General features: G+C 39.8%; 7 protein-coding genes and 4 long non-coding RNA genes across 12 annotated transcripts; 5 read left to right on the forward strand and 6 right to left on the reverse strand.

Moving 5' to 3' along the window:
- Positions 1 to 5,025: 5,025 nt before the first annotated feature.
- LOC116067160 (up-regulator of cell proliferation-like) lies at positions 5,026 to 14,059 on the reverse strand. Its single transcript, XM_035999722.1, has 3 exons — positions 13,939 to 14,059; positions 13,400 to 13,474; positions 5,026 to 10,146 (listed from the first exon to the last, which is right to left on the reverse strand). Exons 1-3 carry the CDS (start codon positions 13,982 to 13,984, stop codon positions 5,456 to 5,458), a joined length of 4,812 nt encoding a protein of 1,603 aa, XP_035855615.1. The 5' UTR covers positions 13,985 to 14,059; the 3' UTR covers positions 5,026 to 5,455.
- A 13,694-nt stretch (positions 14,060 to 27,753) lies between these two features.
- On the reverse strand, positions 27,754 to 33,980 carry LOC116067184 (interferon-induced very large GTPase 1-like). The gene is made up of 3 exons (XM_031323513.2): positions 33,944 to 33,980; positions 31,890 to 32,228; positions 27,754 to 31,685 (listed from the first exon to the last, which is right to left on the reverse strand). The coding sequence occupies exons 1-3, from the start codon at positions 33,978 to 33,980 to the stop codon at positions 27,805 to 27,807; spliced, it is 4,257 nt and encodes a 1,418-aa protein (XP_031179373.1). The 3' UTR covers positions 27,754 to 27,804.
- A 476-nt stretch (positions 33,981 to 34,456) lies between these two features.
- On the reverse strand, positions 34,457 to 52,905 carry LOC116067163. Its single transcript, XR_004109131.2, has 5 exons — positions 52,845 to 52,905; positions 47,618 to 47,622; positions 37,752 to 37,807; positions 37,398 to 37,472; positions 34,457 to 34,525 (listed from the first exon to the last, which is right to left on the reverse strand). It is a non-coding gene; the product is annotated as an uncharacterized LOC116067163 (long non-coding RNA).
- Positions 42,759 to 44,020, reverse strand: LOC116067166. 2 transcript variants are annotated; one of them, XR_004109135.2, is made up of 3 exons: positions 43,594 to 44,020; positions 43,237 to 43,452; positions 42,759 to 43,139 (listed from the first exon to the last, which is right to left on the reverse strand). It is a non-coding gene; the product is annotated as an uncharacterized LOC116067166 (long non-coding RNA). The 2 variants fall into 2 exon arrangements; XR_004896922.1 differs by having other exon boundaries at positions 42,759 to 43,452.
- Positions 44,682 to 58,873, forward strand: LOC118494749. Its single transcript, XR_004896921.1, has 3 exons — positions 44,682 to 44,763; positions 45,108 to 45,112; positions 58,862 to 58,873. It is a non-coding gene; the product is annotated as an uncharacterized LOC118494749 (long non-coding RNA).
- Positions 58,874 to 60,868: 1,995 nt separating this feature from the next.
- Positions 60,869 to 67,781, reverse strand: LOC116067161 (up-regulator of cell proliferation-like). The gene is made up of 2 exons (XM_035999723.1): positions 67,678 to 67,781; positions 60,869 to 65,725 (listed from the first exon to the last, which is right to left on the reverse strand). The coding sequence occupies exons 1-2, from the start codon at positions 67,712 to 67,714 to the stop codon at positions 61,035 to 61,037; spliced, it is 4,728 nt and encodes a 1,575-aa protein (XP_035855616.1). The 5' UTR covers positions 67,715 to 67,781; the 3' UTR covers positions 60,869 to 61,034.
- A 5,381-nt stretch (positions 67,782 to 73,162) lies between these two features.
- On the forward strand, positions 73,163 to 88,313 carry LOC118494750. Its single transcript, XR_004896923.1, has 4 exons — positions 73,163 to 73,200; positions 77,176 to 77,248; positions 82,293 to 82,300; positions 88,299 to 88,313. It is a non-coding gene; the product is annotated as an uncharacterized LOC118494750 (long non-coding RNA).
- Positions 88,314 to 95,142: 6,829 nt separating this feature from the next.
- LOC118494748 (up-regulator of cell proliferation-like) lies at positions 95,143 to 97,262 on the forward strand. Its single transcript, XM_035999725.1, has one exon. The coding sequence runs from the start codon at positions 95,254 to 95,256 to the stop codon at positions 96,139 to 96,141; it is 888 nt and encodes a 295-aa protein (XP_035855618.1). The 5' UTR covers positions 95,143 to 95,253; the 3' UTR covers positions 96,142 to 97,262.
- LOC116067187 (interferon-induced very large GTPase 1-like) lies at positions 96,265 to 97,413 on the forward strand. Its single transcript, XM_031323517.2, has one exon. It carries the CDS (start codon positions 96,283 to 96,285, stop codon positions 97,411 to 97,413), a length of 1,131 nt encoding a protein of 376 aa, XP_031179377.1. The 5' UTR covers positions 96,265 to 96,282.
- A 2,911-nt stretch (positions 97,414 to 100,324) lies between these two features.
- On the forward strand, positions 100,325 to 101,510 carry LOC116067249 (interferon-induced very large GTPase 1-like). The gene has a single exon (XM_031323620.2). It carries the CDS (start codon positions 100,560 to 100,562, stop codon positions 101,403 to 101,405), a length of 846 nt encoding a protein of 281 aa, XP_031179480.1. The 5' UTR covers positions 100,325 to 100,559; the 3' UTR covers positions 101,406 to 101,510.
- A 19,073-nt stretch (positions 101,511 to 120,583) lies between these two features.
- On the reverse strand, positions 120,584 to 130,440 carry LOC116067248 (up-regulator of cell proliferation-like). The gene is made up of 3 exons (XM_035999724.1): positions 130,377 to 130,440; positions 128,722 to 128,796; positions 120,584 to 125,267 (listed from the first exon to the last, which is right to left on the reverse strand). The coding sequence occupies exons 2-3, from the start codon at positions 128,756 to 128,758 to the stop codon at positions 120,625 to 120,627; spliced, it is 4,680 nt and encodes a 1,559-aa protein (XP_035855617.1). The 5' UTR covers positions 128,759 to 128,796; positions 130,377 to 130,440; the 3' UTR covers positions 120,584 to 120,624.
- Positions 130,441 to 144,179: the final 13,739 nt, after the last annotated feature.

Genomic DNA, 144,179 nt, shown 5'->3' on the forward strand with positions numbered 1-144,179 from the left:
ACTCACGTGAACATCTTCAGTTGACAAGACGGTGAACACGGATGATTCAGGTAGGCAAAGCCAGTATTGTCTTTTCTTTTTACATGCAGGTCTACTTAAACTTAATCAAGTGATCCATTGATCATTTTTGTCATGGTGCCATGAACATTAATGTAAAACGATTCTGGGCTAGCAAAGTAACGTTAAACCCTGCAAGCCAGGTTGGTTATTGCTTAGCTAGAAGCTAGTTATGCTAAATGGTAACCAGCACTACGTTGAAGTTCAAGGAAGCCAACTTAGAAACATTTGCTTTATGGATGGTCTCTATTACTGTGAAATGGTTTTACATATATCATGCATGTATAGGTAGAACTGGAGAAGTGGTATATTGTTTGTTAAGTCTAGCTTTACTGCTAATGGCACAACATACAGTGGCAGTGGCTAGCTGGGTTATAAACATTTTATGACGCTTTTGTATAAAGTTAGTCTTAATTATGATGAACATTACATTGTCATTAAAAGCTCAAATTCATATAGCCTACAGAAGTGATAATGAAGATAATTAAGGCAATAGTTAAAAACTAAAAGATTTGTTAAAATGCACATTGCTTTATTAGTTTTTGTTTTAAGTGTTGTCCACTCAGTTTGAATATGAACTTTATTTTAACATATTCATTGCACACTGACACGTCTTGGTACTTCCTACCTCGCATATCTGGCTGGATCACACTTCTGCATTAGCTTATCATGGAACTTAACACTGTCCAAAGTGTAGGACCACCATCTACTGGACAACATGTACATTTTACTTAAACAGTCACTGCATATATTAAGTCATTGTGCCGTATAATTATCAGCTTAACATTAACTCATATTATTAATACATAGGATATCACAGTAAGAATAAGGTGACAAGATATTTTCAGTGCTAGGAAATGTTTACTTTCTGCGTGCAAAATGAAAATGTACCATGTTGTTTCTCATCTTAGATATGCAGGTATCGTGATGTTGCCACCAGTGACGGATGACACAAGAGTCGACCTGTGGTGGAATGCAGTAAGACAAACATCGAGGTACCCAACACTTGTCAAGATAGCACTCTTTGCTTTATGTCCTTTTCATGGCCCCTCAAGTAGAGTCTTCGTTTAGTATGATGGCCAACATCATGCAGGCCAAAACAACAAGCCTGAATGTGGAGACCTATGAGGCCTATGAAGTTGTAAAGTACCAGCTGAAGGCCATGCAGGTCTCAGCAATTCACCACTACTCCAGACTGTCAAAGGACAGCCCCATCAACCCATCGCTTGTACGGAATGTCAAACTCTCAAGCCGGAGGTACAGGGCAGAGAACAAACGGAGGGCAGAACTTCATGCTCCCAATCCAGCCAGAAAGAAGGCAGCCAAAGACTCTATAGTGGCAGCAGCTTTCAAAAAAAAAAAAAAGAAAAGAAAAAAAGAAAAAGCTTGCTGCCAAGAAACAGAAACAGTAGTTTTCAATTAGGGATGTTACGCTTACCGGTGTAATAGTAAACCACAAAAAAAATGTTGACGATAACAATTACCGTTTTCATTTAAAATATCATTATTATCACGGTGGATTACCACGGTGTGGAAACTGTGTGTTTAATCCTTCCCAGCACTCATCCCTCTTGAAGTTGCTGTTCAGGCCAACAGGTTCTCACACTCATCTCGTAAAATACGGACGCTTGGTCAGGTGCCTTTGTCATTCTTATTGACGCTAAAAGTCTCCTTTAGCGCTATAAGTAAACGTGCTTGGTCGGGACTATTGCCGTCCCTTTAGCGCTATAAGTAAACGCGCTTGGTCGGGACTATTGCCGTCCCTTTTGACGCATCCAGAACGGGATGGTTATGTTTAGGAAAGGGTCGTGGGTGGGCGTACGGTCCTGTGACACGCGGGAGGAAAATAAAAAGCGACTATAGCAAGCGTGACAAGCGGGATGCGAACCCCGCTCTCCTGGGTGAAAGTCCTGTGTTTGTTTGACCCATCCACCCCCCCAACCAACCTCCATATGCGGAAATTCGCCCTTACATACTAAATCCTCTCTAACTGCTGCTCTCCCCGGTGCATTACACAAATACGCTGAAAGACGCCTTTTTCGTCACATCAGACGCTGACAGCCTCTGTCCAAACGTCCTTATTTTACGAGTTCGGAATGAGAACGGGTTGCGCAGGCGCACTGCGTAGCCTACAGCGTGCGCTTTTTGAAGTTGGAATCATGGCAGAAAGAGGAGGTGACAGCACTCAGGACATTTATCAACCCTCTAAGAGGACTAAGTCTGAAGCATGGGCATATTTTGGTTATTATAAGAATGCTGAAGGACAGTTGATTGAAGATAGTTATCCTGTCTGCAGAATGTGCAGGAAAAAAGTTGCTGCTAAAGGCGACAATATGTCAAATCTCCTGACTCATCTCTGTGACCATCACCCACAACTTCATAGCCAATACAAGGTAAGTTAACATTAACATTTTAGCTCAAATGCATGGTGTGGGGACTTTGGGTTGAGGGAGAATGCAATGATCCGTATGTCTAACTTATTAATAACTTGTGAATAATGTAAACAGAAGCCTTACCAGAAGCAGTATCTACCTAAAATGCACATTTTCGTTCAGTGGAGTGTGGAGCTAATCGGGACACTTTTTCTTAACCTTAGCCTCAGAGCTAGATGGATGCCCATTTGAGTTGCGTTCATCAATCAGTAGTTTACTACAGTATTTCATTGCATGCATTGCTTGATTTCTATAAGAATGCATAATTTATATTTGTCCGAAATTCAGTAAATCTTGTTGCCGCGTCATGGTAGGTGCGCCGTATATTTTCCTGCTTTTTTGTCCTTTGGCAATCACACCTATGGCAATGGTGAATGGAAATTAAGGAACATCTGACAGCTGAAAAGAGTGATTGATGGTTACAGCTTGAAAAAATATAACCTAAGCAAAATAATTTGTTAAACTTTGTAAACTGAATACCCAATACTTGTATTTTAATTTGAAAAGGTGACTTTAAGCATTTGCGGTTTTTATTTCAATTTTTTTTTTTCAATTGATCTTTTTACATTAATCATCATCATCAATTTGCTCATCATTATTACTTTACTCTTTATAAACTTGTAAAAAAGGAAAAAAATAAACATTTGTAGTCAACAACAAACGGTACAGAAATTGCCAACATATATGACATATCTTCCAGATGTTTAACTTTTGAACGTCCTTGTAGCTTGATTAACTCGTCTGTCTAAAAACCTAAGTCAGAAGTTTAACATGTTTAACAGTATTCCCCACTGTTGGCTGGTTAAGACCATATTTAAAGCTATAGTGTGCAGTTTCTGTCTCCCCCATGAGGAATTCTAAGAAATGACAACAACACTGTCGGCGCGCCCACATGAAACAAGCTTTCTGTGAGCGCACTTCCCCCCCCTCCTCCTCACAGTTGCTAGTAGCCAAAGATGACACGGAGGATTAAAAAAAACATGATGGACTCTTCAGAAGAGGTCATTATCTTCACTCGAGTTTTTGCGTGCGAAAGTCACCGGACGCCACAATCTTCTGAACATAGTCATACTGAGAAATCCAGAGAGAGTTGTTGGAGCTGATAGTCTTAATTAGCTTTGTAGCAACTGATTTGACAATGGCTTGAATGTAACGACGTTCATTAATATCAAAGAGCTTTAAAACAAAATAATTTGTAGAAAAAAACTTTATACTTAATATTAGTAAACTTACAAATTTAAATTTGAAAAAAGTGACTTCAAGCATTTCATTTTTTATTATATTTATTTCATTAAGAAAAATACTCACATGATCTTTCTACATGAATCATCATCATCATCATCATCACTTTACTCTATATAAACTTGGAAAAAAATAAAAATAAACATTTGCAGTCAACAAAACTCAAACAAAAACAGTAAAGAAATCGTCGACATATGAAATATTACAGCTTTTAAACTTTCTTGTAGATTGAATAACTCGTATAATAATAGCATTAATCATTGACAACAACATGCATACATTTAGACTGATGCAGATTTCTCTACTCTCCAAGAACACATTAATTACTTTTTTAAAGATTTCATCTAGCAAGACTTTTGAGAAATAAAATATTGTAAATAGTGGAGTAATAAGTAGTAATAACAAAAGTAAGTAGTAATACTAATAATAATTATTTACATAATAGTAAGTAAAACATTTTCATTACATGCTATTTGTACAACATAGGCTTATAAAATTATTTTCATGCACACAAGTCACTACGTTAGTTTATGAAACATATTTTAAAGGAATAAAACAAGAAAAAAATTGTAAATATTTGAAAGTAAAAAACAAAGCAAGTCAGCATCAAAAGTCAAATGTGTCAATATTTCTTATTCTTTGATTCCAATTTTATCAAATACACATAAAAATATAAACATGGTATACCTATTACTAGAAGTAAAGAAATAAGAAATATTTAAGCATAGTGATGACATGTTAGAAAACATCTGTTACATGGCCTTTGTAGTTTAACATCATCATCATCATCATCATCAACATCTTTGGGACTAGTCGTTACAGCTGTAATCATCAAAACATGTTTTAAAAAAAATTAATAAAGAATAATCTATTTCCAGCATTTTGTTACTTGTTTACCCTCCTGTTGTCCTCGGGTCAAATTTGACCCATTTTTAAAAAGTCTCTATATCAAAAATGTAAGTCACAATGAATGAACCATGCTGACATATCTATAACAAAACTTCTAAATTCTTATTATCACTGACGTCATCATTATTGTGCACACCAGTTATATTGTGCATTTAAAAATATGAAGAAAAAGAGTAGTAGCCAAAAACAAAAACTGACAAAAAGCATTGACATGATGTCCTTCTCCAGGTGATCTCTGAAATACATTTTCAGCATCATAATTGTGAACACCAGTCATTATAAACATCGACATACAGCATCTTGAAAATAGGTTAAAAAAACATTTCTAATGATCACAACCAAAAAAAAAAAAAAACAAAAAAAACAAAAAAAAAAACTAAAAACAAAGAAAAACAAAACATAATCTCTTTTTTTACATGATCTTTGTCAACATCATTATTGTGCACACCATTTATGTGCTTGGTGGCCTACAGAAGATTGATAAAAGAACATTTGTAATCTTCAAAAAATAGAAAGAAATAAAGTAATACATATCAAAGTATAGAATATATTTAAAAGTCTAACATAACTATTTACAGCATTTCATTTTCTATTGCAATTATAAACTAAAAAATAAAACAAAATCTTATAGTCTGTCATAGTTGAATTTCCTGCGCAGTTTCTAAAATATTTGAGATGTTTTCGTTACGTTAAATTAGGCTGATTACTTATACTTTCCCTGTTTCCTTTTGGTCTTCTCTGAACATTTCTATATGAAAAAATCTTCCATGTTTCAATGTTGTTTTGTTTTGAAGATATTCAGGATGGTATATTGTTCACTTAATGTTGAAGGCGTCTTTTAATCCCTCCAGTGCTTGTTCCTTTGTGATTCTCCTCCAGGCCTCTGGAACATCAGCTGGTTTGGCTTTGTATTCTTGAGCAAATCTTTCATTGTATTGAACCAGGACATACTTCCAGTAGTCTGACGCCTCGATGGTGGAGTCAGGAGGAATGAGCCAGCCTGGATAGTACTTTGTGTACTCCTTATAAGGATGGTACTTCCATTTAGTGTCTGTGTTTTTGAATTTACATTCACTGTGCACACTTGTTGTACACAGTGTTTCAACCAGCTTCTCAGTGGCCACAAACCTGTATGTACCAAGACCTTTTGGCCGATGAACAGCTGCATGATGTTTCTCGTGTTCTTTGCCTCCAGCCTCACAAGGAACTTTACAAAATGGACATTGTTTTCCACAGCCAAACATCCGCTTAAAAAGCTCATCTTGTGGTTTGATTGGAAGTTTGTTCAGAGTCTCAGTGATGTCTTCAGAGTTTGAGAATTCCTCCTGCAGCTGTTCCTTCATTTCACCCAATGATTTACTGAGGCTCTTTGTAAATGGATGACATGTGCTTTGGATTTGAAACAAGGTGGTTTTTTCAGCCTCCACTGAAATTGAGATGTCTTTGATCAAATATTTGCGCATGTTTTCGATGAGCTTTGTGATGCTTTCCTGGTTATCTGGAAGCTGAACACCATCCTCTCCTTTTGAGGCTCGTTCTATTGCTTCTGTTATTTTGTGAACTATGACCTTCAGATTGTTATTCTTCAGTTTGCACAAAGTTTTGTCTTCTGACATTTTTTGCAATATGTGTTGAAATATCCAATCCTTAACATATATCTCATAGGTACAAATGTACTTGAAAAAATTCTCAAAGTCTTCCTTTTGCAGCAACTCTTCCTGAATGTTGTACTGGAAAAAGGAGCGTGAACTGTACTCTGATGAATGGCAACTTGTCAAAATCTGATCCAAAATCTGTATTCCGAGAGATCTACTGATGTACTCTTCAACAGCAGGTTTGATACAACATCTGACAAAATCATTTGCTTTTCGTTGGCAATCATCTCTCTGTTTGTATAAATCGATAAAATGTGACAAGTACTGAGGCTTGTACTTCTCCAGCTGAAGTTTTGGATCCCTATCTGACAAGAAGTTTCTGTGCATGTGAAGGAACTCTCTTGAGGCAATGCCACACATGTAAAGTTTCAGGTCAAACTGAAACTTGGGCTTGCAGTGTTTGCTCCATTGTTTCAGAGATTCATCCACTTTTTCCAGAAGCTCCCTTGTAAAAGAATCATTGTAATCTCTTTCTGTTTTAGCAGTATCATGGACAAACCGTGTGCAAGACTCAATAACACTGTCTGCAACGCTCTGCAACTCTCTTTTTGTGTCTTTATTTTTCATCAAGTTCAGGTGTGTTTTCAAGTGTTCCTTTGTTACCTTAAATGGATCCTTCACAATGTCTTTTAGGTCTCCAATGTTATGTAATTCCTCATTGACATTATGATTTAAGAATTGTTTTTTCAACTGTTTGAAGATGCTTGCTGGTATGTTTTGTTCTTTCAAGCCGGACACATTTACAGTGGCTTTAGCCCACATCTTTTCAAACTCATCTTCCAGTTCTTTGTCAGTCAGTGTTTGATGTTTGCAGTCACTCAAGAGGTTCATAACTTGTTTTTCAATCATTCCTCTGTTGTTGCCTTGAATATCCTGGACCTCTTTTAAACTTTTTCTTAGCTCGAGTGCACAATCCAATTTATTGTCTACTGATCGTCGGATTTCATTTGCAAGACTACTGATACTGTTGAAAAATTCAGTTTTGAATTTCTCTATCAGATTCACATGTCTGTCTTTCCTTTTGTAGTATTCCTGCAGTTTCTGCTTCATTATTTTGTCTTGGTCTGCTATTTTTTCTTCCACCTGGATTTTTTTTGATTGGACTAATTCATTCAAATGACTGAGATCAGATTTGTTGTCACCATATGAGATATCCCACTCTGCTGCTGTCTGCCAGGAGAGAATCTCTTTTCTAAACTCCCATTCCCATTGATTGAACTCTTTGCAGACATTGTCGTAAGCTTGAGCCGCAATAGTGTTTCTGAAACTGAATATGAAGTTCTCATATTTGACTGCTTTCCAGAGGCTTCTTATCCATTCTAGAAACTCTGGGATTTGTGACACTTCATAGTGTGTGTCTCCTTTCCCTGTCTCCAAAAGATTTTTCTTTAAATCTGCTACAGCTTCACTGTAACCTGTGTTTACTGGGGCCATCGGTGGGGTCCCATGCCAGAGTCCTGGGATGTTCCAGTTGTTTTTTTCCATGTCATAGTCCAGCACATCTGTGAAAGCTTTTATAGCGGTCTGCTTTTCCATTTCGGCTGCAATTTGAGTCATTTCATTGAGCTGGTCCAAGAAAAGTTTTCTATCGGCCTTGGTCTTTGCGTGAGCTGAGACTCCACCAACATTTTGGTGCACAAAATGACAAACTGGCTTTTTACCAATTTCCTTCATTCTCAAGAAAGCGTGTGTTGCAATTTGCAGGATATCTTTCATTTCTGTTGAGTTCTCCATTGAGACATTGATAATGGTGACATCACTTAAGCCAATCACAAAGGTTGCCAGCTGGTTGTCATGCTCATAGCTGTCCTCTAGTTGTGCCAAATGAGGAGATTTAAGACCCTCTGTGTCAATGAGAACTATAAAGTCACAGTTCAGCTGGCATTGCATATCCTCACTTACTCTGAGGAAGAGCATATACGCTCCTCTTGTGCATCTGCCACTGCTGACAGGAAACTGCACACCAAACATGGTGTTGAGGAGTGTTGACTTCCCACTACTTTGAACACCCAACACCGTCAGTACCAACAGTCTGCTCTTCTCTCCAACCTTCTTGTGAAGCTCCATTAGCACATCTGTCACCCATCTCTCTGGGATGTTAGAAGCATCTCCATCTAAGAGCTCTAAAGGATATCCATCCAACAGCATTTCAGCTGCCAAACCAGGGAGATGAGATATTTCATCAGCAGTGTCTCCTGACTGCAAGGAAACCTCATAGATCAGTCCCATCTCTCTCATGTAATGCTCTAGTCCTAAAGAGCTATCCAGCAAAGCCTGATCCAGCTGTGCAATCTCTTTCATGTTTTTCTCCTCTTTGTTGCTCTGCTCTGTCAACTTGTGACGCAGTAAAGGTAGTTGAATGGCAGTCTGCAAATGTGCATTAAGCTGAAGTTTTATCCACTTTAGGAAAAAATCTCTTTTGTCTTTGTCAGTTGTAGATAAGTGGTTAATAAAACTCTTCATAGCATGTGATAGTTTGTGTTTGCCAAGCTCCTTCTTAATCTGTTGTTTTTCTACATGTAGCTGAGATTTATATTCTTCCAGTTCTAGATCACCAGGTTCTTGTAACCTACATTCCTTCATTTCTAACTGTGATAACCTTTTCCAGTTAACACCTTGCAAAGGAAGTTGTTGGGTCTTGTAGCCTTGTATATGCTGCACCCCGATTCCTTTCACAATCTCCTGAGCTGCTTTCTTTTCGTCGTCACTTGTATGTTCATCCACTGACAGACCAAGTTCAACTGCTCTCTCAAGCATATTTTCAATTGTCATTGTGGTTGTTACATCTGTCAGGGATTTCTTGATGGCTGTACACAATTTATCTGAAAACCCTGCAACATTTACCCTTGGGTCTTTGATTTTCACACTGGTCTTTGGTAGGTCTAATTCTTTCTGTGTTTTCTTGACAGACACCATATCCTCTGTAACATTCCCCTCCTTGCGGTTAATAATGAAGAACAGTTTGGATTTGACATCTTGAAGAGAAGTCAGAATCTTGTGCTCCTCTTCATCAACTTTGTCCAGGAATACAAAGGTAGCAGTGGACACTTGAAAAAGAAAAGTGAACTGTGCAAGTGACTCACAAACGTCTCCTCGCAAATTGGCGAAAGCAACTGGATTTGAGAATATATCAAGATTTTCAGTACCACTGGGAAGGTACCAGCAAACCTCTACTAAACCATTTGCAATTTTCCTTTCATGTGCTACTCCTTTCATATCTCTGTGTATGAACATATTTTGATTCTGTTGGCCACGGCTGAGAATATAATTCAAACACTGGGACTTGGATAAACTGCAGTTTTTCAGCCGCACAAAGGAGTAGAATGGAATATCTGTTTGGATAATGTTTTTCTCGACAAATCCTCTTGATTCAGACAAATGATGTGGACGCCACTCTTTGACGATGTCTCTCAGAGCCCAAAGCATCAGGGTACTCTGATTGTTATTGGCATGGGGCAACAGCAGTGGGACAGAAAACTGGCACATTGACATCTTGAGGGCCAGTTCCTGTTGCAAGAAGCTGTCAGCACAAAGGAAGAGTGCTACTATGAGGTCGAGAGGGTTGACCTTATTATCCTCTGCAGGGTCATCTAAAGTGTCAAGGTCATTATCATCATCATCATCATCATCATCATCATCATCATCATCATCACCGTCTGATAATTGTGTACAGCTCCTGCATTCAGAATTGAGTTTAAATAGTTTTCTGAGAAAACCCCATGGTATGTCCTCCACAGATGAGACAGCTTCTTCATTTATGCTGTTTTTGTTGATCTCCAAGAGAGACCGAAGAGTGAGTTTGTTAGGATAAAATGTCTCCAGTCCAACTTTGGAGAGAAAGTTGAGTAGGACTGTCAAAGAGAAAGAAGATCACTTTTAGAAATTAACGAAGTAGCCCATATTGTATTGTGTGTTTGTGTGTGCTTGTGTGAGTTACAGTTACATGCTGTTTCTTTGAGAATAAAGACTCCCTCTGAATCAAAAATCAGCGTTTCTTTACGTTTTGTGTTTGTGTACAGGTTTGTGAGCTTTGGAGGTTTTGATAAAGAATTAATTTTTAATCAAATATCTCAATATGTCAATGACTTTCATATCCTATCTCCACACCAATCTGGATTCAGACCTAATTTTTCTACAACCACTGCTCTTATGAATCTTACCAATGATATATTTTTTTCTTTAGATAATAACATGCCTACTGGTGCAATTTTCATTGATCTGACGAAGGCTTTCGACATGGTTGATCACTATCTTCTTCTTGACAAACTTTTTGCTATTGGCTTTTCTAGACATTCTTTACTATGGTTTAACTCATATCTTCACAATAGACGCCAGTGCGTTTCTTATAATGGTTGTCAGTCTAAATTTTTAACTATTGAAAAAGATGTACCTCAAGGCTCATCTCTTGGGCCTTTGTTATTCTCTATTTTTATTAATGATCTTCTGCAATCCTGCTCTACTCGTAATATTCATTAATATGCAGATGATACAGTGATCTATTCCTCCAAGCTCAATATCTTACATATTGAGCATTCACTACAGGCTGACTTTGATGCCGTTCAAAAATGGTTTTCAAATAACAAACTTTTACTTAATAAGAAGAAATCATATACCATGTTGTTCGGCACTAAATTTAATTCTCTTTACACAGTTAATAATTGTTCAATTCGCCTTTTTGGATGGAACAACACTTGAGAAAGTGGAGGAATTTATATATCTTGGTCTCTTGCTTGATTCTCAGCTTTCTTTTAAACCTCATATTAATTCAGTTAAGAAAACAAACTGCAGTCTGAGAACACTATATCGTTCTATCAACTGTTTTACACTACAGGTTAGGAAAAGGATCATCTCACAGCTTCTATTACCAATATTATATTATGCAGATGTTATTTATCAGAATACCTCCAAAAGAAATCTTATCCCTCTCAATGTAGCCTATAACAGTCTCTGTCGATTTGTTCTGAGGTGTCCTTATAGAACCCATCATTGCCTGATATATGAGTCGCTTCATTGGTTAACACCCAAATTTAGAAGGCATTCTCACTGGCTGCATTTTATTTTTAAATCAATTTTCTTTAATTATCCTACCTATTTGAAACAACACTTAATCCCATATAGATCAACATATAGTCTGAGACATACTGTGTTCCCCTTTTTCTTTGTTCCTAGAATCTCCAAAGTAATTGGACGACGTGCCTTTAAATTTAAAGCACCATCTGATTGGAATACCTTGCCCACTTCACTTAGATCAATTACTTCATTTGTCCTGTTTAAGGCATCTGTCTTTAATTATTTACAAATAACCTGCTCTTGTTTCTAACTTGACATATTACAAATTTCTGTTGATTTATTTATATATTTCATGAGTTGGCTCCTGTTTGTGCATCTACTAAAATAGCATCATATTTGGGATGTATGTACATTTACTGTGTTTTTAATTGTATGTATATGGGGGAGGGGGATCAGTTGTTGTTGGAGCAGTTAGGCTTGGGAGTGATGTATGTATTTGCGAATGTATTTTGTGTTTTGTATTTACTGTTTAATTGTTTTAAGGACCCCCTCGAAAATGAGATGATTCGGCTCAAGGGGCTATCCTACCAATAAATACATCTAAAATACATAAGCAGATGTTTTGGGATTTTGGACAGAGGCAATCTTGCTGTTTCCCCCTGCTACCAGTCTGTATGCTAAGCTAACTGCCTGCTGGCTAAAGATTAATACACAATGGCCCTCATTTATCAACCTAACATAGAAACCAGCGCAGATATGAGCGCAGAAATCATCTTATGACAGGCTTCACGTGTGATTTATGAAACGTTTGTATCACACCAATCAGAGCGTAAGAATGGTCGTACATTGATAAATGCAGCGGCTGGAAACAATCGTATTTAAATCACGGCCCAATATATTCTCGGTTTTGAGGCCTCGCCCCTACAATTCACGATGTACGAGATACACTGACTCGAAAACTTGCGTACACAAGTTTAAACTTGACGTGAGATTTGATCATAACCTCTGCTCACGTCCATTTTGATAAATGCCGAGCTTTGCGTGGAAATGACCGTACGCCGGTTTTACACTTGTTTTCTGTCGCACATTCGTTCGTAAGTGAGGGTCATTGAACTCACATGAGGGTGGTATCCATCTTCATCATGAGTGCATTTACCACATTATTGAAATACTCCTATTAGTACATGTAAAAACAACCAATTTAGACTGTTATGCAATTAGTATTTTAGTAGTGGCTATACATTTTCAATCACTGATCCCTAGATAAAATAAACTATTTCTAACTATGACTTTTGAAAGGATGCATGTTGAAGGTGCCCAATGTAAACGTGTGTTTGGAGTCATGTTTCTGTTCAGTGTTACTCTCTGTAAGCATTGTGTGTATCCTTGAGGTCTGACACATGTTGAAGGCATTTCTTTCTTCATATAACATCAGCACATTCAAAGTTTATCAATATTTAAAAACTGCATTGTTTTACATCCATGTCTGCTAGCTTGCATTCTTCTTTTTCCTTGCCTTTTTTGGTGCCTTACTTTGTTTCTTGGCGCATTACTGTATAAGGTCTTTTTAGACGGTAAGCGACACTTTGTCTGCATGTCAGCTTGGATCTGCAGGGTCTCAATGCATTACTTATGTAAATTTGTAAATAGACACCCACAAAAGCGCTATGCAAGTAAAGGCCCTGTGCTACAGTATATGCGTGTTAACCATAGCTTCTGTGCACTACTGTATACAGTACAACTGAATGACATAAGTTGACTATGGTATCAAATATCCCTAATCACAGGTTGATTAATAAAAAGAAATGTCAATCCTAAACCTAAGACTGTTATTGTTGATTTCTAAAGTGAGCTTAATTACCATAGTTTTAACTTTATAGCCTAATTTAAGTCAAAACTATACAAAACGTTACTTGATACATACAGTCTTGTGCCAATGCTCTGCCATGTGAAAGCCCTACTGTTTATGTCATTATAACTGTTGAGAAAATAGCCCCACCTTCCTGCAGCTTCCCACTCATTGAAAATGAATTACTACATGCATCAATCGCTCCCCCTCTAAAAATATCTTTTGTATTCTAAGTGGGGGTGTACCTGCAGGATGTTGTCCGTCTGCGTTCTGTGTAGACATGGTCTGACTTTTGTCTTTACTCCCCTGTGCTTCCGCACCTAAAGATAACAATAGAAATTATATTTTTAGTTTTACACAAAACATTGTAAGCTATTCTTTGTAATTTCTTGCTGATCAGTTACAAACTGTAAATAATTGTGATGGAGGCTTATCTTAGCTTTAGCTGTTCTTTAATAAATTACCGTCAGGTACTGCACTTCAACATACATCTACATTCACGAGAACCACGGAGGTCATGTTTTCTGCATTACCGTATAACACACAGTATATGTGCAAGTGCATTAGAATACCAGATATGACACAAACAATCACATCAGATCAGTCAAAACACTGAATATTAAGTATGCTCAGTGTGTCATTGATTAGATATGGTTATATGCAATTTCAGTGTAAAGCACTTGATTAACTATAGGTAAGTAATAGCAATATATTTGGATGAAAACACTGACCAAGTACAAAAGAGTTAAATGATTCCAGTATATTAAGTTTCACTGAAACTTACCTGACACCAGGTAGGACAATCCGGGGATCCAATTTTGACCAAACATGACCTCCACCCATCAATCAATCTGCAATGTTCAGCAGCACAGAGCTAACATGAATTACAGTACAACACATGCAGATAAACAGTGCTGCCTCCCTTTCATCTCTTCCTTGTTCTCTTCCTGATAAAACAACAGGTGAAGGAAGTGTGGGACTGACTGTGTGAGCTTACGATCGCCTGTAGCTCTGTATTGTGCTAAATTATTTTTAGGATTTGAAGATTATGTTTTGTAACTGTACTCCGCTCAACTATTCGTTTCACGTCACAGTAAAAAGCTAGAGACGCTCTAACTTCCATTTCACTGGGACTGGGAAAATATGAAAAATATTAAAGAAACCAGTTTGGATTTAGACACCTAACGTAGGAACTATGCACTATTTATGCCACATACTGTATGTGTTGTCAAATTGTTTGTGTGTGTTTCTTAATTTATTTGTGTTTGATTTATTTGCAGCGTTGGTATTGTTGTCAAAGAGGTAAAGGTAAAGTGCTTTCAAACCTTGATGAAAAAATAAATACATATCTCTTTACTTTCACAGAAGCAAAAACAATTTATTCTTTGTAATTCATTGCAGAACAGTTGCAAACAATCAAATCAGGTAATTAAAAAACAGCACATAAAGTATCTTTAGTCTGTCATTGATTAGATACACCTACATGCAATTTAGTGTCAAGCATTTGATAGCTATAGGTAAGTTATTGTAATATATTTGGGATGAAAGCTCAAATACAGGGCGTTTTCACACATACCTCATTTGGTCCGGACTTTCGGACTTTTCAGTTTGATCCGAACCAAAATTAGAGGTGTGAAACCTCCCCCGGACCACGGTCCGGATCAAAAGACCAAATTTTGGTCCGACCAAAAGAGGTGGTCTCGGTCCGGACCAAACTGAACCATGGTCCGGTTCGTTTATAGTGTGAAAGCATTTTTTGGATGGTTCGGACTTTCGGACCAAATAGAAGAAGCTCCGTCAGGCTCTCCTTGTGTTACAAGACCGGGGAATAGCTCCTTTAAGGAATAGCTCGGTGCTTAGTGTGTAGACTACATGAGAGAGTGACGGTGAATGCGCTCAGAGCAGACAGCTGTCGGCTATCAGAGCAGAGAATACATCAGCAGTTTATTTGTTAAGTGGTAGTAAATGTACAGTGTAGGTTTCCGTTTGTCTCTGAATAAATTCTCCAGAAAGTTCCAGTGTCTCGCTTCTCAACATCACAACAAAACAAAAAGAGCCGCGGCAGTAGGAGAGAGCAGCAGTCAGCTGAAAAAACTCCGACCCAGAGAGAGGAGACGAGAGGACGGGGAAGCCCGTCTACAAACCAATCAGTTATAAGTATCTGGAGACGCAGCTCACGTATGTGATGACGGCAGGACGTAGTTTTGTCACGTATAGATCTTTAGTGCGCTTGCATAACCGCAGTGTGAAACCAAAACTTACCGGATCAAATGTATACAATGTAACAAAAACATGAACCTTGGTCCGGACCTTGGTTCGGACTTTCATGTGTGAAAACGCCCTAAAACAAACAGTAAAATGGTTCCAGGTTATAAAGTTCCAACCCTAAACAATTCCTCCAGCTTTTCCAGCCATACCGTTTTGATTAGCACTGATTGCGTAAATGGTTACAGTCTTTTTTATGAACAATGACACATTACTCACATGACTTTATTTGCTTCAATCAAATATGAAGGATATGATTTAAATCCCTGTTGCCTTGTAACTGTACACAGCTCAAATAGTCATTTCACTTGGAAATATGTCACAGTACAAAAGCTAAAGACTCTAACTTTGTTTTACTGGAACTGGGAAAGTATGAAAAATACTATAGTATGCACTGTACGATAGCTATAGGTAAGTTAGTGCAATATATTTTGGATGAAAGTTCAAATTAAAACAAACAGTAAAATGGTTCCAGGTTATAAAGTTTGACTGAAACGTACCTGACATCAGACGGCAAGAGACTCTGGGGCTCTCTGGGTCAGCTGTGGTTTTATACTGCACATAGAAACCGAAACCAACATCCTCTCTTCTCATAAACAGTCTGTTTCACAGAAATCACATGACATGTGTCTTCACATCCTTAATGCTGACAGCCAGACTGATTTGTTTTTCACATGCTCTTTAAAAACATTACCAGCACACTGTTAAAGGACAACGACATTGTTCGTGCATTGGAGTTATTTGTTGGGAGCAAGTTAGTCTGGTTGCTATATAATAATAATAATAACAATAATAATAATCATAATAATCATAATAATAATAATAATAATAATAATAATACATGTTGTTTATATAGCACTTTACATGGTACTCAAAGACACTTTATAGTAAAACCAGCACATATAGCACATTAAATGTACTGTATGTTGTTACACTAGGGCTGACCCAAATGCTTTGAAGCTTCAACCGTTGCCATTGTAATCAATGTCCAAATTAGTATTCAAATTTCTTCTTAGTTTTTATGTTTATTTTTACTTTAAGTACATAATTACATACATTACCACTATCACTAAACTAAGCTAATCAATAAAAGTAGAGGACACTAGCGAGCGAGGCCGTGCTGATTGGATAATCACAGCACCAAAGCGCCTGAAATGCAGTGTGTAGCCAAGATGGCAAAATTACCATAAAGCAGGTAAGCAGGTAAGCAGGTAATAAAAAAAAAATCCGGCTACTCTGGCACCACCTACAGCCTAGAGTAAGATTTGCAAAAATCCACCGCTCCCTGTTCAGATGCCAGGGGGGGTGTCTAACTACATGTGAGTCACTGCTCATGCACACGCATTCATTGTCCCTTGTGGGGTGAGGGGCTTAGGAGACCGTTTTGGGCTTTGGCGGAAACGGGGGAAGGACTGAGAAGTCCTGGATCTTCGCAATCCTATCTATAGCACCTTTATGGTGTGTGTGTGTGTGTGTGTGTGTGTGTGTGTGTGTGTGTGTGTGTGTGTGTGTGTGTGTTTTCGCACAGCAGTTTTCCTTGGATTAGGATGGCACCTAAATCATGGTTGCAACTATTGCCGTGGTCCTGCTCTGTGCCATGCTATGTCCTGCTACGCCCTGTAACGCCCTTCAGTGCCCTGCTACGCCATGAACTCCTACAATTACTATTTGTAGTCATAGTTCCATTATCTTTATTCAGTGTGCCGATGTGCTGCAATAACAGCAATACTTATTATTCCGCCACATTTTTGTCCCGCTATTGGTCACTGAGCGTTGCCAACACATGCACACAAAATACATCAAAACTTGTGTAATGACCGGGAATGGTGTGCTATCATTTGAATAAGATATTTGCAGCGCGGTTTTCACGAAATAGCCAAAACAACACCGCAAAATTTCCGATAGACTTTAATGGGAAATCTTCGATAACATAGCTCAAAACAATCCCTCTTTGGGGCCATACTGTATCACCATACTGTAATGTAGAAAAATAATTAAAAGTTTAAACCGAAGACAAGACTTTGGCCTTTATTGGGCTGAATGGGCATTCTGATATCAAGCACGGTTTCTACCAAATCACAGTTTATGTATCGTCCAGTTTTCAGACCGTTTCAGATTTTCCAGTGTGTGTGTATGGGGCTGGAATGTTGAAAGCTAGTGGGGAAGACAGAGGGGGGAGCTGCAGTACCATTCTCTGAAATTTGTAGGAAATGTTGTGCCGGTTGCAGACATGTAACTATGAAATCCACCGGATTTCAACTTTTGGCTCTGTTCATACCAACTGCCGATAGAAACAAAGAAACAATTAAAAATAATGGAGCTGCAGTATGATTCTCTAAAAAATGTTCCAAAAAATTGCTCTCTCCCCTACAGTTTTCACTCTTCATACATCATGGTTGGTCAATGTGTAGGAAATGTTGTGCCGATCGCAGAAATGTAACTATGGAATCCCCCGGACCTAAACTTTCTGTTCATACCAACTGCCGATAGAAACAGCGAAAAAAAAATATCTGGAAGTACGCAGATGGTTCCCTGTTTGTTACCTGCTCTGTGTCGCATATATTTGACACCATAAACATAAAAACCACATCAATGCGTTTGCCAGACCTTTATCTTTCTTGTGATGAGAATATTTTTGAATTACAGAACAAACTTAAGAGGTATAATTATCATTAAATGGACATGTTTGACCCATGGAAGATACTGTCTCGCCCTCCCTCCTCTACTCCCTCACTGTGGAAATCACCATAGCAACAACTTCTTACACACACAACTCAATTCAATTTCAATTCAATTTTATTTATAGTATCAAATCATAATGGGAGTTATCTCAGGACACTTTACAGATTAGAGTAGGTCTAGAGATAACTCTTGTTATGATTTTATACTATAAATAAAATTGAATTGAATTGTGTGTGTGTGTGTGTGTGTGTGTGTGTGTGTGTGTGTGAGAGAGAAAGAGAAAGAAAGAAAAAGTGTGTTTGTACTGATGATGAATAACAACTCACCTCAGCTGGTTTTGCTTTTACTTCAATCATGGCAGCTAACAAAGACACACAGCCGTGACGATCACTACTGTTAGCTCTCTCGGTAGAGAAAAAGGCCGGCATTTTACAGACATGTACTCGAGGTCAGGGGAACAGTGTTTATCTATATTTGTGCATGTTATTACACCAGTTCTCATGCACATACTGTACATACAGAGCCCCCCTCCTCTGCTCTTACTGGAGTCCTCAGTCCTGTCCCAGCGGAGCAGAGTGCGACCTGCTAGCTGCATGCTAGCATCGGGTATCCCCGGGTAAAGCCAGGTTTCAGTGATAATCAAAACACAGCAGTTACGAACACAGCAATTTCCAGTGAGTTGTAATTCCAAGTCGTCCATTTTAGGCACCAGGGATCTGGCATTGGAGAGATACAGGCTTGGTAGAGGTGGATTGTGTGATTTTTTTCTTAGCTTTAGCATAACTGAAGAACAGTTATGAACATCAGACCTTTACTTGTAATGTACTCTTACTATGGCCCTATACTCTACTATCATTAGATATCATAAGGTACATGTGCAAATGTTTGGGTAAGATTTGGGTTAACTGGCCCTTTAACTGCACTATAGGTGGCCCTGTGCAGATATTGTCTAAATAACCAAATGAAAAACTTTTGAAGTAAACTATTTGCTGACACTACGCAAATTATATTTGTGTTTTTACTATGATACTGCAAGTGTGGGTACTCTGCTCCCTCCACGACTGCCTCTGTCTCACTTAACAATGATGTCACTGTGACACTGAACCCGGGCTCCTCCTACTGTGAGTAAGAGATACAAACTCATAAGGAGTGGCTCTCAGTGCCACCCTGCTCTTTCTCCTAATCTCAGGCATTCCATTCTGCAAGTTGTGTGCACATGTTTGCATGAAGCGGTGTGTGCTGAGGGTTAACAACTCTGCTCCGCTGGTTTTTCTCAGTGCCATTTAATTACAGCAGCAAAGACAAACAAACACACAGACAGTATTGAGCAGAAAGTATTTCGGATAAATGCCAGCCAGCAGCAGATGTCACCGTGCTTGGATACTGGCTGGCAGCATCTCAGCTGCAACATGTGCATTCATTAAATTAACTGTACATTAAAGTTTTCACTCCTCATGACTGGCAGATCATTTGTTTTGCTCATATTGAAACTCCAGCTGAGAGCAGAATAAGATCCATTGGATACAGAGTTCAGGTCAATCTGGAACTAATGATCCTTTTTATTATGCATATTTGTTTTCCCAATTAGTCGTTTTCATCCATAAAATGTGAAAATGGTGAAATTGCACATCTTGATATTCAAATGTCTTCTTCTGTCTGAGCAACAATCCAGATATCCAGTGTAGTCTCTAGTTGAAGTAAACCAGCAAATATTCACTGTTGGGAAGCTGTTTTCTTTCTTTTTTTGAAACAACTTAAATTACAAATTGATTATCAAAATCATTGCAGATTAATATTCTGCTGACTCATTAGATAGATAGATACTTTATTCATCCCAAGGGACATTGAGACCATTCAGCAAAGGACACTGGGACATAGGCTAACCAATTCAACACTGGTTGCTATGGACTTGTCACTATCGTCATTGTATATTTTAGAACATAGGTAAAGCTGCCGAAGCTGAACATTATATTCCAAAACATATATGTTTATTTTTAAAGCAGATTTTAAGTTACATTGTAACAATTTAACAATTCACCCTTATGAAATCTAATCGCAGCACGGCTGTCTTGGAACGCAATAGACAGACGCTTAAATTCAACTAAAATGTAACGGTGAACAATCAGTGTTGGACCTCCAGTCTGTTGAGATGCCTCTCCAAACTCACCATAAAACGTTGAGTCACGTTGAGAAAAAAGATCCCTATTTTGCCGTAATCCAATGACACAAAAAAAAAAAGTAATCCACAGCGATCAGTAGATCCACAAAAAGGTAAATGACACGGTGTATCCAGCAAGGCGTCACATTCACCAGCCAGCTCCAAACAGGTGAACGAGGCCTTTCCACTTCGCCGTTTAAACAAAGTGGAATAAACGTATAAAAGTCCAAATCTACACAAAACCCGCAATCAATTAGTAAACTGACATCACATGTATATAGATGGCATTTAGGAAACCTTTATTGCAAAGTTGGCACCGCAAGATGTCCAGACTAGTGCAACAGTAACTTTCGTTTTTTGTGTCCTGCTGCTCCCATCGTCAGCCAGGTAATAATTTTTTTACTAAAGCAGTATATGAACTCTGATGTATTACCTATCACCATTTAGTTGTTTTGTGTTATTTAAGATATTTATAAAATATCTGGTCATGCCAGATGTAATTATTCCACTCATTTTTTAAACAATGCAATTACCTGTTTCAGCCACCAGGGGGACAGTGCTCCCTCTGCCCCCCCAGCAAACTCATGGGTCAGACCCATCTGGTAGCGAAGGGGGGCTGAGACTGAGAACTACATGGATAAATATGCACCAAACAAGCCACTTTGAAATTTTGCTCTTTTCATGAATAAAAAAGTTGGGTGACCCCCCCACCCAGACTAAAAAAAGTTGGATGAACCTTCCCCTCAGCATAAAATAAAAAGACATGACCCTCCCCTATTTTCCTCCGGTGGTCCATTCCATAAATACCGAACGGTCCCTAATCTGTAACTTTCCCATGACTCACTTGTGTGAGGAAGACCTTACTTATAAGCTAACGTCATTAAATATTTAGAGCAGTTTCTGTGGTCCAGCTGAAACTGTGCTTGCTTTAATATGTCCATGCAGCTGTTGTGTTCGCATAGAATAGTGGACCCAAAATGCAGAGAAAAGGCAGGTAGGCAGGCAGCAGGTAGAGCTCGAGAATTTATTTAACAGAGTCTTTACAACAAAAAGAGTCCACAAATCCAGCAGGCAAAAACTAATGTCCAGAAGACAGGTGAGAACCCGGAAACACATTAGGGCAATCACAAGGGTGGGGAAAACACAGAGAATAAAACTAGACAAGACAAGACAGAGAACAGACTATCAAAATAAAACAGGAAACAGAATATAAAACAAGACAAGACCGAAAATCACACAAACAGAAGGAAACAAGACATGACAGAAAACCAGGCTACAAAAATGACAGGAAAACAGACTACAATAAGACAAGACACAACACCAAAACCATAACAGCAGCCACGTTTTAAACTTCTTAGCCACGGTTAAGCTAGTCAGATGCTAAGTGACACAGCAAAAACTAATTGCTGAACTTCCAAGTTAATACTAAATAAAGATCCTCTTAGGAAAGTGAGACACATATTTCTCTTCAGTCATGAATGATGATATTTCATCAAGGCTGCTCAAGTCTAAACCTTACAGACTTGGCCAGGTCTCCAACAGGAAAGAGATTTTCATGTCAAGGGACTTCCTGGTTAAATAAAACGTCTTGGCTTAACAATGCTGACTAGCTGGGTTCGTTGAATAGATGGAGTAATGTGTGTCTGTAATAGGAGAAGAGATTAGTACCAAAACAATGTTAAATACGATTTGATCTGGCAAAATCATAACTGGAATTGGTATAGTATTGTTAAAATATTAGTTTTATTGTGTTATGCAAATTCAAAACTTTTGTGTGGAGTAATTGTGCTTTATTACTCTTGTATTTCAGGCCCTTTGTCTGGAAAGATTTTTGTGCATCTAACCTCTTCATTGTGGACTTGACTTGACTCTGTGGTCTTTGAGTGCCCCCTTGTGGCTGTTTTCCAGAATGGTAAGTGAGACTTTATGTCCCATACAGTGTTTATTACAGCCTATACACAGTTTCTTATCAACTCAGTTATTTCAGTTTATGAGAACTAAAAGTAGTATTTGCTTAAAACAAGTGAGCAAATCGGCCAGTGATAAATCAGGGAGTATTATTATTGTGATTGTGTAGTCTCTGATTTCTTTTGCCCTCAAGTGGCAAACAAAATTGCATTACTACTTCTTTCTTGTATTCACTTTTTGAGTTAACTGTAGACATTGTTTTTGGGAAGACAAGAGACATTTTTCAATGCAATTTTTGCACAAGGCACGGGTCGGGTATTGGTAAACATAATGACCGCTTACCACTGCCAACGTTTTTTGTGCCTCTGATTCATGTCTTCATGTCACTCCGCAAGTAGTCCATTCATTTGTCACGATGGAACTTCATTCAAAGCAGAGCTCCACCAAAGAGCCTGCAATCGTTAAGTTATCTGATGTGTTGTAAGACTTTTGGACGTGTGGGGCGAACTATTTCTTTCTTAGCTGAAGCCGACAACTGAACAAAATAAATGTAAAGAGAAACATAGTGGAGTTCCTATTTTCGTTTTGACAAGTATAATACATTCTGCAGTCTACCCCTTAAATAACCTGGCAAGTGACATTATTCTAAAACGCATAAGAATAACTCCCCCAACATGGTTAGAAAATACTGCCTCTAGAGCCAGCTGCACAATGAGAAAATGTCATAGCATGATCAGAATAGCCTGACCTGACAAGACAACGAGAAAATAATTGTATTTAAAATTTGGGGTTGGCTAATGGTTTGGATGAGATCATTAGATATTTTCATGCAGTAATGTGATGTACGTGACACCAAGACGCGAAGTAAGCAAGACAGAAAAAGAAAGTAAACCGTGCCCAACAATCTACTCACGTGATCATCTTCAGTTGACAAGACGGTGAACACGGATGATTCAGGTAGGCAAAGCCAGTATTGTCTTTCCTTTTTACATGCAGGTCTACTTAAACTTAATCAAGTGATCCATTGATCATTTTTGTCATGGTGCCATTAACATTAATGTAAAATGATTATTGGCTAGCAAAGTAACGTTAAACCCTGCAAGCCAGGTTGGTTATTGCTTGGCTAGAAGCTAGCTATGCTAAATGTTAACCAGCACTACGTTGAAGTTCAAGGAAGCCATCTTAGAAACATTTGCTTTATGGATGGTCTCTATTACTGTGAAATGGTTTTACATATATCATGCATGTATAGGTAGAACTGGAGAAGTGGTATATTGTTTGTTAATCTAGCTTTACTGCTAATGGCACAACATACAGTGGCAGTGGCTAGCTGGGTTATAACCATTTTCTGAAGCTTTTGTTTAAAGTTACTCTTAATGATAACAATGAACATTACATTGTCATTAAAAGCTCAAATTCATATAGTCTACAGAAGTGATAATGAAAATAATTAAGGCAATAGTTAAAAACTAAAAGAGAGTTTGTTAAAATGCACATTGCTTTATTAGTTTTTGTTTTAAGTGTTGTCCACTCAGTTTGAATATGAACTTTATTTAACATATTCATTGCACACTGACACACGTCTTGGTACTTCCTACCTCGCATATCTGGCTGGATCACACTTCTGCATTAGCTTATCATGGAAATTAACACTGTCCAAAGTGTAGGAGCGCCATCTACTGGACAACATGTACATTTTACTTAAACAGTCACAGCACATATTAAGTCATATTATTATGCCGTATAATTATCAGCTTAACATTAAGTCATATTATTAATACATAGGATATCACAGTAAGACTAAGGTAAAAAGATATTTTACTGAATGTGGAGTGCTAGAAAATGTTTACTTTCTGTGTGCTAAATGAAAATGTACCATGTTGTTTCTCATCTTAGATATGCAAGTGACATGATGTTGCCACCAGTGACGGATGACACAAGAGTTGACCTGTGGTGGAATGCAGTAAGACAACCATCGAGGTACCCAACAGTTGTCAAGATAGCACTCTTTGCTTCATGTCCTATTCATGGCCCTCAAGTAGAGTCTTCGTTTAGTATGATAGCCAACATCATGCAGGCCAAAACAACAAGCCTGAATGTGGAGACCTATGAGGTCTATGAAGTTGTAAAGTACCAGTTGAAGGCCATGCAGGTCTCAGCAATTCACCTCTACTCCAGACTGTCAAAGGACAGCCCCATCAACCCATCGCTTGTACGGAATGTCAAACTCTCAAGCCGGAGGTACAGGGCAGAGAACAAACGGAGGGCAGAACTTCATGCTCCCAATCCAGCCAGAAAGAACGGGGTGCTGTCACCGCATCATGGTAGGTGCGACGTATATTTTCCTGCTTTTTTGTCCTTTGCCAATCACACCTATGTATACACAGTTTCTTATCAACTCAGTTTTGTCAGTTTATGAGAGCTAAAAGTTGTTTTTGCTTAAAACAAGTGAGCATATCGGCCAGTGATAAATCAGGGAGTATTATTATTGTGATTGTGTAGTCTCTGATTTCTTTTGCCCTCAAGTGGCAGGTGGCTGAATTTCACAAAATTGTATTACTACTACTTTCTTGCATTCACTTTTTGAGTTATTTTGATTGTCCAGAGTAACTGTAGACATTGTTTCTGGGAAGACAAGAGACATTTTTCAATGCAGTTTTTGGATGTGTGCAAGACAACGGAAAGTTCATTCACCTCCATTATATTTGAGAGAGATGCAGTATTCTTGCATATAAATATACTACTCATACAATCATGTTTTCTAACATTGTGTCCTAGTTGGATACAATAACAATCTAAACCTGTTTTAAGACAGTGGTGGTGTAATAATGTAAAACTGGTGTTGATAGACACTATTATCCCAAAATGCAATGCACAATGGAAATTAAGGAACTTCTGACAGCTGAAAAGAGTGATTGATGGTTACAGCTTGAAAACCTAACCTAACATAACCTAAGCAAAATAATTTGTAGAACTTTGTAAACTTAATACCCAATACTTGCCTTTAAGCATTTTAGGTTTTTATTTCAATTTTTTTTTACATTAATCATCATCAATTCGCTCATCATTATTACTTCACGCTTTATAAACTTGTAAAAAAGGAAAAAATAAACATTTGTAGTCAACAACACACGGTACAGAAATTGCCAACATATATGACATATCTTCCAAATTTTTAACTTTTCAACTTCCTTGTAGCTTGATTAACTTGTCTGTCTAAAAACCTAAGTCAGAAGTTTAACATGTTTAACAGTATTCCCCACTGTTGGCTGGTTAAGACCATATTTAAAGCATAATTTTTGTCTCCCCCATGAGGAATTCCAAAAAATGACAAGTTTTCTGTGAGCGCGTCCACATGAAACAAGCTTTCTGTGAGCGCACAACCCCCACAGTCCACACAGTTGCTAGTAACCAAGGACACGGAGGATTAAAAAAACATGATGGACTCTTCAGAAGAGGTCATTATCTTCACTTGAGTTTCTGCGCGGGAAAGTCGCCGGACGCCACAATCTTCTGAACATAGTCATACTGAGAAATACAAAGAGAGTTGTGTGGAGCTGATAGTCTTAATTAGCTTTGTAGCAACTCATTTGGCAATAGCCCGAATGTAACGACGTTCATTAATATCAAACAGTTAAGCACTAAAGCTTTAATCATGAGCAACAAATAGGCCAACATATATATTTCTTATTCACTGACTTATCAAATACACATCAAAAGATAAAACTGCTTTATTTATACCTAAAATATATAAGTAAAATGATAAAAATATGAAAGAATAATGAGGATATATTAGAGATTTATTTTACATAGCTTTTATAGTTCAACATCATCTACAAAGTCATCTTTAGCCCAAAATTAAAAACAAAACAAAAATGAATAATCATAAACAATAAGAGCATGTTTAAGTTAGAGATAACAAAGTATTTCCAGCTTTTTCACTTCTTTGTTACTTGTTCAACAACACATCATCATCTGTTAACAAGTTAATCATTAACAACATGTGAAAGGATGCCACAGTATTTACACATGAATAACTGGCAACAACATGCACATATTTCATCTAATGCTGTTGTTTGTACTCTCCAAGCACACATCAATTACTTTTCAGATTACATTTAGCAAGAATATTGAGGAATACAACTGTAAAAATGTAAATAGTGGAATAAGTAATAAAAAGTAGTAACATTAATAATAGTAAGTGAAACATCTCATCACATGGTCATTGTACTCAGGCCTACATCATCATTTCTGTGCACATAAGTCATTATGTAAGTTTGTTTAACATTTCTTTAAAAGCAATAAAACAAGAAAAAATTCTAAATATTTAAAAGGCAAAAACAAAGCAGGTCAGCAAAAAGTAATTTGAGTTTAATATTTCTCATTTACTGACTTATCAAATACACATCAAAAGATACAAATGTTTTGCATCTACATATTAGAAGTAAAATAATATCAAACATTAAAGATAACATGTTAGAAAACTGTTTCACATGACTTTTGTAGTTCATCATCATCATCATCATCATCATCATCATCAACATCAGCATCTTTAGCACTAGTCATTACAGATAGAGCTGTAATCATAATAAAACTAAATTAAAAACACAACAAAAAAGAATAATAAACTATTTCAAGCATTTTAACTTATTTGTTACTTGTTAAACACATCATCATCATCATCATCTGGCATCAATATATTTCAACTAATGTTGATTTTTGTTACCTCCAAGCACATATCAGTTACTTTTCAGATTAAATTAAGCAAGAATGATGAGAAATAAAACTATACAAATGTAAATAGTGGAGTAAGTAATAATAGGTAGTACTATACCAATAAAAGTAAGTAAGTCAACTCAAAGTCACAATGATGAACCATGCTGACATATCTATGACAAAACTTCTATAAATCCTCATAATCACTGACATCATCATTATTGTGCACACCAGTTATATTGTGCATTTAAAAATATGAAGAAACAGAAAAAAAGTAGTAGTAGCCAAAAACATAAACTGACAAAAAGTATTGACATGATGTCCTTCTCCAGGTGATCTCTTACATACAGGAAAAAAGGTAATATAGGTTAAAAAAACATTTCTAATGATCACAACCCAAAAAAATTAAAACAAAACATCTTTTTTTAAATGATCTTTGTCAACATCATTATTGTGCACACCATTTTATGTGCTTGAGGGCCTGCAGAAGATTGATAAAAGAACATTTGTAATCTTCAAAAAATAAAATATAAAGTAATAAATATAAAGTATAGAATATAGAGTAAAGTCTAACATAACTGTTTACAGCATTTCATTTTCTGCAACTTGTTTAAATCATCTATTGCAATTCTAAACTAAAAAATAAAACAAAATCTTATAGTCTGTCATAGTTAAATTATTTCCTGCGCAGCTTCTAAAATATTTGAGATGTTTTCATTACATTAAATTAGGCTGATTACTTCTACTTTTCTACGTCAAGATTTTTTTGCAGTAATATTAATCTGTCTTGACTGATTGTTCTGCTGAATGCCCTAACGTCTTCAGTTCCTGTTTCCTTTTGGTCTTCTCTGTACATTTGTATATGAAAAATCTTCCATGTTTCAATGTTTTGTTTTAAAGATATTCAGGATTGTACATTGTTCACTTAATGTTGAAAGCGTCTTTTAATCCCTTCAGTGCTTGTTCCTTTGTGATTCTCCTCCAGGCCTCTGGAACATCAGCTGGTTTGGCTTTGTATTCTTGAGCAAATCTTTCATTGTATTGAACCAGGACATACTTCCAGTAGTCAGATGCCTCGAAGGTGGAGTCAGGAGGAATGAGCCAGTCTGGATAGTACGTGGTGTACTTCTTAAAAGGATGGTACTTCCATTTAGTGTCTGTGTTTTTGAATCTATCTTTACTGTGCACACTTGTTGTACACAGTGTTTCAACCAGCTTCTCAGTGGCCACAAACCTGTATCCACCAAGACCTTGTGGCCGATGAACAGCTGCATGATGTTTCTCGTGTTCTTTGCCTCCAGCCTCACAAGGAACTTTACAAAATGGACATTGTTTTCCACAGCCAAACATCCGCTTGAAAAGCTCATCTTGTGGTTTGATTGGAAGTTTGTTCAGAGTCTCAGTGATGTCTTCAGAGTTTGAGAATTCCTCCTGCAGCTGTTCCTTTAATTCACCCAATGATTTACTGAGGCTCTCTGTAAATGGATGACATGTGCTTTGGATTTGAAACAAGGTGCTTTTTTCAGCCTCCTCTGAAATTGAGATGTCTTTGATCAAATATTTGCGCATGTTGTTGATGAGCTTTGTGATGCTTTCCTGGTTATCTGGAAGCTGAACACCATCCTCTCCTTTTGAGGCTCGTTCTGTTGCTTCTGTTATTTTTGTTACTATGACCTGCAGATTGTTATTCTTCAGTTTGCACAAAGTTTTGTCTTCTGACATTTTTTGCAATATGTGTTGAAATATCCAATCCTTAACATATATGTCATACGTATGAATGTACTTGACAAAACTCTCAAAGTCTTCCTTTTGCAGCAACTCTTTCTGAATGTTGTACTGGAAAAAGGAGCGTGAACTGTACTCTGCTGAATGGCAACTTGTCAAAATCTCATCTACAATGTCTATTCCCAGAGATCTACTGATGTAGTCTTCAACAGCAGGTTTGATACAACATCTGACAAAATCCTTTGCTTTTCGTTGGCAATCATCTCTCTGTTTGTATAAATCAAGAAAATCTGACAAGTACTGAGGCTTGTACTTCTCCAGCTGAAGTTTTGGATCCCTATCTGACAAGAATTTTCTGTGCATGTGAAGGAACTCTCTTGAGGCAATGCCACACATGTAAAGTTTCAGGTCAAACTCAAACTGGGGCTTGCAGTGTTTGCTCCATTGTTTCAGAGATTCATCCACTTTTTCCAGAAGCTCCCTTGTAAAAGAATCATTGTAATCTCTTTCTGTTTTTGCAGTATCATGGACAAACCGTGTGCAAGACTCAATAACACTGTCTGCAAAGCTCTGCAACTCTCTTTTTGTGTCTTTATATTTCATCAGGTTTGTTTTCAAGTGTTTCTTTTTTACCTTAAATGGATCCTTCACAATGTCTTTTAGGTCTCCAATGTTATCTAATTCCTCATTGACGTTATGATTTAAGAATTGCCTTTTCAACTGTTTGAAGATTTTTGCTGGTATGTTTTGTTCTTCCATGCTAGACACATTTACAGTGACTTCAGCCCACATCTTTTCAAACTCATCTTCCAGTTCTTTGTCAGTCAGTGTTTGATGTTTGCAGTCACTCAAGAGGTTCATAACTTGTTCTTCAATCATTCCTCTGTTTTTTCTTTGAATATCCTGGACCTCTTTTAAACTTTTTCTTAGCTCAAGTGCACAATCCAATTTATTGTTTACTGATCGTTGGATTTCTTTTGCAAGACTACTGATACTGTTGAAAAATTCAGTTTTGAATTTCTCTATCAGATTCACATGACTGTCTTTCCTTTTGTAGTATTCCTGCAGTTTTTGCTTCATTCTTTTGTCTCGGTCTGCTATTTTTTCTGCCACCTGGAATTTTTTTGATTGAACTAATTCATTCAAATGACTGAGATCAGATTTGTTGTCACCATATGAGATATCCCACTCTGCTGCTGTCTGCCAGGAGAGAATCTCTTTTCTAAACTCCCATTCCCATTGATTGAACTCTTTGCAGACATTGTCGTATGCTTGAGCCGCAATAGTGTTTCTGAAACTGAAGATGAAGTTCTCATATTTGACTGCTTTCCAGAGGCTTCTCATCCATTCTAGAAATTCTGGGATTTGTGACGCTTCATCGCTTTTGTCTCCTTTCCCTGTCTCCAAAAGATTTTTCTTTAAATCTGCTACAGCTTCACTGTAACCTGTGTTTACTGGTGCCATCGGTGGGGTCCCATGCCAGAGTCCTGGGATGTTCCAGTTGTTTTTTTCCATGTCATAGTCCAGCACATCTGTGAAAGCTTTTATAGCGGTCTGCTTTTCCATTTCGGCTGCAATTTGAGTCATTTCATTGAGCTGGTCCAAGAAAAGTTTTCTGTCGGCCTTGGTCTTTGCGTGAGCTGAGACTCCACCAACATTCTGGTGCACAAAATGACAAACTGGCTTTTTACCAATTTCCTTCATTCTCAAGAAAGCATGTGTTGCAATTTGCAGGACATCTTTCATTTCTGTTGAGTTCTCCATTGAGACATTGATAATGGTGACATCACTTAAGCCAATCACAAAGGTTGCCAGCTGGTTGTCATGCTCATAGCTGTCCTCTAGTTGTGCCAAATGAGGAGATTTAAGACCCTCTGTGTCAATGAGAACTATAAAGTCACAGTTCAGCTGGCATTGCATATCCTCACTTACTCTGAGGAAGAGCATATAAGCTCCTCTTGTGCATCTGCCACTGCTGACAGGAAACTGCACACCAAACATGGTGTTGAGGAGTGTTGACTTCCCACTACTTTGAACACCCAACACCGTCAGTACCAACAGTTTGCTCTTCTCTCCGACCTTCTTGTGAAGCTCCGTTAGCACATCTGTCACCCATCTCTCTGGGATGTTAGAAGCATCTCCATCTAAGAGCTCTAAAGGATATCCATCCAACAGCATTTCAGCAGCCAGACCAGGAAGATGAGATATTTCATCAGCAGTGTCTCGTGACTGCAAGGAAACCTCATAGATCAGTCCCATCTCTCTCATGTAATGCTCTAGTCCTAAAGAGCTATCCAGCAAATCCTGATCCAGCTCTGCAATCTCTTTCATGTTTTTCTCCTCTTTGTTGCTCTGCTCTGTCAACTTGTGACGCAGTAAAGGTAGTTGAATGGCAGTCTGCAAATGTGCATTAAGCTGAAGTTTTATCCACTTTAGGAAAAAATCTCTTTTGTCTTTGTCAGTTGTAGATAAGTGGTCAATAAAACTCTTCATAGCATGTGATAGTTTGTGTTTGCCAAGCTCCTTCTTAATCTGTTGTTTTTCTACATGTAGCTGAGATTTATATTCTTCCATTTCTAGATCACCAGGTTCTTGTAACCTACATTCCTTCATTTCTAACTGTGATAACCTTTTCCAGTTAACGCCTTGCAAAGGAAGTTGTTCTTTCTTGTAGTCTGGTATATGCTGCACTCTGATTCCTTCCACAATCTCCTGAGCTGCTTTCTTTCCGTCGTCACTTGTGCGTTCATCCACAGACAGACCAAGTTCAACAGCTCTCTCAAGCATATTTTCAATTGTCATTGTGGTTGTTACATCTGTCAGGGATTTCTTGATGGCTGCACACAATTTATCTGAAAAGCCTGCAACATTTACCCTGTCGTCTTTGATTTTCACACTGGTCTTTGGTAGGTCTAATTCTTTCTGTGTTTTCTCGACAGACATCATATCCTCTGTAACATTCCCCTCCTTGCGGTTAACAATGAAGAACAGTTTAGATTTGACATGTTGAAGAGAAGTCAGAATCTTGTGCTCCTCTTCTTCAACTTTGTCCAGGAATACAAAGGTAGCAGTTGACACTTGACAAAGAAAAGTGAACTGTGCGAGTGACTCACAAACGTCTCCTCGCAAATTAGCAAATGCAACTGGTTTTGGGAATTTGTCAAGATTTTCTGTACCACTGGGAAGGTACCAGCAAACCTCTACTAAACCATTTGCAATGTTTCTTTCATGTGCTACTCCTTTCATATCTCTGTGTATGAACATATTGTTGTTGTTCTGACCATGGCTGAGAACATGATTCAAACACTGGGACTTGGATAAACTGCAGTTTTTCAGCCTCACAAAAGAGAAGAATGGAATATCTGCTTGAATAATGTTGTTCTCGACAAACCCTCTTGATTCAGACAAATCATGTGGACGCCACTCTTTGACGATGTCTCTCAGAGCCCAAAGCATCAGGGTACTCTGATTGTTATTGGCATGGGGCAACAGCAGTGTGACAGAAAACTGGCACATTGACATCTTGAGGGCCAGTTCCTGTTGCAAGAAGCTGTCAGCACAAAGGAAGAGTGCTACTATGAGGTCGAGAGGGTTAATCGCATTATCCTCTGCAGGTTCATCTGCAGTGTAAAGGTCAAGAACATCATTGTTTTCCTCAAGATTGTTTGATAATTGTGTACAGCTCCTGCATTCAGTATTTATTTTAATTAGTTTTCTAAGAAAACACCATGGTATTTCCTCCACTGATTGAACAGTTTCATCCGTTATGCTGTTTTTGTTGATCTCCAAGAGAGACCGAAGAGTGAGCTTGTTGGGATAGAATTTCTCCAGTCCGAGTTTGGAGAGAAAGTTGAGTAGGACTGTCAAAGATAAAGAAGATCACTTTTAGAAATTGACAAGGTAGCCCTTATTGATTTGTGTGTGCTTGTGTGATTTAGAGAGATACATGCTGTTTCTTTAAAGTGCCCATATTATGAAAAAATCACTTTTTCTGGGATTTGGGGAGTTATTTTGTGTCTCTGGTGCTTCCACACGCATTCAAACTTGGAAAAAAACCATCCATGCTGTTTAGAGTGAGATACGGTTTCTGAGTGTGTCCTGCCTTCAGTCTCTGGGTGAGCTGGTCAAAATCTGCACGGCTTTATACGTCACTAGCTGAGACGAGCTGGCTAACCGCAGCACAATGGCACAATGGCAAAGCACTGCTACAACACACACAAGTTCACCATAATCTACAAAAGAACTACTTACATGTGCGCCCTCATTTAGAAGTCTCCCAGCTAATCCTGCCTTGTAACTGTCCGAAGTTGGAGAAACAGCCTTTCTTTTACTGTCTATGGAGCTAGCTGACATGAGCTATGATCTGAGCTACTGCGCATGTGCGAGTGCAAACAAAGATAGTACAGAAGAAAAGATGTCTCACTCTGTAGCTAAAACCGAGACCTGAACTCAGAGTGAAAAGAGGAGCTGCAGAAATGTGCAGTACAACAAAAATATGGTGTTTTTTGAAAATTAAACCATGTAAACCTATTCTGGTACAATCTTAAAATAGAATTATGAACCTGAAAATGAGCATAATATGGAAGCTTTAAGAATAACAACTGGGAACAGTGACTTTGGAACTCCCTCTGAAACCACAAATCGTTAGCATTTCTTTTTCTGTCTACTGTTGTTACCTATTATTTTTAACAAGAATGCATGTTGAAGATGCCCTTTGGTGTTCTTTATGTAAACAAACAGTCATGTTTTTGTTAAATGTTACTCTCTGTAAGCATTTTGTGTGTATCCTTAAGGTCTGACACAGGTGTTGAAGGCATTTTCTTTCGTATAAAACATTAGCACAGTCAAAATGTATCAATATTTTAGAATGGCATTGTTTTACATCCATGACTGTTATTGCATTCTTCTTCTTTGCCTTTTTGTTGGTGCATTACTTTGTTTCTTGGTCCATTACTATATAAAGGTCTTTTTAGATGGTAAGCGACACTTCCTGCATATCTGCAAGTAAACACCAGACGCTCTATGCGTGGTAATCATGGTTTCTGTGCACTATCCCTAATCTCAGGTTGATTTATGAAGAACTGTGGAAATTTTAAACATAAAACTGTTATTGTTGATAGCTAAAGTTAAAATTAGCATAGCTTTAACTTTATACGCTAATTTAAGTTTAAACTATATGTAATGTAACCGGATACATACAGTCTTAAAACATATAGTCTAAGAAATTACAAAATAGCCTCCCTACCTTCCACTCCCCTCTCATTGAAAATGAATTACTACATGCGTCAATCGCTCCCCCTCTAAAAGATCATTAGTATTCTAAGTAGGAGTGTACCTGCAGGCTGTTGTCCTTCTGTGTTCTGTGTAGACATGGTCTGACTTTTCCCTTTACTCTCCTGTGTCTCTGCACCGAAGGATAACAATAAATATTATATTTTTTAGTTTCACACAAAACATTTTAAGCTATTCTTTGTCATTTATTGCAGATCAGTTACAAACCTTAAATAATTGTGATGGAGGCTTATCTTAGATTTAGCTGTTCTTTAATGAATTACCGTCAGGTACTATACTACAACATACATGAACAGTCACAAGAATGTTTCCTGAATTAACGTGTAACACAGTTTATGTGCAAGTGCATTAGAATGTATATTACAGAAACACATCAGATCAGTCAAATACTGCACATTAAGTATGCTCAGTGTGTCGTTGATTAGTTATGGTTATATGCAATTTCAGTGTAGCGCACTTGATTTACTACAGGTTATTTGGAATAAATTTGGGTGACAACACTGACCAAGTACAAAAGAGTTAAATGATTCTACCATCTTAAGTTTCACTGAAACTTACCTGACACCAGGTAGGACAATCCGGGGATCCAATTTTGACCAAACATGACCTCCACCCATCAATCAATCTGCAATGTTCAGCAGCACAGAGCTAACATTAATTACAGTACAACACATGCAGATAAACAGTGGTGCCGCCCTTTCATCTCTCCCTTGTCCTCCTCCCCACTAACAACAGGTGAGGGAAGTGTGTGATTGACTGTGTGTGGAGTAGGGCAGCATGATATTGGAAAAAAACTAACATTGCGAGAGAGAAAATATCTAGCAATGTATATTGCATTATCAAAAAGACACTTTTTTACAAGATGACATAATCATTCTCGACTACTGGGGTGATTTTGTACGGTAGTGCATAATGGTACATGAATTATCATGAATAAATTCTTTCATGTAGTACTTCATGAACAATCAGTAATGTACAAGGATTAATAGTATTTCATGCATGACTTAATGCAGGAACAATACGTTAATTAATGCATCAATTAAGGTATGTGAATCGTCACAATTTCTGATTTACTAATGATGTTCATGTCTTCTTCAAAAAAACTGACCAGTCACAGCAGTTTACATATATTCTAAATAATTGTAATGTGTAATCATTGTTAACTAAACATTACTTCTTCATTACTTCATCATGTTTGTGGCCCTTTAAGTAAAGTGCTGACCTGGTCCATCTTTAGTATTGATAAATAAGATATGATTAATGGTGGCATAACATGTAATGTATTAAGAATTAAATCTCTATTTACACCAAATACAGTATACTGCAGATGTATTTGTATGTGTACATACTGGGAACTATATTCTCAGAAGGCGAAGCACTGCTACTTGGGCGGAGTGATTTGCTCGCAGCACCTGAGAAGCCCCGTGGTGAGGAGTAGAGAGTAACAACGGTGCTTTTCAGGCGCTAATCACTCCGCCCAAGTAGCAGTGCTTCGCCTTCTGAGAATATAGTTCCCAGTATGTATACGGTTAGAAGATGGCTGTGTGTCATGTGACCTTGTTATTTGTACATGCTGTGACTATACAAATCACAACATGTAAATAGGAACATGTTGGTGTTATTTTGTCACTTATTGGGAGCAGTAGGCTAGATGGAGCCAGTTACCTCCAGGATCTGTGCTAAGCTAGGCTAGGTGGAGCCGGTTACCTCCAGGATCTGTGCTAAGCTAGGCTAGATGGAGCCGGTTACCTCCAGGATCTGTGCTAAGCTAGGCTAGATGGAGCCGGTTACCTCCAGGATCTGTGCTAAGCTACGCTAGCAGTGGGTGCGTCAGACAGAGTTACGACACACACGGAGGTGAGAAGGGTATGTATGGACTTGTCTAACTTTGGGGGATACGGTGAATAAACTAAAGTCCCAATAGGTCGGCGTGTTCCTTTAAATAAGTGTAAATTATGTTATATCAGACACAGACTTCTGTTGTAGATTAGTGTTATGTTTCCAAATTTGCAGCTCCGAAACATAACGTTAGTTTGAACAGACCCATAGGACAGACCCCTAGATTCTTAAGGCTAACTATATTTGCTTAAGCCTGACTGGAAGCAGCTTTCTGGCAACACTGCGGTTAAAAATGGCCGGGAGACGTTGTGATAACGTTGCATTACTCAGTTGATTTATTTCGTCTTTGAAGCGAACATAAAACACTGACTATTGTAGGTTCACTACCCATGGATGCATCTCATGGCCCTTATTTGACAGCTCCTTGACTCTCTCTTCCCATGATTTCCTGGCGTCTTCGTCCCTCCCACACGGGAGACACGTGAGGAAATCATGGGAGGAGAGAGGTAACGAGCAAATGTGTTTTAGAGGGATGAGACGTCCTTTCCTCTGACGCGTCACATGAATTTGTCAGCTGTATTGAGGAAGGGAGGCCAGTGGCTGAGTCGAGGAGGCAATTTAAGGGTCATGAGATGCAGCTAATGTGTCCGGACCACATGGCCATCAGTCTTAAAGAGCAAGGGTCGGCCAGTAACAATTATGTAAAGAGAGAATGGTGAAAATTACTTCTCTATCAAGCAACAAAAGAGTGGTACAGTTAACATTGCACTTGCATCGCACATGCACACATCGTGATGTAGACGATAAAACAAAATATCGTGCAGCTCTAGTGTGAAGCCAACAGTGTTCTGTAGCTCCTTATTGTACTAAACTCTAAGCGGTTTAATCAAATATGAAGGATACAATTTTGCCTTGTAACTGGACACCTCTCCAATATTCATTTCACTTGGAAATAAGTCACAGTACAAAAGCTAAAGACAAAGACTTTGTTTTACTGGAACTGGGAAAGAATGAAAAATACTATAGTATGCACTGTACAATATGTTTTTAGTATGTATGTTTATGCCACGTTTCCTTCATTTTCTTTCTGTTTGTCTATTTTCTTATTTTCTGAAGCAGCAGTGCATTGATGCATTGATCTTTCTCTGCCATCGGTTTACATAACTGCAAACTTCAAATCTGTTTAAATTAGTGTGTGTGTGAGAGAGTAAACAGCAAAACCAACGTCAGATTCTGTACTGCAGAAATGTTGATGTTGGTGTAAACACACCTGTGGTTTAGTGTCAGGGTCTATTTCTCAGAAATCATGGATGCCTTTAGAAACCTTGTCTGTCAGCTAGATTGGTCTAGTTTTGTGTTATTATGAAACAGTGCTGTGAGTTACCATGACATAATAATACTGCATTTAATTAAATTAAATTATATTAAACACACACCTTTAGGTTTTTTTGTTTTGTTTTTGTTTTCCATGATCATTATTATAATCATAGATTCTGTATTAGAGAAGTTTGTACTATAACCATTTGCCCACTTTGGTTTTAAGATCAAGAAGAAAGCTGACCACACTTATAAGTTACATTACAGTTTGATATTATTTGTGCTGAATTTCTTTCATTCATGTGATCATTGGCTTATATGTAGTTTAAATGGGAATGTACCTGCATGTTGTTGTCCTTCTGGGTTCAGTGTAGAGATGGTCAGACTTTTCCTTTAACTCCCCCGTGCTTTCAAATCTTGATGAAAAAAATAAACATCTCTTTACTTTCACAGAAACAAAAACATTGTATTCTTTGTAATTCATTGCAGAACAGTTTCAAACAATCAAATCAGGTAATTAAAAAACTGCACATAAAGTATCTTTAGTCTGTCATTGGTTAGATACACCTACATGCAATTTTAGTGTCAAGCATTTGATAGCTTTAGGTAAGTTATTGTAATATATGTTTGATGAAAGCTCAAATGAAGACAAACAGTAAAATGGTTCCAGGTTATAAAGTTCCACTGAAACGTACCTGACATCAGACGGCAGGAGACTCTGGGGTTTTCTGGGTCAACTGTGGTTTTTATACTGGACATAGAAACCGAAACCAACAGCAGATTCTGTAAGGTGGCAACACCCATGTGGATCAGCGCCAGCCTCTCTTCTCATAAACAGCCTGGTTCACAGAAATCACATGACGTGTCTTCACTTCCTTCATGCTGACAGCCAGACTGATTTGTTTTTCACATGCTCTTTAAAAACATTACCAGCACACTGTTAAAGGACAACCACATTGTTCGTGCATTGGAGTTATTTGTTGGGAGCAAGTTAGTCTGGTTGTTATGTAATAATAATAATAATAATAATAATAATAATAATACATGTTATTTATATAGCGCTTTACATGGTACTCAAAGACACTTTATAGTAAAACCAGCACATATAGCACATTAAATGTACTGTATGTTGTTACACTAGGGCTGACCCAAATGCTTTGAAGCTTCAACCGTTGCCATTGTAATCAATGTCCAAATTAGTATTCAAATTTCTTCTTGTTTTTATGTTTATTTTTATTTTAAGTACATAATTACAGACATTACCACTATCACTAAACTAAGCTAATCAATAAAAGTAGAGGACACTAGCGAGCAAAGGCCTGCTGATTGGATAATCACAGCACCAAAGCGTCTGAAAAGCAGTGTGGAGCAAAGATGACAAAATTACCATAAAGACATGGCTGCACTAACAATGGAGTCTGAAGTTGTGTTCATATGTACTTCTGTCAGAGTCTGACCTCCCTGCTGACCTACCACATGCTCTATGTTTAATATGTGTTGCTTTGTGGCCACAAACATTACAGTTTTTTCTTCACACGTCTGTTTTCTTCATTGTGAAATTGACTTTTCCTTCCTTCCTTTATTTTTTCCAAAATTCCACTCTGCAGGTTAAAGGTGCAGTAGGTAAGACTTATAAAACTAACTTTCTGTCATATTTGCTGAAACTGACCCTATGTTCCAGTAGAACTACATGAAGCAGGTAGTAGGCTCGTTCGAGATGAGCCAGATCTGCGCAGAATCGATCACCGGCGATTGGCGCCCAATGCATGCCGGTTAGATTTGTGTCCAACTTGATCCCGACATGCGCTGACGTCATGCACACGTGGGCAACGATAACCTCACGAGATCAAGGCGGCCGCAGTTTTTAGAGCCAGGCGCCGCAGTTGCTCTCCACCGACTGCAAGAGCCAGGTGGACCCAGTGCATGCTGGGAAATGCCGGCCTCTCACTAAATCAAAAGAGCTGATTGGCTCTTATTTGACTAGGGTTTTGACAACAAACACCACTCGTTTTTTTGTAGACTATAAGTCTCATGTTGTGCATTAAGAGGTTTCATCTTGTGTGGTTGATCATGATAAAGATTATTCAGCACTGATCAAAATGAGCCACTACAAAATGCATTGCAATGCAGAAATAAATAAGAAGGAACTAAATACAATTGCCAGAAACACACACACACACACACACACACACACACACACACACACACACACACACACACATAATATAATATATATATATATATATATATATATATATATATTAGGGCGGGACTTTAACGCGTTAATTAAGATTAATTACGCAAAAAATAAATAACATAATTTTAACCACACTTATTTTTGCACCGCGGAACGTTTTTCAATGAATGAGTTTCGACGGACCGATTATACTGGAGCACCAACTAGCGTTCTTGACCTCCGACAACAACAAACCACAGTGAACATGAACGAAGAAGCTGACGAGACCGCTTTGCTCGGCCCCGTGGATGGGAAATTTTGTTTTAAAAAACGAAAGGATGGAAGCGTCGACAAGAGCATGGTTGTGTGCAAGCTATGCAACAAGGAATCACCGCAGCACATCGAGCCTCAAATATCACCTCAATGCAAAACACATAGGAGTTAGCGTGGACGTTAGCCCGACTCCGAGTAAAGTTACAAGGACCCACACCCAACCCACACTCCACCAGATGACTGGTTTCAGGACCAGGGTAACTAATATTTATATGCAATTAAAATGCGATTAATTTCGATTAATTAATTACAAAGCCTCTAATTAATTAGATTAATTTTTTTAATCGAGTCCCAGCCCTAATATATATATAGTCAATGATAATGTAATATTTGTAGTTGAAGAATCTCACACGTTAGAATATCGGATTATCTTGACCACTGTAAAAAGTAATTTGATGGCATTAAAACTAACCAGAATAATCAATTAACTCATACAAAGTTTGTTTTTCTATCTGTTAGGTTTGTGAGAATAACATCAAAACACAAACCACATCTTATGTGTGTATTAAGATCATTAATACCGTGACATTTGTGTAACCATTATTTTGTGGCTACATATCACGTAACAACTGCAAAAAACAAATTACTCACACAGAGTCAAAGTTCAGTTTCAATAACCGTATTGGTTTATTTGACAAATATTGCAGTAACAACATCAGTAAAACTGTCAAAACACTATGCAGTTACTACTCAGATAGGCACAACTTGTTGGCAATTATAATGGGGTTCCCACACAATAGAGCAAGTGTGTGGAGATTTCTTGTCAGACAATTAGTTAGGTATAAAAGGCACCTGCAGAACCTGGTTTTGATCACAAACAATGGAGGAAAAAATCTGCGTCACCGTGAGGGATAGTCAAGGTGCTGTGATGCTAAGAGTGAGCAGAGAAACAGCTGAAAGACTGACAACTGGTGAGTAAAAAAAAAAGAAAAGTCAGTTATCTTAATACCATTATATATGTGGGTGGCAATTATTGAAATGATTGAGATCTATTGTTTTCAGACAGCAGATATGCCAGTGACATATTGGAGCAGGTTAGAGCTGCAGAAAACAATCAAGGTACATTGTCCTTTCACTATGCCAAATATGAATATTAAAATGCATGTAGACCATTCTGTTCAATGTTCTGGCTCTCTTTCTCTGCAGTAAACCCACAAATGGCAAGGGTTGTGACCCAACCACCTATCTTCCCCACTCCTCAACCTCTATTCACCCAGGGCCCTACTTCTACTCCTACTCCCCAGCCTATAGTTCCCCCCACCCACACTCCCGTCCATACACAGCCAGCAACCGTCACACCGAGCCCTACTCCTGAAACCAACCCACCACAGCAGTCATCCTCTTCAGGCAGCAGCTTCCATCCATTTCCATCCGGACAGCCAGAATCCCAGACAGGTACAGTGAATTTGTTTGTAATCTAAGGATTATAATATAATGTTAATGGCTTTTAACAACACTTCAATGTTTTTACAGAATTCACACACAGAACTACATTGCTGCTACTGGAGCTGACCAGACAATACCAACATATCTACAACAACAACAAAACAGCCTTTACAAAAAACTGGAACATGCCTACACAGAACGAGGATACACATTCATACTGGACAAAATAAGGAAGAAACTTGGTAACATGCTTACCACCTACAAAAGGGCTAAGGACAGATCACGAGCAACAGGAGAGGGCAAAATCAGCTGGGAATATTACCTGGTAAGTGCCTGCTCTGTATGTACATCTTAAATGTTATAGTGTGACTTTCTATAATGTTATCAGTCTTCCATAATTCTTTCTCAGTATTTTTCCACCCACAGCTATAGGGTTTCATCAGCACACTCTGGAAGGGGGGGAAATTATCACAGCAAGGAATGTTAAAATACCTATTTGTGCCTGTCTTGATGTTAACTAAAACTCTGTCCTTTTTTACAGCAAATGGATGAAATATTTGGTGGCTCCGGGATTGGGAGTGCACCATTCGGCACCATTATTTCCACACCACTCTTCCCCAGTCAAAATCCATCACCACTCCTCCCCAGTCAAACTCCCTGTGTTGGTGTCACTGGTGAGGCCAGAAGTGACACGGTGGAGACGCCTAAAAGAAAAAAGAAGGAGGTCACATGAAAAGAAGATGGTGACCTGCATGGGTCAAATCTTGACCGAACTGAAACAAATAGGAAAGCAGCAACAAGAAATCATTGGGTTGCTGAAAGAAAATCACTAAAAATAAAGATGTTAAATGATATTATGTGGCTGTCTTATTGATACATAAAGAAACTTAAACACCAGAAAATGAGTGGTCACAGTGGTGAAATACTCCCACGATCCCCTGCTGATTTAGCCTGGGTTCTTACCCCCCAGTTACCATGAGCTGCCACTCGGAGGCACAGCAGAAGTCTTGATAATGTAGAGGCACTTCAAATCAAAATGCCTTAGGGTTAAAACTGTATGGTAACCGTCTCAAAAGTTAAAGTCATTAAATTGTTATAATGACCCTTACACATTTGCTGCAACCCTCCTTAGAGCCTTTTAAAACATTGCAACTTTGTATTACTACTTTGAACTTGGCATTTGACCCGAGGTGCCTCACATCACCCTGTGGACACTGCACACCAGCTCACAAAAACATGTAAATGAAAGAGGGGGGAAAAAAGGGGGTATGACTGTAAACTAAAGTGTATCTTATCCTTATCCTTAAAGGTGGGCACAAATCATGTCTCTGTAATGGATGGCATCAAGATTGTTGGGCTGTGGTGGGTGTGGATCCTCAATGTCCTGTAGAAGACCCTGCTCATCTTCATCACCAGAATCTAAACAAATGTTGTGTAGAATGCAACATGTTGTGACTGCTGCACTGATGTTTGCCACTTCCTTCATGTGCAGACACTTGAGCCTCCTGAACTTTGTCTTTAAGATGCCAAATGCATGCTCAATGGCCACACAAGCTGCATTGAGCTTTCTGTTAAAGCGCCTTTGCCTAACAGTAAGGTGCCCATTATCCCTGTAGGGCTTCATCAAATGTAGCGACAAAGGGTAGGCTGAATCAGCAATGATGTGCATTCCCTCTGGTACCAGAGCCTGAGGATTCAATTCCAGTTGCCGTGCTACATCAGTGTATCGAAATGCTCTTGCATCATGCCAACTTCCAGGGTGACCTACATTGACATGACAAAAGCGGCGCTTGCTGTCACAGAATCCGGTGAGAATGATGGAGTAAAACTGTTTCCTGTTATAATAGGCTATGGGGTTGTTGCAAAATGGTTTGACAATGGGAATGTGACATCCATCAAGAGCACAGACTGTATTTGGAAAGCCGGCTGTTTGAAAATGTAATGGCGATGTGTGAAGTGTTTCCCCTGTGGGCCATGAAATGTGATGTGACAGATGTGTGTTGACCAGGGAACAGAAGTGATGGAGATGGGTTGACATGGTGGATTTTGAAATGTTGAATCTGTCTGCAACACCCCTATACAACTCCTGGTTGGCTAGAGTCCACAGACAGGCAAGAACAGCGTGGGTTACAGGCAACTTGGTATGCTGTCTCTTTGTATAGAATGGCCCCAACATTGTCATTACATCCTATAGCAAAGAAGAAAAAATGATCACATTGACGTAGGCTACAAATATCAGTGATAATAGCCTACTAAAATGCCTCAGATAATGTACCTCTACTTACCTCTACTTGTCCTCTCAACAGTCTGAAATGACTTTTAAAGTCAGTCACATTGTACAATGGTACGACTTCCTCAACAAAATGTGGGATCTTTGGAACCAACCTAGGAGAAGAATAATGAAGCTGATTTTATACAGAGTTATTAAGAACTCATTGTGCTTTCTGGAGCAGTTATTGAATTAATATGGTTGCTGACAAATGATAACCATCTATTTAATTCTTTATAGGAAATAATAATTGAACCCTGTCTTAAACAGCGTAACAATAAAAAATATATATTATATATAAAATATTCCTCTATTATTCAATCGTATTTATGAGTGTTTTAATTTGCAGAGAAACTTCTAAACTCATTATTACCTGATCATTTAGGAGCATCATCAAAACTGATAGTGCTTCTACTGTACGCGATCAGAAAAATTAAACCACTAACGTTAGCTTAAATGAACTGTGGCCATGTGTGCACTGTTCTTTGAAATATTTAGCGTTAAATCACCTTCTCTGTTGAAGTCGATCTTCATGGATAAGAAGGGGCATCTCTTCATACTGAATTTCCTCAGCCATCAAAAACGCATATGCGATTTCCTCAACCATTTCTGCAAACTACAGGTAGCCTACAGATGATCAAACAGGATGTTAACATGTTTGTGACTTCCTTTATATGCTTTGAAGGCTGATGGAAAACGTGTCCGACTTGAGAGCAGATTTTTGTCCCCGCCCCCGGCTGCTCCCACCTGCTCTCGTCCACTTTACAGGCGAGGCGCAGTCGGGCGCAGTTCATCTCGAATGAGCCTACTAAAAAAAAAAACGGCTCCTCTGGCACCACCTACAGCCTGTAGTAAGATTTGCAAAAATCCACCACTCCCTGTTCAGATGCCAGGGGGGGTGTCTAACTACGTGTCAGTCACTGCTCATGCACACGCATTCATTCTCCCTTGTGGGGTGAGGGGCTTAGGAGACCGTTTTGAGAAGTCCTGGATCTTCGCAATCCTACCTATAGCACCTTTATGGTGTGTGTGTGTGTGTGTGTGTATGTGTGTGTGTGTGTGTGTGTGTGTGGGTGTGTGTGTGTGTGTGTGTGTGTGTGTGTGTGTGTGTTTTCGCACAGCAGTTTTCCTTGGATTAGGATGGCACCTAAATCATGGTTGCAGCTGTTGCCGTGGTCCTGCTCTGTGCCATGCTATGTCCTGCTACGCCCTGTAACGCCCTTTAGTGCCCTGCTACGCCATGAACTACTACAACTACTATTTGTAGTCATAGTTCCATTATCTTTATTCAGTGTGCCGATGTGCTGCAATAACAGCAATCGGCACAATGACTATTATCCCCCATACTTATTATTCCGCCACATTTTTGTCCCGCTACTGGTCACGGAGCGTTGCCAACACATGCACACAAAATACATCAAAACGTGTGTAATGACCGGGAATTATGTGCTATCATTTGAATAAGATATTTGCAGCGCGGTTTTCACGAAATCGGCAAAACAACACCGCAAAATTTCCGATAGACTTTAATGGGAAATCTTCGGTAACATAGCTCAAAACAACCCCTCTTTGGGACCATACTGTATCACCATACTGTAATGTAGAAAAATAATTAAAAGTTTAAACCGAAGACAAGACTTTGGCCTTTTTTGGGCTGAATGGGCATTCTGATATCAAGCACGGTTTCTACCAAATCACAGTTTATGTATCGTCCAGTTTTCAGATCGTTTCAGATTTTCCAATGTGTGTGTATGGGGCCGGAATGTTGAGAGCTAGAGGGGAAGACAGAGGGGGGAGCTGCAGTACCATTCTCTGAAATGTTTCCAAACAAATTGCTCTCTCCCTACAGTTTTCACTCTTCATACATCATGGTTGTTCAAAATGTAGGAAATGTTGTGCCGGTTGCAGACATGTAACTATGAAATCCACCGGATTTCAACTTTTGGCTCTGTTCATACCAACTGCCGATAGAAACAATGAAAAATAATGGAGCTGCATTATGATTTCCAAACAAATTGCTCTCTCCCCTACAGTTTTCACTCTTCATACATCATGGTTGGTCAATATGTAGGAAATGTTGTGCCTGTCACAGAAATATAACCTGTCCCCTGGACCTAAACTTTTGGCTCTGTTCATACCAACTGCCGATAGAAACAACGAAAACAAATATCTGGAAGTACGCAGACGGTTCCCTCTTTGTTACCTGTGGTCCGTTTCAGAAAGCAGGTTTAGTGAAAACTCTGAGTTAGTTAACCCTGAGATGAGGGAAACTCTGGGTTTTCTGTTTCAGAAAGAGAAGTAACTTAACCTCAGTCAGTTACTATGGTAACTGAGCCCGTGAACCTAACCTGGTCGGGAGCAGGTTTTCTTCAAGAAACCTCGAGTTTCTCTCAGTCTCCTCCCTCTGACACAGCGCTCTTTCATTTCCTCATTCATTCATTCAGTCTGTATCAGGTGCATTTTAGCGCAGTTTGTTATCTGCATGAATAAAAAAACGTATTGGTTACTTCACAGAGAGTTTACGTCGGGATGAGTCCCGACTAGATGCATTTTCATTTCCAGATAACCGATTTGAGAGGTAGCCTATTTTATTTACGGTCGATTAGATATGTAGATACCTTATCCTTCCTCATATCACTAACATCCACCATCGTGGACATGCTTTTACATCCCAGCGGATTCTTTGTGTCACATTATTTTTTTGCAAACGGCAGTTTTCTTTACAACACTGGTGATGCGGATCATATTAGTAAAGCCACTGTATGCAGAGCCGTCAGAAGAATGTGCCTCGCTCTGAAACGTTTTTTTAAATGTTTTTGTAGTGTTCCCTGGACATAAACCAGTGAGAGCCATTAAAAAGAATTAAATGATTATAAATTATATTTCTGTTAATAATCATGGTGCTGCAGGCTCAGAATGGGATATAGTATCTTACTTTTTCGCCCGCAGGATTGCACCTAAATGAAATAGGTGTAATACCATTCCAGTTTTCACCAGTAATATTATAGGTTACCTGTGATTAAATATGAAATTAATACACTGTCTCAATATTTACTCATTGACTCAAGCAGCAATTTTCTCCCACACCAATTCACTCTCTTTTACAACAGCCGCTGTGTTATTTTTTTACGAAATACATGTTCAAACTCGCTGTATGTGCGCATGAGTTTTTCCGCCGACCAGTTTGTTTGTGGTTGTTACCATGGTGAATCATAGTATCATGGCTCCATTCATGCTGCCTTTTTATTGTGGTGGTGCACGCGCTTAGCTCTGAGTCAACCTACTCCGAGTTGATTGAACCAACTCAAATCAGCTGTTCTGGAACCGAAAACTCAGAGTTTCCCATCTCAGGGTAAATCAACTCAGAGTTCAGGGTTAGACTCAGAGTTTGTTAAACCTCCTTCCTGAAACGGACCCCTGCTCTGTGTCGCATATATTTGACACCACAAACATAAAAACCACATCAATGCGTTCGCCAGACCTTTGTCTTTCTTGTGATGATAATATTTTTGAATTACATAACAAACTTAAGAGGTATAATTATCATTAAATGGACATGTTTGACCCATGGAAGATACTGTCTCCCCCTCCCTCCTCTACTCCCTCACTGTGGAAATCACCATAGCAACAACTTCTTACACACACACACAACTCAATTAAATTTTATTTATAGTATCAAATCATAATGGGAGTTATCTCAGGACACTTTACAGATAGAGTAGGTCTAGAGATAACTCTTGTTATGATTTGATACTATAAATAAAATTGAATTGAATTGTGTGTGTGTGTGTGTGTGTGTGTGTGTGTGTGTGTGTGTGTGTGTGTGGATGTGTGTGTGTGTGTGTGTGTGTGTGTGTGTGTCTGTGTGTGTTTGTGTGTGTGTGTGTGTGTGTGTCTGTGTGTGTGTGTGTGTGTGTGTGTGTGTGTGTGTGTGTGTGTGTGTCTGCATCATCTCTAAATACTAATGATTGTGGTGTTTCCATTGCTTTTACCTCCATTACTTTCTGAAAAACAGGAAGAGCACAGTTTTACTAAAGTAAAGGAAGTGTTTTTCACTTTTTTCTATAGCTGTGTATGTAACCTCAGACATCTTACCTGGACACAGAGGCAATCGGGAGAGTCTGGACCTTTCCCGGTGGGCCGGTCTGATAATAGTTATACATTACCAGTTCTTAGCAACACCGCTACCCGCTGTGTGTGTGTGTGTGTGTGTGTGTCTGTGTGTGTGTGTGTGTGTGTGTGTGTGTGTGTGTGTGTGTGTGTGTGCGTGCGTGCGTGCGTGCGTGTGTGTGTAGGCCTGTTCTATCAGAAGCCTTTTCTTTAAGTTAGAGTAACATAATAAAAGTAAACAAAATTATTTTTACTAGCTGTAGTCATGTTGTAATTGTTCCTTATACTAATACTATAATATATATATATATATAAACACTCACCTATATATACATATACACTCACCTAAAGGATTATTAGGAACATTAGGAACATCTGTTCTCGTTAATGCAATTATCTAATCAACCAATCACATGGCAGCTGCTTCAATGCATTTAGGGGTGTGGTCCAGGTCTAGACAATCTCCTGAACTCCAAACTGAATGTCAGAATGGGAAAGAAAGGTGATCTAAGCAACTTTGAGCGTGGCATGGTTGTTGGTGCAGTCAGAATTTGGGGTAAACAGAATGAGAACATGGATCTGGTGGTGGTGTAATGGTGTGGGGGATCCGCCATGCCTTGTTACCACTGGGCAGGCTGGTGGGGGTGTAATGGTGTGGGGGATCCCTTTCACCTTCAGAACTGCCTTAATTCTTTGTGTCATTGATTCAACAAGGTGCTGGAAGCATTCTTTAGAAATGTTGGCTCATATTGAGAGGATAGGGTCAAACACGGTATTAGTATGGAGTTCCTAATAATCCTTTAGGTGAGTATATATATATATATAGATATATATCTATAGATATATAGATATATATATATATATATAGATATATATAGATATATATCTATATCTATATATATATAGATATAGATGAGAGCAACAGCCTCTCTGTAGACGTCCCTGTGTAGGCTGATACCTCCACACAGGATGTGGCCGTCAGATCACCATGACAACCCTCATCAGCAGCTTCTCTTTTCTTAACTTCTTTATCTCATCATCAGAGGAAACTTTGCACGACTCTAAAACCACAGAGGCTGACCGACACCCATTATTCAGAGATAAGACTTTACACTCTAAGGGTGTTTTCACACATACTGTGGTGGAAGTTTTCTTTGCAGCAAGTGTTAGAGGTTTTGGAAATGAATGGAGTTTTTGAAACAAAAATAAAAGAACAGTCGTAGACTAAGCCAAGTTAGGTTTTTGTATTTTATTATAAACTTACAAGGAAGCACACGGTTCACAAAAGGCACGACAGCACAGGTGTGAAAAGTCTCTTTGAACAAGTGAACAGAAGCACAGAGCTTATATACACAATGTTAAAGGGAGTGATTCTCTGCACATGGTCCTAGTTTAAGATCTAAGTCTAAACATGGCATAGACAGCATATCTATAAGTCAGCACCTATCTAAATCATAAGTGACACTGTGGAGCCTCAGTGTCCCTGTCTTAGCCTTTACTATCACCTCTTAGGTCACATTCCCCGTACATCAGTGGACTGGTGGAAGCTACTGTAAGACAGGAAGGAAGATGTTTCAGTTGACCTTGTACCCTTATCAGTTCACACAGAGGCCATCTATATTTCAACAGACTCCCAGGCGTCAGCTCATTATACAGAAAAGATTTAAAAGTCTACATGTGGGATCAGTCAGTGAAATGAACTCCCTTTCATTTGTGATAGAAACATAAAGGAAATAAATCAGAAAAATATATATAGAATCATGTTAAAAATAATATTTGCCATTACATTACCTCATTTGGTCCGGACTTTCAGACTTTTCAGTTTGATCCGAACCAAAATGAATTCAATTAAATTATTTATATATTTATAGTATCAAATCATAACAATAGTTATCTCAGGACACTTTACAGATAGAGTAGGTCTAGACCACACTCTATATTATACGACCCAACAATTCCAGTAATTCCCCAAGAGCAAGCATTTAGTGCGACAGTGGCGAGGAAGAACTCCCTAAATTTCAGTTGTAAAACCTCCCTCGGACCACGGTCTAAATTTTAGTCCGATAAAAAGAGGTGGTCTCAGTCCAGACCAAACTGAACCATGGTCCGGTTCGTTTATAGTGTGAAAGCAATTTTTGGATGTTTTGGACTTTCGAACGAAATACAAGAAGCTAACACAACAAAACAAAAAGAGCCGTGGCAGTAGAGGAGAGCAGCAGGCAGTAGGAGAGAGCAGCAGTCAGTAGGAGAGAGCAGCAGTCAGTAGGAGAGAGCAGCAGTCGGTAGGGGAGAGCAGCAGTCGGTAGGAGAGAGCAGCAGTCGGTAGGAGAGAGCAGCAGTCAGTAGGAGAGAGCAGCAGTCGGTAGGGGAGAGCAGCAGTCGGTAGGAGAGAGCAGCAGTCAGTAGGAGAGAGCAGCAGTCAGTAGGAGAGAGCAGCAGTCGGTAGGGGAGAGCAGCAGTCAGTAGGAGAGAGCAGCAGTCAGTAGGAGAGAGCAGCAGTCGGTAGGGGAGAGCAGCAGTCGGTAGGAGAGAGCAGCAGTCGGTAGGAGAGAGCAGCAGTCGGTAGGAGAGAGCAGCAGTCGGTAGGAGAGGAGAGAGCAGCAGTCGGTAGGGGAGAGCAGCAGTCGGTAGGAGAGAGCAGCAGTCGGTAGGAGAGGAGAGAGCAGCAGTCGGTAGGGGAGAGCAGCAGTCGGTAGGAGAGAGCAGCAGTCGGTAGGAGAGGAGAGAGCAGCAGTCGGTAGGGGAGAGCAGCAGTCAGTAGGAGAGCAGCAGTCGGTAGAGGAGAGCAGCAGTCGGTAGGGGAGAGCAGCAGTCAGTAGGGGAGAGCAGCAGTCGGTAGGAGAGAGCAGCAGTCGGTAGGAGAGAGCAGCAGTCGGTAGGAGAGAGCAGCAGTCGGTAGGAGAGAGCAGCAGTCGGTAGGGGAGAGCAGCAGTCGGTAGGAGAGAGCAGCAGCCGGTAGGAGAGAGCAGCAGTCGGTAGGAGAGAGCAGCAGTCGGTAGGAGAGAGCAGCAGTCGGTAGGGGAGAGCAGCAGTCGGTAGGGGAGGAGAGAGCAGCAGTCGGTAGGAGAGAGCAGCAGTCGGTAGGAGAGAGCAGCAGCCGGTAGGAGAGAGCAGCAGTCGGTAGGGGAGAGCAGCAGTCGGTAGGGGAGAGCAGCAGTCAGTAGGGGAGAGCAGCAGTCGTAGGGGAGAGCAGCAGCCGGTAGGAGAGAGCAGCAGTCGGTAGGGGAGAGCAGCAGTCGGTAGGGGAGAGCAGCAGTCGGTAGAGGAGAGCAGCAGTCAGTAGGGGAGAGCAGCAGTCGGTAGAGGAGAGCAGCAGTCAGTAGGAGAGAGCAGCAGTCGGTAGGAGAGAGCAGCAGTCGGTAGGGGAGAGCAGCAGTCGGTAGGAGAGAGCAGTCGGTAGGGGAGAGCAGCAGTCGGTAGGAGAGAGCAGCAGCCGGTAGGAGAGAGCAGCAGTCGGTAGGAGAGAGAGAGCAGCAGTCGGTAGGGGAGAGCAGCAGTCGGTAGAGGAGAGCAGCAGTCGGTAGGGGAGAGCAGCAGTCGGTAGGAGAGAGCAGCAGTCGGTAGGAGAGAGCAGCAGTCGGTAGGAGAGAGCAGCAGTCGGTAGGGGAGAGCAGCAGTCGGTAGGAGAGAGCAGCAGTCGGTAGGGGAGAGCAGCAGTCGGTAGGGGAGAGCAGCAGTCGGTAGGGGAGAGCAGCAGTCGGTAGGGGAGAGCAGCAGTCGGTAGGAGAGAGAGAGCAGCAGTCGGTAGGGGAGAGCAGCAGTCGGTAGGGGAGAGCAGCAGTCGGTAGGAGAGAGCAGCAGTCGGTAGGAGAGAGCAGCAGTCAGTAGGAGAGAGAGAGCAGCAGTCGGTAGGAGAGAGAGAGCAGCAGTCGGTAGGAGAGAGAGAGCAGCAGTCGGTAGAGGAGAGCAGCAGTCAGTAGGAGAGAGCAGCAGTCGGTAGGAGAGAGCAGCAGTCGGTAGGAGAGAGCAGCAGTCGGTAGGAGAGAGCAGCAGTCGGTAGGAGAGAGCAAACACGTGTGAAAACGCCCTGAAACCACAGAGGCTGACATACACTCATTATTCAGAGATAAGAGAGAGAGGGGGGGGGAGGGTGCATGTGTATTTGTGTGTGTGTGTGTGTGTGTGTGTGTGTCTCTCTGTATGTGTGTGTGTGTGTGTGTGTCTCTGTATGTGTGTGTGTGTGTGTGTGTGTGTGTGTGTGTGTGTGTGTGTGTAGTAGAGCTTAGATCTGGCCCAAAAAATCAAGCCCGACCCAACCCGAGCGAGCCTGTGCATGTCCAAGACCGGCCTGGCCCGACACATTAACTGGAATTATGATCCCGATTTCAACCGGACACTTTTTTAATACGTGGGCCGTTATAACTGACGTTCTCAACTACAATTCAGAGTTGTTTAAACTCAACGCATTTCTCTGTGAGGGCTCGCTTCGCCCTCATGCTTTGAGAAGTAACAAAAGAGGACGTTGAAGGCTGGCTATCATCTTTTCTGCCACGGCGAGCCTGCTTCATGTGTCTGTTCATCATCCAAGTCCCCGTTTTATTTGCTAGCCTAAAGCACTTGACAATTCTGACACATATGTTGTCACTGCCCACGACTTGTTTAAAATGGTTCCATACCTCCGACTTTCCTCCAAACTTGCTCAAAGGTAATTCTCCTGTTTTTCTTTTTTTCTTTACATCCTCAAGCTCCATGTTGCACTTAAGCTACAGCAGGCCCGGTGTGATGTGTGCGAGAGGAGGAGACTCGTTGCATTTTGTAACTGTAGTCCAACTTGTGTAACTTTTTGGACACATTTGTTATTTGCCTAAATATAGCCTATATAGATAATATTTCTGATTATGGCATAGCTTTCTCCCCACCCAATTAGGCTAATAAAGTAATGATTAAAAAAAACACAAATGCTTGATCACGAGGATTGTGGCAGAAAATAACGGCCCGGGGCTCGGGTCGGGCTCGGGCTCGGGCCGAGAATCTAAACTCTGTGAAGTCATTGAGGAAGTTGGTTACCAGTTCTCTGGGTGAGAAACATCTGAACTCCCCGTACTAAGAAAGATGGTTTAATCTTTTCCTTATAGTTTATACCATATATAGTGATGATCACCATACAGAGGAGCAGACAAGGAGGAACCAGAAGAGGAAGTCACACTGCACTGACCCAGTGTGTGCAGTGTGTGTGTGTGTGTGAGAAAGAGAGCGAAAGAAAGAAAAAGTGTGTTTGTACCGATGATGAATAACAACTCACCTCAGCTGGTTTTGCTTTTACTTCAATCATGGCAGCTAACAAAGACACACACACACACACACACACACACACACACACACACACACACAATTTTGGAGGTAAACTTAGTCACTGAGCTTCTGTCCTATGATACACTTATATAATAAACATGTACACAAACTGTTGTTGAACTTGGCTTTTCTGGTCAAAACATAAACAGTGAAACATAAACGTTAGAAAGTAAACTTGAAAGCTCATTATGTAACTGTATATATAAAACCCTCATGGCTCACCTCCACAGGTGTTTCCACGTGTTGAGTCTGATCAGACTGATTGATTAACATCTCTCTCTCTCTCTCTCTCTCTCTCTCTCTCTCTCTCTCTCTCTCTCTCTCTCTCTCTCTGCAGGTTGGTTTGATCCTGAGCAGAGCTGCAATCAGCCTGATAACTGGAAACACCTGTGAGGCTCTGCAGAGAATCACATGTTAGCAGCACAGTGATGATGATGATGATGATGATGATGATGATGATGATGATGATGATGATGATGATGATGATGAAGCTGCTGGTGAATATTGCACATACACCTTTGATGCTGGAGAGGATGTTTTGACATGGCTGCTGTTCTCAGTGGAACCACTGGATGGCAGCGTCTTACAGACAATATGTGAATGAATCAAATGAACATGTCATCAAAGTTCCTTTCTTAGTTTTGGCATTTACTGTTTTTGGTTGGGCTCCAAAAACTTGAACACATCATACATCTAAGTTAGACCTGGGTCCTGTTTGAACATCATGGCCAAATCACTTGTAATCAGATTAAATAGAATTGGTTTCATTTTTACAACACAAGGATGGAGTTTCCCTCGTGACAACGTTATGCCCAAAGTTACAGCATTAATGTTTAAGTCTGCAGAGTAGAATCATGTATTTCATGTTGTCCCAGGGCACTAATGTGGAGGTGGTACTAAAAAAACTACCAGTTGCCATTTTATTAGGTACACCTAGCTAAAACTACATGCAAAACCTAATTGCAGTTTATTCAAACAGCCCTGCAGTTAACCCTACCATCATGAAGGTTATGATGTTCAGTTTTTGTATAGAGAGACATTTTGAAGACTATAGTTTGTGCGGCTGTTAACCTGAGATTGTAAAATGTTGTCTACCCTCATTGATCTAAACAGGGAGGACAATTTATTAGAAACACCTCTCTGAAACAGCCTTTAAAAACCTGAACATTATAACTGTCATTAAGTACCTATTACAGGGTTGCTATTGAATAAACTGGCAACTGAGTGTAAATTGTAGACGGGGAAATGAGAAATATTTTCCCAACTACAAGAGTACACAGTACAGGAGGTGTAGCTATATGGAACATTGGACAGTGGAAGAGAAGATTCCATGTTGTTAATGGAGATGTGTCCACAGCCTGCAGAGGGTCATCACCAAAAGCAGGTGTGATACCACACTATGGGCCCTATCTAGCACCCAGCGCAGCGCAAAACCCGACACAAGTGTCTTTAGTAGTTGAAGACCGACGCAGTTGTCAATTTCCCGTCCAGCGCCCACGTCGTTTAAATAGCAAATGCACCTGCGCCCATCTTTGCGCCCATGGGCGTGGGGTATTTCGTGCTGGCCACCACGAACAAAACAAGAAAAACGTCCCCGTGAACACGTATCAATAGATTAAAAATAACATGTCATTCACTTTTGTGTGGAGTAATTGTGCTTTATTACTCTTGCATTTCAGGCCCTTTGTCTGGAAAGATTTTTGTGCATCTAACCTCTTCATTGTGGACTTGACTTGACTCTGTGTGCTTTGAGTGTCCCGTTGTGGCTGTTTTCCAGAATGGTAAGTGAGACTTTATGTCCCATACAGTGTTTATTACAACGTATACACAGTTTCTTATCAACTCAGTTTTGTCAATTTATGAGAACTAAAAGTTGTTTTTGCTTAAAACAAGTGAGCATATCGGCCAGTGATAAATCAGGGAGTATTATTATTGTGATTGTGTTGTCTCTGATTTCTTTTGGCCTCAAGTGGCAGGTGGCTGAATTTCACAACATTGTATTACTACTTCTTTCTTGCATTACCTTTTTGAGTTATTTTGATTGTCCAGAGTAACTGTAGACATTGTTTCTGGGAAGACAAGAGACATTTTTCAATGCAATTTTTGCGCAAGGCACGGGTCGGGTATTGGTAAACATAATGACCGCTGAACGCTGTCAACGTTTTTTGTGCCTCTGATTCATGTCTTCATGTCACTCCGCAAGTAGTCCATTCATTTGTCACAATGGAACTTCCTTCAAAGCAGAGCTCCACCAAAGAGCCTGCGATCGTTGCAGAAGTTATCTGATGTGTTGTAAGACTTTTGGACGTGTGGGGCGAACTATTTCTTTCTTAGCTGAAGCCGACAACTGAACAAAATAAATGTAAAGAGAGACATAGTGGAGTTCCTATTTTCGTTTTGACAAGTATAATACATTCTGTAGTCTACCCCTTAAATAACCTGGCAAGTGACATTATTCTAAAACGCATAAGAATAACTCCCCCAACATGGTTAGAAAATACTGCCTCTAGAGCCAGCTGCACAACGAGAAAATGTCATAGCATGATCAGAATAGCTTGACCTGACAAGACAATGGAGAAAATAATGTATTTAAAATTTGGGGTTGGCTAATGGTTTGGATGAGATTATTAGATACTTTCATGCAGTAATGTGATGTACGTGACACCAAGATGCGAAGTAAGTAAGACAGAAAAAGAAAGTAAACCGTGCCCAACAATCTACTCACGTGATCATCTTCAGTTGACAAGACGGTGAACACGGATGATTCAGGTAGGCAAAGCCAGTATTGTCTTTCCTTTTTACATGCAGGTCTACTTAAACTTAATCAAGTGATCCATTGATTATTTTTGTCATGGTGCCATTAACATTAATGTAAAATGATTATTGGCTAGCAAAGTAACGTTAAACCCTGCAAGCCAGGTTGGTTATTGCTTGGCTAGAAGCTAGCTATGCTAAATGTTAACCAGCACTACGTTGAAGTTCAAGGAAGCCAACTTAGAAACATTTGCTTTATGGATGGTCTCTATTACTGTGAAATGGTTTTACATATATCATGCATGTATAGGTAGAACTGGAGAAGTGATATATTGTTTGTTAATCTAGCTTTACTGCTAATGGCACAACATACAGTGGCAGTGGCTAGCTGGGTTATAACCATTTTCTGAAGCTTTTGTTTAAAGTTACTCTTAATGATAACAATGAACATTACATTGTCATTAAAAGCTCAAATTCATATAGTCTACAGAAGTGATAATGAAGATAATTAAGGCAATAGTTAAAAACTAAAAGAGAGTTTGTTAAAATGCACATTGCTTTATTAGTTTTTGTTTTAAGTGTTGTCCACTCAGTTTGAATATGAACTTTATTTAACATATTCATTGCACACTGACACGCGTCTTGGTACTTCCTGCCTCGCATATCTGGCTGGATCACACTTCTGCATTAGCTTATCATGGAACTTAACACTGTCCAAAGTGTAGGAGCGCCATCTACTGGACAACATGTACATTTTACTTAAACAGTCACTGCACATATTAAGTCATATAATTATGCCGTATAATTATCAGCTTAACATTAAGTCATATTATTAATACATAGGATATCACAGTAAGACTAAGGTAAAAAGATATTTTACTGAATGTGGAGTGCTAGAAAATGTTTACTTTCTGTGTGCTAAATGAAAATGTACCATGTTGTTTCTCATCTTAGATATGCAAGTGACATGATGTTGCCACCAATGACGGATGACACAAGAGTTGACCTGTGGTGGAATGCAGTAAGACAACCATCGAGGTACCCAACACTTCAAGATAGCACTCTTTGCTTTATGTCCTTTTCATGGCCCTCAAGTAGAGTCTTCGTTTAGTATGATAGCCAACATCATGCAGGCCAAAACAACAAGCCTGAATGTGGAGACCTATGAGGTCTATGAAGTTGTAAAGTACCAGCTGAAGGCCATGCAGGTCTCAGCAATTCACCTCTACTCCAGACTGTCAAAGGACAGCCCCATCAACCCATCGCTTGTACGGAATGTCAAACTCTCAAGCCGGAGGTACAGGGCAGAGATCAAACGGAGGGCAGAACTTCATGCTCCCAATCCAGCCAGAAAGAAGGGGGTGCTGTCGCCGCATCATGGTAGGTGCCCCGTATATTTTCCTGCTTTTTTGTCCCTGCCAATCACACCTATGTATACATAGTTTCTTATCAACTCAGTTTTGTCTTATGTCTCAGTATTCTTGCATATGAATATACTACTCATACAATCATGTTTTCTAACATTGTGTCCTAGTTGGATACAATAAAAATCTAACCATGTTTTGAGACAGTGGTGGTGTAATAATGTTTATTATTGTTATAATATTCTATTATCCCAGAATGCAGTGCACAATGGAAAGTAAGGAACTTCTGACAGCTGAAAAGAGTGATTGATGGTTACAGCTTGAAAAACTATAACCTAAGCAAAATAATTTGTAGAACTTTGTAAACTTAATACCCAATACTTGTATTTTAATTTGAATAAGGTGACTTTAAGCATTTTTGTTTTTTATTTCAAAACATTTTTTTTCAATTGATCTTTTTACATTAATCATCATCATTATCAATTCGCTCATCATTATTACTTCACGCTTCATAAACTTGTAAAAAAGGAAAAAATAAAAATTTGTAGTCAACAAAAAACGGTACAGAAATTGCAAACATATATGAGATATCTTCCAGAAGTTTAACTTTTCAACTTCCTTGTAGCTTGATTAACTCGTCTGTCTAACAACCTAAGTCAGAAGTTTAACATGTTTAACAGTATTCCCCACTGTTGGCTTGTAAAGACCATATTTAAAGCTAGTGTAGTTTCTGTCTCCCCCATTAGGAATTCTAAGAAATGACAACTACACTGTCGGCGCGTCCACATGAAACAAGCTTTCTGTGAGCGCGCACCAACCCCCCTGGTTGTGCGTTTGTGAGGAAAACGTGAGTACATGTGGAGTTTGTTGTATGACACCGTGTAGGACAAATATATCTGTATAGTTTAACTATTTAGATCAAAGTTATGGCAAGAGTTGTCATGAAAGCCTTATTTTCCTTTCTCCACGGCACACTCGTTAGAGTCTACTTAGCTAATCATCGCCGTTAATATGTGATACCGCCGGTTTATAATCACACTCTGTGTGTGCTCTGAGTGTTTATATGTTAAAGTTAACTTTTATAATATAGTGTAGGAGGTTATTGTGAAGTTAATTTCAGTTTCTTTGCTCTGTAGGCTATGTGCATTTAACCAGCTTGTGATTTATTCAAGGCTCCATGTCTGTAGCCTATTTGTAACATTAGTAACAGCTAAGATATTATTATTGTGCACTGTAAGTTTGTAGCTGCTGCTTTCAGTGCGTAACTATATTCACCACTGTTGATTCCTATAACATTCATAGTTATTAGTATAGCTCTTTTATCATTGGCATCATTATACTGCAGCATAAATTGATATTCTTATTGTATTCATCTTTGTTTCTTGTAGACCACAAACAACAACTGCAACTCAAAATAAAGCTCTGTTAACCAGACATACTTCCTCTGGAGCCTGATTCTTTGACGGGAGGCAAGTCCATATCTGCCGCCTCAACCAGTTAAATTGTGGGAGGTCAATCCATTTCACCAACATATATATTTCTTATTCACTGAATTATCAAATACACATCAAAAGATAAAAGTGCTTTGCTTATACCTAAAATATAGAAGCAACATTATAAAAATATGAAAGAATAATGATGATATATTAGAGAAGATTTATTTTACATGGCTTTTACAGTTCAACATCATCAACAAAGTCATCTTTAGCCCAAAACAAAAATTAATAATCATAAACAATAAGAGCATGTTTAAGTTAGAGATAACAAAGTATTTCCAGCTTTTTCACTTCTTTGTTACTTGTTCAACAACACATCATCATCTGTTAACAAGTTAATCATTAACAACATGTGAAAGGATGCCACAGTATTTACACATGAATAACTGGCATCAACATGCACATATTTCATCTAATGCTGTTGTTTGTACTCTCCAAGCACACATCAATTACTTTTCAGATTACATTTAGCAAGAATATTGAGGAATACAACTGTAAAAATGTAAATAGTGGAATAAGTAATAAAAAGTAGTAACATTAATAATAGTAAGTTAAACATCTCATCACATGGTCATTATACTCAGGCCTACATCATCATTTCTGTGCATGCACGTCATTATGTAAGTTTGTTTAACATATTTTTAAAAGCAATAAAACAAGAAAAAATGGTAAATATTTAAAAAGTAAAACACAAAGCAGGTCAGCAAAAAGTAATTTGAGTTTAATATTTCTCTTTCACTGACTTATCAAATACACATCAACAGATACAAATGTTTTGCATCTACATATTAGAAGTAAAATAATATCAAACATTAAAGATAACATGTTAGAAAACTGTTTCACATGACTTTGGTAGTTCAACATCATCATCATCAACATCTTTAGCACTAGTCATTACAGATAGAGCTGTAATCATAATCAAACTAAATTAAAAACAACAAAAAAGAACAATAAAATATTTCAAGCATTTTAACGTATTTGTTATTTGTTAAACACATCATCATCATTTGGCATCAACATATATTTCAACTAATGTTGAGTTTTGTTACCTCCAAGTAGGGCTGGGCGATATGACCTAAAAATAAAATCCCCGATTTTTTTCCAAAGAAATCCGATTTAAGATTTAAATCGATTTTTTTCTCCCCCTACTTAAAATCAATCTGCAGATGTCAGAGAAATTGTTCAAAACAAGTTTTAACTTTATTTTGTTTTGACTCACACACACGCACACACATGGGGCATGTATACCATTATGATTATTCATGCCAATTTTGTGGAAATATAAATTGGTTTGAGTGTTTTCCCTTTTTTTGGATGGGGGGTGCTATATATTCAACAACAAACAAACGGATGCGTGAGATAAAGCTGTTTTCACACATACAGGTAATTCACTTCTCGTTCCTCGCTAAAAGTTCAAATCATTTTAACGTTATTGCGCAACCTTGCCCCTATTTTCACCTGTTGCTGAGTAACGTACATTAACATCCCATGGTCTCTTGAATGTAGCATACCTGTAGCTAGCTCCTTCGTAGTAACTAGCGGTAGAAACAAACGTCGAAGAGGAGCTCCGTGCTACACAGCGGCGATTGCTAGTTGTTTAATCCGCTACAGACCTCCATCACAGCTCGGTCGTATCAGCGGCATTTAGTAGATGTGTTGAGCCGCAAAAGAGTTCCTCAACACCGCCTCTGGTGCCCCGCATGGTGGTCCTTTAGGTCAGCGGTAGCTGGTGGTTCAGTTATCCGAGAATAGGTGACTCTCAGCCGGGGACAGAGCACCGCGAGCTGCCGGTCATTTCGGCGGAGATTACGGATAAGTAAGTAGTGAAACGACTAGTTAAGAAAATAATTAATGTTAGTCCCTGTCGCTGCCATGTTGTTTGTGTATCTCTATGGCAAACGCGTGGGGCGAGGGCTGAGCCCAGAGGGGAGCGTCGGCGGATGTTAAGGAGAAAATCGATTTTCATTTTAACAAATCAACGTTAACTACAAATTCGAGTTAATCAATAAAATCGATTTATCGCCCAGCCCTATCTCCAAGCACATATCAGTTACTTTTCAGATTAAATTAAGCAAGAATGATGAGAAATAAAACTATACAAATGTAAATAGTGGAGGAAGTAATAATAGGTAGTACTATACTAATAAAAGTAAGTAAGTCAACTCAAAGTCACAATGAATCAACCATGCTGACATATCTATGACAAAACTTCTAAATCCTCATTATCACTGACGTCGTCATTATTGTGCACACCAGTTATATTGTGCATTTAAAAATATGAAGAAACAGGAAAAAAAAACAGTAGTAGCCAAAAACAAAAACTGACAAAAAGTATTGACATGATGTCCTTCTCCAGGTGATCTCTGAAATACATTTTCAGCATCATAATTGTGAACACCAGTCATTATAAACATCGACATACAGCATCTTGAAAATAGGTTAAAAAAACAAACATTTCTAATGATCATAACCAAAAATGATCTTTGTCAACATCATCATTGTGCTTGAGGGCCTACAGAAGATTGATAAAAGAACATTTGTAATCTTTAAAAATAAAGTAATAAATATAAAGTATAGAATATATTTAAAAGTTTAACATAACTCTTTACAGAATTTACTTTTCTTTCAAGTTGATCATTTTCCAACAGTATTAATCTGTCTTGACTGATTGTTCTGCTGGATGCCCAAACGTCTTCAGTTCTTGTTTCCTTTTGGTCTTCTCTGTACATTTGTATATGAAAAAATCTTCCATGTTTCAATGTTGTTTTGTTTTGAAGATATTCAGGATGGTATATTGTTCACTTAATGTTGAAGGCGTCTTTTAATCCCTCCAGTGCTTGTTCCTTTGTGATTCTCCTCCAGGCCTCTGGAACATCTGCTGGTTTGGCTTCATATTCTTGAGCAAATCTTTCATTGTATTGAACCAGGACATACTTCCAGTAGTCTGATGCCTTGATGGTGGAGTCAGGAGGAATGAGCCAGTCTGGATAGTACTTGATGAACTCCTTATAAGGATGCCACTCCCCTTTAGTGTCTGTGTTCCTGAATAAATGTTGACTGTGCACACTTGTTGTACACAGTGTTTCAACCAGCTTCTTAGTGGCCACATCCCTGTATGTACCAAGACCTTGTGGCCGATGAACAGCTGCATGATGTTTCTTGTGTTCTTTGCCTCCAGCCTCACAAGGAACTTTACAAAATGGACATTGTTGTCCACAGCCAAACATCCGCTTGAAAAGCTCATCTTGTGGTTTGATTGGAAGTTTGTTCAGAGTCTCAGTGATGTCTTCAGAGTTTGAGAATACCTCCTGCAGCTGTTCCTTTAATTCACCCAATGATTTACTGAGGCTCTCTGTAAATGGATGACATGTGCTTTGGATTTGAAACAAGGTGCTTTGTTCAGCCTCCACTGAAATTGAGATGTCTTTGATCAAATATGTGCGCATGTTGTTGATGAGCTTTGTGATGCTTTCCTGGTTATCTGGAAGCTGAACACCATCCTCTCCTTTTGAGGATCGTTCTGTTGCTTCTGTTATTTTGTTAACTATGACCTGCAGATTCTTACTCTTCAGTTTGCACAAAGTTTTGTCTTCTGACATTTTTTTCAAGATTTGCTGAAATATCCAATCCTTAACATATATCTCATACTTACAAATGTACTTGACAAAACTCTCAAAGTCTTCCTTTTGCAGCAACTCTTTCTGAATGTTGTACTGGAAAAAGGAGCGTGAACTGTACTCTGCTGAATGGCAACTTGTCAAAATCTCATCTACAATGTCTATTCCCAGAGATCTACTGATGTACTCTTCAACAGCAGGTTTGATACAAAGTCTGACAAAATCATCTGCTTTGCGTTGGCAATCATCTCTCTGTTTGTATAAATCAATAAAAGCTGACAAGTACTGATTCTTGTACTTCTCCAGCTGACTTCTTGGATTATTGTCAGACATGAATTTTTGGTGCATTTTTAAGAATTCTCTGGAGGCAATGCCACAAATATGAAGTTTCAGGTCAATCTCAAACTGTGGATTTGTTTTGTAGTGTTTGTAGTTCTGTTTAAGTTTTTCATCTATTTTCTCCAAAAGCTCTTTTGTGAAAGAGTCATGGTAATCTCCATTTGTCTTTGTTTTATCAAGAACAAACTGTGTGGAAATCTCAATGACACTGTCTGCAAAACTCTGTAAATCTCCAGTATCCCACAGAGATTTAACCTTCTTCCAAAAGCCGTCAATATGGTCTTTTGTGGTCTTAAATTTACCTATCCCAAAGTTCTTTAGCTCGTCAATGTTTTGCAATTTTTCATTTACATTCTGATTTGAGAAATGTTTTCTCAGTTGTTTGAGAATGCATGCAGATATGTCTCGTTCTTTCAGGTCAGGTATATTTTCAGTAGCTTTAGCCCACATCTTGTCAAACTCATGTTCCAGCTCTTCATCGGATGGTGTAGAGGTTTTACAGTCACTCAGGAGTTTCATGACCCGGTCTTCAATCACACCTCTGGATTTCCTCTGTATGTCCTCAGCCTCTTTTAAACCGATTTTCAGTTTAAGGGCATCATCCAATTTTTCACACACAGAATGTTCGACTTCATTTGCAAGACTGTTGATCCTGTGGAGAAAGTCAATTTTGTATTTCTCTATCAAATGTACATGTTTGTCTTTTCTTTTGTAGTAGTCACTGAGTTTCTCCTTCATTATTTTTTGCTGGGCTGCTATTTTCTTCACCACCTCAGATTTTTTTGATTCAACCAATTCATTCCAAATTTCCACCTGAGATTCATTGTCAGCATTTTTGATTTCCAACTCTGCTGCTGTCTGCCAGGAGAGAATCTCTTTCCTGAACTCCCATTCCCATTCACTGAAGTCTTTGTCAAGGTTGTCGTACACATGAGCCACAAGAGTGTTTCTGAAACTGAAGATGAAGTTCTCATATTTGACTGCTTTCCAGAGGCTTCTCATCCATTCTAGAAACTGTGGAATCTGTGAGACTTCATAGCTTTTGTCTCCTTTCCCTGTCTCCAAAAGATTTTTCTTTAAACCTGCTACAGCTACACTGTAACCTGTGTTTACTGGGGCCATCGGTGGGGTCCCATGCCAGAGTCCTGGGATGTTCCAGTGGTTTTTTTCCATGTCATAGTTCAGCACATCTGTGAAAGCTTTTATAGCGGTCTGCTTTTCCATGTCAGCTGCAATTAGAGTCATTTCATCGAGCTGGTCCAAGAAATGTTTTCTATCGGCCTTGGTCTTTGCGTGAGCTGAGACTCCACCAACATTCTGGTGCACAAAATGACAAACTGGCTTTTTACCAATTTCCTTCATTCTCAAGAAAGCGTGTGTTGCAATTTGCAGGACATCTTTCATTTCTGTTGAGTTCTCCATTGAGACATTGATAATGGTGACATCACTTAAGCCAATCACAAAGGTTGCCAGCTGGTTGTCATGCTCATAGCTGTCCTCTAGTTGTTCCAAATGAGGAGATTTAAGACCCTCTGTGTCAATGAGAAGTATAAAGTCACAGTTCAAGTCCTTTTTTAGATCCTCTTCAACTCTGAGGAAGAGCATATAAGCTCCTCTTGTGCATCTGCCACTGCTGACAGGAAACTGTACACCAAACATGGTGTTGAGGAGTGTTGACTTCCCACTACTTTGAACACCCAACACCGTCAGTACCAACAGTCTGCTCTTCTCTCCAACCTTCTTGTGAAGCTCCATTAGCACATCTGTCACCCATCTCTCTGGGATGTTAGAAGCATCTCCATCTAAGAGCTCTAAAGGATATCCATCCAACAGCATTTCAGCTGCCAAACCAGGGAGACGAGATATTTTATCACCAGTGTCTCGTGATTGCAAGGAAAACTCATAGATCAGCCCCATCTCTCTCATGTAATGCTCTAGTCCTAAAGAGCTATCCAGCAAAGCCTGATCCAACTCTCCAATGAGTTTTGCATCTTTCTTCTTGCATTGCTCTTTAAATTTGTTACGCAACTCAGTCAGATTGTCCCGAGAATGTGAATCCAACTTCAACTTCATCCACTTAAGTAAATAATCTCTTTTCTCTTTGTCACTTGTGGATAAGATTTCAATAAAACTCTCAATTTCTTTTGACATTTTTTGTTTGCTTTGCCCCTCTCTGATATTTAGTTTTTCTGCTTGTAGCTGAGATTTATACTCTTCGAGGCCTAAGGCACCAGTGTCTTTCATCCTACATTCCTCCTTCTCTAACTTTGATAACCTTTTCCAGTTATCTCCTTGCAAAGGAAGTTGTTCTTTCTTGTAGTCTGGTATACGTCGCACTCCGATTCCTTTCATAATCTCCTCAGCTGCCTTCCTTTGGTCCTCACTTGTCCGTTCATCCACCGACAGACCAAGTTCAACAGCTTTGTCAAGCATATTTGCAATGCTTCTTATGGTTTTTACATCTTTGAGGGATTTCTTGATGGCTGCACAAAGTTTATTTGAAAACGTTGCTACATTTTCCTTTGGATCTTTGATTTTCACACTGGTCTTTGGTAGGTCTAATTCTTTCTGTGTTTTCCTGACAGACATCATATCTTCTGTAACATTCCCCTCCTTGCGGTTAACAATGAAGAACAGTTTGGATTTCACATCTTGAAGAGAAGTCAGAATCTTGTGCTCCTCTTCTTCAACTTTGTCCAGGAATACAAAGGTAGCAGTTGACACTTGAAAAAGAAAAGTGAACTGTGCGAGTGACTCACAAACATCTCCTCTCAAATTAGCGAATGCAACTGGTTTTGGAAATATGTCAAGATCTTCAGTACCACTGGGAAGGTACCAGCAAACCTCTACTAAACCATTTGCAATGTCTCTTTCATGTGCTACACCTTCCATATCTCTGTGTATGAACATATTGTTGTTGTTCTGACCATGGCTGAGAACATGATTCAAACACTGGGACTTGGATAAACTGCAGTTTTTCAGCCGCACAAAGGAGTAGAATGGAATATCTGTTTGGATAATGTTGTCTTCAACAAACCCTCTTGATTCAGACAAATGATGTGGACGCCACTCTTTGACGATGTCTCTCAGAGCCCAAAGCATCAGGGTACTCTGGCTGTTATTGGCATGGGGCAACAGCAGTGGGACAGAAAACTGGCACATTGACATCTTGAGGGCCAGTTCCTGTTGCAAGAAGCTGTCAGCACAAAGGAAGAGTGCTACTATGAGGTCGAGAGGGTTGACCTTATTATCCCCTGTAGGGTCATCTGCAGTGTTAAGGTCATCATCATCATCATCATCATCATCATCATCATCATCATCATCATCATCATCACCGTCTGATAATTGTGTACAGCTCCTGCATTCAGAATTGAGTTTAAATAGTTTTCTGAGAAAACCCCATGGTATGTCCTTCACAGATGAGACAGCTTCTTCATTTATGCTGTTTTTGTTGATCTCCAAGAGAGACCGAAGAGTGAGTTTGTTAGGATAACATTTCTCCAGTCCAACTTTGGAAAGAAAGTTGAGTAGGACTGTCAAAGAGAAAGAGAAGTTCACTTTGAGAAAACGTACAACAGGCAGCCCCTTTTGGAGTGTGTGTGTGTGTGTCAGCACTTTCTTTGCCTTTATTAGTATATTATATTGGTGGGTCACCACTTCGGTCCCCCTATTCATTAAGTGTCTGTTAACATTAGGGTTGGGTACCGAAACCCGGTTCCACTATGGATCCGGTTCCTACGCAAACGGTAGTATTTGGACCGGATTAGAACGCAAATTTCGGTTCCTCATTTCGGTTCCGACTGAAATATTTTCCCTCTGTCGCTCCGGCCAGCGGCAGACTCTTTTTTTCTTTCTCCCTTTTCTGCCGAGTGGCGCACGTGCCTGCTCGCGGTGTGAAGCGCGTGTCCACGCTATTCTCGGACATGCACTCTACTATCACAGCTGATAGGCGGCTTTTTGTACATGCTCTGAAACGGACGTAAAAAGATCACACTTTCTCTGTAGTCTACCGTTAGCTAGCTATCGTAAATGTAGGCTACTTTTAAAATGCCATATTTTCCGTCTGGGTTCACCAAAACGGACGTAAAGGTATATTAACCATTCACTGCACGTGATCGCTAGTAAACATATTACACTCTGCTAGTCTATCGTTCAGGACAAGACCCTGTAGCCTGGTGGTGGGGGAGGCGGGACAGCCTCCCCAAATTGTCTGCCCTTTCAAACTCATACCTGTGTGTACAGGCCTCTTGGACACCATCTGAAAGAGTTTTCTCCTGTGCAGGACATGCCATAAGTCAGTTGAGGTGTAGTATCTTGCCAGAGAAAGCAAATATGGTCATTTTTCTGCAAAAGAACTGCTAAAGTTTGAAGCTGGTTGGCATACCAACTCAACATTTATTTTGTTGTTACTTGTTAATAGTGTAACTGTTATTTGTTAAATTATTGAAGTTATGTGTTAGGTGACTTAGGTTTACTTATTATATATTTAAGTACTTTAAAACGTTAATATATTGTTAAATTTAAATTTTCAATTTTTAAAAAAACTCCATAAAAGAGCCTTTCTTTGATGTAATTTTTCAGTTTTTCAAGAATCGGTTTAGGAATCGGTTAGGAATCGGAATCGTTTTAAAATTCAAACGGTACCCAACCCTAGTTAACATTATGGAAAGGATCCCTACAGAGATAGACCTTTAAAACCTCTTTGAGACCTTTTTGTTTAACCAGGAACAGCTCTGAAGTTGCTAGCGCTAAACCCACCAGACTCCATTTAAAAAAACAATAATTTTAGTGTGTATAGAGCCAACATATGTTCACATGTACGTCTGTAAACTATGTGTTTATTTCAACCAACACTAGAGTTGTGATTGTTGGAAAAGTGGAAAGATGACCAAAACTGCTTTTCATAGTTTTATTTAGTTTCTGTTGACTTTATATGAAGTGGATTTTACGATGCTAAAATAACTGTTTATTTACATGGGGTCTGGTGGGTTTAGCGAACGCAATTTTGCGGATGTTTTTATGTTTAAAAAGTGGATCTTACTCTTTAACAGAAAGGTCGACCTCCTTAGAAATCCTTTCTATAATGTTGTCAGACACTTAGAATATTAATCTGAGTCTGTCAGCGGCAAAACAAGCTTGTTTCTCTGCTGCCGACTGCAGCGATCTCGCTTACTGGACCAATGTCAAAGATTGTTGTTCCCATCAGTCACTTAGACACAAAAACATAGGAAAATAGGATCCAGGTTGAAAAAAATGGTAGTTACCCTTTAATGCTGTGCCCGAGTTTTCCTTTTAGTCTATTCTTTTAGTTTCCTGCCCACCTTTTCACTGATCTATATTTTATGTGGCTGTAACAGCCTGGATTGTTTTAGACTTAACAAAAAACTAAATCATAGCCTTCAAAAAGTGCCTTTGTCCGTATACATACAAATAAAGGTCAAATGAATGAATTATATATATAATATATACATAAGTGGGACTGTACCTGCAGGTTCTTGTCCTTCAGTGTTCATGGTAGACATGGTCAGACTTTTCCTTCAACTTTCTTGTACTTTGAAGCCTAGAGGCAACAATAAATATCTCTTTAATTTTACAGAACTATTATTATTTTCACAGAATATCCATTGTAGTCCTTGATTAGATACAGTTACATGCATTTTTAGGGTAAAGCATATTATATTTGAATCAAATTCACAAGAGTAAAATAGTTCCAGCATTTAAAATTGATATGCACTGGGTGTAAATGTACATAACATCAGATGGTTCAGTTTATACATATATGAGCATAATTTCCTTGTAAAAAATCTCTTTAATAATTGTCATAAACCAGTAGGAGTTTGCAGCCAGGATGCTAACAGGCTACACATAAGTATACTTTTGAGAAATTCATGCCTCAAATCAAAATCTGTGTTGCCCTTCACAAACTTGTTCTTTTTCATGAATATTGACCATGTTGATTATAAAAAAGTTAAAACATTGGTGATGTTTTAGAGCAATATACTTTTAGGTCAAAAATGTAACTTATTTAATGTAAACTGCTGTGAGACTGAGTGACACTGAAACTGAGCCGAAAATGATTGTTTCAATGCTGATTAAGCCTAATCCTCACCCCAAACCCTAACTTCTAAAGAATTGAATAAAAAAAAAAGTCACGTCTGTTATTTAGCATAAAGGTAGAAGCTTTAGAAGACCTAATGTTTAATCAACTTTGAGAGCCATCCCCTGTTGGGCCAGACAAAAAATGAGTATTCCTGTAGTTTGGAAACAATTGACATTGACTTGGTAAGATCCTGTGGCCGGGTGTGGCCACAAGACACATGGATTAGGGACACTTTTGCTTTTGAAGACATCTGACCAATACGAAGGGATTTAATTTGAGGAACCACCCTCAAACTCTTGAGGATAAATTTGGAAACTTCACAATGATTCAAGACTGCTGGCAGTGTTTTATTGATGTATTGTTTTGTATTGTTTGGACTGCAAAATTGTGACCCCACAAGGAAGCATGCTTGCAGTCCACTGCTGGCAGTGTAACATTTGTTTTTGTCATGTCGTTTTTACCATGTTGTTTATTAAACCTTTTGCTTAACTTTCAATTGGACCCAAGCCTTCTCCTTCGTCCTCAGGAATGAAACGATCACATTGTGTGCTTTTATATTTTCTAACAACCACCACCATCAATTTCAAGTATTCCTATTAGCTTGGAATTTTACATTTGCGCTTGCATGAACTGGGGGTAGACCAAGGGGGTAAGCTTCTCCTTGGAGCGCAAACCTCCTATGGCGCCATTTTAATGCTACAAAGTGATCACCCCCCGTTAGCATTCCATTGACTGCCATTCATTTTGGCGCCACTTTGACAGAGAATAACTTTACATCTGAAGCGTTTAAATACTCTATTTGTCCAGTGTTTATTTCTAAAGAAACACGACAATGTATAAAAGGCTCCATTACCTTGTAGCTCACGTTATGGCTCCGTAGCAGACGTTTTTATAAAAATAGGCTAACGATTGGGTCATAACCACGAGACTTACTGTCTCATAGTAGAGGAATTACCGTATAGTACAGGAGAAGCTCTCAGGCAGTTTGGACTTACATTAGCTGTTTAAGTGTAATTACTAATGTTAACTAGCATTTTAGTTAGCAATAATTAGCCTGTGCCTATGTTAGGGACTGTTCGTTATTTAATTAAGGGGCCACCGGAGGAGTTTTGTGGCCTCTAACCTAAAAAGACGTGACCCTCCCCTCGTCAGTAATAATTTTCCTATGACCCTCCAAAGTGATTTGAAAAAGAGGAATGACCCTCCCCTCACATGCAAGTTTGCACTTAGCAAAGAAGTACAGATACTATTTGATTTTTACAGCCATGACATACAGGAGTTAACCTCTGCATTCTCATCTTACACATCACACTCCTCTGTTATGGTGTGGTGGCCATTTCAGTAGATTTACTCACTAACATTGTTGTGGAAACACAATAAGCATGGAAACTAAATGCACACTTCATGTATTACTGCATTACTTCAAATACTAAGTTACTCCTCTAGTAAACTAGTATTCATATGAAATAAAACAATAAAACATTGAGACCATTCAGCAAAGGATGCTGGGAAATCACCAATTCAACACTGGTTGCTATGGACTTGTCACTATCGTCATTGTATATTTTAGCACATAGGTAAAGCTGCCGAAGCTGAACATTATATTCCAAAACATATATGTTTATTTTTAAAGTTTTTAAGTTACATTGTAACAATTTAACAATTCGCCCTTATGAAATCCAATCGCGGCACGGCTGTTTTGGAACGCAATAGTCAGACGCTTAAATTCAACTAAAATGTAACAGTGAACAATCAGTGTTGGACCTCCAGTCTGTTGAGATGCCTCTCCAAACTCACCATAAAACGTTAAGACACGTTGAGAAAAAAAGATCCGTATTTTGCCGTAATCCAATGACACAAAAAAAAGTAATCCACAGTGATCAGTAGATCCACAAAAAGGTAAACTACACGGTGTATCCAGCAAGGCCGATACGAGCGTCACATTCACCAGCCAGCTCCAAACAGGTGAACGAGGCCTCTTCACTTCACCGTTTAAACAAAGTGGAATAAACGTATAAAAGTCCAAATCTACACAAAACCCGCAATCATTTAGTAAGCTGACATCACATGTATATACATGGCATTTAGGAAACCTTTATTGCAAGGTTGGCACGGCAAGATGTCCAGACTAGTACAACAGTAATTTTCGTTTTTTTTGCGTCCTGCTGCTCCCATCGTCAGCCAGGTAATATTTTTTTCCTAAAGCAGTATATGAAATCTGATGTATTACCTATCACCATTTAGTTGTTTTGTGTTATTTAAGATATTTATTTAATATCTGGTCATGCCAGATGTAATTATTCCACTAATTTTTAAATAATGCAATTACCCGTTTGAGCCACCAGGGGGCAGTGCTCCTCCTGCCCCCCCAGCAAACTCCGCGTATGCGGTCAGACCATCTGCTAGGGGGCCGAGACTGAGAGCTACATGGATAAATATGCACAAAGCAAGCAAATATGCAACAAGCCACTTTGAAATTTTGCTCTTTTCATGAATAAAAAAGTTGGGTGACCCCCCCCACCCAGACTAAAAAATGTTGGATGACCTCCCCTCAGCAAAATTTAAAAAGACCTGACCCTCCCCTATTTTCCTCCGGTGGTCCATTCCATAAATACCGAATGGTCCCTTATCTCCTTACATATAGCTACGCTCTCCGTCTCTGCTAGATTGGGAATGATTGAGATTTCTCTTGGCACAGCTACCAGAAGACTTCCAACTTTCAGACAGGTTGCTCACGTCACATCTACGTCTTCAAGCTCAGTTGGAGGCTGCTCAGTAACGCTCAGCCATCACCGGGAAAGATCTTCTAATATCCTTCACTGGTCTCCGTCCAGAGACACGGGATCTGGTGGTCCATTCTTATATACAGTCTATGGGGTAGACGCTCCATAATGATGCGCCATCTTGAAATACGTTAGCCGGTAAGGGACATACTGCTCCGCCTTTCGTGTTTTCGACTACAGCTGCTGCTAACGTGTATCGTAGCTTCCCGGCCCCGGCAAGTTTGAAGAAGGAAACATGGAGGACCACACGTATTGAAAATCCAAATTTTAGGAACAGGAGTCTTCGTCTTCGCCCAGATAAAGAAAACGGATATTGAAAAGAGCAAGAGACTGGAAAAAGAGTGAAAATTGGAGCTGCTTTGGAGGCACACACCAAATCCCAACTTTTCTTTCTTTCTCCTTTCCGTCGGGTGGCGTGCGTGCCCGCTCGTGGTGTGAAGCACGCGTCCACGCCACTCTCCGACATGAACTCATGGATGTATTAAGAGAACGCATGAACTCCAACAACGACGGCTGATAGTCGGCCTTTTGTACACCTTCGCTTTTTGAAGCGTGAAGGCTACCGTAGCTGCAATACTGCGTGGCGAGAGAGAGTTGATTGCGATATATGATCTCAACGCTAGATGGGAGTAATTCTTCCACAATGTAGCTTTATGTTACGACCTGATGTCTAGATTGTTACACGTTATGCAACTGGTAGTTGGAGCACTTCCAGTGCTCTGATGGGTCAAATGCCTAGACAGAGACAAATACCTTGTATTTGTCAACATTCAACAAAGTTGATTCTGATTCTGTTTTGGTATTCTGTCACATTTAATAATACAATTTAATGTGAAATGTCTTCATGATTGCAAATTCCTGTGGTGGCAGAGGAGAGAGAGAAGAGACTCCAAGAGACTGAGGGGTGGGCCACAGATTAATTTTCTTTCTGTTTGTCTATTTGCTTATTTTCTGAAGCAGCAGTGCATTGATCTTTCTCTGCCATCAATTTATATAACTGCAAACTTCAAATCTGTTTAAATTAGTGTGTGCAGGCCTGTGTTTCTGTGTACAATGTCACTACCAACACCCTCCAGAGTAAACAGCAAAAATCAACGTCAGATTCTGTAATGCATCCTGAAACGTTTCGAGCCAATCGGACAATGTACACTCAAGTTACACCCACTTTCTGTTTCGATGGCGAAACGCACAAAATGGCCGCCCCGCCACGGCCATGCCCTATAACGAAAAGTTTTTCTTTTAATAACTTTTCATCTATAAGGTCTTTAGATGGCACAGACCACATTTGAAGTTGATCGGATGAAATCTCTAGGAGGAGTTTGTTAAAGTACGACGTGTAAATGGTTTGTGCGCCTATTCCTGAAACCCTTAAAGTACGTAAATTTTCACCAGACTTGATGCGACTGCCAATTTTGGTGAGTTTTTGAGTATGTTAAGCCCCTAAAAAAGGCGATTCATTTGCAGAATAGAAGGAATAATAATTCCTTCAGTTTCAATAGGGCCTTCGCTGCTGTCGGCGCTCAGGCCCTAATTAATATGAGGGGGGCCCTGCCCTGCAAGAGTGGTCTTAATTAGCCATAGTATATATAGATGAAAGTGAACGTGGGGGGTTGGCTGGAACTATCACTTATTTGCCCTCCTGTGTTGATTCAGCAGAGATATTGACAGAGGAACAAATGAGTGTTTATATTTGTTCTTTCTGCAGTCTGGGACCCTATAGCGCCTCCCAGAGGGCAGGAGTTGGTACTCTCCATGCAACACATGGGAAGAGTCCAGTTTGTTTACATACATTTGTTAAGTATTGTTTTTAACTGTGAAATGACCGAAAGGTTACTAAGCACTTTATTACTGAGCACTTTTTTTATTCTGCATGTATGTTTTTTATATATATATATATATATATATATATATATATATATATATATATATTTGTACGGTCATGACAGCGATGGTGCTGTCGGTTTAGCCTTCTATGTTGCATCTTTAAAAGTGCACAATAAAATGTGACACTGAATTTGAAACAGCACATTGTAATTTCTGCATCTATTATCAAAGTATTTATTAGTAATACAGTGGAAAAGATATAGACTGACCCTGGCTGCAAATTAAATTTGCTGCCACTAGGGTAGGTCTAGATTTCTAGGCTAGTGGAAATTAGTAGAAATGTGAATATTTGAGTATGTTGATTTACGATGTGTGCCCCTACATTTTCTGGTTGCGTCCCTAAAATTTTCAGTTTTGGGCCACTGTGCTCCTAGTGAAAAAAGTTAGTCTGGAGCCCTGCTTCTCTCTCCTCCCATGATTTCCTCGTGTCTTAGTCCCTCCCACCGAGGAGGCACGGGAGACGTGAGAAAATCATGGGAGGAGAGAGGTAACGAGCAACTGTGTTTTAGAGGGATGAGACGTCATTTCCTCTGAATCGTCACATGAATTATTCAACTGTATTGAGGAAGGGAGGCAAGTGGCTGAGTCGAGGAGGCAATTTAAGGGTCATGAGATGCAGCTAATGTGTCTGGGAAGCTGCTGCTTACGGTACTTCCCATAACAAAGCCCGTCGGACCACATGGCCATCAGTCTTAAAGGGGAAGGGTCGGCCGGTAACAACTATGTAAAACAAGGGTGGTGAAAGTTTACTTCAATATCAAGCAGCAAAAAAGTTGTACGGTTAACATCACACATCCTGCGATGTGACTAACACACATGCACACATTGTGATGTAGACGATGAAACAAAACATCGTGCAGCTCTAGTGTGGAGCCAACAGTGTTCTGTAGCTCTGTATCGTACTAAACTCTAAGCTCTACCACTTTTTAGCGGTTCAATCAAATATGAAGGATATGATTTAAATCCCTGTTGCCTTGTAACCGTACACCGCTCAAATATTGGTTTCACTTGGAAATACGTCACAGTCCAAAAGCTAAAGACTCTAACTTTGTTTTACTGGAACTGGGAAAGTATGAACAATACTGTAGTATGCACTGTACAATATGTTTTTATTATGTATGTTTATCCCAAATGTTTCCTTCATTTTCTTTCCGTTTGTCTATTTGCTTATTTTCTGAAGCAGCAGTGCATTGAGGTTTCTCTGCCATCGATTTATATAACTGCAAACTTCAAATCTGTTTAAATTAGTGTGTGCAGGCGTGTGTTTCTGTGTACAATGTCACTACCAACACCCTCCAGAGTAAACAGCAAAAACCAACGTCAGATTCTGTACTGCAGAAATGTTGATGTTGGTGTAAACACACCTGTGGTTTAGTGTCAGGGTCTATTTCTCAGAAATCATGGATGCCTTTAGAAACCTCATCTGTCAGCTAGATTGGTCTAGTTTTGTACATGCATTTACTGCATTTAATTAAATTAAACTATATTAAACACACACATTTAGATTTTTTTTGTTTTGTTTTTGTTTTCCATGATCATTATTATAATCATAGATTCTGTATTAGAGAAGTTTGTACTATAACCATTTGCCCACTTTGGTCTTAAGATCAAGAAGAAAGCTGACCACACTTATAAGTTACATTACAGTTTGATATTATTTGTGCTGAATTTCTTTCATTCATGTGATCATTGGCTTATATGTAGTTTAAATGGGAATGTACCTGCATGTTGTTGTCCTTCTGGGTTCAGTGTAGAGATGGTCAGACTTTTCCTTTAACTCCCCTGTGTTTTCAAATCTTGATGAAAAAAATAAACATCTCTTTACTTTCACAGAAGCAAAAACATTTTATTCTTTGTAATTCATTGCAGAACAGTTTCAAACAATCAAATCAGGTAATTAAAAACTGCACATAAAGTATCTTTAGTCTGTCATTGGTTAGATACACCTACATGCAATTTTAGTGTCAAGCATTTGATAGCTTTAGGTAAGTTATTGTAATATATTTTTGATGAAAGCTCAAATTAAAACAAACAGTAAAATGGTTCCAGGTTATAAAGTTCCACTGAAACGTACCTGACATCAGACGGCAGGAGACTCTGGGGCTGTCTGGATCAACTGTGGTTTTTATACTGGACATAGAAACCGAAACCAACAGCAGATTCTGTAAGGTGGCAACACCCATGTGGATCAGCGCCAGCCTCTCTTCTCATAAACAGCCTGGTTCACAGAAATCACATGACGTGTCTTCACTTCCTTCATGCTGACAGCCAGACTGATTTGTTTTTCACATGCTCTTTAAAAACATTACCAGCACACTGTTAAAGGACAACGACATTGTTCGTGCATTGGAGTTATTTGTTGGGAGCAAGTTAGTCTGGTTGTTATGTAATAATAATAATGATAACAATAATAATAATAATAATAATAATACATGTTATTTATATAGCGCTTTACATGATACTCAAAGACACTTTATAGTAAAACCAGTACATATAGCACATTAAATTTGCCATTGTAATCAATATCCAAATCAGTATTCAAATTTGTTCTTTGTGTTAATGTGTATTTTTAGTTTAAGTATATAATTACATAAATTACCACTAAACTAAGCTAATCAATAAAAGTAGAGGACACTAGCGAGGAAAGCCGTGCTGATTGGATAATCACAGCACCAAAGCGCCTGAAATGCAGTGTGTAGCCAAGATGGCAAAATTACCATAAAGACATGGCTGCACTAACAATGGAGTCTGAAGTTGTGTTCATATGTACTTCTGTCAGAGTCTGACCTCCCTGCTGACCTACCACATGCTCTATGTTTAATATGTGTTGCTTTGTGGCCACAAACATGTTTTTTCTTCACACGTCTGTTTTCTTCATTGTGAAATTGACTTTTCCTTCCTTCCTTTATTTTTTCCAAAATTCCACTCTGCAGGTTAAAGGTGCAGTAGGTAAGACTTCTAAAACTAACTTTCTGTCGTATTTGCTGAAACTGACCCTATGTTCAAGTAGAACTACATGAAGCACGTAATAAAAATAAATCCAGCTCCTCTGGCACCACCTACAGCCTGTAGTAAGATTTGCAAAAATCCACCACTCCCTGTTCAGATGCCAGGGGGGGTGTCTAACTGCGTGTCAATCACTGCTCATGCACACGCATTCATTCTCCCTTGTGGGGTGAGGGGCTTAGGAGACCGTTTTGGGCTTTGGCGGAAACGGGGGAGGGACTGAGAAGTCCTGGATCTTCGCACCTTTATGGTGTGTGTGTGTGTGTGTGTGTGTGTGTGTAGGCCTGTTCTATCAGAAGTCTTTTCTTTAAGTTAGAGTAACCTCATAAAAGTAAAAAAAATTATTTTTACTGGCTGTAGTCATGTTGTAATTGTTCCTTATACTAATACTATAATATATATATATATATATATATATATATATATATAATATATATATATATATAATATATATAACACTCACCTATATATACATATACACTCACCTAAAGGATTATTAGGAACATTAGGAACATCTGTTCTCGTTAATGCAATTATCTAATCAACCAATCACATGGCAGCTGCTTCAATGCATTTAGGGGTGTGGTCCAGGTCTAGACAATCTCCTGAACTCCAAACTGAATGTCAGAATGGGAAAGAAAGGTGATCTAAGCAACTTTGAGCGTGGCATGGTTGTTGGTGCAGTCAGAATTTGGGGTAAACAGAATGAGAACATGGATCTGGTGGTGGTGTAATGGTGTGGGGGATCCGCCATGCCTTGTTACCACTGGGCAGGCTGGTGGGGGTGTAATGGTGTGGGGGATCCGTCATGCCTTGTTATCACTGGGCAGGCTGGTGGTGGTGTAATGGTGTGGGGATATATATATATATATATATATATATATATATATATATATATATATATATATATATATATATATATATATATATATATATATATATAGATAGATAGATAGATAGATAGATAGATAGATAGATAGATAGATAGATAGATAGATAGATAGATAGATAGATAGATAGATAGATAGATGAGAGCAACAGCCTCTCTGTAGACGTCCCTGTGTAGGCTGATACCTCCACACAGGATGTGGCCGTCAGATCATCATGACAACCCTCATCAGCAGCTTCTCTTTTCTTAACTTCTTTATCTCATCATCAGAGGAAACTTTGCACGACTCTAAAACCACAGAGGCTGACTGTTACGCCCCAGTCTAGGGGTGCCTAGGACGCAACACAAAAAGGCCCCATCTTCCCCGTCTCCCAAGTAGCCACAAACAATTATGGTTAGGTATCAACAAACTTATTTATTTTACAGCGAACAAAACAATATATACATAACATATGTTCGTTATAAGGCTTCAGGGTGGCCTACCTCCAAAATAACAAACAAAACAATTCTAACTGGGAGATAAGACTAACCTAACAAACAAAAGGGCAAAACAAATTACAAAAGACTTACCTCCCTAACTAACAAAAACAGGAGAAAACAAGATTGGAGGTCCACCCTTACTAAACAAACCAAAACAATATCTAACCTAAAGCAACGTTACATAAAGCAAAAGCGTGGCCGGTTGGGAGATGAGGAGGATGAGGAATGCCTGCTGCCCACCGATGGCCGCCATCTTGACTCCTTTTAAATAGATGGCTTCCCCAGCTGCAGCCAATCACAGGGTCGGGCCTGCACTTCTCCACCAATCCTCCCTCGGCTACGGCACACCCCAATTTGCATACACAATTGGAAACAGAAGAAACACAGGGCACGCAGCAGACTAACGAACAATATGACCACAGTCATAACACTGACCTACACCCATTATTCAGAGATAAGACTTTACACTCTAAGGGCGTTTTCACACATACTGTGGTGGAAGTTTTCTTTGCAGCAGGTGTTAGAGGTTTTGGAAATAAATGGAGTTTTTGAAACAAAAATAAAAGAACAGTCGTAGACTAAGCCAAGTTAGGTTTTTGTATTTTATTATAAACTTACAAGGAAGCACACGGTTCACAAAAGGCACGACAGCACAGGTGTGAAAAGTCTCTTTGAAAAAGTGAACAGAAGCACAGAGCTTATATACACAATGTTAAAGGGAGTGATTCTCTGCACATGGTCCTAGTTTAAGATCTAAGTCTAAACATGGCATAGACAGCATATCTATAAGTCAGCACCTATCTAAATCATAAGTGACACTGTGGAGCCTCAGTGTCCCTGTCTTAGCCTTTACTATCACCTCTTAGGTCACATTCCCCGTACATCAGTGGACTGGTGGAAGCTACTGTAAGACAGGAAGGAAGATGTTTCAGTTGACCTTGTACCCTTATCAGTTCACACAGAGGCCATCTATATTTCAACAGACTCCCAGGCGTCAGCTCATTATACAGAAAAGATTTAAAAGTCTACATGTGGGATCAGTCAGTGAAATGAACTCCCTTTCATTTGTGATAGAAACATAAAGGAAATAAATCAGAAAAATATATATAGAATCATGTTAAAAATAATATTTGCCATTACATTACCTCATTTGGTCCGGACTTTCAGACTTTTCAGTTTGATCCGAACCAAAATGAATTCAATTAAATTATTTATATATTTATAGTATCAAATCATAACAATAGTTATCTCAGGACACTTTACAGATAGAGTAGGTCTAGACCACACTCTATATTATACGACCCAACAATTCCAGTAATTCCCCAAGAGCAAGCATTTAGTGCGACAGTGGCGAGGAAGAACTCCCTAAATTTCAGTTGTAAAACCTCCCTCGGACCACGGTCTAAATTTTAGTCCGATAAAAAGAGGTGGTCTCAGTCCAGACCAAACTGAACCATGGTCCGGTTCGTTTATAGTGTGAAAGCAATTTTTGGATGTTTTGGACTTTCGAACGAAATACAAGAAGCTAACACAACAAAACAAAAAGAGCCGTGGCAGTAGAGGAGAGCAGCAGGCAGTAGGAGAGAGCAGCAGTCAGTAGGAGAGAGCAGCAGTCAGTAGGAGAGAGCAGCAGTCGGTAGGAGAGAGCAGCAGTCGGTAGGGGAGAGCAGCAGTCGGTAGGAGAGAGCAGCAGTCGGTAGGAGAGAGCAGCAGTCGGTAGGAGAGAGCAGCAGTCGGTAGGAGAGGAGAGAGCAGCAGTCGGTAGGGGAGAGCAGCAGTCGGTAGGAGAGAGCAGCAGTCGGTAGGAGAGGAGAGAGCAGCAGTCGGTAGGGGAGAGCAGCAGTCAGTAGGAGAGCAGCAGTCGGTAGAGGAGAGCAGCAGTCGGTAGGAGAGAGCAGCAGTCAGTAGGGGAGAGCAGCAGTCGGTAGGAGAGAGCAGCAGTCGGTAGGGGAGAGCAGCAGTCGGTAGGAGAGAGCAGCAGTCGGTAGGAGAGAGCAGCAGTCGGTAGGAGAGAGCAGCAGTCGGTAGGAGAGAGCAGCAGTCGGTAGGGGAGAGCAGCAGTCGGTAGGAGAGAGCAGCAGCCGGTAGGAGAGAGCAGCAGTCGGTAGGAGAGAGCAGCAGTCGGTAGGGGAGAGCAGCAGTCGGTAGGGGAGAGCAGCAGTCGGTAGGGGAGAGCAGCAGTCGGTAGGAGAGGAGAGAGCAGCAGTCGGTAGGAGAGAGCAGCAGTCGGTAGGAGAGAGCAGCAGCCGGTAGGAGAGAGCAGCAGTCGGTAGGGGAGAGCAGCAGTCGGTAGGGGAGAGCAGCAGTCGGTAGAGGAGAGCAGCAGTCAGTAGGAGAGAGCAGCAGTCGGTAGGAGAGAGCAGCAGTCGGTAGGGGAGAGCAGCAGTCGGTAGGAGAGCAGCAGTCGGTAGGGGAGAGCAGCAGTCGGTAGGAGAGAGCAGCAGTCGGTAGGAGAGAGCAGCAGTCGGTAGGAGAGAGAGAGCAGCAGTCGGTAGGGGAGAGCAGCAGTCGGTAGGGGAGAGCAGCAGTCGGTAGGGGAGAGCAGCAGTCGGTAGGAGAGAGCAGCAGTCGGTAGGAGAGAGCAGCAGTCGGTAGGAGAGAGCAGCAGTCGGTAGGGGAGAGCAGCAGTCGGTAGGAGAGAGCAGCAGTCGGTAGGGGAGAGCAGCAGTCGGTAGGGGAGAGCAGCAGTCGGTAGGGGAGAGCAGCAGTCGGTAGGGGAGAGCAGCAGTCGGTAGGAGAGAGAGAGCAGCAGTCGGTAGGGGAGAGCAGCAGTCGGTAGGAGAGAGCAGCAGTCGGTAGGAGAGAGCAGCAGTCAGTAGGAGAGAGAGAGCAGCAGTCGGTAGGAGAGAGCAGCAGTCGGTAGGAGAGAGCAGCAGTCGGTAGGAGAGAGCAGCAGTCGGTAGGAGAGAGCAGCAGTCAGTAGGAGAGAGCAGCAGTCAGTAGGAGAGCGCAAACGCGTGTGAAAACGCCCTGAAACCACAGAGGCTGACATACACTCATTTTTCAGAGATAAGAGAGTGTGGTGGGGTGTGTGTATTTGTGTGTGTGTGTGTGTCTGTGTGTCTGTCTGTCTGTCTGTCTGTCTGTCTGTCTGTGTGTGTGTGTGTGTGTGTGTGTGTGTGTGTAGTAGAGCTTAGATCTGGCCCAAAAAATCAAGCCCGACCCAACCCGAGCCTGTGCATGTCCAAGACCGGCCTGGCCCGACACATTAACTGGAATTATGATCCCGATTTCAACCGGACACTTTTTTAATACGTGGGCCGTTATAACTGACGTTCTCAACTACAATTCAGAGTTGTTTAAACTCAACGCATTTCTCTGTGAGGGCTCGCTTCGCCCTCATGCTTTGAGAAGTAACAAAAGAGGACGTTGAAGGCTGGCTATCATCTTTTCTGCCACGGCGAGCCTGCTTCATGTGTCTGTTCATCATCCAAGTCCCCGTTTTATTTGCTAGCCTAAAGCACTTGACAATTCTGACACATATGTTGTCACTGCCCACGACTTGTTTAAAATGGTTCCATACCTCCGACTTTCCTCCAAACTTGCTCAAAGGTAATTCTCCTGTTTTTCTTTTTTTCTTTACATCCTCAAGCTCCATGTTGCACTTAAGCTACAGCAGGCCCGGTGTGATGTGTGCGAGAGGAGGAGACTCGTTGCATTTTGTAACTGTAGTCCAACTTGTGTAACTTTTTGGACACATTTGTTATTTGCCTAAATATAGCCTATATAGATAATATTTCTGATTATGGCATAGCTTTCTCCCCACCCAATTAGGCTAATAAAGTAATGATTAAAAAAAACACAAATGCTTGATCACGAGGATTGTGGCAGAAAATAACGGCCCGGGGCTCGGGTCGGGCTCGGGCTCGGGCCGAGAATCTAAACTCTGTGAAGTCATTGAGGAAGTTGGTTACCAGTTCTCTGGGTGAGAAACATCTGAACTCCCCGTACTAAGAAAGATGGTTTAATCTTTTCCTTATAGTTTATACCATATATAGTGATGATCACCATACAGAGGAGCAGACAAGGAGGGACCAGAAGAGGAAGTCACACTGCACTGACCCAGTGTGTGCAGTGTGTGTGTGTGTGTGTGAGAAAGAGAGCGAAAGAAAGAAAAAGTGTGTTTGTACCGATGATGAATAACAACTCACCTCAGCTGGTTTTGCTTTTACTTCAATCATGGCAGCTAACAAAGACACACACACACACACACACACACACACACACACACACACAATTTTGGAGGTAAACTTAGTCACTGAGCTTCTGTCCTATGATACACTTATATAATAAACATGTACACAAACTGTCGTTGAACTTAGCTTTTCTGGTCAAAACATAAACAGTGAAACATAAACGTTAGAAAGTAAACTTGAAAGCTCATTATGTAACTGTATATATAAAACCCTCATGGCTCACCTCCACAGGTGTTTCCACGTGTTGAGTCTGATCAGACTGATTGATTAACATCTCTCTCTCTCTCTCTCTCTCTCTCTCTCTCTCTCTCTCTCTCTCTCTCTCTCTCTGCAGGTTGGTTTGATCCTGAGCAGAGCTGCAATCAGCCTGATAACTGGAAACACCTGTGAGGCTCTGCAGAGAATCACATGTTAGCAGCACAGTGATGATGATGATGATGATGATGATGATGATGATGATGAAGCTGCTGGTGAATATTGCACATACACCTTTGATGCTGGAGAGGATGTTTTGACATGGCTGCTGTTCTCAGTGGAACCACTGGATGGCAGCGTCTTACAGACAATATGTGAATGAATCAAATGAACATGTCATCAAAGTTCCTTTCTTAGTTTTGGCATTTACTGTTTTTGGTTGGGCTCCAAAAACTTGAACACATCATACATCTAAGTTAGACCTGGGTCCTGTTTGAACATCATGGCCAAATCACTTGTAATCAGATTAAATAGAATTGGTTTTATTTTTACAACACAAGGATGGAGTTTCCCTCGTGACAACGTTATGCCCAAAGTTACAGCATTAATGTTTAAGTCTGCAGAGTAGAATCATGTATTTCATGTTGTCCCAGTGCACTAATGTGGAGGTGGTACTAAAAAAACTACCAGTTGCCATTTTATTAGGTACACCTAGCTAAAACTACATGCAAAACCTAATTGCAGTTTATTCAAACAGCCCTGCAGTTAACCCTACCATCATGAAGGTTATGATGTTCAGTTTTTGTATAGAGAGACATTTTGAAGACTATAGTTTGTGCGGCTGTTAACCTGAGATTGTAAAATGTTGTCTACCCTCATTGATCTAAACAGGGAGGACAATTTATTAGAAACACCTCTCTGAAACAGCCTTTAAAAACCTGAACATTATAACTGTCATTAAGTACCTATTACAGGGTTGCTATTGAATAAACTGGCAACTGAGTGTAAATTGTAGACGGGGAAATGAGAAATATTTTCCCAACTACAAGAGTACACAGTACAGGAGGTGTAGCTATATGGAACATTGGACAGTGGAAGAGAAGATTCCATGTTGTTAATGGAGATGTGTCCACAGCCTGCAGAGGGTCATCACCAAAAGCAGGTGTGATACCACACTATGGGCCCTATCTAGCACCCAGCGCAGCGCAAAACCCGACACAAGTGTCTTTAGTAGTTGAAGACCGACGCAGTTGTCAATTTCCCGTCCAGCGCCCACGTCGTTTAAATAGCAAATGCACCTGCGCCCATCTTTGCGCCCATGGGCGTGGGGTATTTCGTGCTGGCCACCACGAACAAAACAAGAAAAACGTCCCCGTGAACACGTATCAATAGATTAAAAATAACATGTCATTCACTTTTGTGTGGAGTAATTGTGCTTTATTACTCTTGCATTTCAGGCCCTTTGTCTGGAAAGATTTTTGTGCATCTAACCTCTTCATTGTGGACTTGACTTGACTCTGTGTGCTTTGAGTGTCCCGTTGTGGCTGTTTTCCAGAATGGTAAGTGAGACTTTATGTCCCATACAGTGTTTATTACAACGTATACACAGTTTCTTATCAACTCAGTTTTGTCAATTTATGAGAACTAAAAGTTGTATTTGCTTAAAACAAGTGAGCATATCGGCCAGTGATAAATCAGGGAGTATTATTATTGTGATTGTGTTGTCTCTGATTTCTTTTGGCCTCAAGTGGCAGGTGGCTGAATTTCACAACATTGTATTACTACTTCTTTCTTGCATTACCTTTTTGAGTTATTTTGATTGTCCAGAGTAACTGTAGACATTGTTTCTGGGAAGACAAGAGACATTTTTCAATGCAATTTTTGCGCAAGGCACGGGTCGGGTATTGGTAAACATAATGACCGCTGAACGCTGTCAACGTTTTTTGTGCCTCTGATTCATGTCTTCATGTCACTCCGCAAGTAGTCCATTCATTTGTCACAATGGAACTTCCTTCAAAGCAGAGCTCCACCAAAGAGCCTGCGATCGTTGCAGAAGTTATCTGATGTGTTGTAAGACTTTTGGACGTGTGGGGCGAACTATTTCTTTCTTAGCTGAAGCCGACAACTGAACAAAATAAATGTAAAGAGAGACATAGTGGAGTTCCTATTTTCGTTTTGACAAGTATAATACATTCTGTAGTCTACCCCTTAAATAACCTGGCAAGTGACATTATTCTAAAACGCATAAGAATAACTCCCCCAACATGGTTAGAAAATACTGCCTCTAGAGCCAGCTGCACAACGAGAAAATGTCATAGCATGATCAGAATAGCTTGACCTGACAAGACAATGGAGAAAATAATGTATTTAAAATTTGGGGTTGGCTAATGGTTTGGATGAGATTATTAGATACTTTCATGCAGTAATGTGATGTACGTGACACCAAGATGCGAAGTAAGTAAGACAGAAAAAGAAAGTAAACCATGCCCAACAATCTACTCACGTGATCATCTTCAGTTGACAAGACGGTGAACACGGATGATTCAGGTAGGCAAAGCCAGTATTGTCTTTCCTTTTTACATGCAGGTCTACTTAAACTTAATCAAGTGATCCATTGATTATTTTTGTCATGGTGCCATTAACATTAATGTAAAATGATTATTGGCTAGCAAAGTAACGTTAAACCCTGCAAGCCAGGTTGGTTATTGCTTGGCTAGAAGCTAGCTATGCTAAATGTTAACCAGCACTACGTTGAAGTTCAAGGAAGCCAACTTAGAAACATTTGCTTTATGGATGGTCTCTATTACTGTGAAATGGTTTTACATATATCATGCATGTATAGGTAGAACTGGAGAAGTGATATATTGTTTGTTAATCTAGCTTTACTGCTAATGGCACAACATACAGTGGCAGTGGCTAGCTGGGTTATAACCATTTTCTGAAGCTTTTGTTTAAAGTTACTCTTAATGATAACAATGAACATTACATTGTCATTAAAAGCTCAAATTCATATAGTCTACAGAAGTGATAATGAAGATAATTAAGGCAATAGTTAAAAACTAAAAGAGAGTTTGTTAAAATGCACATTGCTTTATTAGTTTTTGTTTTAAGTGTTGTCCACTCAGTTTGAATATGAACTTTATTTAACATATTCATTGCACACTGACACGCGTCTTGGTACTTCCTGCCTCGCATATCTGGCTGGATCACACTTCTGCATTAGCTTATCATGGAACTTAACACTGTCCAAAGTGTAGGAGCGCCATCTACTGGACAACATGTACATTTTACTTAAACAGTCACTGCACATATTAAGTCATATAATTATGCCGTATAATTATCAGCTTAACATTAAGTCATATTATTAATACATAGGATATCACAGTAAGACTAAGGTAAAAAGATATTTTACTGAATGTGGAGTGCTAGAAAATGTTTACTTTCTGTGTGCTAAATGAAAATGTACCATGTTGTTTCTCATCTTAGATATGCAAGTGACATGATGTTGCCACCAATGACGGATGACACAAGAGTTGACCTGTGGTGGAATGCAGTAAGACAACCATCGAGGTACCCAACACTTCAAGATAGCACTCTTTGCTTTATGTCCTTTTCATGGCCCTCAAGTAGAGTCTTCGTTTAGTATGATAGCCAACATCATGCAGGCCAAAACAACAAGCCTGAATGTGGAGACCTATGAGGTCTATGAAGTTGTAAAGTACCAGCTGAAGGCCATGCAGGTCTCAGCAATTCACCACTACTCCAGACTGTCAAAGGACAGCCCCATCAACCCATCGCTTGTACGGAATGTCAAACTCTCAAGCCGGAGGTACAGGGCAGAGATCAAACGGAGGGCAGAACTTCATGCTCCCAATCCAGCCAGAAAGAAGGGGGTGCTGTCGCCGCATCATGGTAGGTGCCCCGTATATTTTCCTGCTTTTTTGTCCCTGCCAATCACACCTATGTATACATAGTTTCTTATCAACTCAGTTTTGTCTTATGTCTCAGTATTCTTGCATATGAATATACTACTCATACAATCATGTTTTCTAACATTGTGTCCTAGTTGGATACAATAAAAATCTAACCATGTTTTGAGACAGTGGTGGTGTAATAATGTTTATTATTGTTATAATATTCTATTATCCCAGAATGCAGTGCACAATGGAAAGTAAGGAACTTCTGACAGCTGAAAAGAGTGATTGATGGTTACAGCTTGAAAAACTATAACCTAAGCAAAATAATTTGTAGAACTTTGTAAACTTAATACCCAATACTTGTATTTTAATTTGATAAGGGACTTTAGCATTTTGGTTTTTATTTCAAAACATTTTTTTTCAATTGATCTTTTTACATTAATCATTATCATTATCAATGCGCTCATCATTATTACTTCACGCTTCATAAACTTGTAAAAAAGGAAAAAATAAAACATTTGTAGTCAACAAAAAACGTACAGAAATTGCAAACATATAGATATCTTCAGAGTTTAACTTTTCAACTTCCTTGTAGCTTGATTAACTCGTCTGTCTAACAACCTAAGTCAGAAGTTTAACATGTTTAACAGTATTCCCCACTGTTGGCTTGTAAAGACCATATTTAAAGCTAGTGTAGTTTCTGTCTCCCCCATGAGGAATTCTAAGAAATGACAACTACACTGTCGGCGCGTCCACATGAAACAAGCTTTCTGTGAGCGCGCACCAACCCCCCTGGTTGTGCGTTTGTGAGGAAAACGTGAGTACATGTGGAGTTTGTTGTATGACACCGTGTAGGACAAATATATCTGTATAGTTTAACTATTTAGATCAAAGTTATGGCAAGAGTTGTCATGAAAGCCTTATTTTCCTTTCTCCACGGCACACTCGTTAGAGTCTACTTAGCTAATCATCGCCGTTAATATGTGATACCGCCGGTTTATAATCACACTCTGTGTGTGCTCTGAGTGTTTATATGTTAAAGTTAACTTTTATAATATAGTGTAGGAGGTTATTGTGAAGTTAATCTCAGTTTCTTTGCTCTGTAGGCTATGTGCATTTAACCAGCTTGTGATTTATTCAAGGCTCCATGTCTGTAGCCTATTTGTAACATTAGTAACAGCTAAGATATTATTATTGTGCACTGTAAGTTTGTAGCTGCTGCTTTCAGTGCGTAACTATATTCACCACTGTTGATTCCTATAACATTCATAGTTATTAGTATAGCTCTTTTATCATTGGCATCATTATACTGCAGCATAAATTGATATTCTTATTGTATTCATCTTTGTTTCTTGTAGACCACAAACAACAACTGCAACTCAAAATAAAGCTCTGTTAACCAGACATACTTCCTCTGGAGCCTGATTCTTTGACGGGAGGCAAGTCCATATCTGCCGCCTCAACCAGTTAAATTGTGGGAGGTCAATCCATTTCACCAACATATATATTTCTTATTCACTGAATTATCAAATACACATCAAAAGATAAAAGTGCTTTGCTTATACCTAAAATATAGAAGCAACATTATAAAAATATGAAAGAATAATGATGATATATTAGAGAAGATTTATTTTACATGGCTTTTACAGTTCAACATCATCAACAAAGTCATCTTTAGCCCAAAACAAAAATGAATAATCATAAACAATAAGAGCATGTTTAAGTTAGAGATAACAAAGTATTTCCAGCTTTTTCACTTCTTTGTTACTTGTTCAACAACACATCATCATCTGTTAACAAGTTAATCATTAACAACATGTGAAAGGATGCCACAGTATTTACACATGAATAACTGGCAACAACATGCACATATTTCATCTAATGCTGTTGTTTGTACTCTCCAAGCACACATCAATTACTTTTCAGATTACATTTAGCAAGAATATTGAGGAATACAACTGTAAAAATGTAAATAGTGGAATAAGTAATAAAAAGTAGTAACATTAATAATAGTAAGTAAACATCTCATCACATGGTCATTGTACTCAGGCCTACATCATCATTTCTGTGCATGCACGTCATTATGTAAGTTTGTTTAACATTTCTTTAAAAGCAATAAAACAAGAAAAAATGGTAAATATTTAAAAAGTAAAACACAAAGCAGGTCAGCAAAAAGTAATTTGAGTTTAATATTTCTCTTTCACTGACTTATCAAATACACATCAAAAGATACAAATGTTTTGCATCTACATATTAGAAGTAAAATAATTTCAAACATTAAAGATAACATGTTAGAAAACTGTTTCACATGACTTTTGTAGTTCATCATCATCATCATAATCATCATCTTTAGCACTAGTCATTACAGATAGAGCTGTAATCATAATCAAACTAAATTAAAAACACAACAAAAAAGAATAATAAACTATTTCAAGCATTTTAACGTATTTGTTATTTGTTAAACACATCATCATCATCATCATCATCATCATCATCATTTGGCATCAACATATATTTCAACTAATGTTGAGTTTTGTTACCTCCAAGTAGGGCTGGGCGATATGACCTAAAAATAAAATCCCCGATTTTTTCCAAAGAAATCCGATTTAAGATTTAAATCGATTTTTTTCTCCCCCTACTTAAAATCAATCTGCAGATGACAAAGAAATTGTTCAAAACAAGTTTTAAATTTATTTTGTTTTGACTCACACACACGCACACACATGGGGCATGTATACCATTATGATTATTCATGCCAATTTTGTGGAAATATAAATTGGTTTGAGTGTTTTCCCTTTTTTGTGTAAATGTCACGTTATTTGAATCTATTGATTCGTGTTCACGGGGACGTTTTTCTCATTTTTTATGTGTAAATGTCACGTTATTTTCTCTGGGAAAGGACGCCGGGAGACGGCTGGGAAACGGAGCCCACACGCGGGAAAAAAGACGCCATCCCCGGGAAACAAAGCGTCACACGCCGGACGCGATCCCCGCTTGCCCAGGTGAAAGTCCTGTGTTGTTTGACCCATCCACCCCCCCGACCAACCTCCCTACGCAGATTTTCGGCTCTTTATACTACTCCCTAACATTTTTGTGCTGTGGACACGAAATATGCTTCCCGTTGAAATACATTACTTCACATTTTCATGCTGGCCGACATGCTGGCTGACACGAATCAATAGATTCAAATAACGTGACATTTACACGAACTGCCGTGAGACCGGGCTGTAATAACGCTTTATTAGACTTTTTCTTGTGCCGACTGCTTACGGTTGGACGTCACATACATCACATTATTGCATGAAAATATCTAATAATCTCATCCAAACCAAAGGTCAGGCTATTCTGATCATTCTATGACATTTTTTCGTTGTGCAGCTGGCTCTAGAGGCAGTATTTTCTAACCATGTCGGGGGAGTTATTCTTATGCGTTTCAGAATAATGTCACTTGTCAGGTCATGTAAGGGGTAGACTACAGAATTTATTATAGAGGGTTTTCACCGACGTCACATTCTGGGCGGTAACCTGGATGGCCATGTTGGAGGCACTCGGTGTAAACAACTGAATGGAGTAATGGAGTATTGTGCACTTTGGATGCTTTAATACTTTATATCTAAACAACAGAAAAGCTCATCAAAACGTGTCCAAGATGCAAAGGCATATAGGGAAGGACTTAGACCACAAAAAAGGCGTGATATTTTGAGAAATTACAGTTTACTGGTGGTGCAGATCCCTACGAGTTGGCTCCCTCTTCTTGGATCCATGGCGACCCGGTGATTCTTCCTTCAGTTGCATATCCCGATACAGTCAGCTACCTGGTTTTCTCACCGAGCCCATACACAGCAGAAGACCTTAAATCCTACAAAAGTTTGGAGGCCTATAACCAGATGGTGTGTGGATGGGTGAGGGAGACGCAGTACCAAGTCATTAACGACCGTTATGTTGTGAAGGCCTGAGTAAGTAATGCAATAACGTCTTTAATCAACCTAACCTTAACTGTATGATATCATTGCGATACTCAAGGTGTAGTCAAGTGACTCTCAATCGTTTATTTTCATTTCAAAGACCGAACAAGACAGATTTCTCCCTCGTAGATCCTGGTTGATCTTTGCCAACCACAAGCGCCTCCTTTCCTCTGATAACTTCTCATTCCTCTCCCTGGTTTTTAATAACTTTTGGAAGTCGATAATATTCCAAATGTTTTTCTTGGTCTGACCTATTGGTACAACCTAAAACACGGCAATAATTAACCATTTTCCTTGACGTCGTTCGGGATCTACTTCAGTGCCTGTGCTTTGTTGTGATGCGGAGTACCTCCAACATGGCGACTTCGGGTCTGCTGACGCGTAGTGAAAACCCTCTATACTTGTCAAAACGAAAACAGGAACTCCACGATGTCTCTCTTTACATTTATTTTGTTCAGTTGTCGACTCCAGCTAAGAAAGAAATAGTTCGCCCCACACGTCCAAAGTTCTTAGAACACATCAGATAACCTTCTGCAACGATTGCAGGCTCTTTGGTGGAGCTCTGCTTTGAATGAAGTTCCATCGTGACAAATGAATGGACTACTTGTGGAGTGACATGAAGACAGGAATCAGAGGCACAAAAAACGTTGACAGTGGTAAGCGATCATTATGTTTATCAATACCTGACCCGTGCCTTGTGCAAAAATTGCATTGAAAAATGTCTCTTGTCTTCCCAGAAACAATGTCTACAGTTACTCTGGACAATCAAAATAACTCAAAAAGTGAATGCAAGAAAGAAGTAGTAATACAATTTTGGGAAATTCAGCCATCTGCCACTTGAGGCCAAAAGAAATCAGAGACTACACAATCACAATAATAATACTCCCTGATTTATCACTGGCCGATTTGCTCACTTGTTTTAAGCAAAAACAACTTTTAGTTCTCATAAACTGACAAAACTGAGTTGATAAGAAACTGTGTATAGGCTGTAATAAACACTGTATGGGACATAAAGTCTCACTTACCATTCTGGAAAACAGCCACAAGGGGGCACTCAAAGACCACAGAGTCAAGTCAAGTCCACAATGAAGAGGTTAGATGCACAAAAATCTTTCCAGACAAAGGGCTCTGAAATGCAAGAGTAATAAAGCACAATTATGCCACACAGAAGTTTTGAATTTGCATAACACAACAAAACAGGAATATTTTAACAATACTATACCAATTCCAGTTATGATTTTGCCAGTCAAATCTTATTTAACATTGTTTTGGTACTAATCTCTTCTCCTATTACAGACACACATTACTCCATCTATTCAACGAACCCAGCTAGTCAGCATTGTTAAGCCAAGACGTTTTATTTAACCAGGAAGTCCCTTGACATGAAAATCTCTTTCCTGTTGGAGACCTGGCCAAGTCTGTAAGGTTTAGACTTGAGCAGCCTTGATGAAATATCATCATTCATGACTGAAGAGCAATATGAGGATCTTTATTTAGTATTAACTTGGAAGTTCAGCAATTAGTTTTTGCTGTGCTGTAAGTGATAGCATCTGATTAGCTTAACTGTGGCTAAGAAGTTTAAAACATGGCTGCATGCTAAGTTGGACATATTAACTCTTGTGTTGTCTTCCCATTGACCATGGATTTGTTGTCCTTCCGGGTCAAAAGTGAAAACTAACTTTTTTTGTTGCTTTTTCCAGCATTTTTGTCACTTTTTTCAACACTTTTTTATTCATGGTCAATAATCCTAATTTAAATGACATTAAATCATTTTCTTTGTTTAAAAAAAGTATACAGTTAAGATCAGAAGATGTTGAGTGAATCACAGTTCATGTCAAAGTTTTAGTCAGGAGACCATTTACATTTTTTTTTAATTTTCAAATGCTATAAAATTGAATAAAACGCCCAAAATTTCTATGGAAGTAATCATTACTTTTACCTATGAAGAATGTTGTATGGCTTCCATACAATGTACATGCATGCATCCAAATTATTTTTTGATAATTTGGTAAAAGAAACCCACAATTCTGATATATATAAAAAGGTCAAATTTGACTCGAGGACAACATGAGGGTTAAAGCAAGCCCAGATTCAGCTGGACCACAGCTAAACTGCTTATAAATGTTTAATGATGTTAGCTTATAAGTAAGGTCTTCCTCACACAAGTGATTCATGGGAATGCCACAGATTAGTGCTGTAAGTTCGCTCAGTAAACGGTATTACAGAAAATGGGTTTCAGCTGGCCTAGAGCTGACATAATGAGTCGGCAGAATATTAATCAGCAATGATTTTGATAATAAATTTGTAATTTAAGTTGTTTCAAAAAAAGAAAGAAAACAGCTTCCCAACAGTGAATATTTGCTGGTTTACTTCAGCTAGAGACTACACTGGATATCTGGATTGTTGCTCAGACAGAAGAAGACATTTGAATATCAAGATATGCAATTTCACTATTTTTACATTTTATGGATGAAAACGACTAATTGAGAAAACAAATATGCATAATAAAAAGGATCATTAGTTCCAGATTGACCTGAACTCTGTATCCAATGGATCTTATTCTGCTCTCAGCTGGAGGTTGAATATGAGCTAAACAAATGATCTGCCAGTCATGAGGAGTGAAAACTTTAATATACAGTTAATTTAATGAATGCACATGTTGCAGCTGACATGCTGCCAGCCAGTACCCAAGCACGGTGACATCTGCTGCTGGCTGGCATTTATCCGAAATACTTTCTGCTCAATACTTTCTGTGTGTTTGTTTGTCTTTGCTGCTGTAATTAAATGACACTGAGAAAAACCAGCGGAGCAGAGTTGTTAACCCTCAGCACACACCGCTTCATGCAAACGTGTGCACACAACTTGCAGAGTGGAATGCCTGAGATTAGGAGAAAGAGCAGGGTGGCACTGAGAGCCACTCCTTATGAGTTTGTATCTCTTACTCACAGTAGGAGGAGCCCAGGTTCAGTGTCACAGTGACATCATTGTTAAGTGAGACAGAGGCAGTCGTGGAGGGAGTAGAGTACCCACACTTGCAGTATCATAGTAAAAACACAAATATAATTTGCGTAGTGTCAGCAAAAAGTTTACTTCCAAAGTAAAGTAAACAAACAACAGCGGGCCCGCCCAGACTTTAATGAGGCCAACTTGAAGCACAGAAATTTTAATTGCATTTTGTGTCTGTTTAGAGGTACAAAGGCACTCTTTAGGACATGCCCCCACAACTGGCATTTTAGTTAACTGGGAGCTCTGGCCATTAGCTGCAGCAGCTGCCGTTTGCTAGAACCCATTTTGGTCTTTTTTTTCCTATCGACATCTAGCGATCAAGATTCAGATAAAACTCGGCCGGAGTTCTCCTTTAAGGTGAGCAGAGAGAAACTTTCCCCTTCAGCAGATGGATGTAAAAACATCTTCTTAGTGTCAAACTCTGCACACATCATCCTGCACAGTGAAGACCAAACATCCAAGTGAAGGAACAATAGGAAAAATATATATAATAATATAATATATATATTCTAATGCACTTGCACATAAACTGTGTTATACGTTAATTCAGGAAACATTCTTGTGTTCATGTATGTTGTAGTATAGTACCTGACGGTAATTCATTAAAGAACAGCTAAATCTAAGATAAGCCTCCATCACAATTATTTAAGGTTTGTAACTGATCTGCAATAAATGACAAAGAATAGCTTAAAATGTTTTGTGTGAAAGTAAAAAATATATTTATTGTTATCCTTCGGTGCAGAGACACAGGAGAGTAAAGGGAAAAGTCAGACCATGTCTACACAGAACACAGAAGGACAACAGCCTGCAGGTACACTCCTACTTAGAATACTAATGATCTTTTAGAGGGGGAGCAATTGACGCATGTAGTAATTCATTTTCAATGAGAGGGGAGTGGCAGGTAGGGAGGCTATTTTGTAATTTCTTAGACTATATATTTTAAGACTGTATGTATCCGGTTACGTTACATATAGTTTAAACTTAAATTAGCGTATAAAGTTAAAGCTATGTTAATTTAGCTAACTTTAGCTATCAACAATAACAGTTTTATGTTTAAAATTTCCACAGTTCTTCATAAATCAACCTGAGATTAGGGATAGTGCACAGAAACCATGGTTACCACGCATAGAGCGTCTGGTGTTCACTTGCAGATATGCAGGAAGTGTCGCTTACCATCTAAAAAGACCTTTATATAGTAATGGACCAAGAAACAAAGTAATGCACCAACGAAAAGGCAAAGAAGAAGAATGCAATAACAGTCATGGATGTAAAACAATGCCATTCTAAAATATTGATACATTTTGACTGTGCTAATGTTTTATACGAAAGAAAATGCCTTCAACACCTGTGTCAGACCTTAAGGATACACACAAAATGCTTACAGAGAGTAACATTTAACAAAAACATGACTGTTTGTTTACATAAAGAACACCAAAGGGCATCTTCAACATGCATCCTTGTTAAAAATAATAGGTAACAACAGTAGACAGAAAAAGAAATGCTAACGATTTGTGGTTTCAGAGGGAGTTCCAAAGTCACTGTTCCCAGTTGTTATTCTTAAAGCTTCCATATTATGCTCATTTTCAGGTTCATAATTCTATTTTAAGATTGTACCAGAATAGGTTTACATGGTTTAATTTTCAAAAAACACTATATTTTTGTTGTACTGCACATTGCTGCAGCTCCTCTTTTCACCCTGTGTTCAGGTCTCTGTTTTAGCTACAGAGTGAGACATCTTTTCTTCTGTACTATCTTTGTTTGCACTCGCACATGCGCAGTAGCTCAGATCATAGCTCATGTCAGCTAGCTCCATAGACAGTAAAAGAAAGGCTGTTTCTCCAACTTCGGACAGTTACAAGGCAGGATTAGCTGGGAGACTTCTAAATGAGGGCGCACATGGAAGTAGTTCTTTTGTAGATTATGGTGAACTTGTGTGTGTTGTAGCAGTGCTTTGCCATGTGAACGAGGTAGCATGCTAAAGGTTGCGGTTAGCCAGCTCGTCTCGGCTAGTGACGTATAAAGCCGTGCAGATTTTGACCAGCTCACCCGGAGACTGAAGGCAGGACACACTCAGAAACCGTATCTCACTCTAAACAGCATGGATGGTTTTTTTCCAAGTTTGAATGCGTGTGGAAGCACCAGAGACACAAAATAACACCCCAAATCCCAGAAAAAGTGATTTTTTCATAATATGGGCACTTTAAAGAAACAGCATGTATCTCTCTAAATCACACAAGCACACACAAATCAATAAGGGCTACCTTGTCAATTTCTAAAAGTGATCTTCTTTATCTTTGACAGTCCTACTCAACTTTCTCTCCAAAGTTGGACTGGAGAAATTCTATCCCAACAAGCTCACTCTTCGGTCTCTCTTGGAGATAAAAAAAAAACAGCATAACGGATGAAACTGTTCAATCAGTGGAGGAAATACCATGGTGTTTTCTTAGAAAACTAATTAAAATAAATACTGAATGCAGGAGCTGTACACAATTATCAAACAATCTCGAGGAAAAAAATGATGTTCTTGACCTTTACACTGCAGATGAACCTGCAGAGGATAATGCGATTAACCCTCTCGACCTCATAGTAGCACTCTTCCTTTGTGCTGACAGCTTCTTGCAACAGGAACTGGCCCTCAAGATGTCAATGTGCCAGTTTTCTGTCCCACTGCTGTTGCCCCATGGCAATAACAATCAGAGTACCCTGATGCTTTGGGCTCTGAGAGACATCGTCAAAGAGTGGCGTCCACATCATTTGTCTGAATCAAGAGGGTTTGTTGAAGACAACATTATCCAAGCAGATATTCCATTCTACTCCTTTGTGAGGCTGAAAAATTGCAGTTTATCCAAGTCCCAGTGTTTGAATCATGTTCTCAGCCATGGTCAGTACAACAACAATATGTTCATACACAGAGATATGGAAGGTGTAGCACATGAAAGAATAATTGCCAATGGTTTAGTAGAGGTTTGCTGGTACCTTCCCAGTGGGACTGAAAATCTTGACATATTTCCAGAGCCAGTTGCATTCGCTAATTTGAGAGGAGACGTTTGTGAGTCACTTGCACAGTTCACTTTTCTTTGTCAAGTGTCCACTGCTACCTTTGTATTCCTGGACAAAGTTGAAGAAGAGGAGCACAAGATTCTGACTTCTCTTCAAGATGTCAAATCTAAACTGTTCTTCATTGTTAACCGCAAGGAGGGGAATGTTACAGAGGATATGGTGTCTGTCGAAAAAACACAGAAAGAATTAGACCTACCAAAGACCAGTGTGAAAATCAAAGACCAAAAGGTAAATGTTGCAGAGTTTTCAGATAAATTGTGTACAGCAATCAAGAAATCCCTGACAGATGTAACAACCACAATGACAATTGAAAATATGCTTGAGAGAGCTGTTGAACTTGGTCTGTCAGTGGATGAACGTACAAGTGACGACGAAAAGAAAGCAGCTCAGGAGATTGTGAAAGGAATCAGAGTGCAGCATATACCAGACTATAAGAACCAACAAATTCCTTTGCAAGGCGTTAACTAGAAAAGGTTATCACAGTTAGAGAAGGAGGAATGTAGGTTACAAGAACCTGGTGATCTAGAACTGGAAGAATATAAATCTCAGCTACATGTAGAAAAACAACAGATTAAGAAGGAGCTTGGCAAACACAAACTATCACATGCTATGAAGAGTTTTATTGACCACTTATCTACAACTGACAAAGACAAAAGAGATTTTTTCCTAAAGTGGATAGAACTTCAGCTTAATGCACATTTGCAGACTGCCATTCAACTACCTTTACTGCGTCACAAGTTGGCAGAGCAGAGCAACAAAGAGGAGAAAAACATGAAAGAGATTGCAGAGCTGGATCAGGCTTTGCTGGATAGCTCTTTAGTACTAGAGCATTACATGAGAGAGATGGGGCTGATCTATGAGTTTTCCTTGCAGTCACGAGACACTGCTGATGAAATATCTCGTCTCCCTGGTTTGGCTGCTGAAATGCTGTTGGATGGATATCCTTTAGAGCTCTTAGATGGAGATGCTTCTAACATCCCAGAGAGATGGGTGACAGATGTGCTAATGGAGCTTCACAAGAAGGTTGGAGAGAAGAGCAGACTGTTGGTACTGACGGTGTTGGGTGTTCAAAGTAGTGGGAAGTCAACACTCCTCAACACCATGTTTGGTGTGCAGTTTCCTGTCAGTAGTGGCAGATGCACAAGAGGAGCTTATATGCTCTTCCTCAGAGTAAGTGAGGATATACAAAGGGACTTGAACTGTGACTTTATACTTCTCATTGACACAGAGGGTCTTAAATCTCCTCATTTGGAACAACTAGAGGACAGCTATGAGCATGACAACCAGCTGGCAACCTTTGTCATTGGCTTAAGTGATGTCACCATTATCAATGTCTCAATGGAGAACTCAACAGAAATGAAAGATATCCTGCAAATTGCAACACATGCTTTCTTGAGAATGAAGGAAATTGGTAAAAAGCCAGTTTGTCATTTTGTGCACCAGAATGTTGGTGGAGTCTCAGCTCACGCAAAAACCAAGGCCGATAGAAAACATTTCTTGGACCAGCTCAATGAAATGACTCAAATTGCAGCCGAAATGGAAAAGCAGCCCGCTATAAAAGCTTTCACAGATGTGCTGGACTATGACATGGAAAAAAACAACTGGAACATCCCAGGACTCTGGCATGGGACCCCACCAATGGCACCAGTAAACACAGGTTACAGTGTAGCTGTAGCAGGTTTAAAGAGACAGGGAAAGGAGACAAACACTATGAGGTGTCACAAATCCCAGAGTTTCTAGAATGGATGAGAAGTCTCTGGAAAGCAGTCAAATATGAGAACTTCATCTTCAGTTTCAGAAACACTATTGCGGCTCATGCATACGACAATGTCTGCAAAGAGTTCAATCAATGGGAATGGGAGTTTAGAAAAGAGATTCTCTCCTGGCAGACATCAGCAGAGTGGGATATCTCATATGGTGACAACAAATCTGATCTCAGTCATTTGAATGAATTAGTCCAATCAAAGAAAATCAAGGTGGCAGAAAAAATAGCAGTCGAAGACAGAATAATGAATCAGAAACTGCAGGAATACTACAAAAGGAAAGACAGACATGTGAATCTGATAGAGGAATTCAAAACTGAATTTTTCAACAGTATCAGTAGTCTTGCAAATGAAATCCGACGGTCAGTTGACAATAAATTGGATTGTGCACTCGAGCTAAGAAAAAGTTTAAAGCAGCCATATTATGCTCATTTTCAGGTTCATAATTGTATTTTAAGGTTGTACCAGAATAGGTTTACATGGTTTAATTTTCAAAAAACACCATATTGTTGTTGTACTGCACCGCTCTCTCTCACTGCTGCAGATCCTCTTTTCAGCTGGTCTCTGTTTTAGCTACAGAGTGAGACCTCTTTTCTTCTTCTTCTTCTTCTGTACTATCTTTGATTGCACTGCACATGCCCAGTAGCTCAGATGTAGATCATGTCAGCTAGCTAGCTCCATAGACAGTAAAAGAAAGGCTGTTTCTACAACTTTGGTCAGTTACAAGGCAGGATTAGCTGGGAGACTTCTAAATGAGGGCGCACATGGAAGTAGTTTTCTTTTGTAGATTATGGTGAACTTGTGTGTGTTGTAGCTAGAGCTGGGGGTAAACGATTATTTATTAAACGATTAATCGGGCGATTATTTTATCGATTAGTCGACTAATCTAACAACTAATTGGACGATTAATATAACGATTATTTTTCTCTTGCTCGATTAATAAAAACCATAATGTATCTCAAATAAATACCAAAAAATTCTTAATAATATATTTTATTAAACAATTTTGCACAGCAAAAAATCTTCTGCTTTACACAAAATAAAATAATTATTTTACTGTTATACAAAATGAAAGGCCAGCCTGTTTACTCTTTTACAGTACCAACATAACTCTCTTGTTCAAAAAAATCAAGTTGTAGTGCAAAAAAGAAAAACACTGTGCAGTGCACAGTACAGACATTCCTTGGATTGTTTAACACAACATAACGGTCCCAACATAAAACCTGATGCATAATCAAACTCACTCTCTTAACTGCTATTGTGTAGGTTTACATGCTAATGCAGCTGTGCACTTTGGTGGTGCTAGGCTAACCAACGCATCTTAGCTCTCTGTGCAGTTTGTTCGTGCTAGGTTAGTAGCTAACGTTCACGTTAGCTAACGTTAGCTACTATAGGTAGCTGTGTTCTGCAGCCGTAAGCTAGCTACCATTCAAGCCAACATTAGATGATAACTAACGTTAGCTAAACACAGCTGTCTAGGCGCCAGTAGCTAGCTAACGTTAACGTTAGCTACTAACCTAGCACGAACAAACTGCACGGAGAGCTAAGATAGTTAGCTAGCACCACCTAAGTGCGCAGGCTACACAACACACTACACAAACATGAAATTAATTAAGCTAACGTTAGTACTTGGGACTATATTTCAAGTATTCCCATACCCTCGATGATTAAGGGCGAGCTGTTTTTTTAGGACTTTTTCTTTTCATGGGGCTTTTTGCGGGGCTTTGTTGGGAATTCTGTGAGGAGGTTACTGTTTCCTGCAATGTTTTGGTCTCCCACATGTGTGTGGCGAAGCGTCGACGCAAAAATATGACGTCTACGTAATTTTGACGTCGATGCGTCGACGTCATCGACGCGTCGCTGCAGGCCTAGTTGTAGCAGTGCTTTGCTATTGAGAACGAGGTAGCATGCTACCGTTAGCATGCTAGCGTTAGCATTAGCGTTAGCATGCTAACGCTAACCCTAGCTATGAGCTAATGGTTGCGGTTAGCCTGCTCGTTTCGGCTTGTGACGTCACAAGCCGTGCCGATTTTGAACAGCTCACCCAGAGACTGAAGGCAGGACACATTCAGAAACCGTATCTCACTCTAAACAGCATGGATGGATTTTTTTCATTGTTTTTTGTATGCGTGTGGAAGCACCAGAGACACAAAAGAACACCCCAAATCCCAGAAAAAGTGATTTTTTTTATAATATGGGCACTTTAAAAACGGCTCAGGATATTCAAAGAAACAACAGAGGAATGATTGAAGAACAAGTTATGAACCTCTTGAGTGACTGCAAACATCAAAAACTGACTGACAAAGAACTGGAAGATGAGTTTGAAAAGATGTGGGTTAAAGCCACTGTAAATGTGTCCGGCCTGAAAGAACAAAACATACCAGCAAGCATCTTCAAACAGTTGAGAAAACAATTCTTAAATCATAATGTCAATGAGGAACTACAGAACATTGGAGACCTAAAAGACATTGTGAAGGATCCATTTAAGGTAAAAAAGAAACACTTGAAAACAAACCTGATGAAAAATAACGACACAAAAAGAGAGTTTCAGAGCTTTGCAGACAGTGTTATTGAGTCTTGCACACGGTTTGTCCATGATACTGCAAAAACAGAAAGAGATTACAATGATTCTTTTACAAGGGAGCTTCTGGAAAAAGTGGATGAATCTCTGAAACAATGGAGCAAACACTGCAAGCCCCAGTTTGGGTTTGACCTGAAACTTTACATGTGTGGCATTGCCTCAAGAGAGTTCCTTCACATGCACAGAAAATTCTTGTCAGATAGGGATCCAAAACTTCAGCTGGAGAAGTACAAGCCTCAGTACTTGTCACATTTTATCGATTTATACAAACAGAGAGATGATTGCCAACGCAAAGCAAATGATTTTGTCAGACTTTGTATCAAACCTGCTGTTGAAGAGTACATCAGTAGATCTCTGGGAATAGACATTGTAGATGAGATTTTGACAAGTTGCCATTCAGTAGAGTACAGTTCACGCTCCTTTTTCCAGTACAACATTCAGGAAGAGTTGCTGCAAAAGGAGAGTTTGAGAGTTTTGTCAAGTACATTTGTACGTATGAGAAATATGTTAAAGATTGGATATTTCAACACATTCTGCGAAACATGTCAATAGACAAAACGTCGTGCAAACTGAAGAGTAAGAATCTGCAGGTCATAGTTAACAAAATAACAGAAGCAACAGAACGAGCCTCAAAAGGAGAGGATGGTGTTCAGCTTCCAGATAACCAGGAAAGCATCACAAAGCTCATCAACAACATGCGCACATATTTGATCAAAGACATCTCAATTTCAGAGGAGGCTGAAAAAAGCACCTTGTTTCAAATCCAAAGCACATGTCATCCATTTACAGAGAGCCTCAGTAAATCATTGGGTGAATTAAAGGAACAGCTGCAGGAGGAATTCTCAAACTCTGAAGACATCACTGAGACTCTGAACAAACTTCCAATCAAACCACAAGATGAGCTTTTCAAGCGGGTGTTTGGCTGTGGACAACAATGTCCATTTTGTAAAGTTCCTTGTGAGGCTGGAGGCAAAGAACACGAGAAACATCATGCAGCTGTTCATCGGCCACAAGGTCTTGGTAGATACAGGGATGTGGCCACTAAGAAGCTGGTTGAAACACTGTGTACAACAGATGTGCACAGTAAATGTAAATTCAGAAACACAGAAACCAAATATGAGTGGCATCCTTATAAGGACTACATGGACTACTATCCAGACTGGCTCATTCCTCCTGACTCCACCATCGAGGCGTCAGACTACTGGAAGTATGTCCTGGTTCAATACAATGAAAGATTTGCTCAAGAATATGAAGCCAAACCAGCTGATGTTCCAGAGGCCTGGAGGAGAATCACAAAGGAACAAGCACTGAAGGGATTAAAAGACGCCTTCATTATAAACAACATACAACATACCATCCTGAATATCTTTAAAACTAAACAACATTGAAACATGGAAGATTTTTTCATATACAAATGTACAGAGAAGACCAAAAGGAAACAGGAACTGAAGACGTTCTCATGACGCATTCAGCAGAACAATCAGTCAAGACAGATTTATCTATTGCTAGATATTATAGATCTCTAATCTGTTTGAAAATGATCAGCTTTCCTGCAAAATAATCTTGACGTAGAAATGTAGAAGTAATCAGCCTAATTTAATGTAATGAAAACATCTCAAATATTTTAGAAGCTGCGCAGGAAATAATTTAACTATAACAGACTATAAGATTTTGTTTTATTTTTTAGTTTAGAATTGCAATAGATGATTTAAACAAGTTGCATAAAATGAAATCCTGTAAATAGTTATGTTAGACTTTTAAATATATTCTATACTTTATATTTATTACTTAATTGTTTTTATTTTTTAAAGATTACAAATGTTCTTTTATCAATCTTCTGCAGGCCCTCAAGCACATAAAATGGTGTGCACAATAATGATGTTGACAAAGATCATTTAAAAGAAGATATGTTTTGTTTTAATTTTTTTGGTTGTGACCATTAGAAATATTTTTTTTAACCTATTTTCAAGATGCTGTATGTTTATGTTTATAATAACTGGTGTTGACAATTATGATGCTGAAAATGTACTTCAGAGATCACCTGGAGAAGGACATCATGTCAATACTTTTTGTCAGTTTTTGTTTTTGGCTACTACTGTTTTTTTCTTTTTCTTCATATTTTTAAATGCACAATATAACTGGGGTGCACAATAATGATGATGTCAGTGATAATGAGGATTTATAAGTTTTGTTATAGATATGTCAGCATGGTTTATTCATTGTGACTTTGAGTTAACTTACTTTTATTAATTGTACCTATTATTACCTACTCCACTATTTACATTTGTATAGTTTTATTTCTCATCATTCTTGCTTAATTTAATCTGAAAAGTAACTGATATGTGCTTGGAGGTAACAAAAATCAACATTAGTTGAAATATGTTGATGATGATGATGATGATGATGATGATGATGATGATGATGATGATGATGTGTTTAACAAGTAACAAAAGGCTGGAAATAGATTATTCTTTTTTTTTTTTTTTTTTAAACATGTTTTGATGATTACAGCTGTAACGACTAGTGCTAAAGATGCTGATGATGATGATGATGATGATGATGATAAACTACAAAGGCCATGTAACAGATGTTTTCTAACATGTCATCACTATGCTTAAATATTTCTTATTTCTTTACTTCTAGTAATAGGTATACCATGTTTATATTTTGATGTGTATTTGATAAAATTGGAATTTGAGAATAAGAAATATTGACACAGTTGACTTTTGATGCTGACTTGCTTTGTTTTTTATTTTCAAATATTTACAATTTGTTTCTTGTTTTATTCCTTTAAAATATGTTTCATAAACTAACGTATTGACTTGTGTTCATGGAAATAATCTTATAAGCCTATGTTGTACAAATGGCATGTAATGAAATTATGTTTTACTTACTATTATTAGTATTACTACTTACTTTTGTTATTACTACTTATTACTCCACAATTTACAATATTTTATTTCTCAAAAGTCTTGCTAGATGAAATCTTCAAAAAAGTAATTAATGTGTTCTTGGAGAGTAGAGAAATCTGCATCAGTTTAAATGTATGCATGTTGTTGTCAATGATTAATGCTATTATTATATTATATGAGTTATTCAATCTACAAGAAAGTTTAAAAGCTGGAATATTTCATATGTCGACGATTTCTTTACTGTTTTTGTTTGAGTTTTGTTGACTGCAAATGTTTATTTTTTTTTTCCAAGTTTATATAGAGTAAAGTGATGATGATGATGATGATGATGATTCATGTAGAAAGATCATGTGAGTATTTTTCTTAATGAAATAAATAAATAAATATAATAAAAAATGAAATGCTTGAAGTCACTTTTTTCAAATTTAAATTTGTAAGTAAGTTTACTAATATTAAGTATAAAGTTTTTTTCTACAAATTATTTAGTTTTAAAGCTCTTTGATATTAATGAACGTCCGTTACATTCAAGCCATTGCCAAATGAGTTGCTACAAAGCTAATTAAGACTATCAGCTCCAACAACTCTGTATTTCTCAGTATGACTATGTTCAGAAGATTGTGGTGTCTGCGACTTTTGCACGCAGAAACTCGAGTGAAAATAATGACCTCTTCTGAAGAGTCCTTCATGTTTTTTTAATCCTCCGTGTCCTCCTTGGCGACTAGCAACTGTGTGGAGGAGGGGGAGGAAGTGCGCTCACAGAAAGCTTGTTTCATGTGGGCGCGCCGACAGTGTTGTTGTCATTTCTTAGAATTCCTCATGGGGGAGACAGAAACTACGCACTATAGCTTTAAATGTGGTCTCAACCAGCCAACAGTGGGGAATACTGTTAAACATGTTAAACTTCTGACTTAGGTTGTTAGTCAGACGAGTTAATCAAGCTACAAGGACGTTGACGTTTGTTGTTGACTACAAATGTTGTTTTTTTTTTCCTTTTTTACAAGTTTATAAAGAGTAAAGTAATAATGATGAGCGAATTGATAATGATAATGATTAATGTAAAAAGATCAATTAAAAAAAAAAAATTGAAATAAAAACCCAAAATGCTTAAAGTCACCTTTATCAATCAATTAAAATACAAGTATTGGGTATTCAGTTTACAAAGTTTTACAAATTATTTTGCTTAGGTTTTATTTTTCCAAGCTGTAACCATCAATCACTATTTTCAGCTGTCAGAAGTTCCTTAATTTCCATTCACCATTGCCATAGATGTGATTGGCAAAGGACAAAAAAGCAGGAAAATATACGGCGCACCTACCATGACGCGGCAACAAGATTTACTGAACTTCAGACAAATATAAATTATGCATTCTTATAGAAATCAAGCAATGCATGCAATGAAATACTGTAGTAAACTACTGATTGATGAACGCAACTCAAATGGGCATCATCTAGCTCTGAGGCTAAGGTTAAGAAAAAGTGTTCCGATTAGCTCCACACTCCACTGAACGAAAATGTGCATTTTAGGTAGATACTGCTTCTGGTAAGGCTTCTGTTTACATTATTGACAAGTTATTAATAAGTTAGACATACGGATCATTGCATTCTCCCTCAACCCAAAGTCCCCACACCATGCATTTGAGTTTTAACATTAACTTACCTTCTATTGGCTATAAAGTTGAGGGTGATGGTCATGGAGATGAGTCAGGAGATTTGATGTATTGCCGCCTTTAGCAGCAACTTTTTTCCTGCACATTCTGCTGACAGGATAACTATCTTCAATCAACTGTCCTTCGGCATTCTTATAATAACCAAAATATGCCCATGCTTCAGACTTAGTCCTCTTAGAGGGCTGATAAATGTCCTGAGCGCTGTCATCTCCTCCTTCCGCCATGATTCCAACTTCAAGAAACGCACGTTGGAGGCTACGCAGTGCGCCTGCGCAGCAACTTTAGGAGACTCGGAGCTGGGAAGGATTAAACACGGTGGTAATCCACCGTGATAATCATTATATATAATCATTATATTTTAAATGAAAATGGTAATTGTTATCGGCAACATTTTTATCGTGGTTTACAGTTACACCGGTAATCGTAACATCCCTAATTGAAAACTACTGTTCCTGTTTCTTGGCAGCAAGCTTTTTCAATACCTGCAGTCGCCGCTTTTGAAAAGTACTTCTGGCATTGAAAGCTGCTCCTATTTTTGACTCTTTGGCTGCCTTCTTTCTGGCTGGATTGGGAGCATGAAGTTCTGCCCTCCGTTTGTTGTCTGCCCTGTACCTCCGGCTTGAGAGTTTGACATTCCGTACAGGTGATGGGTTGATGGGGCTGTCCTTTGATGGTCTGGAGTAGAGGTGAATTGCTGAGACCTGCATGGCCTTCAGCTGGTACTTTACAATTTCATAGACCTCATAGGTCTCCACATTCAGGCTTGTTGCAACGATTAACGATACTTTGCTAGCCAAGAATCGTTTTACATTAATGTTAATGGAACCATGATAAAAATGATCAATGGATCACTTGATTAAGTTTAAGTAGACCTGCATGTAAAAAGGAACGACAAGATGCTCTAGAGGCAGTAGTCATTGTCGGCTTCAGCTAAGAAAGAAATAGTTCGCCCCACACGTCCAAAATTCTTACAACACATCAGATAACCTTCAGCAACAATTGCAGGCTCTTTGGTGGAGCTCTGCTTTGAAGGAAGTTCCATAGTCACAAATGAATGGACTACTTGCGGAGTGTCATGAAGACATGAATCAGAGGCACAAAAAATCATTATGTTTACCAATACCCGACGCGTGCCTGGCGCAAAAATTGCATTGAAAGATGTCTCTTGTCTTCCCAGAAACAATGTCTATAGTTACTCTGGACAATCAACATAACTCAAACAGTGAATGCAAGAAAGAAGTAGTAATACAATTTTGTGAAATTCAGCCACCTGCCACTTGAGGCCAAAAGAAATCAGAGACTACACAATCACACTAATAATACTCCCTGATTTATCACTGGCCGATATGCTCACTTGTTTTAAGCAAATACAACTTTTAGTTCTCATAAACTGACAAAACTGAGTTGATAAGAAACTGTGTATAAGCTGTAATAAACACTGTATGGAACATACAGTCTCACTTACCATTCTGGAAAACAGCCACAAGGGGGCACTCAAAGCACACAGAGTCAAGTCAAGTCCACAATGAAGAGGTTAGATGCACAAAAATCTTTCCAGACAAAGGGCCTGAAATGCAAGAGTAATAAAGCACAATTACTCCACACAAAAGTGAATGACATGTTATTTTTAATCTATTGATACGTGTTCACGGGGACGTTTTTCTTGTTTTGTTCGTGGTGGCCAGCACGAAATACCCCACGCCCATGGGCGCAAAGATGGGCGCAGGTGCATTTGCTATTTAAACGACGTGCGTCGGTCTTAAACTAGCAAAGACACTTGTGTCGGGCTTTGAGCTGCTGGGTGCTAGATAGGGCCCATAGTGTGGTATCACACATGCTTTTGGTGATGACCCTCTGCAGGCTGTGGACACATCTCCATTAACAACATGGAATCTTCTCTTCCACTGTCCAGTTTCCCACATAGCTACACCTTCTGTACTGTGTACTCTTGCAGTAGGGAAAATATTTCTCATTTCCCCGTCTACAATTAACAGAAACTTTGATGACATGTTCATTTGATTCATTCACATATTGTCTGTAAGACGCTGCCATCCAGTGGTTCCACTGAGAACAGCAGCCATGTCAAAACATCCTCTCCAGCATCAAAGGTGTATGTGCAATATTCACCAGCAGCTTCATCATCATCATCATCATCACCATCATCATCATCATCATAATCATCATCATCACTGTGCTGCTAACATGTGATTCTCTGCAGAGCCTCACAGGTGTTTCCAGTTATCAGGCTGATTGCAGCTCTGCTCAGGATCAAACCAACCTGCAGAGAGAGAGAGAGAGAGAGAGAGAGAGAGAGAGAGATGTTAATCAATCAGTCTGATCAGACTCAACATGTGGAAACACCTGTGTAGATGAGCCATGATGGTTTTATATATACAGTTACATAATGAGCTTTCAAGTTTACTTTATCTTTGATTTGTGAAATTACATTCAGCATGTTTCTAATGTTTATGTTTCACTGTTTATGTTTTGACCAGAAAAGCTCTTTTAATGTTTATTATATAAGTGTATTATAGGACAGAAGCTCAGTGACTAAGTTTACCTCCAAAATTGTGTGTGTGTGTGTGTGTGTGTGTGTGTGTGTGTGTGTGTGTGTGTGTTTGTGTGTGTCTTTGTTAGCTGCCATGATTGAAGTAAAGGCAAAACCAGCTGAGGTGAGTTGTTATTCATCATCGGTACAAACACACTTTTTCTTTCTCTTTCTCACACACACACACACACACACACACACACACACACAATTCAATTTTATTTATAGTATCAAATCATAACAAGCAGTAGCGGAGTGGCAATCGGGAGAGTCAGAACTTTTCCCGGTGGGCCGGTAGTGTTTTGAGGCCGAGAGGGCCAGTCTGATAATAGTTATACATTAGCAGTTCTTAGCAACACCATCCGGTGGCCTGGTGTGCGGCCTCTGCCCGCTGGTCAAACTGTGCAGCCTCTGATCAACCCGTACGGCAGGCTGCAGCAGCCTCTAATTTCAATACAAACACAGGCTAATCAGAAAGCACTAACGAAGTGCAGGTCACAATCATGTCTAGGATTTTCAGAAAAATAGGGGGGATCAGTGAGCGGTCCCTCCACAATTGGCATAGCCCTGGTTGGCCTATGACGTAAAGCCATCAAACACCTCTTTCTTTTCTTGTCACGATTGGAAGTCTATCAGTTTAAAACTCGGACTCTCCACTCGCCTTGTCTGGAACCTGTAAGGTAGGTCAGTGGCTTTCCTTTTCCTTTTCCAATTCCAATAATTCCCAAGAGCAAGAATAGTGCGACAGTGGTGAGGAAAACTTCCTTTTAGGGAGAAACCTGGGACAGACTCTTGGTAGGCGGTGTCTGACGGTGCCAGTTGGGGGTGCAGGGCTCCAGACTAACTTTTTGTCTGGTGCACTTAACTTTTTTAGTAGGTGCACCAGCACAAAATTTAGGTGCACCCAAATTTTTCCTAAATGTTCAATTTTAAGTCAAAGCCACTTTTCACAAGCTCTTTTATTAAAACAGATTGTGATTAAAATAAAATGCAAAGACAGGGTTTCCTTTACAAGTTTGAAAATATACAGCTGCAACACATGTAAATGAAATTATCTGAAATAAATAGCCTAGGATATATTAAATAAATATATATATATATATATATATATATATATATTAGTAATAATTAATTACGCAAAAAATAAATAACATAATTTTAACCACACTTATTTTTGCACCGCGGAACGTTTTTCAATGAATAGTTTCGACGGACCGATTATACTGGAGCACCAACTAGCGTTCTTGACCTCCGACAACAACAAACCACAGTGAACATGAACGAAGAAGCTGACGAGACCGCTTTGCTTGGCCCCGTGGATGGGAAATTTTGTTTTAAAAAACGAAAGGATGGAAGCGTCGACAAGAGCATGGTTGTGTGCAAGCTATGCAACAAGGAATCACCGCAGCACATCGAGCCTCAAATATCACCTCAACGCAAAACACATAGGAGTTAGCGTGGACGTTAGCCCGACCGATTAAAATGCGATTAATTTCGATTAATTAATTACAAAGCCTCTAATTAATTAGATTCATTTTTTTAATCGAGTCCCGGCCCTAATATATATATATATATATATATATATATATATATATATATAGCTGTGATAAAACCTATTCTGAAAAAACCCACCCTCGATCCTGAGGTCTTAGCCAACTATAGACCTATATCAAACCTCCCCTTTCTCTCCAAAATCCTTGAGAAGGTAGTCGCTAATCAATTGTGTGACTTTCTGCATAGAAATAGTCTATTTGAAGACTTTCAGTCAGGATTTAGAAAGCATCATAGCACAGAGACGGCACTGGTGAAAATCACTAACGACCTTCTAACTGCTGCTGACAAAGGACTTGTCTCCATACTTGTCTTATTAGATCTTAGTGCTGCATTCGACACTATTGACCATACCATCCTCTTACAGAGACTGGAATATTTAGTTGGCATTAAAGGAATCGCCCGACGAAAGTGGTCAGTTAGCTAAACTTCAAGCGTGCATTAAAGATATAAAATCCTGGATGACCCACCATTTTCTGATGTTAAACTCAAACAAAACGGAAGTTATTGTGCTGGGATCCAAGCACCACCGAACTTCATTATCTAAAGATATAGCTACCCTAGATGGTATTGCCCTGGCCTCCAGCACTACTGTCAGAAATCTAGGAATCATTTTTGACCAGGATCTATCCTTTAACGCCCACTTAAAACAAACCTCAAGAACAGCCTTTTTCCATCTTCGTAACATTGCCAAAATCAGGAACATCCTCTCGCAAAACGATGCTGAAAAACTACTCCATGCATTCGTTACTTCCCGGCTGGACTACTGTAATTCTTTACTATCAGGCTGCTCAAATAAGTCCCTCAAGACCCTCCAGCTGATCCAGAATGCTGCAGCACGTGTTCTGACAAGAACTAACAAAAGAGATCACATTTCTCCTGTATTAGCTTCTCTGCATTGGCTTCCTGTAAAATCCAGGATTGAATTTAAAATCCTTCTCCTGACCTACAAAGCACTAAATGGTCAAGCACCATCATACATAGAAGAGCTCTTAGTACCTTATTGTCCCACTAGAGCACTGCGCTCCCAGAACTCAGAGCTACTTGTGGTTCCTAGAGTCTCTAAAAGTAGAATGGGAGCCAGAGCCTTCAGCTACCAGGCTCCTCTCCTGTGGAACCAGCTCCCAACTTGGGTTCGGGGGGCTGACACTGTCGCCACATTTAAGAATAAACTGAAAACCATCATCTTTGATAAAGCTTATAGTTAGGGAGTGAGGAGTTGCAGCATAGTAGAGTAGAGGGAGGCAGGAAGTACAAGCCCGTTCCGGCAGGGGAGAGTACGAGCCCGGTCCAGGGCCCCTCTCTTTAGCCTGCCTCTCTTAGTTATGCTATTATAACTCTAGACTGCTGTGGGAAGCTCCTACCAAGGACATTATGAGCTACTCCCTCTTCTCTCTTTTCACTTGTCTCCTTTTGTGTGCATCTTAGTCCCAGAAATGCCTGTTACTAACCTATCTCTGGGGAGTTTTCTCCCCGGAGTCCCTTTGCTTCTTCTTCACCCAGAACATCGCCTTGGAATTGGGTGGCACCTACACCGGGGTCCTGGGTGCAGCTGACGCTTTGGACTTACTACACCCTGCTACGCTCTGCGATTCCCCGCAGTGTCCGACTCCGTCCTGCCGCGTCCAACCACTTCCACCCAGGCTGCTGTGCCACACTACACCCCGTAACGCCCTGCTGTGCCCTACTAAGACATGAACTACTACGACTACCATTGTGATCACTGTTTCACTATCTTTATTATGACTATTATTGCCACCATTCACCACTCCCCCAACCGGTGCCGTCAGACACCGCCTACCAAGAGCCTGGGTCTGTCCGAGGTTTCTTCCTAACAAAAAAGGGAGTTTTTCCTTGCCACTGTCGCTATAGCTACTGCTAATGCTTGCTCTTGAGGCAACCACTGTAATAGTTGGGGCTTCGTAAACTACAGAGTTTGGTCTAGACCTACTCTATCTGTAAAGTGTCTCGAGATAACTCTTGTTATGATTTGATACTATAAATAAAATTGAATTGAATTGAAAATTGAATTGAATATATATATATATATATATCTGAGAAAGCTCCTTCACTTGTTTTCAACAACAATAACAGACTGATTAAAAGAGAAAGAGGACGCCCGGATAGCTCAGTTGGTATATATAGAGGTTCGACTCCGACCTGCGGCCCTCTCCTGCATGTCATTCCCCCCTCTCTCTCCCCTTTCATGTCTTCAGCGTTCCTATCAAAATAAAGGCCGAAATCTTAAAAAAAAAAAACAGACAGAAAGACATAGGGAGACAGAGGGAGAGAGGGGAAGTGCGATGGACTGAAGCCTATGCTACTCACAGGGTGACGGCTGACTCATTATGAATGGGTCCAGCACGGGTCGAATGCGCTTTGGCGGGTCAGCGGCGTTACACGTCTTGTGTAGGCTATGAAATGTCTGTATCGTCACTGCGCTGCATTTTTATGAACTATGATAATCTGGCCATGGCTCACATCTCTCGCCCAGGTCCAGCAGGCTCCGTCTCACGCTATTACTCAACCAACTGAAGTTAGTTGCATTTAATAACTTCTAATGTGTTTTTCGCTGTGGCGGCCGCAATAACAGAGAGTTACCAGCGGAAACACTGGTACCAATACAGGTTTCCCTCTCATACTTAAAGGAGAACTCCGGGCAATTTTTACGTTAATCCTGATCGCTATAAGTATGTGAGTACTGTCGATAGCAAAAAAAATGAGCCAAATCGGTGCTAGCTAACTGGAGCTGCTGCAGCTAATGCCGAGAGCTCCCACTTAGCTAGAACGGCAGTTTTGGGGGCATATCATAAAGAGTGCCTTTGTGCCTCTTAACAGAAACAAAATGCAATTAAAATGTCTGTGCAACATGAACAGGGCCCTTACATGACAACAAGATGCGTTTTCAACTCAGACATTGTTTAAATTCACCTACCCTGTTAGCTGCTAGCTGCCGTCTGGGATGAGTGAGTGTTCAGCCAGGCTTCAGTAATAATCATCAAGCAGCAGTTCCCTGTGTATTTGTAGCATATATATCCATTTTGTGTGCAATCCATCTGGCGTTGGTGAATAGTAGTCTCTGCAGTGGTGAACTGTGTGTTAGTTGCCTTAGCCAGGCTAGCAGGGCCGACCGGCATCCTTCTAATTCCTCCCCGCCTTCCTCACCTGCCGCGGCCGACAACAATCCACGGGTGCCCGCTGGTCTGGTGGATGTCCTCCAGAGGACAGTTCATGCTTTCACGGTGAAATCTTTGCGGCGAAAAAAGTTTATTTCCCCCTCAAAAATAGGTAATTGAGCACTGTAGTGGTTATGATGATATCAGTGACTATGTAACTACATGGAAACAGGACAAATGATGCCTGGTTCTTGTAAAGTAACAACGTTACAGAAGGCTAGCTGTAGTCTTGCGCTGAAGTCCCGTGGGATTTCAGTTGTAGCAGGAAAAGGTAAACAGCAGTGTGCAGATGGAAGCGTGGTGTGAGAAGAGTGAAGAGCGGAGGTGTTCACAAGGGAAGACGCTTGGAGTAACCTATGGAGCTAGAGCTAGCCTTCAGTAACGCTATTACTGTACAAGAAACAGGCATCACTTGTCCTGTCCTGTTTGCCCTACTACACTATGCTATGCAGAGCATAGCATAGTGTAGTAGGGCATAGCATGGCGTGGAGCAGGACCATGGCAACAGCTGCAACCATGATTTATGTGCCACCCTAATCCAAGAAAAACTGCTGGGCGAAAACACACACACACACACACACACACACACACACACACACACACAGACACACACACCTTAACTTGCAGAGTGGAATTTTGGAAAAAATAAGAAAGGAAGGAAGGAAAAGTAAATTTCACAATGAAGAAAACGGACATGTGAAGACAAAACTGTAATGTTTGTGGCCACAAAGCAACACATATTAAACATATAGCATGTGGTAGGTCAGCAGGGAGGTCAGACTCTGACAGAAGTACATATGAACACAACTTCAGACTCCATTGTTAGCGCAGCCATGACTTTATGGTAATTTTGTCATCTTTGCTCCACACTGCATTTCAGATGCTTTGGTGCTGTGATTATCCAATCAGCACAGCTTTGCTCGATAGTGTGCTCTACTTCTATTGATTAGCTTAGTTTAGTGATAGCGGTAATGTATGTAATGATGTACTTAAAATAAAAATAAACATGAAAACAACGAAAACATTTGAATACTGATTTGGACATCGATTACAATGGCAACGGTTGAAGCTTCAAAGCATTTGGGTCAGCCCTAGTGTAACAATATACATAACAACCAGACTAACTTGCTCCCAACAAATAACAATGCACAAACGATGTTGTTGTCCTTTAACAGTGTGCTGGTAATGTCTTTAAAGAGCATCCATCCATCTCCATCTTCGTCTGCTTATCTGGTGTCAGGTCGCAGGGGCAGCAGCTCCAGCAGGGGACCCCAAACTTCCCTTTCCCGAGCCACATTAACCAGCTCTGACTGGGGGATCCCGAGGCGTTCCCAGGCCAGGTTGGAGATATAATCCCTCTACCTAGTCCTGGGTCTTCCCCGAGGCCTCCTCCCAGCTGGACGTGCCTGGAACACCTCCCTAGGGAGGCGCCCAGGGGGCATCCGTACCAGACGCCCGAACCACCTCAACTGGCTCCTTCGACGCGAAGGAGCAGCGGCTCTACTCCGAGCTCCTCACGGATGACTGAGCTTCTCACCCTATCTCTAAGGGAGACGCCAGCGACCCTCCTGAGAAAACCCATTTCGGCCGCTTGTACCCTGGATCTTGTTCTTTCGGTCATGACCCAGCCTTCATGACCATAGGTGAGGGTAGGAACGAAAACTGACCGGTAGATCGAGAGCTTTGCCTTCTGGCTCAGCTCTCTTTTCGTCACAACGGTGCGATAAATTGAATGTAATACTGCACCCGCTGCGCCGATTCTCTGACCAATCTCCCACTCCATTGTTCCCTCACTCGCGAACAAGACTCCAAGGTACTTGAATTCCTTCACTTGGGGTAAGGACTCATTCCCTACCTGGAGAAAGCACTCCATCGGTTTCCTGCTGAGAACCATGGCCTCCGATTTAGAGGTGCTGATCCTCATCCCAGCCGCTTCACACTCGGCTGCGAACCGATCCAGTGAGTGCTGAAGGTCACAGGCCGATGATGCCATCAGGACCACATCATCTGCAAAAAGCAGCGATGAGATCCCCAGCCCACCGAACTGCAACCCCTCTCCACCCCGACTACGCCTCGATATCCTGTCCATAAATACTACAAACAGGATTGGTGACAAAGCGCAGCCCTGGCAGAGGCCAACTCTCACCTGAAACGAGTCCGACTTACTGCCGAGAACCCGGACACAGCTCTCGCTTTGGTTGTACAGAGATTGGATGGCCCTGAGAAGGGACCCCCTCACCCCATACTCCCGCAGCACCTCCCACAGTATCTCCTGGGGGACCCGGTCATAGGCCTTCTCCAGATCCACAAAGCACATGTAGACCGGTTGGGCATACTCCCAGGCTCCCTCCAGGATCCTTGCGAGAGTAAAGATCTGATCCGTTGTTCCACGACCAGGACGGAATCCGCATTGTTCCTCTTCTACCTGAGTTTCGACTATCGACCGAACCCTCCTTTCCAGCACCTTGGAGAAGACTTTACCAGGGATGCTGAGAAGTGTGATACCCCTATAATTGGCACACACCCTCTGGTCCCCCTTTTTGAAAAGGGGAACCACCACCCCGGTCTGCCACTCCTTAGGCACCGTCCCCGACTTCCACGCAATGTTGAAGAGGCGTGTCAACCAAGACAACCCCTCCACACCCAGAGCTTTAAGCATTTCTGGACAGATCTCATCAATCCCTGGGCCTTTGCCACTGTGGAGTTGTTTAACTACCTCAGCAACTTCCACCAGGGAAATTGACGACAATCCCCCATCATCCTCCAGCTCTGCCTCTACCATAGAGGGCGTATTAGTCGGATTTAGGAGTTCCTCAAAGTGCTCCTTCCACCGCCCTATTACCTCCTCAGTTGAGGTCAACAGCGTCCCATCCTTACTGTACACAGCTTGGATGGTTACCCGCTTCCCCCTCCTGAGGTGGCGAACGGTTTTCCAGAAGCACCTTGGTGCCGACCGAAAGTCCTTCTCCATGTCTTCTCCGAACTTCTCCCACACCCGCTGCTTTGCCTCTTTCACGGCAGAGGCTACAGCCCTTCGGGCCCTTCTGTACCTTGCCACTGCCTCCGGAGTCCTCTGGGATAACATATCCCGGAAAGACTCCTTCTTCAGTCGGACGGCTTCCCTGACCACCGGTGTCCACCACGGTGTTCGTGGGTTACCGCCCCTTGAGGCACCTAAGACCCTAAGACCACAGCTCCTCGCCGCAGCTTCAGCAATGGAAACTTTGAACATTGTCCACTCGGGTTCAATGCCCCCAGCCTCCACAGGGATGCACGAAAAGCTCCGCCGGAGGTGTGAGTTGAAAGTCTGTCGAGTCTTCCCCCACCCCCTGACCCAACTCACCTCCAGATGGTGATCGGTTGACAGCTTTGCCCCTCTCTTCACCCGAGTGTCCAAAACATACGGCCTCAGATCAGATGAAATGATTATAAAATCAATCATTGACCTTTGGCTTAGGGTGCTCTGGTACCAAGTACACTTATGAGCATCCCTATGTTCGAACATGGTGTTCGTTATAGACAATCCATGACTAGCACAGAAGTCCAACAACAAACAACCACTCTGGTTTAGATCAGGGAGGCCATTCCTCCCAATCACGCCTATCCATGTGTCTCCATCATTGCCCACGTGCGCGTTGAAGTCCCCCAGCAGAACTATGAAGTCCCCCACTGGAGCCCCATACAGGACTCCACTCAAGGTCTCCAAGAAGGCCGAATACTCCGAGCTCTTGTTTGGTGCATACGCACAAACAACAGTCAGAGTTTTCTCCCCCACAACCCGTAGGCGTAAGGAGGCGACCCTCTCGTCCACCGGGGTAAACTCCAACGTAGCGGCGCTCAGCCGGGGGCTTGTGAGTATCCCCACACCCGCCCGGCGCCTCACACCCTGGGCAACTCCGGAGAAGAAAAGAGTCCAACCCCTATCCAGGAGTATGGTTCCAGAACCGAGACTGTGCGTAGAGGTAAGCCCCACCAGATCTAACCGGTAGCACTCCACCTCCCGCACCAGTTCCGGCTCCTTCCCCCACAGAGAGGTGACATTCCACGTCCCCATAGCCAGCATCTGCTGCCCGGGTCTGGTCCGTCGAGGCCCCTGACCTTCACTGCCACCCATGTGGCAGCACACCCGACCCCAGCGGTTCCTCCCACAGGTGGTGGGCCCATGGGATGGAGAGATGGATGCCACATAACTTTTTTCGGGCTGTGCCCGGCCAGGCTCCGTGGCAAACCCGGCCACCAGACGCTCGCTGACGAGCCCTCCATCTGGGCCTGGCTCCAGACGGGGGCCCCGGGCTTCCTCCGGGCAGGGTCACTCCATCTCTTCCTCGGTCACTCATAGGGTTTTTGAACCATTCTTTGTCTGGCCCCTCACCTGAGACCACTTTGCCTTGGGAGACCCTACCAGGAGCACAAAGCTCCAGACAACACAGCCCTCAGGTTCATAGGGACACACAAACCTCTCCACCATGATAAGGTGATGGTTCCCAGAGAGGTACAAACAAAAAACATATGTGTATGAAATATAATGTTTTATTGTCATCAAACTACCGACAGATATATAGGCCTACAAGTCCAGCTGAATGATTAGTTGCTTTAATCAATTAGTTGATTGACAGAAAACTGCTTTGAACATTTCCAGGTTTCAAAATGTGAGGACTTTTCTATATTGTTGCTTTTTAATACCTTAAGTACATATCTTTATGATATCTTTCTTATTTAGGTAATATCCTTAATGAAATATTGCTGGTAACAGAAAATGTTTACAGTTTGGAATCAGTACTTACTTTGTCCACTATAACTATCTGTATGAACCTTGTTGAATTGACTAACCCTAAAGTAACAACATTTTTTTTTTTTAATCAATGATGACATTGATCAGACTTTGGAAAGCAGTGTGTTTGAATGCAGAATGGAGAAAAGGACTACACACCTACACCTACACACACACACACACACACACACACACACACACACACACACACACACACACACATGAAACAGTGGTAAAGACTTGTTTCCTACGGTTTGTCAAGTGCTAGAGGACGAACCTCTGACAACGAAGAACATGGGGGGAAATCGGCAAGTGACGCGTTCAACACCTCCCATGTCTACGAGTAGATGGCGTTCAGGGTACAACAGGTACCACAGAGAAAATGTTACGGTAATGGTTAACAACTACGTCCACTTTTATGGTTTCAACAGGCATTAAGATGTTTGGCATACAAATGCTACTAAATTGGGTTAATTAGGGTTTTTGTACCTTATGTGGTTCCTCATGACCACACAAACTTAATTGATAGATTATTGATAAAGAAAGTAAATTATTCCTAAACAGCGATATTGTTAACATTGAACAATGTTCAGTACACAGACCAAGGCTATTTTGTTGTGTGCTTTAAAACTTAGGAAAAGTTCCTTGTGGATCTATTTTTTACATTTATGTAATTTCACCTTCCACATTTGACAACACACACATACCACATTTGACTCAGACTTTTGAAAGTTTGTCTAATAGATGGAGTTCTTTTTCAGATGAAAACGATGCATTCTCTACTAATGTATGGCTTGGCCTAGTTAAGAAATGTACGCGTTATGTAGGTTATAATGACTTATGATATTACACATGCTTACACTCCACAATTGGTTATAGTAAGTTAGTTTCAATACATTACACATCTCTTACTAAAATGATGCACTGGTCTGATGATTCAGGTCCAGGCTTTTTAGCAGATTTTGTTTGGTCTTCGGATTTGTGTCCGCTATGTCATTCCACTAATCAAGAAAATGATTTCCTCCATTTTTATGGTAAATATGGTTCAGTATCACGCACTACAGGACACTGAGTCCTCTAACTTGTTTCGTCTTTCTGGAGATGATAACATTGATGACGACACTGCTTCTGATGCTGTGTAACTGATTAACATTGTTTTATTCTTTTACTTAGACGTGATGCTTGTTTATTGTTAGGATGAGGTTCTTTTTTGTACCTTAAAGAAGAATAACATCTAAGCAATAGAGATGTATAATACATAAGTTTGAATCCTTAAAAAGTAGACTTTGTTTTGGTGATTAATTCCTATAATAGGTTTGAATCTTAAAAGTAAAATTTATTTTGTGTGATTATTTTGTAATCAAAAGGGAGGATTATAATGGGAATTTTATTTTAACATTATAGTTTGATATCTTACAAGATTCTCTTATATACTTTACAGGAGTTTCCTAATAATCTTTAATTTTATTATAGACTTAGAGACTCCAAGAGAAGAAGCAACTGGCATCATAAACTCTGGCCTAGTTGAGAATATCCTTCTCTTTTTGGAACTCAGCGTACCTACTGTTTACCTTTAGCAGATAAGGAGGAAAAGGGCCATAACATTTTGAACTGTATCTCCTTCTGTCTCTTGCTTTAACAGGTGTTTGGGCTAAGTAGAGAGCAGGATGAGAGGGGAAAGGTTGTAAAGTCAAAAACTAAACTTATCCTGGAGAGGGGTGGTTTAGGTGAGTTTTTACTATATAGATGTATGGTTTTCTAGCTGGGTCAGAAGACCCTTTCAGATGTGCCATGAGTACTTGTGAAACTGTTTTCTCTGCATTTGCAAATGTAAATAAATACTCAAAGACCAAACTTTGGTTTAATCCTCAAATCGTCCTTATTTGTTTCATCTGGTGTTTTTGATACGCACTCCTGCTGCTAACAAGAAAAACTTCCACTACATATATTTCTTATTCACTGACTTATCAAATACACATCAAAAGATATAACTGCTTTGCTTATACCTAAAATGTAGAAGTAAAAAATAAGTAAAGTAAAAATATGAAAGAATAATGATGATATATTACAGAAGATTTATTTCACATGGCTTTTATAGTTCAACATCATCAACAAAGTCATCTTTAGCCCAAAATGAAAAACAAAACAAAAATGAATGATCATAAACAATAAGAGCATGTTTAAGTTAGAGATAACAAAGTATTTCCAGCTTTTTCACTTCTTTGTTACTTGTTCAACAACACATCATCATCTGTTAACAAGTTAATCATTAACAACATGTGAAAGGATGCCACAGTATTTCCACATGAATAACTGGCAGCAACATGCACATATTTCATCTAATGCTGTTGTTTGTACTCTCCAAGCACACATCAATTACTTTTCAGATTACATTTAGCAAGAATATTGAGGAATAAAACTGTAAAACTGTAAATAGTGGAATAAGTAATAAAAAGTAGTAACATTAATAATAGTAAGTGAAACATTTCATCACATGGTCATTATACGCAGGCCTACATCATCATTTCTGTGCATGCACGTCATTATGTAAGTTTGTTTAACATATTTTTAAAAGCAATAAAACAAGAAAAAATGGTAAATATTTAAAAAGTAAAACACAAAGCAGGTCAGCAAAAAGTAATTTGAGTTTAATATTTCTCATTCACTGACTTATCAAATACACATCAACAGATACAAATGTTTTGCATCTACATATTAGAAGTAAAATAATACCAAACGTTAAAGATAACATGTTAGAAAACTGTTTCACATGACTTTGGTAGTTCAACATCATCATCATCATCATCATCATCATCATCATCATCATCATCATCATCATCAGCATCTTTAGCACTAGTCATTACAGATAGAGCTGTAATCATAATAACACTAAATTAAAAACACAACAAAAAAGAATAATAAACTACTTAAGCATTTTAACTTATTGTACTTGTTACTTGTTAAACACATCATCATCATCATCATCATCATCATCATCAACATATTTCAACTAATGTTGAGTTTTGTTACCTCCAAGCACATATCAGTTACTTTTCAGATTAAATTAAGCAAAAATTCTGAGAAATAAAACTATACAAATGTAAATAGTGGAGTAAGTAATAATAGGTACAATTAATAAAAGTAAGTTAACTCAAAGTCACAATGAATAAACCATGCTGACATATCTATAACAAAACTTATAAATCCTCATTATCACTGACGTCATCATTATTGTGCACACCAGTTATATTGTGCATTTAAAAATATGAAGAAAAAGAAAAAAACAGTAGTAGCCAAAAACAAAAACTGACAAAAAGTATTGACATGATGTCCTTCTCCAGGTGATCTCTGAAGTACATTTTCAGCATCATAATTGTAAACACCAGTCATTATAAACATAGACATACAGCATCTTGAAACTAGGTTAAAAAAACATTTCTAATGATCACAACCAAAAAAATTTAAACAAAACAAACTTTTTTACATGATCTTTGTAAACATCATTATTGTGCACACCATTTTATGTGCTTGATGGCCTACAGAAGATTGATAAAAGAACATTTGTAATCTTCAAAAAATAAAATACAAAGTAATAAATATAAAGTATAGAATATAAAGTAAAGTCTAACATAACTGTTTATAGCATTTCATTTTCTGCAACTTGTTTAAATCATCTATTGCAATTCTAAACTAAAACATAAAACATAAAATCTTATACTCTGTTATAGTTAAATTATTTCCTGTGCAGCTTCTAAAATATTTGAGATGTTTTCATTACATTAAATTAGGCTGATTACTTCTGCTTTTCTTTCAAGTTGATCATTTTCCAACAGTATTAATCTGTCTTGACTGATTGTTCTGCGGAATGCCCTAACGTCTTCAGTTCTTGTTTCCTTTTGGTCTTCTCTGAACATTTGTATACGAAAAATCTTCCATGTTTCAATTTTGTTTTGTTGTAAAGATGTTCAGGATGGTATGTTGTTCACTTTATATTGAAGGCGTCTTTTAATCCCTTCAGTGCTTGTTCCTTTGTGATTCTCCTCCAGTCCTCTGGAACATCAGCTGGTTTGGCTTCATATTCTTGAGCAAATCTTTCATTGTATTGAACCAGGACATACTTCCAGTAGTCTGATGCCTTGATGGTGGAGTCAGGAGGAATGAGCCAGTCTGGATAGTACGTGGTGTACTCCTTATAAGGATGGTACTTCCATTTAGTGTCTGCATTTCTGAATTCACCATTACCTTGCACACTCGTTGTACACAGTGTTGGAACCAGCTTCTCAGTTTCAATAACCCTGTAACATCCAAGACCTTTTGGCCGATGAACAGCTGCATGATGTTTCTTGTGTTCTTTGCCTCCAGCCTCACAAGGAACTTTACAAAATGGACATTGTTGTCCACAGCCAAACATCCGCTTGAAAAGCTCATCTTGTGGTTTGATTGGAAGTTTGTTCAGAGTCTCAGTGATGTCTTCAGAGTTTGAGAATTCCTCCTGCAGCTGTTTCTTCAATTCACCCAAAGATTTACTGAGGCTCTCTGTAAATGGATGACATGTGCTTTGGATTTGAAACAAGGTGGTTTTTTCAGCCTCCACTGAAATTGAGATGTCTTTGATCAAATATTTGCGCATGTTGTTGATGAGCTTTGTGATGCTTTCCTGGTTATCTGGAAGCTGAACACCATCCTCTCCTTTTGAGGCTCGTTCTATTGCTTCTGTTATTTTTTTAACTATGACCTGCAGATTCTTACTCTTCAGTTTGCACAAAGTTTTGTCTTCTGACATGTTTCGCAGAATGTGCTGAAATATCCAATCTTTAACATATATCTCATACGTACGAATGTACTTGACAAAACTCTCAAAGTCTTCCTTTTGCAGCAACTCTTCCTGAATGTTGTACTGGAAAAAGGAACGTGAACTGTACTCAAAATCTGTCAAAATCTCATCTACAATGTCTATTCCCAGAGATCTACTGATGTACTCTTCAACAGCAGGTTTGATACAACATCTGACAAAATCATCTGCTTTTCGTTGGCAATCATCTCTCTGTTTGTATAAATCAATAAAATCTAACAAGTACTGATTCTTGTACTTCTCCAGCTGACTTCTTGGATTATTGTCAGACATGAATTTTTGGTGCATTTTTAAGAATTCCCTGGAGGCAATGCCACAAATATGAAGTTTCAGGTCAAACTCAAACTGTGTATTTGTTTTGTAGTGTTTGTAGTTCTGTTTAAGGTTTTCATCTATTTTCTCCAAAAGCTCTTTTGTGAAAGAGTCTTGGTAATCTCCATTTGTCTTTGTTTTATCAAGAACAAACTGTGTGGAAATCTCAATGACACTGTCTGCAAAACTCTGTAAATCTCCAGTAACCAGATGTTTAAGCTTCTTAAAAATGCCTTCAGTATGGTTTGTTGTGGTCTTAAATTTACCTATCCCAAATTTCTTTAGCTCTTTAATGTCTTGCAATTTTTCATTTACATTCTGATTTGAGAAATGTTTTCTCAGTTGTTTGAGAATGCATGCAGATATGTCTCGTTCTTTCAGGTCAGGTATATTTTCAGTAGCTTTAGCCCACATCTTTTCAAACTCATGTTCCAGCTCTTCATCGGGCGGTGTAGAGGTTTTACAGTCACTCAGGAGTTTCATGACCCGGTCTTCAATCACACCTCTGGATTTCCTCTGTATGTCCTCAGCCTCTTTTAAACCGATTTTCAGTTTAAGGGCATCATCCAATTTTTCACACACAGAATGTTTCACTTCATTTGCAAGACTGTTGATCCTGTTGAGAAAGTCAATTTTGTATTTCTCTATCAAATGAACATGTCTGTCTTTTTTTTTGTAGTAGTCGCTGAGTTTCTCCTTCATTCTCTTTTGATGGGCTGCTATTTTGTCCAACACCTCAGATATTTTTGATGCAACCAATGTCTTCCAAATTTCCACCTGAGATTCATTGTCAGCACTTTTGATTTCCAACTCTACTGCTGTCTGCCAGGAGAGAATCTCTTTCCTGAACTCCCATTCCCATTCATTGAACTCTTTGTCAAGGTTGTCATACGCATGAGCCACAAGAGTGTTTCTAAAACTGAAGATGAAGTTCTCATATTTGACTGCTTTCCAGAGGCTTCTCATCCATTCTAGAAACTCTGGGATTTGTGACGCTTCACCGCTTTTGTCTCCTTTCCCTGTCTCCAAAAGATTTTTCTTTAAACCTGCTACAGCTACACTGTAACCTGTGTTTACTGGTGCCATCGGTGGGGTTCCATGCCAGAGTCCTGGGATGTTCCAGTGGTTTTTTTCCATGTCATAGTCCAGCACATCTGTGAAAGCTTTTATAGTGGGCTGCTTTTCCATTTCGGCTGCAATTTGAGTCATTTCATTGAGCTGGTCCAATAAATGTTTTCTATCTGTCAGATTCTTGGTATGAGCTGAGACTCCACCAACATTCTGGTGCACAAAATGACAAACTGGCTTTTTACCAATTTCCTTCATTCTCAAGAATGCATGAGTTGCAATTTGCAGGACATCTTTCATTTCTGTTGAGTTCTCCATTGCGATGTTTATAATGGTGACATCACTTAAGCCAATCACAAAAGTTGCCAGCTGGTTGTCATGCTCATAACTGTCCTCTAGTTGTGCCAAATCAGAAGACTTAAGACCCTCTGTGTCAATGAGAAGTATAAAGTCACAGTTCAGCTGGCATTGCATATCTTTACTTACTCTGAGGAAGAGCATATAAGCTCCTCTTGTGCATCTGCCACTACTGACAGGAAACTGCACACCAAACATGGTGTTGAGGAGTGTTGACTTCCCACTACTTTGAACACCCAACACCGTCAGTACCAACAGTCTGCTCTTCTCTCCGACCTTCTTGTGAAGCTCCATTAGCACATCTGTCACCCATCTCTCTGGGATGTTAGAAGCATCTCCATCTAAGAGCTCTAAAGGATATCCATCCAACAGCATTTCAGCTGCCAAACCAGGGAGACGAGATATTTCATCAGCAGTGTCTCGTGACTGCAACGAAAACTCATAGATCAGCCCCATCTCTCTCATGTAATGCTCTAGTCCTAAAGAGCTATCCAGCAAAGCCTGATCCAACTCTGCAATGAGTTTTGCATCTTTCTTCTTGCATTGCTCTTGAAATTTGTTACGCAGATCAGTCAGTTTGTCCCGAGAATGTGAATTCAACTTCAACTTCATCCACTTAAGGAAATAATCTCTTTTTTCTTTGTCACTTGTGGATAAGATTTCAATAAAACTCTTAATTTCTTTTGACAATTTCTGTTTGCTTTGCCCCTGTCTGATTTTTAGTTTTTTTGTCTGTAGATTAGATTTATACTCTTCGAGGCCTAAGGCACCAGTATCTTTCATCCTACATTCCTCCTTCTCTAACTTCGATAACCTTTTCCAGTTATCTCCTTGCAAAGGAAGTTGTTCTTTCTTGTAGTCTGGTATACCTCGCACTCCGATTCCTTTCATAATCTCCTCAGCTGCCTTCCTTTGGTCGTCACTTGTGCGTTCATCCACAGACAGACCAAGTTCAACGGCTTTGTCAAGCATATTTGCAATGCTTCTTGTGGTTTTTACATCTTTGAGGGATGCCTTGATGGCTGCACAAAGTTTATTTGAAAACTCTGCTACATTTACTTTTGGAACTTTGATTTTTATACTGATCTTTGGTAGGTGTAATTCTTTTAGTGTTTTTTCGACAGACATCATATCCTCTGTAACATTCCCCTCCTTGCGGTTAACAACGAAGAACAGTTTGGATTTTACATCTTGAAGAGAAGTCAGAATCTGGTGCTCCTCTTCTTCAACTTTGTCCAGGAATACAAAGGTAGCAGTGGACACTTGAAAAAGAAAAGTGAACTGTGCAAGTGACTCACAAACGTCTCCTCGCAAATTAGTGAATACAACTGGTTTTGGAAATATGTCAAGATTTTCTGTACCACTGGGAAGGTACCAGCAAACCTCTACTAAACCATTTGCAATGGTTCTTTTAAGGGCTCCACCTTTCATATCTCTGTGTATGAACATATTGTTGTTGTACTGACCAAGGCTGAGAACATGATTCAAACACTGGGACTTGGATAAACTGCAGTTTTTCAGCCGCACGAAGGAGTAGAATGGAATATCTGTTTGGATAATGTTGTCTTCAACAAACCCTCTTGATTCAGACAAATCATGTGGACGCCACTCTTTGACGATGTCTCTCAGAGCCCAAAGCATCAGGGTACTCTGGCTGTTATTGGCATGGGGCAACAGCAGTGGGACAGAAAACTGGCACATTGACATCTTGAGGGCCAGCTCCTGTTGCAAGAAGCTGTCAGCACAAAGGAAGAGTGCTACTATGAGGTCGAGAGGGTTGACCTTATTATCCCCTGCAGGGTCATCTGCAGTGTAAAGATCATCATCATCACCACCATTGTCTGATAATTGTGTACAGCTCCTGCATTCAGAATTTAGTTTAAATAGTTTTCTGAGAAAACCCCATGGTATGTCCTCCACAGATGAGACAGCTTCTTCATTTATGCTGTTTTTGTTGATCTCCAAGAGAGACCGAAGAGTGAGTTTGTTAGGATAAAATGTCTCCAGTCCAACTTTGGAGAGAAAGTTGAGTAGGACTGTCAAAGATAAAGAGAAGTTCACTTTGAGAAAAAGTACAACAGGCAGCCCCTTTTGGAGTGTGTGTGTGTGTGTGTGTGTGTGTGTGTGTGTGTGTGTGTGTGTGTGTGTGTGTGTGCCAGCACTTTCTTTATTTGCCTTTATTGGCACATTACCACCACCAACTGTGGATCAGTGGAATAGTGTTAAATATGTGTCTGGAAGGGTGAATCGTGACATCTCATCATTCACAGTACAAAACAGGGCCCCACACATGAAAACTTTGCTCCATAGCGCTAAAAGTGGTAAAATACAACAACACAGTGCACCTTTAAAGGGTAACTACCTTTATTTCAACCTGGACCGTATTTTCCTATGTTTTTGTGTCTAAGTGACTGATGGGAACAACCATCTTTGACATTGGTCCAGTATTATGTGAAATGGCTGCAGTCGGCAGCAGGGACGGACTGGGACCAAACAAGCTATATATATATATATATATATATATATATATATATATTTTTTTTTTTTTTTTTTAAATCATTTCAAGAGGCCCTGCGCTTTAATTTGAAGAGGTCTATCATGAGTTTTGTCTGTCAATGCAGATAGAAAAGCTACAATTCTCGTTAAAGTTTGCATGATGTGCAACGTTTATCTAGGCTACTTTAAGGACACAAATGCACAAGCACAAGCTTAAGGTTTGATCAACCTTAAGGTGGTGTTTTGCTTAAGATGTAGGCTACTTTGTTGAATGAAAGGTAGGCTAATATAGCCTAATAATAATAAAACGGTGAGAACATCATCAGTCAAGACTCAGATAACCGCGCACTTAACCAAACTAATGCAATCATACAGTATAGCATGCCTACTTCTTTTATTGTTGTTCCAACCCTTATCAACTGTTTGTCCACCACTCAGTTTTATCAAGGGGCAAAGTGTTTAAGGGGAGTTCTGCTTACCGCAGGTTCTACCCTAACTCCCTCATCTCTGTCCCTCTCCTCCTGAGTCTCCTCCTCACGCATATCCCACTGCCACCGACACCACCACCACTATCATCAGCCACAGGAGCTGATGAAAGGCCTGCTACAGCCTAACACGTCTGTCAATTTGACACATTTGGCAGCGTCTGCTGAACGGCCTGTTGCTTTTTCTCACGCAGCTTCTCTGCACCTCCTTTGCGTTTCTTCTCCATGATCTCTATCACTATTCTATCCTGGCAGATGCACACCCGAAACTGCATGCAGGCAGAAATCCCAAAGAGGGTGCTATTTAAAGATATGATGTCCTCTTAATTGTCTTGGTTAACGCTTTTCGCTTTTTTCTTTTATTTGAGCTGCTTGGGTAACATCGTTTTATTTATCTCTATTTGTGTACTTCTCAGTCATCCTGTCACTGTGTTTATCTTTTGTTATGTATCTTTTTTGCGCCTCGCACCGTTACAGACTAGTCCATTTCAATGTGAAAGTAGGGGGTGTATGGAAAAACCTAGCCTATGTGGTATTTTTGACTAAAGTGTTTTGGGCCAGCCCAGTATCAATTGAAAAAACAATGTTCCTCTAGGCCTACCACTTTTATGGGCTGGTTCATGTGCCGAACAAAAAAATAAAAAAATAAAAAATAAAAAGTGTCTGCGGTCGGCCCAAAAAGCACGTCGGCCCACCGGGAAAGTGCCCGGTATGCCAGATGGCCAGTGCGCCCTTGGTCGGCAGTGGCGAAACAATCTACAATGTAAGTTAATAAGACAATTGTCCAGCTTTTATTTACCTTCACAAAAGTGCTCGTTTTGCCGCTGACAGGCTCAGATTAATATTCTAAGTGTCTGACAACATTATGGAAAGGATTTCTAAGGAGGTTTACCTTTAAAACCTCAGACCTTTCTGTTTAACCAGGAACAGTTCTGAAGTCGCTAGTGCTAAACCCACCAGACGTTTATTTCAACCCAAACTAGAGTTGTGATGTTTGGAAAAATGGAAAGATGACCCAAAACAGCTTTTCATAGATTTACTTTGTTTCTGTCGACTTTGAATGAAGTGTCAAGCTACAGTGTTTTACAGTGCTACAATTATTGTTTATTTACATGGAGTCTGGTGGGTTTAGCGAACACAATTTCGCAGATGTTTTCATGTTAAAAATGTAAAAGGATCTTACTCTTTAAAGGTGCTCTAAGTGATGTGATGCATTTTTTAGGCTACAATATTTTTCGTCACATACAGAAAACATCTCCTCACTATCTGCTAGCTGCCTGTCCCCTGAACACACTGTAAAAAAACATCTCCTCACTGTCTGCTAGTTGCCTGTCCCCTGAACACACTGTAAAAAACATCTCACTATCTGCTAGCTGCCTGTCCCCTGAACACACTGTAAAAAAACATCTCCTCACTGTCTGCTAGTTGCCTGTCCCCTGAATACACTGTAAAAAACATCTCCTCACTATCTGCTAGCTGCCTGTCCCCTGAACACACTGTAAAAAACATCTCCTCACTATCTGCTAGCTGCCTGTCCCCTGAACACACTGTAAAAAACATCTCCTCACTGTCTGCTAGCTGCCTGTCCCCTGAATACACTGTAAAAAACATCTCCTCACTGTCTGCTAGCTGCCTGTCCCCTGAACACACTGTAAAAAACATCTCACTGTCTGCTAGCTGCCTGTCCCCTGAACACACTGTAAAAAAACATCTCCTCACTATCCGCTAGCTGCCTGTCCCCTGAACACACTGTAAAAAAAACGCAGTCTCTGTAGACAGCCCAGGCTCCACAAACGGCAACAAAAACAAACTGCGCCAACCTGCACCACCAAACATAACAAACAGTGTTCCAGCCAATAACCAACAAGAAGGAGCTGGTTGAGCCATTACTGCAGCAGCGTTAGCACGTAGGCTACTTCCACAATGCGTATTCATGACTCAAACAGCTCCTTCTTGTTGGTTATTGGCTGGAACACTGTTTGTTATGTTTGGTGGTGCAGGTTGGCGCAGTTTGTTTTTGTTGCCGTTTAACAGAAAGGTCGACCTCCTAAGAAATCCTTTCCATAATGTTGTCAGACACTTAGAATATTAATCTGAGTCTGTCAGCGGCAAAACGAGCTGGACAGTTGTCCTATTAACTTACATTGTAATGTGTACATTGTTTCTCTGCTGCCGACTGCAGCGATCTCACTTAATACTGGACCAATGTCAAAGATTGTTGTTCCCATCAGTCACTTAGACACAAAACATAGGAAAATAGGGTCCAGGTTGAAAAAAATGGTAGTTACCCTTTAATGCTGTGCCCGAGTTTTCCTTTTAGTCTATTCTTTTAGTTTCCTGCCCACCTTTTCACTGATCTATATTTTATGTGGCTGTAACAGCCTGGATTGTTTTAGACTTAACAAAAAACTAAATCATGGCCTTCAAAAAGTGCCTTTGTCCGTATACATACAAATAAAGGTCAAATGAATGAATTATATATATAATATATACATAAGTGGGACTGTACCTGCAGGTTCTTGTCCTTCAGTGTTCATGGTAGACATGGTCAGACTTTTCCTTCAACTTTCTTGTACTTTGAAGCCTAGAGGCAACAATAAATATCTTTTTAATTTTACAGAACCATCATTATTTTCACAGAATATCCACTGTAGTCATTGATAAGATACAGTTACATGCATTTTTAGGGTAAAGCACTTGACCAACTCTAGGTAGGTGATAGCAGTATATTTGAATCAAATTCACAAGAGTAAAAAAGTTGTAATGTATCAGGTGTAAATGTACATAACATCAGATGGTTCAGTTTATACATATATGATCATAATTTCCTTGTAAAAAAAAAAAAAGAAAATAGCTCTTTAATAATTGTCATAAACCAGTAGGAGTTTGCAGCCAGGATGCTAACAGGCTACACATAAGTATAATTTTGAGAAATTCATATAGATTATTTTCGCTGAACTTCAGGAGCAAACACTCCTCTTCCTGTCATACGTCTGTAAATACCTTCCTGCCCTGCACAACTGTTTGCTCTCTTTTTCCGTGCCCCACCCTCCCTCTCTCTTCTCTCTCTCTCTGCCACCACAGGAATTCACAATCATGAAGACATTTCACATTACATTGTATTATTAAATGTGACAGAATACCAAAACAGACTCAGACAAATACAAGGTATTGGTCTCTGTCTAGGCATTTGACCCATCAGAACATTGGAAGTGCTCCAACTACCAGTTGCATAACGTATAACAATCTTAATTTTTGCTTTTGAAACACCCAAAATCACTCTTTTCACATTGCTGCTCTGTTGTGTTTGTTAAAATGCACAACCATCCAGGAATCAAACTCCTGGGACCAGATGCATTAAAGTTTGTGTAGATTAACGACTAAAACTGTGTATATGCACAAATACAGAAATATGATCTTTCTTTTTGTCAGATTTATGAAGCCACACGCACACCTGATGCTGTTTTATAACGAACAGCAAAGAGGAAGTGCAATTTCACTCATAACTGTTCTCAAACATTAACAGCTATCATTACGCATGACTGTTACGCACAGCTGTGGCTATTTATAGCACCCAAAACACTAATCCCACTAATTATTCACATATACCTGTAAACCATCAATCGTTTTAATTAAACATTGATGAAAAGTGATTAACTTATTGATCTCATATGAAACTTGAGACTTTACAAAATGCTTCACAACTCACACCGAGAAATAATGACTAAAATTTAGATGAAAAGAACATTCACCGTTCATAGATGATTTTTAATTAGGTTTATAAATGTATCTTTGACAATTTACAGGAGACTGTATAGACTGCAAAAATAATAACACAATCAGTGTAATTGGCAATCAACCTAAACAACAGTGTTTTACTATAAGGTTACATAGCTTACATTATATCTGATGTCCTTATCATTTCACCTGCAGCTATCTCTAGATAACTGTGTGTAAGTCTGGTCTGAAGTATGCGTGAGGTGACACATTCTCACTGCACATATACCAGTTTATGTGTGGGAAATGTGAAGCATCCCACATAACAAAGCTCTTTAGATTTTAATGATCTAGATCAGTTTTTATGTCCTCTTTTAAATTAAAAAAACATCTGTTAAGAATTGTATTTTTTGTAGGTATTAGTAAGTATTTTAAGTGGGAATGTACCTGCAATCTCTTGTCCTCTGGTCATTGTAGACGTTTTCTTTGTCTGCCCTGTGCTTCCAAACCTAAAGGAAAGAAATAAATATTTATTTACTTTTACAGAACCAAATATTGTATTCTTGATGATTGCAGATCAGTTGCAAACAATCAAATCAGATCAATGAAAACATTCCACATAAAGTAATCTTATTCTGTCATTGACTGGATACAGTAACATGCAATTTCAGTATCAAACACTTTATCAAGAATAGGTAAGTAATTGCAATATACTGAATTTGAAAAATGCAGACCAAATACAACACAGTAACATGTTTCCAGGTTATAAAGTTTGACTGAAACGTACCTGACATCAGACGGCAGGAGACTCTGGGGCTTTCTGGATCAGCTGTTGTTTTTATATAATACTGCATATAGAAACTGAAAGCATTTGATACACCAGAATAACAGGTGGAAGATAACGATTTGCGTGAGAAGTACTTCATATCTTTACAGCCATCAGTTAAGATGTGCTGTAAAATCATTATCAGGTGCAAAGGTCTGTTATTATTTTATGACGGACTTTATGAGGTGTTCAAAGGTCACAACAAACAGCAGTCTGTCAATCTTTATGTGGCGAAGGTGTTTTTTTTATCCTTAATTCAGTGAACTGAAAGTTGACTGCGCTCAGTCTCTCAGGTCTCACACAGTGCTGTTGAGTTTTTACCTCCCAGTTTTCTGCTTCTAAGATGCAAACAGAAAACCTCTGTTACCTGTAGTAATAAATGTATTTTCTTCTAAAATGTCATTAATAGCCAACATAATATACACGTTTTTATAGGATATCCTTCTGCGAATAGATAAGCTTGACAGCATATTTCCTCTTTTTTGTTGTTGTTTGAATTATTTATAAAGCCTCCGAAGTCCCATAAGATTGTTTGACTTACTTTGTTGGAAATAAATATGTAAAAAAGTGTGCACACAAGTTGTCAACATGGGGAACAAGACAATGTACTATGATTTCATGTTTTTTTCTCTCTACCATGCAGCTGGCCCTTATAACCCTAAAAATGGTAGTACGTTTTATTTTCATTTCCGAATATCACTTTAAGTCATACTGCTGTAACATAAAGACGTTAGGTTGTCTTCAAATTGATTCAGTATTCGAACTGTGAATTTAAACGGTGTATTTAAAGTTCACTAGACTCAGCCAATGAAAAGACTCTGCAGCTTTACACCATGTTGACTTCCTCCATGATTAATTACAGTCTGTAATAACATTGTCTATATTTACAGGAGCTTGTGGAGACAAAGGTAGCCAAGGTAACTACTTTATTTCTTTTAAGTCTTGTGAAGTTCTTTGTTCAGAGTCACTGTCTGTGCACTCAAGCATATGACTAGAGCTGTAACAATTCAAAATTTTGATGGACAATTAATTGTTTAAGAAATAATTGCGATTAACATAATTGTCTCTTATAGGCAAATAATAAAACCATTTTTTATTTATTACTTTTTCAAACTAATTCAAGTTTAAATGAATCCCAGGATACATCTTTTGTTATTTATCACTGTTATGGGACCCAGATATATAGGTACACATCCTATAAAGTAAACCACGCCTCTTTATTATCATAAAACATTGTATTTTTTTTTTTTTTTAAGATAATTTTTCAATCACACCTCCTCAACCATCACCCTGAACACCGGCGTACCACAGGGATGTGTGCTGAGCCCTCTCCTCTACTCCCTCTTCACCTACAACTGCACACCTGTACATGGCTCTAACACCATTGATAAGTTTGCAGATGACACTATGGTGATTGGTCTCATCAGCAACCACAATGAGACGGCCTACAGGGAGGAGATCCAGCACCTATCATCATGGTGCACTGACAACAACCTGGCTCTCAACACCAAGAAGACCAAAGAGCTCATAGTGGACTTCAGGAAGTCTAAAGCTAGCACACACATCCCCATTCTCATCAACGGGACTGAGGTGGAGCGTGTCACCAGCTTCAAGTTTCTGGGTGTCCACATCTCTGAGGACCTCTCTTGGACCCTCAACACCTCTACCCTGATCAAGAAGGTTCACCAGCGTCTCTTCTTTCTGAGGAGACTCAAGAAGGTCCACCTGTCTCCTCAGATCCTGGTGAACTTCTACCGCTGCACCATCAAGATCCTCACCAACTATTTCATAGTTTGGTATGGCAACTGCTCTGCCCATGACCGGAAAGCACTGAAGAGGGTGGTGAAAACTGCCCAACGCATCACCGGTTCCTCACTCCCATCCATCAAGGCCATCCAGGGCAAGCGATGCTTGCGTAAGGCGCGCATCATCATCAAAGACTGTTCTCACCCCAACCACAGGCTGTTCACCCTAGTAGAAGCGTTTCAGGTCTCTCTGCATCCGGACCAGCAGGTTCAGAGGAAGCTTCTTTCCTGCGGCTGTCACCCTACTGAACTCTAACTCTGCATCCCGGTGACAATTAACCAACTAAGCCCCTCGGACAATCATACTGTTCTATTTATTTATTTACAAATGTACATACTGTAATTACACCTATACTTAGCCATATTCTACTGCTCTTCATACTATTCATCCTGCACATACACTTATTCTTACTACTCTCATAATGTTACCACACTGCACATAGAAGTACATACTGTACATATCTGTCTATATGGCTCATTCATAATATCCATATTTATTCTGTTTCTTATTATATATTCTGCTAATACACTGCATATATCTATATTATTCTTACTACTATTATAATGTCACTGCTACTACATTACACATATCTGTACATGTTGTTCATACACTGTTCATATTACATAGCCATATTTATTCTACTCTTATAACACTGCAATATATTTGTTTTTTTTAAGATTTTTAGGCCTTTATTCGACAGGACAGCTGAAGACATGAAAGGGGAGAGAGAGGGGGGAATGACATGCAGCAAAGGGCCGCAGGTCGGAGTCGAACACAGGCCTGCTGCGTCGAGGAGTAAACCTCTATATATGGGCGCCCGCTCTACCAACTGAGCTATCTGGGCGCCCACGCTGCAATATATTTCTTGTCCTGCCTATGCACCACCTGTCTATACTTTGTATATCACATTGCACTTTTCTGCTTTTTTGCACTTCTGGTTAGACGCAAAGTGCATGTTGTTGTCTTTGTACTTGTACTCTGCACAATGACAATAAAGTTGAATCTAATCTAATATAATCTAATAAATTAAGATGCAAAGGTCTGTTATTATTTCATGACGGACTTCATGAGGTGTTCCAAGGTCACAACGAACAGCAGTGCTGTCAATCATTATGTGGGAAAGGTAAGACATTTTTTTTATCCTTAATTCAGTGAACTGAAAGTTGACTGAGCTCAGTCTCTCAGGTCTCACACAGTGCTGTTGATTTGGTTTTAGAGATTATTTTTTGGGGTATTTCTGCCTTTAATCACCAGGACAGCATGAAAGGGGAGAGAGAGGGGGGAGACATGCAGGAACTCTGCTGCAGACTTTATGTTCCATACAGTGTTTATTACAGCCTATACACAGCATCTTATCAAGTCAGTTTTAATCAGCTAATGAGAGCAAAATGTTTTATTTGCTTGAAGATGGATGAATGGATGCTTAAAACAAGTCAGTAAATCTGCCATCCCATAGCAGGGAGTTATTACTGTGATTGTGAAGTCTCTTATTTATTGTGCCATCAAGTGGCCGAAGGCTGAATTGCACAATTGTATCAGTCCTCCTTTCTGCATTCACTATTTGCTCTTCAAAGAGTTGTGGATTGTCCAGAGTAACTGGGGACATTGTTTCTGGACCACGTGGGACACTTTTTTTAAATGTAATTTTTCAAAGATGTGAACACCACAAAATAAATTCCATTCACCTCCATTGTATTTTAGAGAGATGCAGTATTACTGCATATAAAAATACCCCCTCCCCTTAAATAATACTACTATTACAATCATATTTTTAAAATTGTGTCCTGATTGGAAACAATGTAAATCTAACTGTGTTTTTGAGACATGTGATGACATGTAGTGTTGTTGTAATAATGATTAACTGGTGTTGATAGACACTGTTATCCCAGAATGCAATGCACAATGGAAATAAAGGAACTACTGACAGCTAGAAAGAGTGATTGTTGGTTACAGCTTGACAAACTAAACATTAAAGCTAGTGTGCATAGTTTTTGTCTCCCTCATGAGGAAGTCGCGCATCCACATGATACAAGCCTTCTGTGAGGTTGTATTCTAAAATTTCCTTCGGGATGAATAAAGTATCAATTCAATCAGATTGATTAATTAACAACTGTTGGGACCATCAGTGGTGTTAAACCTGATTTTAACCAAAAGGCCTCAGATTAAACTGACTTCTGGAGACAAGACACACATGTGGCACATGCGGACACAGACAAAGAGATCTTGGCCTAGGTGGAAAAACCACAGCCCTTGTCACCAAACTACCGGGAGGAGAAGAGTGTAAAATGGCTTCAGGGAGGGTCCTGGAGATAAGGTTCGACACCTTCATGGAACTTTGATTCTCCCATTGGTTCAGAGGTTCCTCAAACACAGCATGGGGCCTTAAACTATAAAACCCTCTGACACTCAGAAACGAATGTTTTCCACTGGTGGCTCACGCTGCTGAAGGAAGCACACAAGCGCTTGTGCTAAAAACTTCCATTTCTAAACAAAGTGGAGTTAATTAAGGGATCCTGGAAACACACGTCGTGTTTCAACGCTGCAGAGAGAACAACACGTTCTCTAGAAGGAAATCGGACACGGACACCGTTGTTTCTTCAAAGTCGACTCTGGCTTGTCCCCGCTGCCCTGGGGACCAGTTTTTCTCCGCGCCCGTTGACGAGCGGCCGGATTGCGTTCTGTTTTTTCTGTGGAAAGCTATGGACAGACACAATGGACTGAACACAGTAAGAAGGCTTAAGGTTTTCTGGGCAGAGGAATAGTGTGGTTTATTAATGTGTAAAGGGTAATGTTGCCATTGTTTACCATTTATGTGATCGATTGATAAGCGCTACTGGTGCGCGTGTGATTTATTAATTTATGATTGTGACCACTGAGTCAAATCTATTTCTGTGAATGTACTCTGATCACAGTGCATTGTTGATATGTTGTGTTGAATATGTAGCTTGTTCAGGCTGTAAATGCTACTTTTTGCTTCTCCCACTGCTGAGGAGTTTTAGTTACTGTTCTGCGAGATAATAATCTCCGTTGGTCCGTCTGTTCACAGCCACGAGACGACGGGAACGCCACCCCACGGTCTGTGTAGACCGGCGGAGCCGTGTTATCTCCGCGGAGAATCAGCTGTTTAGCACACCAGAGTGGTTATAATGAACGTCCCCTCAGTCAGACGAAATCCTCAGTCTGCCCTAATTTCACGTTAGTCCAGACCTGAGTGACTGAGAGGGCTGGTCATTAACAATATCTAAGTGTGTCTCTTTCTTTACCCTTTCTTCTTTCACTAACCACACACACACACACACACACACGCGCAAACACGTGCGTGAATAGCTAAACCGCTAGCCCATAGCAAGGTAGCTAGTGTGTTCTTTGGTCTGTGAGACGTTAGCCTGAAAGCTAACCGGCTTGCTCTAGCCACACAGAGCTGCACCCAGCACCACTACCGCCCTCTTGAGGCTAATTAGTTTTGTGCAGCTCACAAGAGTAGCCATTTTTGTAGTCTTTGGGCTAGACTACATTTCGACACACCCTCCTCCTCGCACTCTCTCACACACACTCACACAGACACAGACACAGACGTGTCTCCCCACATGCTGGTTTGTTTTTGCTTTGTTTTGTTGTAGTTGAAAACGGGTATATTGGTTTAATTGATCGAAGGATTATTGAGTGGTCATTGATAATTTTGAAGTTAATAAATTTGACTATATTTTAAATAGCAGTTGCCTGTGATTGTTTTGTGTATTGTGTTGTAATAATTGCTGGTTGAAACAGGTAGTGCTTGAATTCCTTCCTTTTGTTCCTTTAAAGAATACCAGATAGATTAACCAAGTTAAGATCTGTATCTTAAAGGGAACACCACCTAAATGAGACTGGTTTCACAGTTTGATTATAGGTCCGTGATATTCCAGGGTGGTGCCCCGTTTTGATTGTTTGTCGATTTGATAAAGTTATTAATAACCATATTCATAACTTTATTAATATTGATAAAACATCTTTGATAATTTGCCAATGATTAAATCTGTACCCTACGAATTCCCAACATCTCTCTCTCTCTCTCTCTGCAGGTTGGTTTGATCCTGAGCAGAGCTGCAATCAGCCTGATAACTGGAAACACCTGTGAGGCTCTGCAGAGAATCACATGTTAGCAGCACAGTGATGATGATGATGATGATGATGATGATGATGATGATGATGATGATGAAGATGAAGCTGCTGGTGAATATTGCACATACACCTTTGATGCTGGAGAGGATGTTTTGACATGGCTGCTGTTCTCAGTGGAACCACTGGATGGCAGCGTCTTACAGACAATATGTGAATGAATCAAATGAACATGTCATCAAAGTTTCTTTCTTAGTTTTGGCATTTTCTGTTTTTGGTTGGGCTCCAAAAACTTCAACACATCATACATCTAAGTTAGACCTGGGTCCTGTTGAACATTTTCAAAACTAGAACCAGTATGATTCCTGCATCGGTTTCAATACTTAACCAAAATAATGTTTTTATATGGAGAAATATAAACAGCTGAACGATTGTTTCAGTGAACCGTAAACATACAAACAACCTTTTTGAACTTTTTGGCTGATTTATTGATTTGGTTACCTTTCAATAAAAAAAAAACTACTTGTATTTCATGTAGGGGGAAATCATGGCCAAATCACTTCTAATCAGATTAAATATTATTTTTTTTCATTTTTACAACATAAGGATGGAGTTTCCCTAGTTACAACAATGCCCAAAGTTGCAGCATTTATGTTTAAGTCTGCAGAGTAGAATCATGTATTCCACGTTGTTTAAATAGCAAATGCACCTGCACCCATCTGTGCGCCCATGGGCGTGCTGGTCTTACAGGGAGGTGTGTTCAGGTGCATTCTGACCGTGCTGGTCTTACAGGGAGGTGTGTTCAGGTGCATTCTGGGCGTGCTGGTCTTACAGGGAGGTATGTTCAGGTGCATTCTGGGCGTGCTGGTCTTACAGGGAGGTGTGTTCAGGTGCATTCTGGGCGTGCTGGTCTTACAGGGAGGTGTGTTCAGGTGCATTCTGGGCGTGCTGGTCTTACAGGGAGGTGTGTTCAGGTGCATTCTGGGCGTATTGCTATTTTTAGGCAGTGGGAAGTGATGGCACCATTGACCAACAAAAACCTGGTCTAAAGTCAATAACGCAGCATTTCATTGTTATTTTAACAGAGCATTAGTAAAATGCTCCTAGGCTCGTGCACAGCGCGCGCACACTATGCTTGTTACATACACAGGGACGCACAACAGCACACACACATGCAGAAGATTACAAATAAAAATATTACAGTGCAAATCCTCCATCATAACAGCAATGCTCCAAGGTCCAAACGCGCCTGGCTATTAAAGGGAATGGGAGATGATCTCTGATTGGTTGATTGCATGTTACGCCCAAAACACACCTCTGATTAATGAAGACACTAAGTACAACCCTTTAGAACCATGCACCCGGCACACGGACCCTTTTTTCCGCCGTCAAACTAGCAAAAGTGGATTTGGACACGCCCTAAATGCTAGCCTCGTGAGACCGTCCTGATCTGGTGAGCTCCAGTTTTCCACTCGCAGAGCAGTCTGGAATCTTGAGAAAGAGAAAATTTGGAGCCGTTCGCCAAACGACCGACCAATCAGCGTTGGTTTTGAGGCAGGTTTAGGTGTGACGCAACGAGAAGCGACTGTTCAGTCTAAACAACTTGGCCGCTTCCACGGATGAGATGAGCGTAGCTATCGTGCCAGTTTTATCTGAATTAGTATTCCTTCATTGAAAGAAGAGCAAAAAAACGGCACTGGAGGCTTTTCTCGGAGGAAAAGATGTTTTTGCTCTTCTCCCGACTGGTTTCGGCAAGAGTTTGATATATCGTTGATCTGATTGGTTGATTTGGCCCGTCTATCACCAACATAGGTGGTGATAGACAGATGGTTTATCCAATCAGCTAACCAGTATTTTCGCCCCTTCCCAAAAGTTCTCCAACGGAAAGTTCCCAGATGGATATGCCACGCACCTGCGCCAGATCATTAAAATAGGGCCCTATATATGTAAGATGCAGCGCTGTCACTTCCACTCAAAAATGTATTTTTCCTATTGTTCCTTCACTTGGATGTTTGGGTTTTACTGTGCAGGATGATGTGTGCAGAGTTTGACACTAGGAAGATGTCTTTACATCCATCTGCTGAAGGGGAAGGTTTCTCTGTTGTCACCTTAAATCTCAGTCTACGTACCTGCAGGATTTATTGACATCACAACTGGTTTTGAAGCCAATCGTGGTCCAAAATGTAACTTCCTCAAGTGTGATGTGGCAACGACAAAGCTCCGGGTCATAGATCTGTGTACCAGACACAATTTATTTTTCAAAGCACGGTATTTTTTACACACCTAAAGAAAAGGGTTCTTCACTTGTAACGCTGAAAAGGATCTGGGGGCATTCTTTCTCTTGTCTATTTGAAAAAAGTAAAATTGTTCTTTAGAAAGAGGCAGGTGTTCCAGACATGCCAGCCATTGCTACGCCAAAACTCTTTATCTGAATAAAATAAAGAAATAAATCCATGCCACGTATGAAGCTTTGGTAGTAGTTGGTAGGATCAGAGTTTAATGAGAAGTAGTCTGGACTGGCTCTGACAGATAAAAAGCTAAACTTGATGGAATGTGAGGTTGCATATTGTGAGTTGTGTTAGTAATTACAGTCTTTTGCCAATTTAATTGCAGCTGTGATCTAAATAGGCTTACAGAGCAACACTCTCAATTAGCAGTTTTATAATTACCACTGCATCCCCCCCCCACACTTAATTACTAACAATTTGTCTCTGGGAAAGCTATTGTTAATCTGCAGTCTAGCAAGGAGTGATTAGCACAACAGACTTTGTTTTACATCCATTTCAGTTGTTCTCCCAGGTGTTCTATCATACACTACACGTGCTCCCAAACAACTTTAACCTAAAGCAGAACAGAACGAGACAGTGGTAAAGATTTCTCATGATAACAGGTATGAGAGAAGAGACTGTAACGTCACCTTCACATTGGCACAGTAGATACAGCTGCGAAACGACCGGAAGTCATTCATTTCCAATGGAGATTTGCAGACCGCATGCGAATGGGTCCGAACCGATGCGAACGAGTACGGTGGGAAAAATATCGGGTCCGTTGATCATCCGGAACATACTTCTTGTCCAGTAAAGCTTTGTTGGACTCCTCCATTGCACTGTGAAACTGTTTTAGGTGTCCAAGCATTGTCATTATGATATTATTTTTCTCCAGCTGCTGCTTTAGCTTTGCATACTCCGCCACAGCCACGTGGATATTCTGCTGCACCTCAGTCTCAATGCAGTTTTTGAGGGCATCCATTTCTTTGGAGACCTCATCAACCTGTACCATAAGCTCCTCAGATCCTTGAAGACTAGGGAGGAAGTCACCATACCTCGTTCCTATTTGACAAACAAATCTGAATCCTTAACTTTTAATAAAATAAATAATGATTTCATAACTATATGTTGTCATGTAATTTTTTAATTTTCATGATTTCCTAACGTTATTAGGGCAGTTAATACAATACCTGCTATGGCTACGTTGGTTAGCAACAGACATTATTAACTATTGACATTATACCGCTATATCACATTTAACCGACCTGACATATCAACATCCTGGGCAGCAGCAGCAGCCTTTCTGTTTGTATCTCTATAGCCCTCAGATGAGAGGTCATAGAGAACTGGACATTCGGACACTGACAGAATGAGTCATTCTAGTCTCTCCGCCATTTTTTTCCTACTCGCTTCCAACGCTTTCAACGGTGTAGTACGACGTCCACTGCGGGGCGCATTGCGTATTACGGAGCTGATTTCAAGTGCCGGTGTGAAAGCGGTGTAAGGGACTGTATGGATGTTATTAGGGAGGGAAGGGGTTCAGAAACGTGGGAAAGGTTATGTATAGCCTCATTTCTACCAAGCAGTCTGGTTCAGTTCAGTTCGTTACACATTAAAACGGTTATTTTTGTGTTTTCCATTGTCAAAAGATGTGGCTGGTCCAATTAAAACGCTCTGTTCTGTCCAGTTTTTCCGTTACCCCTCTGTTGAGATACACACTGATCCGATACCAAAGGTGGAGCTAGAAACATGGAGCAGTGGAGCAGTGAGGAATGAAAAGGTTTTTCAGTTTGTTTCCCAGCGCATGGCTGCCCACGGCTTCAATAGCACTTCTGAGCAATGCAAGAGGAAATATAATATAATAAAAAACTAAAAACAACACGCTATTTACGGCTCTTACCATCCACTAACAACCAAGCCTACATTGGTAGAGAGTACTGTCTGAGGTGGAAACGCCAAACAGATCTAGTGTTTAGGTACATGTCCGAACGGGTTACATACGGTTCTAAAGGTACTATACTAAAAGTATTTGATGGAGACGTGGCTTATGTTTCCTTTTTGCTAAAATCGCCAGGGAAGGGAATCTATTTTTTCATATTTCACAGTAACAATATAGTTCCTTTGGCAGGTTTTAAAAACAGAATAGAATTATGATCTTTACAGTAATGAATTAAATAGTAATCATTCACACACACACACACACACACACACACACCGATGGCAGTAAGCTACAATGCACGTTACAATTGTGGGTTCAGTCTGTTGCACCAGCTGATCCTACATTTACTGTAATGTTAAAGGCATACTATGCAACTTTTCCAGGTTCGGTCCCCCTAGGTTGTCTCGTTGGAACTACAGCCGCACGAGCTGCAGTCCCAATGAGACAACCTGTAGGGGGACCGAAGCTGGAAAAGTTGCATAGTATGCCTTTAACTTTGGGAGTAAAGTCAACACTAACTGCTAATTAACACTCACTAACTGGTTAAAAGTAAATTGTTGTATGCTATCAAATGTGAACTGGTCAGCGTATTAGCATTTATATTGTACATTTTTGTTAGGTTATTGTGTTTTTATACATTTTTGTAACATCTCTATTGTATATTGTTGTTGTCTGTTGCAGTACTGCTGCATACATCCACCCATACTGCTTTATTTGGTTATTAATAACAGGTAGGTGTTCCTGTTTCTCGGGTTCTCAAATTATTTTACAGTTTACATTTGTAATGCCTTTTTATTAGATGTCAGTCATCTGTTAATAACTCTGTGTGTGTGTGTGTGTGTGTGTGTGTGTGTGTGTGTGTGTGTGTGTGTATTTTTTTACACATCTCAAGGAGGGGTCTCCACTTAAATACAGGTCCAGAGGTCTTAATATGTTTGAACATTTGTATACGTGCTGAAAAGGGCCCGTAGAAATATTTCATTTGTCTTTTTGAAAAAAGGAAAGTAAATCCCCCTTCAGAAAGAAACAGGTGATCCCAGTAAAGAAATAGTTGAGGCAAAATGAATAATGTTTACATATACATAGATTCTGGACTTTTCAATGAAGACGAAGGAAACCCTAAAACATATCTGGAATGGATTTTCAAAGTCTGTATAGGTACTGAGCATGTGTGTGTAATTCAGACCTGTGTGTAATGTGTATAATAACAACAGAGTGAAGACATTGTAATTTCCCTTGTGGGATTAATAAAGTATAAATAATTATTATTATTTATTAAATTATGCGGTGCGTAATTCTGGGGATATCGGGCTGGTTCATCATTATTGAGATATAAGGTCTGCAAGTAATGCTCATAATCAGTTATGTTTCTGTTAGACTCCCATTGCCAGATCTTTCTCCACAGTGCTGCGGAGGAAGGTCTGTCTAGTCCACACAGCATTCTGGGATGGGAGAAAAACGTGCTCTGGTTTATTGGGCTTTCTTTAAACCAATGACAATCATCATGGGTGGCGCAAAGTGCCAGACGGAGCCACGGTGCCTCTGCAAAATAGCCTCGGGAAGGAACTTGTTTTGGTGGAACATGTGTACGTTCAAAAGTAGTTTTAGTCGTGCAACAGAAAACTCAGATTGGACAGATAGTCTAGCTAGCTGTCTGGATTAACCCTGCAGAGATCTGAGGAGCAGTTAACCATAGTCCTCACAAATCCACCGGAGGTTAGAACGCCAACACAAAGAAAGAGGAAGTTAACGGATATCCGGCCAAAAATTAGGGACATCCAGCAGCATTTTCGGCGGCACGGGAGCAATCTCAGAAATGCACACACCGGCTCTTTTAAGGCGCTGACACACCGACCCGATTATCGGCCGTTGGACAGCCTGGCGAGGTCATTGTTCGAGTCTGTTCGGTGTGTTCTGTGCCGTCATCAGTCAGAGGAGCTGTCAGCCTTCATTTTGGCCGATTTGACATGTTGAATCGGAGGGTAGGCAGTCGGACTCAATGACCAATCTGATTGGTGGAGTGCTAGCCCTTGACTAGCGAATCAGTGCGCTTATGTTAAAACACTTACCGGAAATGCTGAGCGGGATGCGAGTGACGAAAGCCTCTCAAAATCTGACGAAAATCTTTCAAACTGACATTTGTCGATCAAAAAAAACAGACAGATTCAGCAACTGCATGGCCTATTTCTCACTTAAAATGTTTTCAGAAACACGTTTCGGTGAACTATTTTAGTACAATACGAGATCATATTCTGAACGAACCGCCGTTATGTTCGGTTTTGAAATTCAGTAGCAGCCAGACCCACGTGACGCGTTCGTCATTTCCGGTTTTCATTTTTTGGGCGACAATGCAGAACGTACGCTCAAGTGGGCGTCACTTCGGCGCCCACTTCGGCGGTGTTCCGAGGCACTTTTTGGACCGACGGGAGTCGACTTATCAGTCCGACTGCATTTTCAGGTTGGTGTGTCAGGGCCTTTACAGCCTTTTTTTTATTTTAAGTGCTGCAGTCACCAGAATGTTCCCCTGTGGGTTGCTGTAGTGCTGATGATGAAGGATGACAGTCACCAGGTGTCATCCGTATACTACATGTTTTCTCATCTTGGTTTAAGTACAAGAAAGCCATCTGTGTTCACCCAAAATGCAGACTGTGTAATTTCATGAAGAACAAAATGGTACTAAAGAATATGACATATTTTCCGCCTTAAACGAACAACAGACCTTCGAGAAATAAAATACATTATATTGTATCTGAATCCTAAATTACTAACAATACTAACAGAATAATACAGATCTTTGGGCTACAAACTGTAAACTTGTTTCTCTTTTTTCACAGTTAAGTCTCGTTTTTAAAATTTTGGAAATTAGTATTTTGCAACAGTACAGAAAAAGGGATATCAAGAAAATCACACTATATTGCAGAAAACAGGCTGATTTGTATAAGACACAAGTGAAAGTAAAGTTAGTCTAGTTAAAATCGTCCGTAAATTACTGCTAAAGATGGGGATATTTCTAAATGTGTGAATGTTTTTCTGTTGTATTGTCTTGGCACTGCTGTTGTTCCAGTGATACTCTGAATGCATTTGTATGTTTGTGTCCCAAATTATGCCTGTACTGATATTAAATTAGTGCAAAACAATTTTCAAACAAGATGTAATTTGCTGGAAGGGAGCCATTGACCGTTAATTAGAAACACCTCTGCACATGTAGAGCTGACGCCAAAACAGAACGACTGAAAGAGTCACACTCCATTTTTCAGCGGGAATACTGAGCCTCATCAGTTTTCTGTTGATGGAAAATATATTCAAATCAAATG

Source organism: Sander lucioperca, chromosome 3, assembly GCF_008315115.2.
Source record: "Sander lucioperca isolate FBNREF2018 chromosome 3, SLUC_FBN_1.2, whole genome shotgun sequence".
In the NCBI taxonomy this organism is placed as follows: Eukaryota; Metazoa; Chordata; class Actinopteri; order Perciformes; family Percidae; genus Sander; species Sander lucioperca.

What these genes read in the sequence shown, in the direction of transcription:
- LOC116067184 (XM_031323513.2), bottom strand. Translation starts at nt 33,980, where the DNA reads ATGTCTACACAGAACACAGAAGGACAACAGCCTGCAG. An exon ending in AGAAGGACAACAGCCTGCAG is followed by an intron (nt 32,229 to 33,943) that starts GTACACTCCTAC and finishes TTTACACTGCAG; the next exon opens with ATGAACCTGCAGAGGATAAT. An exon ending in GAATCATGTTCTCAGCCATG is followed by an intron (nt 31,686 to 31,889) that starts GTCAGAACAACA and finishes TTCTTTGTCAAG; the next exon opens with TGTCAACTGCTACCTTTGTA.
- LOC116067248 (XM_035999724.1), bottom strand. Translation starts at nt 128,758, where the DNA reads ATGTCTACCATGAACACTGAAGGACAAGAACCTGCAG. An exon ending in TGAAGGACAAGAACCTGCAG is followed by an intron (nt 125,268 to 128,721) that starts GTACAGTCCCAC and finishes TATCTTTGACAG; the next exon opens with TCCTACTCAACTTTCTCTCC.
- LOC118494748 (XM_035999725.1), top strand. Translation starts at nt 95,254, where the DNA reads ATGTCAATGTGCCAGTTTTCTGTCCCACTGCTGTTGCCCCATGGCAAT.
- LOC116067161 (XM_035999723.1), bottom strand. Translation starts at nt 67,714, where the DNA reads ATGTCTACCATGAACACTGAAGGACAAGAACCTGCAG. An exon ending in TGAAGGACAAGAACCTGCAG is followed by an intron (nt 65,726 to 67,677) that starts GTACAGTCCCAC and finishes TCTCTTTGACAG; the next exon opens with TCCTACTCAACTTTCTTTCC.
- LOC116067249 (XM_031323620.2), top strand. Translation starts at nt 100,560, where the DNA reads ATGTCAATAGACAAAACGTCGTGCAAACTGAAGAGTAAGAATCTGCAG.
- LOC116067187 (XM_031323517.2), top strand. Translation starts at nt 96,283, where the DNA reads ATGAAGAGTTTTATTGACCACTTATCTACAACTGACAAAGACAAAAGA.
- LOC116067160 (XM_035999722.1), bottom strand. Translation starts at nt 13,984, where the DNA reads ATGTTTGGTCAAAATTGGATCCCCGGATTGTCCTACCTGGTGTCAG. An exon ending in ATTGTCCTACCTGGTGTCAG is followed by an intron (nt 13,475 to 13,938) that starts GTAAGTTTCAGT and finishes TGTTATCTTTAG; the next exon opens with GTGCGGAAGCACAGGGGAGT. An exon ending in AGACGGACAACATCCTGCAG is followed by an intron (nt 10,147 to 13,399) that starts GTACACCCCCAC and finishes TCTCTTTGACAG; the next exon opens with TCCTACTCAACTTTCTCTCC.